The 144179-nt window shown below is 36.6% G+C and overlaps 6 protein-coding genes and 1 pseudogene across 6 annotated transcripts; 5 read left to right on the top strand and 2 right to left on the bottom strand.

Moving 5' to 3' along the window:
• The first annotated feature begins 3891 nt into the window (after positions 1–3891).
• LOC141698497 (protein PAT1 homolog 1-like) lies at positions 3892–10587 on the top strand. The gene is made up of 5 exons (XM_074503202.1): positions 3892–4231; positions 5027–5175; positions 6262–6318; positions 6792–6867; positions 7680–10587. The coding sequence occupies exons 1-5, from the start codon at positions 4189–4191 to the stop codon at positions 9785–9787; spliced, it is 2433 nt and encodes an 810-aa protein (XP_074359303.1). The 5' UTR covers positions 3892–4188; the 3' UTR covers positions 9788–10587.
• A 14029-nt stretch (positions 10588–24616) lies between these two features.
• Positions 24617–25710, bottom strand: LOC141695433 (reticulon-like protein B8). Its single transcript, XM_074499678.1, has 4 exons — positions 25527–25710; positions 25225–25396; positions 24928–25069; positions 24617–24670 (listed from the first exon to the last, which is right to left on the bottom strand). The coding sequence occupies exons 1-4, from the start codon at positions 25708–25710 to the stop codon at positions 24617–24619; spliced, it is 552 nt and encodes a 183-aa protein (XP_074355779.1).
• A 2914-nt stretch (positions 25711–28624) lies between these two features.
• On the top strand, positions 28625–29368 carry LOC141695432 (uncharacterized). The gene has a single exon (XM_074499677.1). It carries the CDS (start codon positions 28625–28627, stop codon positions 29366–29368), a length of 744 nt encoding a protein of 247 aa, XP_074355778.1.
• Positions 29369–54821: 25453 nt separating this feature from the next.
• Positions 54822–107878, top strand: LOC141695429 (photosystem I P700 chlorophyll a apoprotein A2-like). The gene is made up of 5 exons (XM_074499676.1): positions 54822–54871; positions 54955–55199; positions 55320–55492; positions 55902–56907; positions 107820–107878. The coding sequence occupies exons 1-5, from the start codon at positions 54822–54824 to the stop codon at positions 107876–107878; spliced, it is 1533 nt and encodes a 510-aa protein (XP_074355777.1).
• On the top strand, positions 90375–90473 carry LOC141699060 (small nucleolar RNA R71; annotated as a pseudogene).
• Positions 107879–110373: 2495 nt separating the features above from the next.
• Positions 110374–112059, top strand: LOC141696879 (oxygen-evolving enhancer protein 2, chloroplastic-like). Its single transcript, XM_074501015.1, has 4 exons — positions 110374–110706; positions 110971–111203; positions 111287–111337; positions 111613–112059. The coding sequence occupies exons 1-4, from the start codon at positions 110472–110474 to the stop codon at positions 111871–111873; spliced, it is 780 nt and encodes a 259-aa protein (XP_074357116.1). The 5' UTR covers positions 110374–110471; the 3' UTR covers positions 111874–112059.
• Positions 112060–112489: 430 nt separating this feature from the next.
• LOC141696878 (2,3-bisphosphoglycerate-independent phosphoglycerate mutase) lies at positions 112490–117642 on the bottom strand. The gene is made up of 10 exons (XM_074501014.1): positions 117487–117642; positions 117215–117380; positions 116783–116910; positions 116095–116245; positions 115783–115986; positions 114726–115150; positions 114165–114357; positions 113968–114063; positions 113175–113330; positions 112490–112919 (listed from the first exon to the last, which is right to left on the bottom strand). Exons 2-10 carry the CDS (start codon positions 117374–117376, stop codon positions 112755–112757), a joined length of 1680 nt encoding a protein of 559 aa, XP_074357115.1. The 5' UTR covers positions 117377–117380; positions 117487–117642; the 3' UTR covers positions 112490–112754.
• Between the last annotated feature and the right edge of the window lie 26537 nt (positions 117643–144179).

Genomic DNA, 144179 nt, shown 5'->3' with positions numbered 1-144179 from the left:
TATTTGCTAGCCTTGGTTGATCATCCTATACCTTTAGCTCACTATTTGATAAAGTAACCATGGTTACTTTTCTACCATGGTTAGTTAGTGTGTTACGTTTATTTAATCATTTACGCGTTCGCTTGGTCGCTTAAACGTTTTCGTAATAATTTCTCGTAAACGGTTCGCGACGTAAATCCTTTTGTATTTATTTCTTATGTTTTGAATTATCATACTTGGATATAAATCCGTAGGGTTTTAAATTCGTGAATATATTGTGATTCCCGTAATCCTCGATGATTCGTAAATATGGTCGTTTTTCAAAGTTCATTTTCTTCGAAAACTAATAGCATTTACATACACTCATTTGGTACGTATAATCATAATATCAACTCCGAAACTCATTTTCTCATGCACTACATAGTGTGGGCTAAAATGTTTTCCCCTTCTGTTAGGGTTACTATTCATTAAACTTATTTACAAGGTTTCAAAAATTCGAGTTATTACACACAAGGAATCAAGTATGCCGGGAAATTTGTCTGTTCTTCCTGGTTCAGCATGAAGATCATTATCAATGGGAGAACGAGGCCCTTTGGCCTCGCCTGATTTGAGAGATCTTCCTTCTGATGGCCGGTCAAGAACATCAGATTTTGGATGACAACAGTCGTAGAATGACCTAACTAATGATTCAGGAAGTATACCTAAATAGAAATTTGGTGATGAGCCCATCATTAAAAGGCAATTGTCTGCAGTTTTGGACAGGGAGCAGGAACAGCGTAATCTTTCTCAGCCCCCACCTGAAGAATTGGTCCTCTTTTATAAAGATCCTCTCGGCGAAACACAAGGGCCTTTTTCTGGTGTCGATATTAGAATGAATTTTTGTATGTATGTATATACTTTTTTGTTAACAGTAATTATATTACTAGCATTATTAATGACAATATCATTTTTTTGATTGTTTTTATTTTAAATGCTTCTTTTATCTATGGTTTATATCACTTTCCATTCATGAATCTATGGAATAAAAATGATGTCTAAAATGTTAAAACACATCAACTTTTGCAAGTGAAATCGATGTCAAAAGTAAAAGTTTATATTAAAATAATTGAAATTCAATTAAACCGATGTCTTTCACTATATTGCACAACAGTTCTATTAAAAAATGATGTTAAATAAGAACTTTGACATAGCTACATCAAGGAAAACCGATGTGATATATAACATATAACATCGTATCTTGGAAGAGAACTGATGTTTAAGGTCCTCTTTAACATCGCTTCCACAGACCAACCGATATACTATAGAATTTAAGACATCATTTTTTAAGAATCTGATGTCTATCAGTTAAAAGTTCTTCTCTGTTATATATTTATAGTGCCTTTTAACCTCCTAAATACCATTTTTCACAATCTAGTTTTAACATGTTATTAAAAAAGGGCTAATTATACATCAATTTGCTCAGAAAACCAATGTTTATGTTAATCTTTTACATCGGCTAAAAACCGATGTTAAAGACCCCTACCTTTCCCCTACCTTTCTCTACACATGCGAAGACATCGGTTTGAAAAAAAAAGACATCGGTTTATAACCGATGTTTAAGGACATTTTTCTAGTAGTGGCTTAAGTATGGAAATATTTGATGTGTGATCTTATGATCATGTTTTCTCTATATTTTTAGTCTATCTTGCATATAATTGGATTTTTATTTAATTACTTTTCATGTTTTATTGTAGACAAAATGAGAATTCTTATTATAGATGGATTGTTGCTGAAATTACAAAATTGTAAGTAAATTCTAGCAAATTTCGGATTTTCGGGACAACTAGCGTGGTGTTCACTGTTTTGGCTATAATCGGAGCTCCCGATATCGAAATGAGGCGATTCAGGTGCCGTTGGAAAGCTTACAAGAAGAATTTTAATTCAAATATGGTCTCAGATTTTATTGACATTTCAAACTGCCCACAAAAGGCCAGAAGCAGCCAGTTCATATTTCTAATTTAAGAATTCTACTTTATGTAGGATACTTATTTGTATTATTATTAAATAATTAAAATACTATAATATTTTGATATTGGGCAGTTAGTCTAGCATATGAATAGATTCAAAAACACTAGACACATAGGTGTCTAGGGGGAGAGAGTAGTTACACAAAAAAAACAGAGAGAACAAGCACATAGAAGAAAAAAAGGAGGCATTCAAGAGGAGAATTGGCGGAGCAAGATCAAAATCTAGAATTTTATCATCTCTTCTTTACTTTTATTCATTGTAACCTTGATACCATGTATTCATTATGTATATCTCTCTTTATTATGATGTTGAACTGATTCTTCTTCTAGGTCTGTAATGAATTCTTGTTGTTTTCTATAAATTACTCTTTAATTCTCTATTATGTGTACAATACAATTGTTTGTAGTGATTTGTATGTAATGCTTTACAATGAATGATCAACCTTGAATTTGAATTGGTAATTTAGGTTGACTTGGAAGAGAAAATCTAAATTAAAATCTAATCACTATAGCTAAGGATTGACATATTTGTTAATTTGTGTTTAAGATAGAAATATACTTGAGCACCTTTGGTAGTCAATATAAGGTTGCAGTTAATGATGTTCAGAAACTTAAATTCGTTGTAGGAATACAAGAATTAGTTAATGAATTAGGATCACGTGAGATATGGAAGGTCCTTGTGATTAGTTAGATGCCTTAGACTAACAATTGAAATACTAAAATAGAGATACATGAGTAGTTTATTGAAGAACTCAGGATGAAGTTATGGGCCTAGCTTATTTAATATTGAAATTTATTTGTGTTGGTTTATTCTCCAGTGGTAAATATTTTATCTTTTATTTTGAATTGAATTAGAAGAAGAATGGTGTTTGGTAATTAACTACTTAAAATTAGTCTTCGTGGGAACAAATTATTTATACTACTTGTTACTACATGTGCACTTGCACCGAGTTGTAAAATCTCTAACACCCATCTTCATCAACCCCCAAACCTCTCTCTCTAGTCTCTACGCATCCTTACAAACCTCTCGTCTAGTCGCCGCTAGAAAACACCGCTCAGTCGTCAAATTTTAGATATCATTTTGACCAAGTGTCTTCAATTTCGTTGTTGCACAAGAATGTAGGTCTATAAACCTTCAAAAATCATGTTAGTGTTGTTATTGGCGATGTTGTGATGGTTGGCGGTGAGATGATTTTTATATGGCCAGAAGTGATGACCATAGATAAATTGGTGATTTTCGTTTTATTGTATTAATTTATATTTAAATTTGAAGATTTTGTTATGACGGTGGTGATTTTTAATTAACCGAAATCGGAGACCAGAATTAGGTAATGTCGGTAGTAGCCGAATTTGATGATTGAATGTTATTGGTATTGATTTAATTGTGGTGATTTAGATTAAATCCGTGATTTTTGTTGTGATGCCTATGGTCGAAGTTGATTAACGGGGTTAGTGTCTGGATCTGATGGGCATAAATAGTGTCTGGATGTGGTGATTTTCATTTTCTAGCGGTAATTTTTTTATTTTTTGGTGGTGATTTTATATTTGACGGTGGTGAATTTCTGGTTGTCTCCGGAGGTGGTGGTGGTCGGAAATGATAGTCGCCGGATGTGGTTGTGGTTGAATTAAATAGAAGATCGTGAATTTTTTAAATATTAAATATTAAATGAATGGCGAGATATAAATAAGATATATTCAAATTAGTGGATAAGTGTGAGAGGTTCCTATTAAAGTAAGACCCTATATATATAAATATAATTATTATCAAATCATATCATTAAAAAAAAATTAACTGAAAAAATTGTGTATTTAAAAATCCAAAATAAATTAAAATAGTATATAACATTAAAAAAAACTCGTGAATTATGATATTGAGTGGAAATTTGAAAATAACAAAATTGTGAGTATGGAAAAAAAAAGAGAGGAGCAAAGTCAAACATGTTATAGTTGGGTGGTGTGGGGGGATTGGATTGGTTGATGAAATTGCTGGAAACGCAACTTGGACAAAAAAAGAAGAAGCAAAGCCGATTGTTGCAGGCAGGCAGCTGCTATTGCAATACTTTTACGTCTTCTTCTCCTCTTCCTTAACCCCAAGCAATCAACTCTAATCACGACTATGAACTAACACATCCCCCCCCGTGTGTACACTATTTCTGTATCAATTTGTTGTTTTGGGATCGCGAATGAGCTGCTGCTAATCCACATGGAGAGATCTGATGCTAAACAATTAGCCCCCTTTTCCTCTGGTTAGCTATCTCCTTTTTGCCTCCTTTTATTATTAATTATTATTATTATTATTATTATTATTATTATTATTATTATTATTATTATTATTATTATTATTATATACAGTAGATCTGCGAGATCTGATTTTATTCGATTCTGTGTCATTTTCATTGAATTCTTGTGATTTCAACTCTCATATTGTTGTTTGTTCGCCCTCGATTTACTTTTTCTAGTTGATGTTGTAAATGTTGGTGTATGTGTTTCTTACATACGCTGAAATGATTGTGTAATTGTGTAATTGTATGTATATTATTATTATTGGTGGACATCTGTATCGTGGTTCGGATGTACTGATTTCGGTAAGAGCAGTAGCAGAATTACTTAAACAACACTTTGATGATTTTTTTGTATAGAACTTGATCTCAAGACAGGAAGGTTATATATTGTTGTTTTGTGTTTAGTGGGTGTATGACCATCAAGTAATCAAAAGTCAGCATGGCAGACTTTTTTTGTAATTCTTTCTGCTGATTGATACAGTCTCAACGAGATATTGCTATAGACTTCTTATTTCTTTCTCGCTTGTGAAATTTACTACAACATATTTTGATTTTGAAAATTACTACACTCAAGCATTTCTATCTCTCATGTGTAAATGACTCACTCATTTCATGACTTTTATTTTGGAATGCACCTATTTACTTAATATTATACATTGTGTCTTTTAGTGGACTGTGATCAACCTGGAAGCTTTTATACACAAATCACTGGTCTCTATATCTTTTCCTGCAAATCTGAATTTGGTGTCACTTTTGCAGATACTGCACTTTTTGATGCATCACAATATGCATTTTTTGGACAAGATGGAGCGGAAGATGTTGAGTTGGGAGGTCTGCAAGATGAGGTGAACAATGTACCTGCAATTGGTTCTGGCGATGACGAATACCATTTGTTTGACAAGGAAGAGGTTGGTAATGATTTATTTTCTTACTGTGCGTAGATCGAGTATCATGTTTCGTTGGAACATATTAGGTCAACCAGCACTTTTTCTCCTCTACCTTTCACCAACTCTTCTATTTTTCTTTTCTCTAGCTGCCATCTCTTATTTGAAAACACCTTATGTTGTAGTTTAAAATTTCTATGTAGGGTAGGGGGTCTTTTAAGTGTATACACCGCGGTACAATTACTAGATTTTTATGGAAATGCACTAATTACTCTTGTGAAAAGAATCAATCTTTTTAATTTGATATGCAGATGGATTATCATTTCATTTTGCTGTTTCTAATTTGTTTTCAATTTTTTGGGGAATTGTGTAGAAAGTACATGAGAAATTGAGGGCTCCTATTGCATCCTCAAACATGTTGTTTCTTAGTCCCTTTAACCTTTTGCATTGACACTCTAAATAGTGTGCTCGTCTTTTGTTGCGAGTTCCTTTGGTGTTAATTTATGTACTTTCACTTTTTCTAAATCCCCATATGACTTAAAAGGTTTGACTGAGCTTATATCATTAGAAACCTTACCTATTGGCAAGAAAGTGGTTGCATATTCCGTGTAGCATGACTTATTTTAAAAGTAATCGCGATTTATAAGTATATTGTGTTACACCTAAGGAAGCAACCACTGCATTTTGTTTGATCTATGGTTTGGTGGTAGTGTTAGGATGTCCTGGTTAGCGTAAGAATCAGCTAGAAAGAAATGAAAAGTAACAAAAAAAATAAAGATATTAATTTTGATTGTGGAATTTAAGGATTGATTTATATAAAGTTAAAATGATCATGCATATTGGAAGCTTATTAATTATACTAAATAAAGAAACGGGGTGGGGTGCATTGTTTTGTTTACTGGTTACTATGTATACAACCATTTTAATATGAAAAGATGTTGAAATTATAGGCTATTCATTTTGCACTCATGCTCAATTTTCTTCAAAATTGTTAGTCTACTAGTTCAATCATTGAATGCAGAATATTTATTTCTCAAAAGCACTTTTCAAGCTTCCCAATCACTTACCTTGCTATGGTTGCTTCTTTGTCTTGCCTTATGTTTTGGCCAGGGATCAGTTATAGGATCTTTATCTGATGTGGATGATCTGGCAACCACATTTTCGAAGGTCAGTTTTCTGTTCCCCGTAAATTTTAAGTTTTTACCTTTCAATGCGATTTTAAGAGCTTTTTGTTCATAATGATTACATTAAGCACAATGTTTGTATTCTTTTTGTGCATTATTTGCTTGCTTAACTAATGTTAATCAGTTGACCAAATTTAGCATATGAATCTGTTAGTGTTGTGTTCTTGCAGCATAATGTTGTCGAATTAAGTAATTAAACCTGGTTAAAGAAAGTCTCTAGTTTATAAAATTAAGACTATATGGTAATTTTTATTTTTATTAGCTAAACTATTAAGCTCCATGCCTACTTGCCTGTCATATGCAGATTTTCTTCTGCTCAAGGTAAGTGTTTAATGAACATGCCTCATTATTTATCTAGTGAACACTTTGTGCAAGTCCCTTTTTACACAAATTATATGAACTACTCATATTAAATGACTTTTTTATATTGCTAACAAGATTTTGTTATGTTTGCAGTTAAACAGAGTTGTCACTGGACCAAGACATCCCGGAGTTATTGGTGATCGAGGATCTGGATCCTTTTCACGGGAAAGTATGTGGAATATTTGCGTTTTTTCCATCTTTCATCGTATCTGTTAACTTCGATTTTTTTTCCCAATTTTCAGTTAAAAATTGTTTGTTAGTTAGCTATCTACTATCTCGTAACCCTTTGATATCATGCAACTTTGCCTTTCTATTTCAATAGTGAGGAAATTACTACATTTTAACATTTACCAAGCTTGAAAGTGAACACTTGGTACATGTTACGTGAAAGTAAATTGGCATGTCATATTATTTTAATTAGGAATCATCTATAGGTCACCAACTTTCAAGTAGGCAATAAATTCAAAAATCACCTTAATCAGATTTTATGGAACTGTTAGCTAATCCATAAATATTCATGACTCCAGTTGATATTGAATGTAGCTTCACTCTCTAGTAGAGTGTTTTGTTTACCCTTTTTGAAATCATTTCTTGGCACTGGTTTGATATTTTGAATCAAATGACTGATATTAGCTGAAGGTCATTTTTTATATATGCGAGTGCTTATTCAGTACAGGTCAAAGGTTGGCGAGCAAAGTTTGTGTGTAATTGGATTATTGTCGTTTTCGGTTACATAGAATACAAGGCAGTTTGAGAAATCTAAGAACAGGTAGAGTATGGACGTTCAAGAATTAGTCTAGCTAATATGTAAATACTGGCTATTTTCGTTACTGGATTGGAATTTTGCCTCTCAACAGTTTCCATACTTTGTTTAACCATAATTTCATTTATATACACGCCCCTTCAGTTTTTGGCAGTTCCCTTTCTTTTCTATATTGATTATTTAATTTCAGGTTACTGAGTAGTACAACATGTTTTCAGGTTCTTCTGCTGCTGAATGGTCACAAGACATAGAATTTCCTGACTGGTTAGATCAGCATATATCTGACACAGAGAGCTGCCAGGAAAGTAAACGATGGTCTTCCCAACCACATCTTTCTTCCGTCTTTCTTTCAGAGTCAAAACCTATATACAGGACATCTTCATACCCGCTACAACAACATCAGCAACAATTTCCTAGTGAAACTAATTTAGAACCAACGTCAGCTTTCACTTCCTACCCTCCTCCAGGTGGAATTCCTCAACTATCTTCACCTCACCAACATTCACGACACCTAAATGTATCAAATCTGGGTAGTGGGTTTAAAATACCCTTCTCTGCGCCAAGCCTCTCTCCGTTGTCCAACTCTAATATTCAAATGGCCGGCATGCCTCAGGGGTACCGTTATAGTGGAAATATGTCTCATTTAGTCTCTCCTGGTATTTCTCTTGGCAGTGGGTCACAAAACCATTGGCACAACCATGCAGGGTTACTTCATGGGGATCACTCCATTCTCTTAAATAACATCTTGCAACAGCAATTGTCTCATCAAAATAAATTGGTTTCCCCGCATTTGATCTCACAACAGCAACAGTTGCAACAGCATAGGCTCCATCTTCCTATTCAACCATCGTTGGCTCATTATTCATCACTGCAGTCCCAGTTTTATAATACCCTTCCTTCTCCAACATCACATCTGAGAAAACATAGATCAGCTGAGATGAGGGATCAACGACCTAAAGCATCACAAAGAGGTAAACATGCACGTTTGTCTCAACAAAATTCTGATGCTAGCCAGCAGAGTGATTATAACTGGCCACAATTTAGATCCAAACATATGACAGCTGATGAAATAGAAAGTATTCTAAGAATGCAGCATGCCGCAACTCATAGCAGCGACCCTTACATAGATGATTATTACCACCAAGCCCGTCTAGCAAAAAAATCTACTGAATCAAGGTCAAAGGTTCGCTTCTGCCCAGCTCATCTAAAGGAGCCCTCTTCTCGCTCACGTAACAATTCAGAATCACAGCCTCATCTCCAAGTTGATTCTCATGGAAGGGTTTCATTTTCTTCTATTCGTACACCTCAGCCTCTCCTTGAAGTTGATCCTCCTTTCTCTGCTTCTGGTGAGGGTAGTGTTGAACAGAAATTGTCTGAGAGACCCTTGGAACAGGAACCCATGCTGGCTGCCAGAATAACAATTGAGGACGGCCTTCGTGTTCTTCTTGATGTTGAGGACATCGATAGGTTCCTACAATTTAGTCAACCCCAAGATGGTGGGTCTCAGCTGAAACGGAGGCGTCAAATATTGTTAGATGGCTTGGCAGCTTCACTTCAGCTTGCTGACCCTCTAGGGAAAAGTGGAAAATCAGTTGGGCTGAATCCCAAGGATGATATTGTGTTTTTGCGTCTGGTCTCTCTTCCTAAAGGTCGAAAGCTTATTTCCAAATATCTTCAGCTTCTTTTTCCTGGCGGTGAGCTGGCCCGAATAGTTTGTATGACCATCTTTCGTCACTTAAGGTTTTTATTTGGTGGCTTTCCTTCTGATCCGGAAGCAGCCAAAACTATCATTTGTCTTGCAAAGACGGTTACTGAATGTGTTACTGGAATGGACCTGAATTCTCTTAGTGCGTGTATTGCTGCAGTAGTTTGTTCCTCAGAGCAGCCTCCACTTCGTCCACTTGGTAGTTCTGCTGGAGATGGAGCATCTGTTATCTTAAAATGTGTCTTGGAGAGGGCAACACTGCTTTTAACAAATCCTCAGGCCTCTAGCAACCGTGTTATGCCAAATGCTGCCCTGTGGCAGGCTTCGTTTGATGCCTTTTTTGGTCTTCTTACTAAGTATTGCCTGGGTAAATATGACAGCATAGTGCAATCTATATATGCACAAAACACCCAACCTAGCACAGATATCATTAATACAGAGGCAGCCAAAGCCATAAACAAAGAAATGCCTGTAGAACTTCTACGTGCTAGTCTTCCTCACACAAATGATAATCAGAGGAAGCTGCTACTGGATTTTGCTCAGCGGTCCATGCCAGTAAGTGGAATCAATGCTCATGGCGGAGGTGGCGGTCATGTTACTCCAGAATATGTCAGGGGTTAGCTATTCTGAAAAACAGATTTGTGGCGATTACTTTTAATACAGAGGTTGCTTGGCTTGTTCATTGCTCTGCAAATGAATTGCGTAATAGCCCATGCATGGAGATCAAAGTATTTGGCATGTATATACATTAGGAACTATTCTATGCCATACCCCCCCCCCCCCCCCTCTCTCAACTCTCAACTTTTTAACCGCTTTAGCTGAGATGATGCATGACTTTGTATTTTGTATTAAAGAAGTCCACAAGGGGGTAAAGTGAATGTCAAGTGTTATCATATCCGAGCACCATTTTATTGCTCTATATTGTAACTTTATAAACCTGTAGTATAGGGGTCAATGATCCTCTGAAATGATGAGAATATCATGTCAATTGTGATCTTATTGCTGTATTTCATAATTGGGTACCCTCCTGTGTGTGTTTGCCTCCGAATGCTGCACGTTTCTTGGAGAAGAGGCTTTGGTTCTGCAAGAGTAACTCATGATTCCTGAATTTTGAAGGTAAAAGTTTGCTCTGAGCCACTATAATTTATTAACACTTCAGCTGATTTTAAATCTGTATTTCTCAGATTTCTTGTTATGTTAAATTTCCCTTTGTTTTTAGTATTAGAGATGTCAGACAATAGTAATCAGTTAAAGATGGATATAGAAATATGATTGTACAACTGTTTTTGAAGTGTAATAGAAAAGCGGGCATCCAGATATTATCTTACCACTTTAAAATTTGCGACCTGTACTAATTTGCTTTGCAATATTAGAAAATTTCTGTGTTTCTACAAAGTAATACATGGCTTGATTTGTATATACATTCGAATCATTTCAATAATTTTAATATGACGGGGAGCTTATTTTGTAATAAAGTTATTGCAATGATTAGACATTCATTTACACATTGTACCTTCTTTTTTTTAATCAATTTATCCTGGATGTGCCCAAACGTCTTTGTTATAAAACTCATTTTTATACTTACCGGTGCTATGATTCTAGATTTCTAAACCAACCCAATTTAGACAAGGGAGTGTTTAGTTTTTTATGCAAGAGAGCTTTTACACTCTGCTCTATATTGAACACGCATGAAACGACAACAGAAATCACAAATATAGAAAATTGTAAAACTACTGCTTGCACTTGGAGCAATCCCAACTGAAGAAAAATCACAAATATAGAAAATTTTTAAGTGACTGCATACACTTGTAGCAATCTATGCTGATTTAGTATTTGTAGGATATTAAGCTAGGCACATGAAGCACTGATAATTCAGCATGGTCCTAGAAGAGTATATGTATATGGATCAAATAAATTTATTCATATTTTTTACCATTATAATTTCCCTTGGGAAGCACAGTAGCATTCAATTTCCGACATTTATTTTGAAATTGCACAAGAATGTAATAGACAAAACCATCAATCTGATCATCATACTTCTCATACACAACAGGGAGTGTGTGGTGAATCCGACATTTATTTTGAAATTGCAATTTCCGACATTTATTTTGAAATTGCACAAAAATGTAATAGACAAAACCATCAATCTGATCATCATACTTCTCATACACAACAGGGAGTGTATGGTGAATACAAAACATCCTTAAGTACTTGCGAATGACTCAGGACATTTTCCTTATTTTTGGTGGTGAATCCGAGTTGAAAATAGAGGAGATGTCAACGTCGAGAGAGTTGACACACATAACAACGTAGCAGACCCACTCACAAAGTCACTTTCTCAGAGTCACTTTGATCATCATAAAGATAAGATGGGTATTGAATACCAGAGTGATTGGCTTTAGTACAAGTGGGAGATTGAAAGAGATATGTCCTAAGTCCAATCATGTATGAGGATTTAGGAATAACTTTTATGTAATCTATTTTGATTTCATTGATATTAATAAAAGACTTGCTTTGTTTTTATTGCGGGCTCTATCTATTTAATTGTTTAAATAAGATATACCACAGTTTAGAGTAAATCTTTTTATGGATTGTGATGAGATCATAATAATGAGACCTAAAAGATGATAACTTTAAACTTAAATAGTTCCTGGTCATAGGATTACTAACTGGTAATTAATAATCCGCAAAGATCGGTACATACTATGCTTGCTTCATTATGAAGGATGTCTGTTCTCATAGACATTTCTGTGGTGATACTATAGCTAGTATGTAGGTGCTTATTATATAATAAGTTCACTGAACATGACTCACACAGCTGAACAACTGATGGAGTTCACTCACGTGCCAGCAGTTGTTCACATAGTGATAGTTGTACAAGTATCCTTAGACTTGAGGTCATCATAGTCATCTTGTGTACACTGAACTGTGCTTTGGTTTAGTTCTTAGTCTCAAGGGACAATTATAAGGGCTCTGCTGGGTATAGGAATTTGTACACGAAGATAGTGTATGATCAATAAAGGATCTACCCCTTCCAGTGTAGGAAGAGAAAGTTCAATGCTGATCCACTTATTTTAGTTCAGGAATCTCTGGCCAGAGTGAATGAAATTAGAAAGGAGTTTCTAATTTACATTAAATAGAACTAAGCATAGTGAATGGGAAAGCAAGTGATTAAATAAGATCGGCTTGACACAAGTTCCATGCCTTGTATTTAATCGTGACATTGCAGGGTATGTTAGATATATTTGATAATGTCATGGCTAATATGTTTTATGTTTAGATTTCAGATCTTATTTGAACAGAACAAATCAGTACTTAACTGATCAGTACTTATACTGGACGACAGAACTTAAGGGATATCAGTACTTATGTTATCAGGAGATAGATATCAGAACTTAAGTGCTGAAGGACGATCAGATAAGGACAGTAGCTGATTGAAGTTAAGAAGATCAAGATAAACATAAGAAGAGATATGCATGAAGAAGGAATTCCGTGAAGAATGGAATACTTGGAATAGAAGATATCTGATTGATATATATTAGGAAGCAGAATTATATTCCATATCAATTAGCGATTATCTTGTAACTGTGTAGTATATAAACACAGATATAGGGTTTACACTATAAGTGTTATCATTATTGAGAATATTATTTACTGTAACCCTAGCAGCTCTCGTGATATTTTGTTCATCACTGAGAGATAACAGTTCCAGATTGTAACAGAGTTTATTGTTTCAATAAAGTTTGTTTTCTGTTACATAAGTTCTTGAAGTTTGATTTGATTGTAATAAACACTGTTTTCACCCCCTCTACAGTGAAAGTGTGACCTAACAAGTGGTATCAGAGCCTTCTGTTAACACACATACAGTTAAAGATCCAAACACAATCATGTCTGACACAGAAACTCCAACTAAGCCTACCAAAACTGAGGAATCATCAAAGACATCAACTCAGAGTCGATATGAGACTATCAGAGTTCCCATATTGAGACCATCTGAATATCCCATATGGAAGGTAAGGATGACCATGTTTCTGGAAGCAACAGATCCAGAATACCTTGATAGAATCAAGGAAGGGCCTCACAAACCTACCAAGCTCGCTGTTGTAGTTGCAGGTGAAGCAGCAAAGACCGTACCAAAGGAAAAGAGTGATTACACTGCTGAAGATATAGCATCTATTGCTAAGGATGCCAAGGTACGACACTTATTGCATAGTGCCATTGATAATGTAATGTCAAACAGGGTAATCAACTGCAAGACTGCTAAGGAGATATGGGATGCACTGGAGACAAGGTGTCAAGGAACTGAAACAGTTAAGAAGAACAGGAAGACAATACTCACTCAAGAGTATGAACATTTTGACTCTAGGACTAATGAGTCATTGACTGATGTATATGATAGATTTGTCAAACTCTTGAATGACTTGTCATTGGTTAATAAGGAGTATGATCTTGAAGATACAAACCTTAAATTCCTGTTAGCTCTTCCTGAATGTTGGGATTTGAAGGCAACAACAATAAGAGACAACTACAATCTTGATGAAACAACTCTTGATGAAATCTATGGAATGCTCAAGACTCATGAACTTGAGATGGAACAAAGAAGCAAGAGGAAAGGAGGAAAGTCAAGGACAGTTGCTCTCAAGGCTGAAGAGGAATCCCCCAAACCACCTTCCTCAAAGAAAGACAAGGGTAAAGCTCTTATCATAAAGTCTGATACTGAGTCATCAAGTTCTGAGAGTGATGATGACTCAGATTCTGAAAGCTTGCCTGAAACTGATGCTGATGAGGAGATGATGAAGCTGTGTGCTCTTATGGTGAAAGGAATCACAAAGATTGCATACAGGAAGTTCAGGAAGGGAAAGAAGTTTTCCAGAAAAGGCATAAGTTCTGATAAGAAGAATTTCAGAAGATCTGAAGGAAGAGGAGGAAAGTCTGACAGAGGAGATTACGCTAATGTTAAATGTTATAATTGTGGTGAGAAAGGCCACATATCTCCTGATTGCAAGAAGACCAAGAGTGACAAAGGCAAAGCTCTTGTCACAAAGCAGAAAAGCTGGACAGACACCTCAGACTCTGAAAGTGAGGAGAACTATGCATTGATGGCAAATGCTGATAAATCAAGTTCTGAGAGCAGTTCTGAAGCTGCTGAAACAAAGGTACCTCAGACTACTTATGCTTTTCATACTGATGATATTAATGAGTTGAGAAGATATCTTAAAACCATGTTTGTTAGTTATAGAGATCAAACTTTAACATGTGAAAGATTAACTTCTGAAAATCTTGCTTTTAGGAAAAGAAATGATTTCTTAGAAAAAGAGTTAGTCATGTTCCATCAAACTCAGAAGGATAGAGATGATGCTTTTTATGTTAGGGATGAAGTGCTAAAAATGAATGAATCTCTAAAAACTGAGTTAGAAAAGGAGAGAGAGATTATCAGAACTTGGACTAACTCTGGCAAAACAACTCAAAATTTGCTAAGCAGTGAAAACTGGAAAGAGGGCTTAGGTTATGGAGAAAATAAAAATGAAAAAGGAACTGTAGAAATTAAGCCTGTTGATAAGCAAAAGCTGAAGTTAAAACCTGTTAAGTTTGTAACTGAAAAATCTGAAAATGAGAAATCAGAAGTTAAAAAGGAATTAGCTTCTGACAAACTAAAACAGGAAAAGACAGCTGAAGTTAACATAGGCTTAATGACAAAGAAGCAGCTTAAGCATAAGCTGAAAGATGTTAAGAATGCAAACAAGGTAAAATCACCTAGGAAAAACAGGAATGGAAAGGAAGGTGTGAATAAAAGCAATAACTATAAATCTGTTCCTGATGCTCCTAGGAAAGCGTGTCATAACTGTGGAAGTTCTAACCATCTGGCTTCTTTTTGCAGGAAGAATAAGAATATTAACTCCTTATCTACAAAATCAGGAGTTAAGAGTCAGTCTGTTAGATACAAACCACAAGATCCTTGTTTTCATTGTGGTAGTTTATGGCATTCCATTTATACTTGTAAGGAATATCATAGTTTGTACTATGATTATTATCAAATAAAACCTTCTTTAAAGAAAGTTTCTGTTGTTCCTTCTAGTGTAAGTTCTGATTCAAAGTCTGGTAGTATAAGTTCTGATAAGAAAACTGTTAACATAAAATCTGATGCTAAATCCGCTGCAAATGTTAACAAACCTAAAAAGGCCAAAGGATCCAAGCAAGTCTGGGTCCTTAAAACTAATAATTAGTGGTCTTTTTGATTGCAGGGCAACAGGAAAAATATTTTAGTTCTGGACAGTGGATGTTCAGGACATATGACTGGAAATAAGGCCCTGCTATCAGACTTTGTGGAGAAAGCTGGCCCAAGTGTTTCTTATGGAGATGGCAACATTGGAAAAACTTTGGGATATGGCAATATCAATCTTGGGAATGTCATCATTAAAGATGTAGCTCTGGTCTCAGGACTTAAACACAACTTACTGAGTATAAGTCAAATCTGTGACAGAGGTTATCATGTTGATTTCTTTGCAGAACATTGTGAAATAGTTAGTAAATCTAAAGAAAAAATTGTTCTGAAGGGATTCAGGCGTGGTAACATTTATGAAGCTAAGCTTTCAACAAGTTCTGATGGTTCTGCAATCTGTTTAGTAAGTAGAGCCTCAACTGAAGAAAGCTGGAATTGGCACAAGAAACTCTCTCATTTAAACTTCAACAAGATAAATGAACTGATCAAGAAAGATCTTGTGAGAGGACTGCCAAAATCAGTGTTTGTTCCTGATGGTCTTTGTGACTCATGTCAGAAGGCTAAACAAAGAAAATCTTCGTTCAAGAGCAAGACTGAATCATCAATTCTTGAGCCTTATTATCTACTTCATGTTGATCTATTTGGTCCAGTGAATGTCATGTCTATTGCAAAGAAGAAATATGCGTTGGTCATAGTAGATGAGTTCACCAGATACACATGGGTGTATTTCTTGCACACAAAAAGTGAAACTGCATCTATCCTGATTGATCATGTCAAACATCTGGATAAATTGATCAAAGATTCTGTGAAAATTTTGAGGAATGATAATGGCACTGAATTCAAGAATCTGATAATGGAAGAGTTCTGCAAAAATCATAGAATAAAGCAGGAATTTTTTGCTCCTGGAACTCCACAGCAAAATGGAGTTGTTGAAAGGAAGAATAGAACTCTCATTGAAGCTGCACGAACAATGCTTGAAGAAGCAAAGCTTCCAACCTATTTCTGGGCTGAAGCTGTGCAAACTGCTTGTTTTACTCAAAATGCAACACTCATTAACAAGCATGGAAAAACACCATATGAGATGGTGAAGAACAAGAAGCCAAATCTCAAATACTTTCATGTATTTGGATGTAAGTGTTTTGTTCTCAAGACTCATCCTGAACAGCTATCCAAGTTTGATCTAAAAGCTGATGAGGGAATCTTTGTTGGATATCCACTTTCTACAAAAGCCTTCAGAGTCTATAATTTGAGAACAAAAGTGGTCATGGAATCTATCAATGTCTCTTTTGATAACAAGAAGATCACTGGACTTGAAGATTGCATTGATCATGATCAGCTGAGATTTGAAAATGAAGATTCATATTCTGATACCTCAAGTCCTGACAGTCTAAGTCCTGATACTGTAAATTCTGATGGATTAAACTCTGATGTTATTGAAACTGTGGTGACTACGTCAAAGGAAGATGCACCAATGCAGGGGGAGCATACTCAAGATATTATCACATCTCAAGAAGCATCAGAACATACATCTGGCTCTTCAAATTCTGATTCGTCAAGTTCTGATAAGCCAAGTACTGACAGTACTGAAAATCTAAATACTGAAGGATCCAACTCAGAGAGCATAGTTTCAGGGGGAGCATCAGAAAATGAAACCGAAGACAGCATGAATCATGGGGGAGCATCCAGTTCTAGAGAAAATCTTCCATCTGCAAGGAAGTGGACAAAATCACATACACCTGATTTGATAATTGGAAATCCTGAGGCAGGTGTCAGAACTAGAACAGGTACTTCGAATGAATGTCTTTACAATTCTTTTCTCTCTCAGTCTGAGCCAAAGAAAGTGAAAGTGCAAGCAATGCAGGAAGAGTTGAATGAATTTGAAAGAAATAAAGTCTGGACCTTAGTGCCAAGACCTACGAATAGATCGGTTGTTGGTACAAAGTGGGTATTCAGAAACAAAACTGACAGTGATGGCATAATTGTAAGGAACAAGGCAAGGCTGGTTGCAAAAGGATATTCTCAACAGGAGGGAATTGACTATGATGAAACATTTGCTCCAGTTGCTAGGTTAGAAGCCATAAGGATATTCATGGCTTATGCTGCTCACAAAAAGTTTACTGTCTTTCAAATGGATGTGAAAAGTGCTTTTCTCAATGGAGAATTGGAAGAGGAAGTATATGCTAAACAACCTCCAGGCTTTGTAGATTCCAAACATCCAGATTATGTCTACAGGCTTGATAAAGCACTTTATGGACTTAAGCAAGCTCCTAGAGCATGGTATGAGACTTTAGCTCAGTTTCTTCTGGAAAGTGGATTCAACAGAGGAACTATTGACAAAACACTGTTCTATCTCAACCATGGCAAGGACTTACTTTTGATCCAGATTTATGTTGATGATATTATTTTTGGGTCTCCAAATGACAAACTTTGCAAAAAGTTTGCCAAACTAATGCAGTCAAGATATCAGATGAGTATGATGGGAGAACTCAGTTATTTTCTGGGCCTTCAAGTCAAACAGAGTGAAGAAGGAACTTTTATTTGTCAATCTAAGTACACCAGAAACTTGCTGAAGAAATTTGGAATGCAAGACTGTTCAAGTGCATCCACTCCCATGGCCACTGCAACAAAACTGGATAAGGATACTGGTAATTCAGTAGATATTACTGATTACAGAGTATGATTGGCTCACTTCTCTATCTAACTGCTAGTAGACCAGATATCATGTTTGCTACCTGTCTTTGTGCAAGATTTCAAGCAGATCCAAGAGAACCTCACTTAACAGCTGTAAAAAGAATCTTTAAGTATCTTAAAGGAACAGCTGATCTAGGATTATGGTATCCTAGAGAATCAGATTTTAAATTAATAGGTTACTCAGATGCAGATTTTGCAGGTTGCAAAATTGACAGGAAAAGCACAAGTGGAAGCTGCCAATTTCTTGGAGGCAGGTTGGTTTCTTGGTATAGCAAGAAACAAAAGTCAATTTCCACATCAACTGCAGAAGCAGAGTATATTGCTGCAGGAAGCTGCTGTGCACAGATTCTCTGGATGAAGAATCAGTTACTGGATTATGGGTTAACATATTTCAAAATCCCTATTTACTGTGATAATCAAAGTGCTATTGCTATGACAGGTAATCCAGTTCAACACTCTATGACAAAGCACATCAGCATCAGGTACCATTTCATCAGGGAACATGTGGATGAAGGTACAGTGGAATTGCATTTTGTTCCCACAGATCAACAAGTAGCAGATATCTTCACAAAACCACTGTGTGAAGCTACCTTTTCAAAATTGGTAAATGAACTTGGAATGATTTCAGGTTCTTTCTCTAAATCTGCTTAAACTTGTTCTATGTTATCAGACTTTATGATCAGTATTTACAGAATTAATCTCTTTGTATATTCTGTGCATTAATTGATAAATGTCTTTAAGTACTGACTGTTGTCTGATATATGTTTCTAAACTCTGATAAGTGATATGTCTGTTTCAGTAACTATTCAATCCTATGAGAATAACTGTGCTAGATACTGATCTAGTAATCTTCAATAAACAAATGATTCCATAGAAGAAGTAATTATTTCAGTGGAAATCTTATGACACTAGCAAATTCTGATAACTGAGCTTAGTTAAGTTTACTTTGTATAACTTATTACTAAGTCACAAATTAGAATAATGCTACTCATCTGTTAAGTTCTGATACTAGTAAAACTGCTGAATGTACTAAGTGCTGATAGACCTCTCTTATTAAAAAAAAAAAAAATCAAAGAATAAAATCAGGTACTCCTTTGAGATCTAGAGTAAAAATGTGAAAGGGACGACCCAAGTGCATTGCTGGTATTAAGTAAATATGCATTAGAAAAGCAAAATATTTTCTTGGTGACTTTTCACACTCTATGATTACTGGAGAAATACTCTGATAATAGCATAAATTCTGATAAGCAGTCGTGACTCACTTACACTGAGAAGCCACTGTAAAAGAGAATTTTAAAGATGCATAAAATTAGCACAAAAACAGTTGAGGTGGACTCATGCATGAACTCATTTATCAGTAGGTTTCAGGATAATGACAGCTCTTTAGCAAAATTTTAATTATGACTTATTTCTAAGATGTACTGAAGTAGATCAGACTTTACTCTTTTTCTGTTATTTCGCTTAATGCACACACTAATCACTCCATCTGAATGATGAAAATTTTTGTAGTGGTCTATGTTATTTTAGATAAACAGTCATTGTGTCATTTTTGCACAAATTCTGAGGACAAGTTCTAGTTACACGTTCTGATGATTAAGTTCTGACGTTCATAACTAAGAACTTGTATGAGTATTTACTAAGATGAGCATTCCTTTTTCGAGTTAAGAAATTATGTTCTGATGACTGTTAAGTTCTGGTATAGGTCTAAGTTCTGATTTCTCAGTCTGTGAAACAGATTCTGGTAAATGCTGATCCTGCTACTTACAAATCTGTTTACTCAAATGTTCAACCAACTCACCATAACCAAAATCCATCAACCTCAGTACCTACCTCTCATTCTACTCAACCTACCCTCAGAACTTATCTCAAATCCTATCTCTCCACTTCACAGACTGCTCAACCTTCTTCTTCAGCACCTACTGTGAAGCCTACATCCTCTAAGCCAAAAAGAACAAAGACTGTTCCTCAAACACCTCAAAAGAGAAGAAGCATTACTTTGAGAGATGAATCAGATTCTGAGGATCAGATTCCCTCTTCAGAACCTGTGGTAAATGAAGCTGAGAAGGCAACTTCTCAGACGGATTCTGCAATTAGGGGTTCTAGGCTTCTCAAGAGGCTTAGACGTATGACGGTTCCTGAAACTCCCAAGGAATCCAAATCAACAAGGAAGTACAAGAAACAGAGGGCACAAAGGCCAGTTTCAGATGATGAGGAGGAAGCAGCTAAGGAAGGGGATCAGGAATCTCTGATCTCACAAGACAAGGAATTTGCTCCAGTCACTTCTTCTCCATCAACTCCATCTCGGGAACCTGTATCTGACAAGGCTAATTCACCTTCTATGTCTCTTGTTGATCCAGGCACAAGTGCTGAAATTGATATTCAGAACCTGGTTGTGCCTGAAATACTTTTCTTAGAAGCTCCAACAGCAAATAATCCTTTCACAACACCTGTTACTGATGCTGTTCAAACTCCTGAGTTATCACTAACACCTTCTCTGCATCAAGATGCTGATGATCAGATTTTAGGTGAGCATCAGGATATGGCTGTTGATCAGAACTTAGTATCAGATCAGCAATTAGAGGATGTTGAAGCATCCATTGCTACTCACACAGTTGTCTTATCAGAAGATACTGATTCTCTAAGTTCTGATGCTGCAAATGTTGGAGATAGTGGTGAGGCTGCTACAACTGTAGATGCTGATGAAGCAGGTCCTTCAGGACATACTCCTCTACTGACTCTTCCTAAGTCTGAACTGGTAAAGGAGTTTGTTATCAGGGATGCACCAGTACCTTGGAGTGAAACTCCTGCAGGTCAGGAGTGGACTAAGGAATGGAACTCAGTTTCATGTGTTCCAAATGCTTTACATCTTGCTGAGCACTTGACTAAAGATGATGAAATGTTACATTCTGATGATTTTAAAACCCAGCTTAGAGTCACTGCATTGAGTACTAAACATCTACAAGGTCTTCATTCCAACACTCATGCAGAGCTACACAAGATTCAGGAGAACTTTATCAAACAGGAACAAGTTTGGAAAATTGATAAGAAAAAGTTCTTCCAACCTACCATTGACAGGGTTGCTTATATTGAGAAAACTCAAGAGAAGCAACAAGCTCAGATTGATCAAATTCTGATAAATCAAGCTTCTCAGCAATCGCAACTTACTGAAATCCAGACCTCAGAGGAACTACTTATCTCTCTTTTATTACCTGCTGATGCCAAAAAGGGGGAGAAGGTAATTAAGTCCAAATGCAAAACCAACAAGTCACTGCAAGGAAAGGATGATGGAAAAGATGACCAAGGAAACTCTGGAATGGGTAGTGGTCATAGTCAAGGTAGAAGGTTTACATCAAGACAAGCTAGTCACAGAACAAGTTCTGATACTGGGAAAAGAATAAGTTCTGCTTCTGGTAAAAGGATAAGTTCTGATGAACTTCTAGATCTTGATGAGGAAATGTCAAGACAGTTATTTCTTCAAGAAAATCCAGGAATGGACTTGGAAAGTTTAAAGGAAGAAGAAGCTAGACTTAAATCAGAGAAAGTCACATCTAAATCTAAAGCTTCTGGTAAAAAGTCACTTCCAAAACTGAAAGGTATTGTGATTAAAGAAAAGGCACAAACCGAAGCAACATTTGCTAAATCACAACCAAAGATAGATCCAAGATCCAAGGGTAAAGAAAAGGTTGGTGAACCTGTTAAAGTCTATGTACCTCCTGAAGATGAAGAAATTACTGATGACAAAGATAATCTTTCTCTGACTTCAAGAAAAGTTCTTAAAACAACTTCTGACATGGCTCAAGTTGTTCAGAGTCAAGAAATTGTAAGTTCTGATATTCAGAAGAAGCAAGTAACCTCTGACAGTGCTCAAGTTAACTTGATATCAGAAAATAAATCTAAAACACTCCTACCAGGATTCACTAAAGCAAAACAGACTCAATCTTTGAAGACTACTCCAAGTGGTTTTGAAGCAAGAGTAGTTACTGGAAAGGAAGCTAGAGATAAAACTGGATTGGGAAGTGCTGATGAAAGAAGAGTACACAACACTACCGATGATCCAACTTCCTTGTGTGAACCAGGTATTGGAGCAACTCCTGAGAGATTGAATCAACTAGAATCTGTATAGATGGTTTACCATACCTACTTGAAAGAATACATCATGTTGTATTTCATGACAGATGGTAGGGTTTATCATATAAGACAAAATGCCATTCCTTTGAAGTATTTTGAAGAATTGGAGCATGTACTTTTCTTACTTCAAGTGGATAACAGAATAACAGAGACTGCTGCAAACTACTTAAAAGAACAGATTCAGAGACAGAAAAGGCTTTATTCTGTTAAGTCTGACAGCAGATATGTTCCAAAGTACAGAAATCACAATGGTGATATTGTTGATATGAAGCCTAATACTGCACAGATCAGAACATATCTTGGTATTAAGGGGCTTGAATTCAATCTAGAGTCTAACAAAGCTTATGTCATAAGACTAGATCGGGAGTTGAGAAAAGCAAAGATTAATGATCTCAGAGCTGCAATATTTCAAACTGGTGAAGATACTGCAGAGCTTAAAGATGTCAAACGGAGAATGATTGATGAACTCAGATATGCTGAGAAATGTTTGTTGAAGAATTATCTCAGAACAACTCCTGACATCAGAGAGATCAGAAAATGATGAAGCCAAGTCAAAGATCTACAACTACTTAAATTCTGATGTGTATACAGACCAAAGTTGTTATCAGAAGTTGAATTGGTAAAAGCTTTAAGGACTGTAAGTTGTAGTTATCTTGTCTATTTCTCATGCATTTGTACTTAATGTTTTTGACATCATCAAATATCTGTTAAACTTGTATATTTTGCTAATTTACAAGTTGGGGGAGATTGTTAGATATATTTGATAATGTCATGGCTAATATGTTTTATGTTTAGATTTCAGATCTTATTTGAACAGAACAAATCAGTACTTAACTGATCAGTACTTATACTGGACGACAGAACTTAAGGGATATCAGTACTTATGTTATCAGGAGATAGATATCAGAACTTAAGTGCTGAAGGACGATCAGATAAGGACAGTAGCTGATTGAAGTTAAGAAGATCAAGATAAACATAAGAAGAGATATGCATGAAGAAGGAATTCCGTGAAGAATGGAATACTTGGAATAGAAGATATCTGATTGATATATATTAGGAAGCAGAATTATATTCCATATCAATTAGCGATTATCTTGTAACTGTGTAGTATATAAACACAGATATAGGGTTTACACTATAAGTATTATCATTATCGAGAATATTATTTACTGTAACCCTAGCAGCTCTCGTGATATTTTGTTCATCACTGAGAGATAACAGTTCCAGATTGTAACAGAGTTTATTGTTTCAATAAAGTTTGTTTTCTGTTACATAAGTTCTTGAAGTTTGATTTGATTGTAATAAACACTGTATTCACCCCCTCTACAGTGAAAGTGTGACCTAACAGGGTAGAAGGAATTAATTGTACGGTAACTACTCACTGAATATGTTCTTGGTATTCTAAGCAGTGAATTCGTATTATCCGGATAGTCGCGATATCTGAGAAGTATCCCTCACGATATAGAATAAATATGATTAATTAATTAATTAATCATATTTAATGAATTAGAGAATTTATATAAATAATGATAAAATAGTTTTATTATTATTTATTTCTACTATCGACTTAATATTGAGGGTCACACCATAAAAGAAAATGATTTAATGGTGGAGAAATTAATTAATAATGGCTAATAATTATTTATTTATGAAATAAATAATTAATTGGCAAATTTAATAATTGATTAAATGAGATTTAATTGATTATAAATTAATTAAGAAAAAGTTCTTAATATTATTAATTAAGAATTTAATTTTTGGAAATTAAATCAAGTGAGAGAATTATTTCTAAAGTGTTTAGAAAAAGGATTAATAATTAAAAGGTGTTTTAATTATTAGTGAGAATAATAAAGGGTTAATAATAATAATATTTTATGGGAAAATTTTCAGCTGAAAATTTTGCCTATAAATATACTATTATAGACCCTAATTTTGCCTCAACCAAAAAGATTTACAAAACCCTAATTCTCTCTATCTCCTTCTCCTTCATTACATCATTTTCTTGTTGGATACCGGTGGAGTGCTTCACATTTGAGGAGCAGCTGCTAAGGATCTCCGTTCATCATTTTTGGATCGCCATTAAAGACCTCCATCTTTCCATTAACGTAAAGCTTCTTAAGGTAAACATACTGAACTACGAATTAAATATTATTTTTCGCATGGATCCTTCGGAGGGTTTCGTTTTTTTTTTAAGATTTAAATTTACGTTTTCGCTGCGTTTATGTGCTAAAAACCCTTGAAATATAAGCAGCCAGAAAACTCAATTAGTATGAGACCTTTTGGGAGGTGCCCAAAAATAAACCTGTGCGGGCTCGGCCCAAAGCAGACAATATTATACTAATGTGGAGTTAGGTCTGCTCAGCATGCCCAACACTTCCGACTACAGCAGCGGCCCACAAGCTTGTTACAACCTAAGGGTGAAAATCAATGTCAGGAATCTCCATATAACAATGAAATGTGTTTCCCTGTATATGAGCCAGCTAATTTCAGTAATAACGAATTACATAATTATAATTATCCACACCAAAAATGACACATGTCATAAATTATGAAGCATCGAAACTTGTTAAAATCAATTTCTTTAATCTAATAGGTAAGAACTACAGAAACTAGAAACTACAAGCACCTTCAGTTTGGATGAAAACACGGAAAAGAGGATCCTTGAGAGTTTTAGGGGTAAAAAAACAACAAGAACGGGAGTTGCAAAATATAATTTATATACCATTAGAAACTGCTTTATATTTCTACCACAAGCAATATCCTGAAGAAAAGCCAATCCACGATTCAACTCAGCACTAATCAAGATGGCAACATGGACAAACAGATCATCAGGGAGGACCAGACGAGGAACTTTGGATGGTGATCTGTTACCACCACGATATAAAAATGGATTAAGAGAATTATTGCTTTTGCCCATCACTGAGTTCAATTTAACCCCAAAAAATTTATACATGAAAATTTTGGGTTTCCCTCTACAGTTGAAATATAAATTACCAGATAACTAATACTTCATAAGTACCTGTTCAATATGCCTGATGCATTTGATAAAACCAACTGACCAATCATACCAATAACCAAAGCAAAGCAGGAAAGTTGAAGAAAATGGTAATTAAGCCATTCAAAAAGCACCCAAACTGCTGTGTATCCACTTGCTGAGATCTTTTTGTTCCTCCACAGCAGCACATCGGTAGCTAACATATCATTAAAAAAAAGTGTAGCATCTATTTTTTAAAGCAACTCTTAACTATTTGTGTAAAGAAACAGCTGAACTTCCACGACTTGAAAATTATAACTACACATCGAACAAAATATAGAACTTACATTTGCCCCTTCCCAATATATGGTGGACAGGCGTCTGGCGACCAAAAAGTTTATTGAACTTAGAAGTAACTAAATTTGGTGTCTCCTTACGCAAAGATGACCCGGATTTGTGCCTAGAAATACCATCAGAAAGTGTTTCCATAAAATTATGCAAAAGGTTCTCGGGTGTAATATCCTCCGGCATAGTACCTAAGCTTCATAGTAAGAGTGAAACCACTAAGAATAAAATTTAAGCTTGTCAGAGTTCATGTATAGACAATTTTCTATTAATAAGCAGCCCGTCATCTAAGTGTGAGGAAATGAGTTTTAGGGAAGGAAAGTATCATATTTGCATACCAACGGAACACATTATCGCCAAACATTTAGTTCAAGATGCATACTAACCCAAGCAATATGAATATACTACTAGGGGCATGGAACTACGTGTATGATGTACGCAAACCTTACCCCTACTCCAACAAAGAGAAAGGTCGGGCAACCCACATAGGAGGATACATAATGAGCATAATATCTAGAACCAATTAATCAACCAAACGTACCCAATAATACTGCATAAAACAGAGTTTGAGAAGTTTATAATGTATGCATCTTACCTTCAGTTGTTCAAAACAAAAAATGAATGATGATATTTTTATAAAATACTCTCGATTTATGTGTGCACGAAGATATGTATTACAGGTAAAAAGTGATATAATGATACGTAAAAATTTAATTTAAAAAATTTGGTCATATAACGTATAAGACAATATATTGACCTATGATTTTTAATCATGGGATACATAATCAACACAATGTATAAAATTTATTTAATCTAAATTAAGAAAATGTATGGCACATACTCCAAATCAAAGTTTACACAACTAACAAAGTGGAAGAGATGCATGCAACAAGAACATGACTAGAAAGACAAAATGTAACTGAGAATCTTATTTCTTAGAAAGAAATTAGGAGCAGTATTATTGAAAAATGAAAAGTACATCTAGCAACCAAAAATGAATATACTCAATAATTTTTGATTGAGGGGGTGTAGTAAAGGGTGATTAAATTTCTACAATATGAAACAAATGGAAGAGAGACTGTAGTAAAGGTGAATACCCAAGCAGATGGATTAAATTTGTTGTTGAAGAAAATAAAGTCGAAGGGAACGAACCGTCCTTTGTATAAGTGCTGCCTTGCTTACTAATACATGCGGATGCGGCGAGAGTCTGATTTTTAAATATCCACTACGTACACGGCCTTTGCATAGCAGTTAGGCTCTCACGTGCTCCTTGGTTCCGTTGTAATTATATTTTCAAATCTCTTGAAGGTAAATGTCAAATGTAGGTGTTGGTTATTGGCCCAACCAGACCCATTGAACGAAGGCCCAATAAGCAGGTAAGGTACTGGGCCGAAGGACCCCCAGGCCCGAGAAACGAATGCCCACGGAAGTCCAGGCCGAGGCCCACTACTTGCACACCGTTGGACAGAACAAGGGACATAACGCCCTCATTTCACTCCCTCCTTAATGATTGATAACGGCTGACATTCAAAGCAGAATTGGGTATAAAAACCCTTGTGAAGTAAGACAAAAGATAGACACATTCTCGTAAACACTCTGCTTTTCTTGTATTATTACCCTACTTTTACAGCCAAATTCTGATTCTCACACCGGAGGTAAATCGGGGGTACAAACCCTCGCATTCTCTTCACTTTCAGGTACGGCCGAAGCCACCTCGAAGGCAGCCGAAGCCTGTGCAAGTTACCGAAAGGATCTGGGCGTAACATTTGGCGCCGTCTGTGGGAAATACGAGAGTTACAAGTTGAGAACAAGACTATGACAGAAACAATTCATGAATATTCACCGCCGCCTGGTTTTACCGACAAAGGACAACCGTCCTCCCTAATCGAAGAGGACGGGGTTATCACACTAACCCCTGAAGAAGAGGCCTTACTCCTAAAGATCCGGGCGGAAAAGGCCGCGGAGAAGGGTAAGACCAAAGTTGATCAGATTGACAAAGAAGCGGAAGCGCGAGCTAAGAAAAGAGAAGTTGATGCGCTCCGACTGAAAGCCCTGCAATTACAGAGGGAGGAAATTGAACTACAAGAACGAACCTTGAGAGAGGCGATGCGGGCCGACGAGACCGGCAGAGCACATAAAGATAGAAGGGAACGTAGGGCATATGACGAAGAAGATGAGTCTGAATCTAATTCGCATCCCCGAAGGAAGAGGACTAGGCAACCTTACTCTTCTGATTCAGATGAGGAGCCCGATGGATCCCGCCTTAGGCTCAATCGCTTAGAGAAGACCCTGTTCGGTGATAGGAGGCCCGCTCGAGAACCTGTTGTAACACAAGAGATTGAGCTATACCGACCCCCTCCGGGCGAAGAGAGACAATTCCCCAAGATGAGCGAGTTCAACGGGAAGGGAGATCCCGAGGACCACTGTGAAAAGTATGAACTCCTGATGGTTGGGATGGGCCACAATGATATCATGTTGTGCAAAATGTTCAAGACTTATCTCAAAGGGTCTGCTTCGATGTGGTACAAATCCCTGAAACCTCGGTCCATCGGGTCTTACGAGCAGTTGAAGAGGAAGTTCTTAAAGTACTACTCGCACCTATGCCGAAAGGCGAAGGATACCGAAGCCTTGGTCCACTGTCGACAGAGGGCGAATGAAGAGCTGGGAGATTATCTCGCTCTGTTCAAGGAAGAAGCGGGGATGGTCACTAACCTGGACAAAATCAAAGCAATGGGCTTCCTAACGGCGGGGCTAGACCCTATAAAGGTAAAAAGCTTCGCTCATCTCTTTACAATTTCCCCCCAAAATCCCTGAATGATATATATGTAAGAGGCGAGAACATTCGCCGAAAGATGGAAAGTATTGGAGGATATAAAGATTCAAGAAGGGACGACCGATCAAAGCGAGTCGACATATATGAGGGCTCAAGATCAGGATCTGACCGGAGGGATAGCAGGAAAGAAGGAAGGAAAGAAACAGATCGTGGGGCCGAACGGCGTCGAGATAGAGATTCGGCCGTGTTCACTCCTTTGAGAATGAGCCGATATCCAAGATTCTCCATGAGATAAAGGGCAAACCAGGGTTTGTTCGCCCCGCCAAGATGAAGGTCCCGAAACACAAGAAAAACCCTGATAAGTACTACGACTATCACAGGGACAAGGGGCATAACACCGATGAATGCTATCACCTCAAAAAGCTCATTGAGCGCATGATCAAAGACGACGAGCTTAATCAGTCCGTCCAAGATCTGAGAGATAGGTTGGGGCCGAAGGAGAACCAAGAGGAGGAAGTAAAGGCCGATGAGCCAGAGCGAAGGGACAGGATAAGGGGCGAAGTAAAAACTATATCTAGGGAAAGCATCCTGGATAAGGATAGCAAGACAACAAAGAAGAAGTATGCCCGACAGGTGTACAATCTGTATCAATTCGGACAGGCAAAGCCCCACATGCCCATGACCTTCAGCACTGAAGATTACGAGGATGTCATTCGCCCGCACGAGGACCCTTTAATCATCAATCCCATCATCGGGCATAACAAGATATGGAAAGTGATGGTGGATACAGGCAGCTCGGCCAATATACTGTTCCATAAAACCTACTGCAAGATGAACTTGGCGGGAGAGCAACTAGAGCCCTATAACGAGGCTCCCCTTTATGCTATCGGAGGACATCCTATTCAGTTCGAAGGAACGATTACTCTTCCAGTCCTCCTGGGCAAGTTGCCGTATATCGTCGAAAAGCTGGTGAAGTTCTATGTGGTTCAGATTGAAAGCCCGTATAATGCAATATTTGGCAGGCCCTTCTTATCAACCTTTGAAGCAGTGGAATCTATACCCCACCTCTAACTCAAGTTCCCCACTGAAAAAGGGGTAGGAGAAATGAGGGGCGATCAGAAAACTGCCCGAATCATAATGCTCGAAGACCTTGAGAAGGATCAGGAATATGAAGGACCGGATGGAACCGGGAAGAGGAAGCGGGCAGAATTCGAAACCAGCGGAAGCCGGGAAACATTGAACATCGAGCTGGAAAAATTTGGGGCCGATCTCTCGAGCCCAATTGCCGAACCCGCAGCAGAGACCGAAGAAGTGGAATTGTACGCGGGCTATTCGGGAAAGATGGTTCGGATTGGAAAAAATATGGGGGCGGATATGAAGGCAAAGGTAATAGCTGTCATCCGGCAATACCATGATGTGTTCGCCTGGGGGCCGGAAGATATGCCCGGATTGGATCCCAAGACGACAACGCACTGCTTGAATGTGCAGCCCGAGGCCAAGCCGGTAAAGCAGAAGAAGAGGACATTTGCAGTCGAACGACAGAAGGTAATAGAAGCCGAAGTGGAAAAATTGTTAGAAGCCAAATTTATCGAAGAAATCGAGTATCCCGACTGGCTAGCCAATGTGGTGGTTGTGAAGAAGTCGAATGGGAAATGGAGGATGTGCGTGGATTACACGGATCTCAATAAGGCATGTCCGAAGGATCACTACCCCTTGCCTAACATCGACCAACTGATAGACGCAACGGCATGATATGAGGTACTTAGTTTTTTGGACGCTTTTTCTGGTTATCATCAAATTGCTATGAATGATAGGGATGTGCCCAAGACAACGTTCATAACTCCGAAGGGGACTTATGCTTATATTAAAATGCCCTTCGGACTGAAGAACGCTGGAGCCACATTCCAGCGAATGGTGACCAAGGTCTTTAAAGAGCAGATCGGGAGGAACATGGAAGCATACGTGGATGATATGATAGTAATATCACTATTCCGAGATCATGCCGAAGACTTAAAGGAATGCTTTAAAACGCTCCGAAAGAACAACATGAGGATCAATCCGAACAAATGTACCTTTGGAGTCTCTAGTGGAAAGTTTCTCGGGTACATGGTCAGCGCCCGGGGAATAGAGGCTAACCCAGAGAAGATCGAAGCAGTTATCAATATGGAACCTCCCAAATGCATCAGAGATATACAGAAATTGACAGGCCGGCTCGCCGCTCTTCGGCGTTTCATTTCCCGGTCAGCCGAGAAAGCACTTCCCTTCTTCGACGTGCTCAAAGGGTCAAAGAATTTTGAGTGGGGGCCCGAATGCCAAAAGGCGTTCGAAGAAGTAAAAGAATATTTGACAAAGGCACCACTCTTGATGAGGCCCGATCCGAAGGAAACTCTTCAGCTTTATCTAACTGTGTCCGACATAACTCTGGGGGCCGTCCTTGTGAAAAACTATGAAGGTAATCAACATCCTGTGTTCTACGTGTCCCGTGTCCTCAAGGACGCAGAGACAAGGTACCCCAATGCCGAAAAATTCGCATATGGTCGGTTATGTTCTCCCGAAAATTGTGACATTATTTCCAAGGACGAACGGTCCAAGTTGTCACCAGCCAACCTCTGAAGAAGATTTTGACTAAGCCTGAAGCCTCTGGGAGAGTCGTAGCATGGTCCATCAAACTTAGGGAATTTGATCTCGAATACGTTCCCCGAACGGCAATTAAGGCCCAGGCTTTGGCCGACTACATGGTTGAATGCACATTCTCGGGCCCGAAAGATCTTTCACCTGATGAACAACTAATCCGGATCCCAGGAAAGTGGAAGCCTTTTGTAGATGGGTCGGTAGCCGGAAAAAAGTGTGGGGCTGGCTTGATCCTCTCCAGCCCCGAGGGATTTGAGATATGCCAAGCCATAAGGTTCGACTTCCCTTTGACAAATAATGAGGCCGAATATGAGGCCCTCCTCACAGGGATGAAGCTGGCCCGAAGCCTTGAGGTAAAACACCTAAGGGCCTTCAGCGACTCCATGTTGGTCGTGAAACACTTCACAGGGGAATATGAGCAAAGAGATCCCCGAACGAAAGCCTATGCTGCCAAGGTATGTGATGCTTCTTTATCATTTGAAACTTTTGAACTAAGTTAAATTGGCAGAGAGAATAATTCTAGGGCAGATGCCCTTTCCAGGCTAGCTTCGGCCGAGACACAGAACTTAACTGGTTCTATTTACCTCACCGAAGCCAAGACGCCTTCGATCGAAAAGAAAGAATGCCTTGAAATCCACCAGGGGAGCGAATGGATGACCCCCCTCAGGAACTTTCTGGAGAAAGGCATTCTATCACCTGACCGAAAGGAGGCGTTGAAAATTAAATACAGAGCATCGAACTACACAGTAATCAATGGGCGGATGTATCGTCGATCAGTCAGTCAACCCCTTCTATGCTGTTTGAACAACGAAGAACAACAATAGGCTCTGAAGGCAGTGCACGAAGGAATTTGCGGCGAGCACCTGGCTGGTCGGTCGCTCGCCTTTAAAATTCTCCGACAGGGATTCTTCTGGCCCACTCTGAGGGCCGACGCCAGCGACTATGCAAAAAGGTGTGTACAGTGCCAACTGTTCGCCGCCATCCCGAAACAGCCCCCGGAAGAAATGACCTCTGTACTAAGCCCTATTCCATTCGCCGTATGGGCCGTGGACATAGTTGGCATACTGCCCACTAGCACGAAGCAAGCGAAGTACTGTATAATCGCCATCGACTACATGACCAAATGGGTTGAAAGCCCGTCCTCTATCATCCATAACCGAAGAAGCCGCGAAAAAGTTCTTCCTGGAACAGGTCATTCTCCGATTTGGCATTCCAAAAACATGCATCTCAGATAATGGAACTCAGTGTATTGGAAACAAATTACGCAAGTTTCTGCACCATTTCGGAATTGAACAGAAATTTAGCTCAGTCGCCCACCCGCAAGGAAATGGGGCAATCGAGGCGGCCAACAAAGTGATATTCCGAGGAATAAAAAAGAGGTTGGGTGAGGCCAAAGAAAGATGGGCGGAAGAACTCCCTTGGATCTTATGGGCCTACCGAACCACCCCTAGGACATCAACGAGAGAAACTCCTTTCAGAATGGCCTATGGAACCGAGGCCCTGGTTCCTGTCGAAGTGGGCTTGGAATCGTACCGAACCGAAATCTACAATGTGGAAACTAATAACTTCGGGTTGAAGGCAAATGTAGACTTATTGGAGGAAGAAAGAGAAGCTGCACATCAAAGAAACATGAGGTATTTACTAGAAGCGGCACAATACTATGACTCAAATATGAAGAAAAGGTCCTTCGGAGTCGGAGACCTAGTCCTAAGGGAGTTGGCCGCATGTATGCCGACCAAACAAGGAAAGCTTCAGCCCAACTGGGAAGGGCCTTATAAGGTGATCGAGATCATTCGCCCGGGCACGTACAAGCTTGAAACATTGTCCGGCGAGGCAATCAAAAACACTTGGCATGCCAGTCGCCTTCGAAAATTTTATCAGTAAGAAATTTCCTTAAAAGTTTGTATTTGAATTCTATTCGAAAAATGTAAACAATTCGACTAAATAAAGAAGCATATTATGTCACATTTCTTTATTTGCACATACCGCGGCCAGCCAAGTATTATCTGAGGGCGATCCCGAAGAAGATAAACCATTCGGCCGCCGCCCTTATCCAATTTGATAATTAAACATGTGACAAAAGGGGCAATTTCCCGAAACTAGAGCATCCTTCACACCAATATTTCAATTTGCAATTGGTAAGCACGAATTAAGGGCCTTAAGGGGAAATCCTGGAATAACGCCCTATTATTCGTCTTCCCTTAATCATTTGATATTAAAAAGGCCTAAGGAACCCCTGTCCCGGGGCGATCAAAAGAAGAACATGGTCCTTCGGCCTCAATCAGGTATTCAAACTTGAAACCAAAACCAGGTCTAGGGGCAATCCTGAAGACCTCCTCTAGGACGAACGAACCATGACCTGCTGATCTAGGGGCAATCACCGAAAGATCAGCACCCCAGTTCCTTCGCCTACATCCAGTAAAAAGGATTAACAGCCCGAAGTCAACTTCGGCCTTTAACCCTGGGGGCCGTAGGGGGTAATAAGGCAGCAATTCGATAAGATCGTTAAGGCGAATAAATAAGCCGAAGATACGATTCATTTTATTAAAATTGAAATTGTTAAGGCAGATAAAGTCGAAGATACAATTCACTTCATTAAAATTATTAAGGAAGATAAAGCCGAAAATACAATATGTTATGATCATTAAGGTGAATGAATTGTTAAGGTGAATGAAGCCGAAGATACAATTCATTTTATTAAAATTGTTAAGGCATATAAAGCCGAAGATACAATTCGATAAGATCGTTAAGGCGAATAAATAAGCCGAAGATACGATTCATTTTATTCAAAATTATTAAAATTATTAAGGCGAATGAAGCCAAAAATACAATTCATTTCATTAAAATCGTTAAGGCATCAATAATGCCGAAGAGGCGATTCGTTTTAATTGTTAAGGCGAAGGAAGCCAAAGATACAACTATTAAATGCAGTAAGACAATGCAGACGAAAGACGAAAGATGCATTAAAATATAAAAACCCGAAGGCTAGTTAAATTACAAAAGCTCGAAGGCAGGAGTACCAATTACAAAAAGAGTACCGATTACAAAAAATAAAAATACAAGAAGATGAACGAAGAATACCGCAGCAAGAGTTGGTTACGACTATGGAAACACCAACGGCAAACTTCACAACAAGTTCATCTTCCGTCATGTCAAGCACCTCAGTGCTAAAGGCTTAGGGTTGAGGGTCTTCATCCGAGAGCTCTTCGTCTTCGCCGGAGGAGACAGGAGGGACTTCGACTGCGGGCCGGCCGATAGGATCCTCCAGGCTGTCGTCCAGCAACTGCTTATAATCCCAGTTTAGGCCATGGGCCTTCTCCAGGACATAGTCAGTGCCGAACTGAAAGCAGCGCTCCTCCGTCAGGTCCAGCTGCTTATGCTTCTTCCGAAGCTCCTTTCGGGACCTCTTCAGCTGAGATCTGTCCTCCTTCAGCGCGGTGGCCTCAACCTCGTTCTGGGCTTTCACTCTTACGAGTTCCTCCTCGGCCGCCATGGCCCTCCTCTCCAACTCCTTCACCTCGGCCATCCGAGTCTCCATGTCCTTAACTTTATCCTCCACAGCTGCGGCCCAAAGAGCAGCCTGCAAAAGAACAAGACAAAAAATATTACTAAAAGGTGCCGAAGGAAAAAAGATGGACAAAAAATAAAAAGGGGAGATTAAAAAACATACCAGGGACAGGAAGGACAGAAGCTCCGTGCAGGCCTCGGTAGCAGAGGCCGAAGCAAAGTTCAGAAGATCGACCGGAAGCTAGAGGCCATGGCATAGGTCTGAAGCCACCTCCTTTGTGGATTGCCGGGCTGGATACATAATATGGTCGGACGTGAACACGCCCCACCCTGGGAGATAAGAGCGCACAATCCCCTCCTTGCTCCGGGTCCTCTTGGAAGGGTTTCCCTCTCCCATGTACTCCAGGTCGCCCCCCTCCTCGGCCTCAGAAGCCGCATGAGATTGGCGGGGCGACAGAGCCCTCTCGGTCTGAGCCCTCTCGCCTGTGCCCTCCGAAGGATCTGGCGTAGCCCCCTAATCGGCGACCTTCTTCGCCGCCTCCTTAGCCGCTCTCTTCTCGGCCGCCCTGGCCTTTTTCCTCTCGATCAAAGCCTCTCTCGAAGACACTGAAATACAAAGGGGAAACAAGTCTGTACGAGAGTATATAATCGAATGCATAACAAGGAAAAACAAATACACAGGTGATGGGACAAAACTAATGGAAGAAAGAATAAATGAAGAAGTTTTGTTACCCCAACCCCACAAGCTGAAGAGCCAGTCCTTGTCCCGAAACTCTCCAGGACCCAGCTTCTTCACGTTGACGTCCACTAACGCCGTGTAATTCTCCTTCTCCTCCAAGGTCAGGCTCGGCATGAGAAGCAGCGAGGGATTCACATCTCGCCAAACTGACATGGCCGCCAACCTTGGACCACTCACATAACACCAATGAGTGTGGGTGGATTTATTGTTCGAATTGGTCGCCGTCCAATCAGGTCGCCCTGCTCGACAGGCGATGGTGTAGAAACCGGGACTCTTCGGATTCTTCCGAAAGTCGTAATGATACCAGAATAGACGAGTGTTGGGTGCGATCCCGGCATGAAGACATATGTTCTGGAAACAATTAATATGGATGAACACGTTCGGGTCCATCTGTCCGAGGCCGATGCCCATCTGGAAGAAAGGGTGTTTGATCAGCTTCAACGGAGGCACCCGCAAGCCACATTTGAAGGCCGCTTCCGAAACCCCTACGGCGCAGCCTCCATATCCATCTGGCACCCCGGGAGTGTCGTAGATCCCTTCGCCCTCCCTCGGCGCATACAGCCAATAAAACCCTCGAGGGACTGAATAATCATCGTACATCTGAACCACGCGTCCCTTCGTCAGTTCTGAACGGTTATTGGCTACGGGGTAGTCAGCAGCCGAGCCAAAAAGGGCCCGTCCCATCCGCTTGGGGCGAATGGAAGACGTTCCTGCCAAACTGTTCGACAAGGGGTCCCAAGAATCTGGGGGGCGGTTTGCTCGGTCCATGTCCCTGTATCGGGAACAGAGAGACATTAGTCCATGTACTCTGATTAGCAGATAGAAAAGAAAAAATAAAAAACCGAGTACACGTCCCAGGACCGAACAAACCAGAACCCCGGAGGCGGTTTCCGAAGGCTGCTCCTGGGGCAAGCCATCCCGAAGGATGTTCTTGCCTACAGAACCTTTCGCAAACATCTCAGACTCCGGACCACATGTTTACGTCCTGGGTCGGCTCCCGAAAGACGTTCTAAAACCAAGAAATCCCGAAGAACGTTCTTGGTCAGAAAACACCTCGCATGCCATCTTTAAACCCGTGGGGCCCCCTCAAATTGGTAGAACCCGGTGAAACTTCTATTACCTACCCAGAAATTCCCAAAAACCCCAAAAAACACAATGGCACACGCGCAAAACCCAGGAAAACCCCATGAACCCAGAACAAAACCTCTAAGTCCACATGCAAACATCCTAAAACACAGGACCGTCATGCAAATTCAAAACTGGAAAATAAGAAAAAGGACTTACTTATCTGGAGATGTTCTTGGATTGAAATGAGATGATCTGGGAAGACGGAGTTGCTGTTGCCCGTGATTGGAAGATTCACCGCAATTTGTCACCGTGTATGGAGAAACTAAAAGTGATGAAAAGAAAAGAAAATGCACAAATGGGCTTATATAGGCACCTAAAATGAATTCAGAAAAGCGACGTTTGGGGGTTTTTGAAATAGACGTTCCAGATCAAAACGGTTGATATTCAACGACTGAGATTGAGCCATGAAACGACGTGCCAACAGCTGTCACATTAATGCACTGCAAGTCCCCACAAGCTTGCCACGTGTACGACCGAAGATCGAGGCGGAACTGAAGCGATCGCCCTAGGGTTTCTTCGCCCCAATATGGGCCGAGACCGGTGTCCGTCGGCCGGCCCGAAGGCCCAGCCGAAGGACAGGGACATGTTGGTAATTGGCCCAACCAGGCCCATTGAACGAAGGCCCAATAAGCAGTTAAGGTACTGGGCCGAAGGACCCCCATGCCCGAGAAATGAAGGCCCACGAAAGTCCAGGCCGAGGCCCACTACTTGCAGACCGTTGGACAGAATAAGGGACATAACGCCCCCATTTCACTCCCTCCTTAATGATTGGTAACGGCTGACATTCAAAGCAAAATTGAGTATAAAAACCCTTGTGAAGTAAGACAAAAGATAAACACATTCTCGTAAATACTCTGCTTTTCTTTTATTATTACCCTACTTTTACAGCCAGATTCTGATTCTCACACCGGAGGTGAATCGGGGGTACAAACCCTCGCATTCTCTTCACTTTCAGGTACGGCCAAAGCCACCTCGAAGGCAGCCGAAGCATGTGCAAATTACCGAAAGGATCTGGGCGTAACAGTAGGTTCTTTAACTTTTCCTATATTTATTTATCACCTTCTTATTATTTGATGATAAAAGAAAGGGGATTCTTTTAACAACACAAAGGGGATGTAGATTTCTACATGGTCCGGTCCAATCGAATTTAGAACCCAACAAAGGCCCCTTCCATTTCTCCATTTACGGCAAAATCTTGCGCAATCTGCTACTATGCTTCGCCCGGACTATTTTACAATTTGGTTTTATATTCAACTTGATTAATATAGAAAAGAGGGAGAAAGACGGTTCACGCCTTTAGAAGAACTATGATCAAATAAAAAATGGGCCTCTAATTTTATTTTTATTTGTAAAATTTAACAATTCCAAATGATATGATAATACTAGTTTAAACAACACCACACTAAGAAAAATAACTAACTTCTTAATATTTAACACAAATATATTATTAATATATTATTTTTTCTCTCTCCAACTAATGTCTTAATATTTACACGAATGGTTTAACACACATTTTAAAATTTGTGTCAGATTATTCTATTTGAAATGTTATGAATCTATTAAAACGAAAATAGTATTAATTTATGCAGGGAATTAGGATAGGCAACCGCCCATAAAACAGTACAAAGTTAATTTCTTTTTTTTTATTACTGCTTGGACTGATTTATAGTTATAGTACTATATTGAGTTATGAAATTTTGCAGCCCCAATTTGATAATATACTATATTAGTTTATGTAGAGGATTGGGATGGACAATAGTACCGATGAAACAAAAGAATAAAAGAGTAGAATTTTTGTACCTTTTTATTCACTTTGTTTCAAATCATTAACTAGTTTCATTATGAAACTGATTGATTAGATTCAGTTTCAATAAAAAAAGTAGATTTTTTTTTCTATTTTTTTATTTTCTGTTTCAAAATTTTCTAAATTTTTTATTTCTAACAAACATTTAAAATTAAGAAAATGTGTTCCAAATATTCAAATAATATATAATCTATTCTGTATTTTCTTAAAAATATTAAATAAATGACAAGATAATTTAAGTAAATATACAGAATAGCAACCATTAAAAAAATTTGAACATTTCACCATTTAATTGTATATACATTTGTTTAACATGTTTAAAATAATATTTTTAGATAAAATATAATTAAATATAACAAATAAAATATAAAATAGTCTTTTAAAATAGGTTTAATAGTAAAATTTTCTAATTATATAGCTAAATATATATATATATATGATTTTGTAGTTTTTAATAAATAATCCCATTAATAAATATATACAATTTTTTTGAATAATATTTTACGAAATACCTCATAACTAAGTTCTAGTTAGGAATTCCTTCTTTATTTTACGTATAAGTTATTAGTTATTATATTATTAAACTCTCTCTTATAATGTAAATATTAATATTAATCAAATTAATAAAATAATTGTTAAATTAAACTATTTTGAATTTTTTTATTACAAATATGTATTATACTTTTTAATTTAAAAATATGTATTATAGTGTTGAAAATTTATAAATTCCAAGTTAAGTTAATTGTATATTGGTTGTTTACTGACTATTTTTTTTGTTAACTTTTTAAGTAAACGTACAAAATTGTTGATGGCTATATAAAGTTAAAAATAACAAAAATATAAAAATATTTGTGTTTTGTTAGGTGTTTAACGTATTTTTTACTTTTTTAGGTTTAGAAAATATTAAAATGTTGTTTTCTACACTTTTCATAATTGTAGTTATAATTTAGAAAATACGCTAAAATCGTATTTTTTATTTTTTCAGTTTTCTGTTTTAAAAATTTTCCATTTGAACATATTTTTAATTTTTTCAAATTTGTTAGAAAAATTTTGTGATCCTAAAAGTTTTGGGCACCGGGCCGATCAACCTGAATGCCTCCCTCTGCCAGGCCGGAGATAGTCTTATTGTAACCTTTTATATAGATTTCAAACATTATGTCCATAAAATTCAAGGATAATAACATAGCCATGTTATATTATGATGGATGTTCTTTACTTTTTTATTTATAGAAATTTTACTGACTAGATTTTTGGGTTTTTATGCTCTTATAACATGTGCTTTGCAAATATAGGGAGCAACTCTGATAAAAACCAATTTTATAATAAAAATTAGAAATTAAATAATTTTTTTAAAATTAGTTCGAAATATATTATATATGATATGCAAATCGATCGTTGAGAGATGGAGAAAAATACAGTGAAGTCGGATTTAAAAAAAAAAAGACTTGTTTGACGGGAAAATTCAAATTAAAAACGAAAAGGAAAAACTGAGACTGTGTGTAAGAGGGTGATGGAGTTTCTAGGGGGTTGATATAATAACTTAAATTAGTTTATAATTTATATTTTAATTTTAGTTTTTACTTGATCATATCCCATAACTCAATATTGTACATGACCTAAAAACATAAATATATAGATGCAATATATTTTCTCCTCTCCATATTCTTGAAACTATTTTTCTATAATCTCTTTCCACCCTGTTTGAAAGTTAGTTTTTAGGCAAAAAAATAGCTTTTTGAAACATGTTAGAAATTTGACTAAATGAAACCTTCAATAGTCATGTTTGACAATTAACTTTTTAAAATAGGAGTTTGGTCCCAAAAAACTAATTTTAAAAAAGTTAATTCGAAGGAGTTTTTTAAACTCATATTTACAAAAAACTAACTAAAACATCTATTTATCAAGCAGTTTTATTTAAAATAACTAAATTTAATCCTCTGTTCAAAACATATTACTCAATTAGCTAGTAACAACAGCTAATTTATTCCCCTACAGCTAGTCGTTAATTGTCAAACAAACTTCATAATACACTACTGTTGTGAAATTTATTACCATGTCGAAATATTTTTTTTCAATATATATTTAATGTATTAAGTCTCTTATGCATCAGTTAAATATTTTTAGTAATTGATAACACTAACTTTTTTTACCGTTATTGAAAAAATCTTTATGTTGGTTCAGACATGTTGATTTTCTAAACATTTTCTAAACGCAAGGGATACACACACTCAAATAAAAACCCACTTTAAAATGAGAATTGAGAACCCAACTTAACCACACAATTTTAATATTTACATTAAATCCTAGCGGTGGATCTAACCACTTTTTCATTTGGGTGCCCACTTTTTTCTTTGCCACCCCCTTCGTCACTCTCATTTTCATTAATTCACATGAGGCCACTAACCTTCTTACTAGTTGCAGCCATCATCATCGAAAAACAAATATTTAACATTGTCATCAGAACACAATAATCAGTATTATTATCACTCATTTTTATATACTATTGATGTGTTTTATGCTACTGTTATTTTCTGTTACCAATCGATTGTGCTACTATTCTTCCCCGTCATTTTTGTCGGAATTTTTTTAATAAATATGTAAGTACTGTTTTCCAGAATCATGACTCTTAGATATGATGTTCTAGTAGAATGTTGATTGTGAAAGATATATTGAAGCTAATAGTATATACGATAATTGTAAATATGACAAAGATATTATATTTTTGTGATTTTTATAAAAAAATATAGTGATTTATGTTGAATTCTGGTGATTTTTGTTGAAATTTCGGTGATTGGAATTTATATTCGGTGATTCCATATGTATCTAATAGTTATAGTGGTGCTAATTTAGAATCTAGTACATCTAGTTTAAATTTTGGTTGAATTTAATGATTTTGTGTGAATTTTAGTGGGGGTTGTACATCAATGGTAGAGATGTGGATCTTGTGGTGACAACGACAATGATGTACTTGTGATAATATGTTGTAAATTGTGATGTATATAACTATATAAAAAAAGGTTTGTATGTATACAAAATATTTGGTGATTTGTTAATCAATTTTGGTGATTAGTTACAAGTTCTCAGTTATCACAATAAGAGGGTTATTACTAGAGTAAAATTCTATGGAGTTCACCATTTTATTGGAGTCTTCAGAGTCCATCTATGTTCTGCAAATATCATGCAAAACGTGTTATCTTGCAAAACATATTTCATAAATATAATTATTTCAATAAAATTATGTAAATCTCATACATTTACAAGTATAATATGTATATTCTACAACTAAACATGTATGTTCTGCAACATGAACATTTATGGCAGGTGCCTTCTAAGTTTACCGCCCTACCTACTAATCATGTTTTGTAGAATAATATATTTTACAATGTTCTACTTGTAAAATGTATGAAATTTGCAAGATTTTCAATAAATTAATAATAACGTTTGTAGAATCTCATTTGAAAAATAATATATTTTGAAGTATCTTAAGCTATATTTTATTGTAGAACATATATGGACTCTAAGGACTCCAATAAAATAGTTGACAATATAGAACTTAACTATATATATGTTTGAGACATATTGAGAAATATAAGAGAGAGAGAGAAAAAAAAACTTATTGGTTATACTTTATTCATCTATGATATATATCTATATACCTTAGCTTTACAAAAGACTTGAGATAAGGATTTGAGTTGATCCTGAGTTATCCGGTTTGTTGTGTGCTTACTAATCGGATAAAGAGCGGTTGAATTATAGAGTAGCTATTTTCTAGTTATCTGCAGCTTCAAGATAAATTTTTTCAAGGGGTAAAAATAACACACACTTCAACTTATTTATTGTTGCCTTGTTAAGTTTACTTCCGAGTTGTTATCATTTTGTGCATACTTTTATTTATATATATATGGTTGCACTCTATAAGAAACATCATATATAATGAACAATAAAGAACACCATATACTTTATTGTTTATAAAAAATAATTTGTTAAGATTAGAATCACAATACTTAACATGATTGAACTTAACATATCGAATATAATGTAGTATCTCATTTAAAATTAAAAATCAAATGTAACATTGAATCTAGTGCAGAATCCAGTATATAATCTTCTATATATTATCGTAATAATGAAATTATATGTAGAAATGTTTAATTTGATCATGTTTTTCTCTAATATTCTATTTTTGTACATAAAGAAAACCTTTTTTTGGCTTGAAAATTAAATCTAAATGTGTTTTTGTGTAAAATTTAATGGTGTTCTTTATTGTTCTTTATATAAGGGTGTTTTTCATAGAGTAATTATATATATGTTATCAGTTTTACAAAAATTAACGCAAATTAGCCTTACGGGCAAAATTAGGTATTGATTTCCTTTAACTAGAGCAACAACTTTTGCTCCAATTTTAACCTGATACCTGAAACTTGACCCTTGCTGGTCTTCTTCTTTAGATCCTCCAAATAAATTCAACAACTTAAATTCCGATCATCCGGTTATTTCGATATAAGCGACAATCGTCTTCATTAGCAACACCACTAATAGGCTTTAAAAGCCCCATGGTACTGGATTTTGGTTTAGCACAAAATAATATCAAATATTCACCTTGCATGTCCACTTTCGTTTCCCATTTGCATTCCATGTGTACACAATCAACATGGACATAGTTTATGCCTTTACCATGTTATTTTCAGCAGTTCTAAACATGTTTGGGTGTTTTGTCTATCTCATTCATTTTGTTCATAACAAACTGAGAATATAAGTTGTTAAAAGATTGATTAATCAAATCAAGCCGAGTCTCTAGACCAATCTTGAAACCTAAAATATCAAGGTACGTATACATATCATCTTTAGAACATTTGGTCCAACCGGATCTCATTCTCCCACTTATGCAAATTTATAGTGCCTTAATCTTGTCAATTCTTTCTTGACGAGTCTATCCTTCAAACATCCTTTAAAACTGCTAAATCACATCATAAGCATCAATATGCTCTTATTGCTTCTAAAGCTCAACACTCATAATTTCAAGCATGAGATATAAAACATCAGTTGCATACTCAATTTGCTTTTGGTAAGCATTTTTTTGAGCACACATTTCATTCTCAGCTAGAAGAAATATGGGAGGGGTTTGAGTGTCATCCTTGAACTTGAGGACGATCCTCAGGTTCCTATGTCAGCGGAGGATATTATTTCATGTCACATTATCCTCCTAAAGGACTATTACATCGAGAAATTATTTTTGTTATTTGATATCTATAATATTAAAGTGCATAAAATAAATTAGTCTATAGATGATCATTAAATTATGTTCAAGTGATTATTCATATATATTCATAATATATATCTCCCACTATTTTTAAATCAACATCCCTAACTATTAATTCAGAAAGAATATCTTCTATATAATTTCTAATGAGCCAATATCAATATTTCACCATGCGTTGGGTCAACTTTGGAGTTTCTCCTGAAATATGATTATTTAAGTAGACAACATTTATCAATTATAACAACTATATAACTCTTAGATAGTTTCACAGAATAACATTTGTTCATATTTATCTAATAAATCTTGTCAGACTATATGCCTCTAAGTTCACAATCCTATTGTGGTAACTTAGTTAAGTCAAACCCAATAATCAAAAAATATCAATATACTTCAACACATCTCCCATGATAGATGGGAGTACTTTGCTTTGGCGAACACACTCCTTATAGATTTAGGGGTTAATGCATTGGACACATTGGAAGACATCTGATCAATTTAATATTAAATTTAGGATTTTGTTAATTTAAAATGATCATGATCCCTTCATAAAGATATTACCATTTTTTTATTAAATAAATACTTCAAATCAATACTCTTCAATGGTTTAATTTCCAGGTAGTAAGGGAGTCACAATGGTCTCGCTTAAAGCTCACAACTTTATAAGTTCAATGAACCCGCTTTTGACAAAATTGTACCATTTCATAAAGAAAAAAATTAGTATTTTATTCTGTATTTCATAAACACAAGAATCTCATAATCGTTTGTTCATTTTAAAAATTAAATCGTTACAGATTTTTTCTTGTTTGGCAAGCATATCACGAGTGTCGTATATAATACATACATCCTTAATCTAAATAAGCATGAATCTTTAAAGTACTCATACATTCAGCACATGAGCATTTAAATGATAAGTGTAATATATTAAACGTGGATATATTAAACGTGGATGGTTATGACTTCATGCTATGTGATCTTTATCAATCTAATGACAAATATCTAGGTCAATCTAAGGTAGTAAAATAAATACAAGCTAACTATTACATGTCTTCTTTCTTGACTTGTATCCTCCTTGTATTGCTTCCTTAGACGGCCTCCTTGGGAATGCCCTTCCTTGATCTTTAAGTCTTCATGTCTTCATGTATATTAGAACAACAAAATATAAAATCTAATCTAATGTACTTACAAGAATAACTCGAGTTACATTCGAGATTTAATAATTACAAGATCAAACGACATGCAAGTCGTATGTAAAAACCAAAACCATTAACCTAAAGTCCATAAGTCATAACCATCCACCATGCTTAATTAACACTTAAAAACATGTAAGAACACATAATCCGATCTTAACATATTATACCCATCATGACCTATCATAAACGTAACATATAACAAAAATTAGAAAATTCAAAATTAAATCTGATAAAATTAAATCACAGATTAGGGGACCTAAACAACGTCAAACGCCTTACAGAAGAGTAGTTGATGACTTTAGCCATCATTTAAAGCCATCAGTTTTGTTCAGACGCATATTTTTCTTTCCGAAAAGGTACTCATTCCCGAAAATCAGACATCAGATGCATATTTCAGCAAACATGTTACATCCGATTCAGAATCATATCAAATACTTTTCTCATAATATGAATAAACATAAATCATGTATATATCAATATATATATACAGATTATAAAATCATTATATGATTATACAACTCACATTAATATCATATATTCAAAACATGTACATGCATGTACATAAACATCTTGTATCAACATCAAAACATCGTATATTACACATATGATTATATATTATAAAACCAATCTATACATAAACGAATTAAACACTTTTCGCAACTAGGTCTGATGCCACTGGAGGGTTTCGAGGCATAAAATGTAACAACAACTGTAATTAAAAATGTAAAAAAATAGATTTTCAAAACCCACCACATGATTCATGTGAAAATAAATATTTAATTCATAGATCAGATTGTTTACCTTATGAAGCTTTACAAATTGGTTGAGTAATGGAGATCCAAAACTTGTTCAATCACCACGCATCCCGCTCTCGCGATCTACGCTCTATCGGTATCCACACGAATGTCTGAACTCAAGGATTGGATGTGTACTAACACAAAGTCGTGTCTTCTTGCTCTCTCTCCATTGTTAGATATTTGAGATGTCATGTCTAATCTGTTGTGTTTAGTTTCAAAACTTAATATCAAGACTTACTAGGAATCAGTACTTACTGAAGTCAGAACTTATATCAGAACTTAAGGCCGTCAAGATTTATATGAGGACTTAAGTGCGGGTACTTCAGATAAGGAATGCGGTTGATTTGTAGGAGAGGATCTGGACTAAAACAATAGAGATATGCATGAAGAGTTGGACAGCTAGAAGACTTGTAGAAGATAATATCTGATTGATATATTTTAGGAGACATAATTATATTCCATATCAATTAGAAGATATCTTGTAACTGTGTACTATATAAACACAACTTAGGTTTACACTATATGTGTTAAGTTAACAAGAATATTATTCATTATAACCTAGCAGCTCTTAGTGATATTGGTCATCACTAAGAGAGTAGTTTAACCTACTTTGTAATAGAGCTTATTATATTGAATAAACTTGATTACTGTTACATACTTGTGTTCTAAATTGATTTGATTATATAAACACTATATTCAACCCCCTTCTATAGTATTGTGTGACCTAACAAGTGGTATTAGAGCTTCTCTGTTGATATACAAACAGTGAGATCCAGTTTATAATCATGTCTGAAGAAACACAAACTCCAACTAAGCCCACCAAAACTCAAGATACTCAAAACAATCAAACCCACAGTCGATATAAGAGTATTAGGGTTCCCATACTAAGAGCATATGAGTATCCTATATGGAAAGTAAAGATGGCTATGTTTCTGGAAGCCACAGATCCAGAATACCATGATAGAATTAATGATGGACCATATAAGCCTACCAAGCTTTCTGTTGCAGTTGCTGATCAACCAGCAAAGATGATACCAAAGGAGAAAGGTGATTACACAACTGAAGACATCTCATCTATTGCCAAAGATGCAAGGGTAAGGCATCTGCTGCATAGTGCAATTGACAATGTCATGTCAAACAGGGTAATTGGATGCAAGACTGTAAAGGACATATGGGATGCTTTGGAAACAAGATGCCAGGGAACTGATGCAATAAAAAAGAACACGAAGACTATACTCACACAAGAGTATGAGCACTTTGATTCAAAAACTGATGAATCATTAACTGATTTATATGACAGGTTTGCCAAACTCTTGAATGATCTTTCATTGGTGGACAAGGAATATGATCTTGAAGATTCAAATCTGAAATTCCTTTTAGCTCTTCCTGAAAATTAGGATTTGAAGTCTACTACCATAAGAGATAACTATGACCTTGCTGAAACTACTCTTGATGAAATTTATGGTATGCTCAAGACTCAAGAATTTGAGATGGATCAAAGGAGCAAAAGATATGGAAGAAAATCAAAGACAGTTGCTCTTAAAGCTGAGGAGGAATCTCCTAAAGTGGTTGTCTCAAAGAGGGGCAAAGGAAAGGCTCTCATCATAAAGTCTGATTCAGAGTCATCATATTCTGATGATGATGATTCAGAATCTGAAAATTTATCTGAAGTAGATGTTGATGCAAAGATGATGCAACTGTGTGCTCTTATAGTGAAGGGTATCACAAAGATAGCTAACAAGAAGTTCAGAAAGTGCAAGAAGTTTTCCAGGAAAGGTGGAAGTTCTGAAAAGAAAGGGTTCAGAAAGTCTGAAGGCAGAGAAGGAAAGTCTGACAGAGGAGACAAGTCAAATGTCAAATGCTACAACTATGGTGAAAGAGGCCATATATCTCCTGATTGCAAGAAAGGAAAAGGTGATAAAGGCCAGACACTTATCACAAAGAAGAAAAACTGGGCAGACACTTCAGAATCTGAAGAAGAGGTGAACTATGCCTTGATGGCAAATGCTAATAGCAGTTCTGATGCTGCTAAATTGAAGGTACCTCATTCAACTCTTGCTTTTCATACAGATGATATTACTGAATTAGGATTATATCTTAAAACCATGTTAAGTAGTTTTAGAGATCAGACTTTAACAAATGAAAGATTAACTTCTGAAAGTCTTGCTCTTAGAAACAGAAATGACTGCTTAGAAAAAGAGTTAGTTATACTCCTTCAAACTCAGAAAGAAAGAGATGAGGCTTTGTATGTTAGAGATGAACGGCTAAAATTGAATAAATCTCTTAAATCTGAACTAGAAAAGGAAAAGGAGATAATCAGGACTTGGACTAACTCAGGTAGAGCAACTCATGATATTCTATGTAGTAGAAACTGGAAAGAGGGGTTAGGTTATGAAGAAGATAAAAGTGAAAAAGAATCCTTGCCAATTAAGCCAATAGTTATTAAACAGACTGTAAATCCAAAGGTAAATATTGTTAAATTTGTTGTAAAAACTATTTTGTCTAATTCTGAAAAGATTAAAGACTCTAAATCAGAAGTAAAAAAAAATCAACTTCTGACAAATTGAAACAGGATAAACCAACTGTGGTAAATGTTGTCTTAATGACAAAGAAGCAGCTTAAGCATAAGCTGAAAGAGATTAGAAATGTGAACAAGGTAAAGGAAGCTAAGAAAAATAGGAATGGAAAGGGTGTAAATAAAAGTAACAATTATATGCCTGTTCCTAATGCTCCTAAAAAGAAATGCTATAATTGTGGAAAGTCTAACTATCTTGTTTCTTTTTACAGGAAAAATAAAGATATAAACTCCTTACCTCCTAGATCAGGAGTTAAGAGTCAGTCTGTTAGGTTTAAACCACAAAATCCTTGTTTTCATTGTGGTAGTTTATGACATTCTATTTATACTTATAAGGAATATCATAGTTTGTACTATGATTATTATGAAATAAAACCTTCTTTAAAGAAAGTTAGTGTAATTCCTTCTAGTATAAATTCTGATATAAAGTCTGATATAAAGTCTGACAAAAAGCATGTTAGCATAAATTCTGAAATTAAATCCGTTGCAAATGCTAACAAACTTAATAAGGCCAAAGGATCCAAGCAAGTCTGGGTCCTTAAAACTGATCAATGATGGTCTTTGTGATTGCAGGGCAACAAGAAAAACATCCTAGTTCTGGATAGTGAATGTTCAGGACATATGACTGGAAATAAAGCCCTGCTATCAGACCTTGTGGAGAAAGCTGGCCCAGGAGTTTCTTCTGGAGATGGCAACATGGGAAAGACTCTGGGATATGGCAATATCAATCTTGGGAATGTCATAATTGAAACAGTAACTCTTGTCTCAGGACTTAAACACAATTTTCTAAGTGCAAGTCAGATATGTGACAGAGGTTATCATGTGGATTTCTTTGAAAAACACTGTGAAGTTATAAGTAATTCAACAGGAAAAGTGGTTCTGAAAGGTTACAGACATGGTAACATATATGAAGCCAGACTTTCAACAAGTTCTGTTGGTTCTGCAATCTGTCTGTTAAGCAGAGCATCAATTGAAGAAAGATGGAATTGGCACAATAGACTATCTTATTTAAATTTCAACAACATAAATGAGTTAGTAAAGAAAGATCTTGTGAGAGGACTGCCAAAATCAGTATTTGCTCCTGATGGCCTTTGTGATTCATGCCAAAAGGCAAAACAAAGAAAATCTTTATTCAAGAGCAAAACTGAGTCCTCAATTCTTGAGCCTTATCACTTACTACATGTTGATCTATTTGGTCCAGTCAATGTCATGTCTATTGCAAAGAACAAATATGCTATGGTTATAGTGGATGAGTTCACCAGATACACTTGAGTGTATTTCTTGCACAAGAAGAATGAAGCTGCATCTACTCTAACTGATCATCTCAGACAGCTGGATAAGTTACTCAAAGATTCTGTCAAAATAATAAGAAGTGATAATGGCACTGAGTTAAAGAATTCAATAATGGAAGAGTTATGCAAAGAGCAAGGAATAAAGTATGAATTTTCTGCACCTGGAACTCCACAGCAAAATGGAGTTGTAGAAAGAAAGAACATGGCTCTTATTGAAGCTGCAAGAACTATGCTTGATGAAGCCAAGCTACCAACCTATTTTTGGGCAGAAGCTGTACAGACTGCTTATTTTACACAGAATGCTACACTAATAAACAAGCATGGAAAGACACCATATGAGATGGTGAAGAAAAAGAAACCAAATCTGAAATATTTTCATGTATTTGGATGCAAGTGTTTTGTTCTCAAGACTCATCCTGAACAGCTGTCAAAATTTGATCCAAAAGCTGATGAGGGAATTTTTGTTGGATATCCACTTTTCACAAAAGCCTTCAGAGTCTACAATCTAAGAACAAGGGTTGTCATGGAATCTATCAATGTATCTTTTGATGATAAAAATATTACTGGACTTGAAGATTTCAATGATCATGATCAGCTGAGATTTGAAAATGAAGATATAAGTTCTGATTCTGTAAGTTCTGATAATTTAAATTCTGATCCTGTAAGTTCTGACGGGTTAAATTCTGATATCATTGAAACTGTGGTAACTGCTCCAAGGGAAAATGTACCTGTTCAGGGGGAGCAAGTTGATGATCACACCACATATCAAGACTCTCAAGAAACATCAGAACCAGTCACTGGCTCTTCAAGTTCTGATTCATCAAGTTCTGATGAGCCAAACTCTGATAATCCTGAAAACTCTGATTCTTCAATTCCTGAAGGATTCAACTCAAATTCTGGAAACTCAGAAAGCATAACTTCAGGGGGAGCATCATAAAATGCTGATGGAGAAAACATGGATCATGAGGGAGGATCCAGTTCTAGAGATCAACTTCCATCTGCAAGTAAATGGACTAAATCACACACACCTGACTTAATTAGTAGAGATCCTGAAGCAGGTGTTAGAACTAGAACAACAATAAGAAATGAATGCCTCTATTATTCCTTTCTATCTCAGACAGAACCAAAGAAAATGGAAGTAGCTCTTCAAGATGCTGATTGGGTGCAAGCAATGCCGGAAGAGTTAAATGAATTTGAAAAAAATAAAGTTCTTTGCTGATTTAATGCACAATTGATCATGAGTGGGCTCTTTGGTATTCGAGTTATTAAGTTCTTAGGGAACTTTGTGCCTAGTGACCTAAGGCTTTTATAGTCTGGGATCCGCTAACCTAACGCTCGCTAAATGGGTACTATTGCATAAGTCTTTTGTGGACCTCACTCATTGCACGATCAAATAAGCATTTTTTTGTGTTGAATAAAAGCATAATTCTGTAATAAACTCCAATAATCTTGAAGTGTTATAAGTCATTTTGTGTCTAGAATATATTCTTCGTATCAGCTTGTGATTGCCTTGAGGATAATTAAGTTATGGTGATTGATCTAGTTTCAAAGCATATCTGTTAAGCATTCACGCACACCATATTTCTAGTTGTATGTTAGCTTGCGTGATTTGATTGATCTTTAGTCGCCTAATTGCATTTATTGATAAGTCACGTGTTGGTTGGTTTAGTCATCGCGAGGGGATCGCTGCATTCATATAGTTGCATTCATGCATGTTTTATTCTAAGTTTGAGTCGGTGATGCTTATGGGCATTACTACCAACCCAAAGAAATACGACCTCTCTGAGATATATGGTTTATGCCGGAAAGGTACGAAGTTGGACTAATTTGGAAACATTGGGCAATTTACTTTATACTTACTATTCCGTCTGGTTTTTGGTTCCTAGTCTGATTTTATTAGTAGCCATGATTGGGGCTATAGTACTGACTATGCATAGGACTACTAAGGTGAAAAGACAGGATGTATTCCGACGAAATGCTATTGATTCTAGGAGGACTATAATGAGGAGGACGACAGACCCACTCACGATCGACTAAACGGAGAAGTCGCGCCGAAAGGAACATATTGGTTCGAATCCAATTCGTGAGAAGAGTCCAGGCGAGAGACTATAACAGTCAAAAGGCCTTCGGCTAAAATACAATACAAATAGTCATAGAGCTCGTTGTTTCACTCATAAAAGATGATGGATAAGCAGTCGGTACGGGAGAGCAGCTACAGTTATTTTAGCGAGCAAATTCCCCCACTAGGTGTGGGGGAATGCCGCGCCTTACCATCCTGGCCATTCTGGCTTACCATATCCATGTCATTACCTGGGACACCATCTCCCCTTTTCTTTTTATGTGCAGCCTTTCTTTTGAGTTGCATCTAGTTCAGTAGGTGCCCTGATAGTCGTTCAAGTCAAGCTGCTTCCTTCTCTCCTTGCAGTCGAGCCTATTACTAACCTTGTTCATCCTTAGAATGCAAGGGTTTACTCTTCAGTCTTCGGCAGGAGGATAAGTACCATAATACTGCCTTCAACAACCCAACGACTCCCTCGTTTGTAGGCCGTCTTAAAATCATAGAACAGACACAAAACACCCATTTTCAGGTTGGGTTGGTCCAACCAAGAAAGACATGGCAGTCGATAAGTGCACTACAACTACTCAGAAACCATATCAGGACATCCCGGCCAGAGAAAAAAATAGACCAGTTAGTTGAAAGGTAATGCTAGAGTACGTAGAAAATAAGGAATGAATTTTCCAAGATGGAAGCACCGGGCTCATCATAATAGGGATAGCGCGTCACTACAGTATTGGCGTAGTTTAGTTTCAATAAGAGGAGCAAGCTCCAGGTGGAAGGGAGGCCGATGGTTTTTTTCCTCACTCTCGTATAGGTGAATTTGGTTTGTTCCATTCTTAGGGAGAAGAAGGATCCACTGGGAATGAATGGGAAGACTGGAGTAGTATCTTCATTGGCCGGAAGGAATTAGTCCCACTCATTTCATTCATTCAGTGCCTGCGGTGAGGCGCGACCCACAATAAACGAAGGGGGAAAGCTTCCTTTGCTTGCTGTAGCCCTATTTGAGTACCTAAGGCTTGGAAAGCGTAAGCTATTTAAGTAGGCTCGAGAAGGGTAGGCTCGCAGCTTCGCTCAGCAGAAGAGCCTTACTTTCCTATTCTATTAGTCAAGCGCTAGCGCCCAACCTATACAAGGGCTTTGAAGGGATAGGGGAAGGGAAGAAAACAAAGATGGTCACTCCTTTTAGGAACATGGCTCGTTCATTCACTTGCTCATGAACCCGCAGCTTCGCCAGAAGCGACGAAGGGGGGCCGGGGAAGGCCGACGACTACATGAGGGGAAGCTATCATAGAAGCCTTGCCCCTTGCTTTACAGATATTGTTATGACTAAATGACTAGATTCTCCCGGAACGCTAGCTAAGCTAATAGTCTTAGTTCCCTTCAATGAAATCAATAAGCTTGTTTTGATTGATTCAAAGCGCAACCCTCCTTCTTCTAACCCATTGAGGGGGGCCCCCTGGGTTTTCCCTTTAAGCGTGTTGGGTCGAAATAGTAAAATAAAGAGGGAAAGCTGTAGAAGCACCTGGAAGGCTCGGGTAAACCCCTCTTCTTCTACAGCAAGGTCCACTTGGTGGGAATATGCTGTTCCAAATAGAAGAAAAAAAAAAGACGAGTTGACGGCAGAGAAAGACTCGGCATTCAGGCGAGCCGCCCAAGTTCCTTAAAATTAAAAGAGGGCGCTTGTTCGACCCTGTGAAGCGCACAATCCACTTCTGGTTGACCCGTAACCGTGTATAGATATAAATCTATCTTCGATGCTGTCATTTCGAAATGTCCGCCTCAACCGCTGTTTCACCTCCCAAAGAGCAAAGCTGGCTTGATGAGCGCAGATGAGGAAGCGGGAGCAAGAAAACCAATAACATCTTTCTTGTCCTTCTACTTAAGGGGCAAAGACAAGGAGCTGGTTTCATCTTGCCACTATTCTAGAAAGAGAGAATCCGAGAGGTGTTCAGTAACAAAGGTCAACGAAGGAAGCCAGTCTATGGAAGTCAACTGCGCTTGCAAGGGGGCTATTTACGGCTTCTTATCCTCAGAAAGATGGGACTCCTTATATAGCTTCTATTAACTAACTTTTTGATAACAAGGCAGAAACCCCCGACCCGACATTCATTAGTTTCGAATGAAGAGTGCTCCGCCCTAGAAAGCACCTACTCCTATCAAAAAATGAGACTTCAGATAAAGATGTCTCCGACGCGACTCTCCCGGTAAGAACCACTTTTTCAATTTTGTTCGGGTTCGGTCAGGAGGGACAAAAGGGCCGGCGGGGGATTCGGTATAGCAGCTCACGTTCGTTTGCGCTGCGCGTTCCCGCTGGACTGGACAAATGTTAGCTGTAGGAAGTACGGTTCCGAAAGTTACTTCGGTTCGCCACCGATTCTATCTCCCCTCAGTTGATGTAGTTGCTTGTCGTTTTCGTAGTTGCTATTCTTTCTTTTTTGAATAAATATTGGGTTGGTGTTCAGTGTACCGCTTGTGTAGCCTATGCGAAGCAAGCCTACATAGGGTACAAGATCGAAAAGAATGCACGGATGCTTTATTTATCACCAGGTAAAGATGAATACTATATGGTAGTGGCGGGAAATCCTTTGGCCTTGAATCAGGGTCTTCAGGAAGAACAGGTTGTTCCAGTTCGATATCGTCAAGAATTAAAAGTGGAGTCAGATAGAATCTTAGGCATACGGTTACCGACCCGAGCTGAACCATTTAGGTTCATTACAGCTGGGCACTACTGGGCGCTGCTTCCTCAATTCACAATCCGACTTCACTATGAAAGATGAATAATTTCTTATAGAACATCCTGTATACGATATTTGCCTGAGTTAAACCGCTAGCATCTTACCTTACATCAAAAGTCCGTACCCCCACCTTTCTCTAGCCCGTCACGAGCAATCGAATGAGTTTTGGGAAATGTGAAAGAAAAGGCATCTGAAAGGTCTCAGATGCCTGGGCACATATCCATGGGACAGCTTTCCCTTATTAGTTTATTAGTAAAGGGGCGCGAGACGTTCGCGGAGTCCGTGCCTATCATATCAAAAGGGTCGTAGAAAAAGAACCCCAACCGGATCGTGAAGATCTTACTTTATAGAAGCTGCGGAACCAAACCTGGAGTTGATCTGCTCTGAGCCCTACCATCTCTTCAACTAGCTCTGGCACCAAGACTACTAACCATTCTTCAACTAGCTCTGGCAACCCCTTAGACCTATCCGAAAGAGGAAAGAAAAAAGATCCCCTCACGAGATGGGATGGCATGACCCTCTTTGGACGGTTCCTCCTTTACTTTAAGGATAGTACCTAGCAAGGCATATTAAAGGCACCAGCTCTTTCGTCCATCTCCGCTCAACTTGGAGGATAAATGCATTTACTGGGCGACTCGAGGAGGTGGGTACGAATGAAAAGTCCCCAAAAAACAGCACAGCGCCCATTCGCTTCGCACGCGGGAAGGCAACGAAGTCAGAAAGGCTTTGATGACTCAAGGTTCGTCCGTCTCCGCTCAACTTGGAGGGTAAATGCATCTACTGGGCGACTCAAGGAGGTGGGTACGAATGAAAAGTCCATCAAGCCCAATCCGAGACCTTAACCGCAAGGAGGGGAGGTCAAATGGGCAGTTAATAGCGATGGCTTCATCCACTCCTACTATGTGTATGGAAGGCCTATGCTATTTGATTTCCTATATAGCTTGGGGGGGCCACACGCAAGCCCCGCCAAAACGGCTCCGAAACAAACAAAAAGGTGCGTGCCGCACTCACGAAGGACTGCCAGTGATATACTGGAGGAAGGTGGGGATGACGTCAAGTCCGCATGGCCCTTATGGGCTGGGCCACACATGTGCTACAATGGCAATTACAATGGGAAGCAAGGCTGTAAGGCGGAGCGAATCCGGAAAGATTGCCTGCCAGTAGATCTGATTGAGAGGCAAGAAGGTTAGGGCGGCATAGAGGTCAGTAGTCGATCCAGGTCTAAAGTCGGAACATTGAATTATGGTACCTAGGTCGTAACATTCCATTTTTTTATATATGAAATTCTTAATTCATGAGTACCAGGTTGTACCCATGACTCAGCTGTACCAGCAGTTCCTGTAGCTCAAGCTATTGACTCTGCTGCTATTGAGTCAGCTCTTTTTTTAAGAAGTGTTAGCGAATCTGTTGATACATCAGCTGCTATTGAGGTTCTGAAAGAAAAGAAGAAGAAAGATATGTTGATGAAGAGCTTTCAGGTATAGCACATATTAGAAGTTCTTAGCTTCTGGGGCATATATCGCTACCCGGGAAGAGGGAGGCAGCAAGACCCATATTTGATGTGTTGTTTGCGGGAAGTCTGCGCCATTGTTAGTGCCAAGACCCTAGAATAGTGAACACCTTGAAGAATAGCTTTTGTCGGATCGATCGGGATATGAGGTCCAGTCAAAGTAAACTAGAAATGATTGTTCTTTCTAGAATGGCTATTCAATTTCTTATGTCATAGGTTCAAATCCTTTCTACAGGAAGATAGCAAGCCATGCTAGAGCAGAGGAGAAGCCCGCTGATTGACCCGATTCAGAAAAGAGATATTAAGTAGAAGGCTCAAAGAGCAATCAATCTAAGTAAACGAGATAGGGTTGATCCTGTAGTTTCAACCCTGGACAGCAAGATCAAATGCACCTTCGAGTAAGTTATCAGTCAAGTAGGGATCCTCCTTTTGGACAACCGGCTGTAGAAGCTTTTACTCGAGGGGGTGCTCTCGGCCCAATGAATATTGCTTATTCTGGTGTTTATCAGTGGTGGTATACAATCGGTTTACGCACTAATGAAGATCTTTATACTGGAGCACTTTTTCTATTATTTCTTTCTGCCATATCGTTAATAGCAGGTTGGTTACACCTACAACCGAAATGGAAACCGAGTGTTTCGTGGTTCAAAAATGCTGAATCTCGTCTCAATCATCATTTGTCAGGACTCTTCGGCGTAAGTTCCTTGGCTTGGACAGGGCATTTAGTACATGTGGCTATTCCTGCATCCAGAGGGGAGTACGTTCGATGGAATAATTTCTTAGATGTATTACCACACCCCCAAGGGTTAGGCCCACTTTTTACAGGCCAGTGGAATCTTTATGCTCAAAATCCCGACTCAAGTAGTCATTTATTTGGTACCTCCCAAGGAGCAGGAACTGCCATTCTAACCCTTCTCGGGGGATTTCATCCACAAACACAAAGTTTATGGCTGACTGAGATGGCTCATCATCATTTAGCTATTGCATTTATTTTTCTCGTTGCTGGTCATATGTATAGAACTAACTTCGGTATTGGACACAGTATGAAAGATCTTTTAGATGCACATATTCCTCCGGAGGGGCGATTGGGACGTGGGCATAAGGGTCTTTATGACACAATCAATAATTCCCTTCATTTTCAATTTGGCCTTGCTCTAGCCTCTTTAGGGGTTATTACTTCCTTGGTAGCTCAACACATGTACTCTTTACCCGCTTATGCATTCATAGCACAAGACTTTACTACTCAGGCTGCGTTATATACTCATCACCAATACATCGCAGGATTCATCATGACAGGAGCTTTTGCTCATGAAGCTATATTTTTCATTAGAACTCAAGTATTTTGTGTATTTGACGCGTTTTCTAGTGTTTTTGCATTTCAGGGTATAACTTGCTTAAATAGGTGGTTTTCATCAAATAAAGCTTAAGGAAGTGCTTGGAATCAATCTAGGGGAGATGAACGAAAAAATCAGCAAAAGCAGAAGCAAAATAAAGTTATTTCCAGAAGGGCAGCAGGCGGCCGCGCGCCAGGAGCAAGCGACCGCGTGCTAGCAGGCGTCCGCGTGGAGACAGCAGGCGACCGCCTGCGTGCGGGATTTCAGAATCTGGATTTTATTAATTCGATTACAATTGGGCTTCTGTTGGGCTGGTACTCTTGGGCGCTTATATAAACCTTATGGGAAGACGTTTTCTTCATCGAGAGCAAGGGCAAGAAGATTGAGAAGACCGTTTTAACACGCAACAATGAAGAAGAGGAAGCATACGTTTATCTTGTGATTCTTTTAATTCGTTGTAACAGTGGATGCTAGTTTTCTTTATGCTTTGAACCTTAATACTCTTGTGACGTACTTCATTATTTATTCAGTATTTTTACTAGCCTTATATCGTTGTGTTATTATCATGCTTTCATATGAACCCATGGTGACGATGAGTTCTATTATGGGCTAATCGTGATCATGGGATCTTAGCGGATTTACTATGGATTTCTTTAGTTAATTGTTTAATACCTTGGTATGTGGTGATTGTATGATATCTAGTATAGGTTGTGCTTATTCGTCTTATATGTGTCGCGAACATGTAAGATAGCCTGTTAATGTCTTGTGAAGCGACAGTGAATCTTGAGATTTAGAACTTGCCATGCTAGCATAGGTTCATGTATTGTATGCATGATTAGTAGGTGACTCTAACCGTTTTACTTATCCTGTGTAATCATCATGAATAACTTGTGCTTAAATCGTTATTTTGTCAAATTCTGTAGACATATAGGGTCTCAACATAATTGATGCCTATTCAACTTCTATCTTAATTATGGATGCTTGGTCGAATGGTATTCGTACAACGGAAATTGGCGTTTATCAGTTTCGTGTTGTTCGATTAATATCATCACCATTACATGCTAAGGTTAATAACAATAACTATTGAATGAAGTAGTAATGAAGTTAGGATCTCATATGTCTTTAATATTGTTAATTCAAGTGTTTAATTCTCGTAGTTGATATTAGTTAACCAACCTTGATTGTTATTGTCTTGACATTGAAGAATGATCATACATTGGTGACTAAGTGTTAATTAAATATAATTAATCAGAGTCTCTGTGGGAACGAACTAGAAATCATACTATATTACTTGCAAACGCATATACTTGCGTGATTTATTTAGCGCATGCTTTGTGCCTAACAATCCTCATCATAATTTAATCCAAGTTTCCTTGATCAATGAGTAGACTATCATATCAAATCAACATTTGAGTGTGGCCACGCATTTCATAGTCTAGCTCACACAAGAGGCCAATAATATCACTCCTAAAATAGGAGGGTTAAATCCCATCTAGATCATTCATATTTCTCATACGATTCATAGTATATCCAATGTCCACTTCTATCATTACCCAGTCAAGGATAACTTTTAATGGAATCAATGTATATTCATTATCGTATAGAAATATAATGACTTCGGGTCTAAGGACCATTACATCATTATCACTATGAGAATTACTTATGACACAACAGACATGTAAAATCTCACATTGGGTCTGTTCAGCACCATGTACATATACATCTTCCTGTGTTTTTGACTTTAGTATCACTATACCTATGATCAATCAGATGTGATCATCAGTCAACAAACACGCCAGTCTTAATGCATTATTATTGTCCCTTAATAATAATACTCGACTAGGGACCTTTAGGAATTTTGATACTTTTCTCATAATCTAATTTCTAAGTCACGTATTTAGAGATATAGAATTGCATATCATATTCCAAGGACAATTATTAACCTAACATTTATATCGCTGTAAATTAAGAATTAATAAATTATAAAGGGAATAATCGATAGAACATAAATATTAATAATCCTAATGTCTTAAACTAAAACATCATAGTGTTGTCTCTTGGGCACAAACACTGACAATCTCCCACTTGCACTAGAGCCAATCACCCATGTATCTAATACTCATGAAACTAGTATGACCATCGTACTTCTGCTGCGACAAATGTAATAACCCCAATTTTTGGAATTTTTGAAACACGGATGAATAGTAACTTTTGCTGATGATGCTGATTAAGAAAAATTATCAGACCACGCTATATAGGAGTACTGTTATGGAAATTCTAAGATCGTTTTAGTATTCCATAAAGTAAATAAGTGTATATAAAGATCGTCAGAATCCAAATTCGAACATTTTAATTTTTCCCGAAAATCCACCAGATACGGAAAGAATTGAGTATAAGGTAACATGATTAAAAGGATTTAATTCAAGGATTATAAGAGAGGATCATAAAAGGAATATAAAATATTGAGAAAGGTTTAGGGGAACCCAAGTAATAAGATCCCGGGTATGATCCCTCAAACGATAAACGAGAACGAAAGTTAAGCGAACCGTATAACAGATCAGCGGTCATTAGCCAAGTAATTATGGGTTAATCAAAGAGGTTAATGGATGATGATGTCATCACACCAACAAGAGGAAGACAAGTGTAACAAGATGACATAAGCAGATGATATGAGCATGACAAAATGGGAAGGATTGGTTGGTTGATTGTGAGCCACACAATTTTTACCATGGTGACAATATAATTAACAAAGAAAAGGGTAGCAACCAAGCCAAGGCAAAACAAATCACAAAACACAAATTAGAAGTTGACTTTTGCTTTCCAAGAACAAAAGCTCTCGGCCAAAACCAGAGCAGCAACTTCAAACTACCATATCTCCTTCAATACTCACTCAAATAGTATGTTCGATAGCTCTTTGGAAAGCTATTGAGATGGCCTACAACTCTTGTTCACAAGTCTCGTCCAAATAAGCAGGGTAAGACCCTCATTTTGACAGTTATTTCATTCTGACTTTTAGAAACTTCAAAACCTAACTTTGTGTTCTTGATTTCTTGGGAAAGATCAAGCTTGTAGGAGGCTCCCTAAGACTTCCTAGCTACTCTAATCACTCCAAGGAAGGTATAACACCTCCAAACCCTAACTTTACTTTGAGTATTACGATGGTTTTGATGGTTATAGTAAATGAGAAGCATGATGCTTGTGTGTTTAGAGTTTGGATTGGATTTGTAGTGATTTGGATGTTGAAATCTTGTTATAGTTAATGAAACTTAAGTATAGCTAGTAGTTCATGTGTGGGGTTGTATAAATTGGAAAATCTTGAGGTGTAATGACTTATAATTGTGGAATAAAATAACTTGTGTTATTGTTTGGTATTCATCTCTGAGACTATAACTTGTGTTGTGTGTGTATATTGTGGGGTCACAGTACGCAGTAGTTGGTTGATTATTAAGATTAAGTATTATTAAGGGAAATGGAACTCGTGACAACCCGGATCTCCGACCCCGGATTTGGGGGTGTTACAAAAATGGTATCAGAGCTAAGCGTTATAAACCTCAGAGATGATGTGACGTTAAAATAATAAGTTCACTAAGATAATAAGGACTCATGCCAAGTTCATAGTCGGACTACCTAACATAGTACTGACAGTTAAAACCCTTATGAGAACCCTTATAAATATCGTGATAGAAGCGTAGTTCGTTATCATATATGGTAGCGGGACTCCGAACCCTGAGGTTGAGGAGCAACAGCGCCATGATGTTTTATTACTTATTGGAGATCAGATTGTGGATCCGATAGAGCGTCCTAACGTAGGACCGGATGATGTTCATATTGAGGATGTAGCGGTTGAGGATGTTGTCCTAGAAGGGATTGTTGCTGAGGAGGATCCCGTGGGGGATCCTGAATAGAATGAATAAAGGACCACTGAGGAATTGATAACCATGGTTAGGGAAACTACCAGAGGTAGGATTGGTCGGTCACTACCGGATGTTCGTTCAAGTTCGTAAAGATAGTAGCCCCTTTAACACGGCTTACTCATAAAACTGAGAAGTTCGAATGGACAGAGAAATGCGAGAACAGCTTTCAAGAACTGAAGCAAAGGTTGGTGACGGCTCCTATGTTGGCGTTGCCGGATGGAAAAGAAGATTTTATGATTTGTAGTGACGCTTCGGATAAGGAATTAGGGTGCTTCTTATACAGCACAACAAGGTAATCGCGTACGCGTCAAGACAATTAAGGGAATATAAAATTCGATATCCCCACCCATGAGCTTGGGCTCGTGGCAATAGTTTTGCCCTAAAGATTGGAGGCACTACTTGTATGAAGAGAAGTGCAAGATTTACACAAGCCATAAGTGCTCTAGTGCATTTTCACGCAGAAAGAGCTCAACATGCGCCAGAGGAGGTGGTTAGAGCTAATCAAGGATTACGATTATGAGATTCTTTATCATCCAGGGAAAGCCAAAATGGTGGCTAATGCCCTTAGTATAAAGGAGAGACTCAAGATGAAAATGTCTTTGGGAGAGTTGATAAGAGATTTTGAGAAAATGGAAATAGAAGTGAAGGTAACCGGAGCCGGTATCGAAATGCTGTTTGAGATTGCAATGCAGCCCGAATTATCGAAAAAGATCATATTGTGCCAAGAAAAAGTGATGAATGAAGGCAGAGAGTCAAAGACTGGAGAAGAGATTAATACCAAGAAAGATGATAAGGGAATAACGAGGTATTACTACAGAATTTGGGTTCCAAACATTTAAGAGCGTAAGGACTGGATCTGAGATAAAATCCATAGCTCGAGGAATAAGATTTAGGGCAAACCCCAAATGTGATAGTCAGGGAGGTTGCCATTAAGAAAGAATGAGCCCATAACATAATGAAGTGGAAAACAAGGATTTTAACGTATAAGATAACCCCAAGTATGGGAGAAGGATGAAACATTTCATACTAAGGAAACAGAAAGTCGAGTAAGGAAAGGAGACCCGAGACAGTACTCCTATACGGCAATTCATGGACCTGTCTAAAAGGAACTTAGACTATTATCCCCAACCACCACCCTGAGGAGACAGTGCAGTGGGAAATTCTTTCAGGACCTTTAAGTCGCTAAGCTCTCAGAGTTCCAAGGAACAAGCAAACCCAATAGAGGCGAGAGCCTGGCTAAAGGAAATATAGGAATCATTTGAGATTCTAAATGATGGACGAATCATAAAAGACTGTTTTTGTCACTTACCCTCCTAAGAGAGAGGCCACCCGCTGGTGAAAGACCAAGAAAGGCACGGAGCCAGAGGTTATAATAAACTGATTAAAGTTCAGTCAATTATTTTGGGAAAGTACTTCCCAAGGTTATGGAAATAGTGTAGAAGCTTTAGAGCCGAAACAAAGGCGGACGAGTATGATAAATTATGAATCTAAGATTGTAAAAGTTGTCAAGATTTGTTCTGGGGACTAGAATCCCTGAAAAACGTGATATTTAAAGTCAATGATTAGTGGGTTCGTGAAATGATTGCAAGAGAGAGGTAGATAAAAAGAAACTAAAGTAGAAAGGAATATAAAGGCAATAGAGTTGGAGGAATGATAAGGGAGTTAGATATGAGGAAACCCTAAAGACTCGTAGCAATAGAAATAGAAAAGTATGTAATCGTCAGGATGAGAGTGATTTACCATGAGTTAAAGCTGATGGATGAAGCCATGTAAGATACATATATTTTATCCCCTTTAAATTGGGAGGATTCGAGGAAACCTTGAGATAGTCTGAAGGATAAACAAGGAGACGCAGATAGACTGAGGAGACAAGAAAGTAAGAAATTAGGAAAATTGGATGAAGGAAGTGACCTTCAAGAAAGTGAAGTGTAAGACCGGGGGCATGATACCCACAAAGGGAGACGCCAGGTATGAAAGATATCCCAACATTGAGATGACTGTTAAGATAAACAACAAAAGTAAATAAGGATTTATTAAGAAGAAGTTCACGTTGAACACGACCAATATCTTCTAGAACATCCCTGTCATCATTACTGAATCAGGCAAGAAAAGCGGGTAACCGTTGTTATCTTTTGGAGGCCATATTGGTTGACCTCATTTTGAATAAGGATGCTATTGTGAAATTTGGTATAGACTATCGAGATGGGAATGATTAAATAAGATAATCTATCAAGGATATATGACTTGATTTATCCATTAAGGGATTCATGTACCTTTTTAAAGGTGGAATTAAGGATAGAACCTCGGTAACTTAAAATGAATCCTAGGGGAATGCATAAAGGTTGGCATTTCACCCTTAATAGGGATAGTATGAGTTTTGACAATATGAATTGAAAAGGATTGAGGTAACAACAATCTTTAAGGATCAGTGGAGAAATTTTTCAAAAGTATATAGACAATGGTTCTAGTATTAGTAAATGGTATTTTGATATACCCTGTATCTAGGGAATACAGGAGGAACAATTCAAGGATAACCTTAGAGGTCTTACAAGGAAAAAAGGTAATATACAAAGTTCTCAAGAATAGAAATTTTGATAAAGGAAATATGACGTAATTATAATAATGCCAGGTGGGGCACATGTTGAACCATAAGAAAGTATAGATCGACCCAATGAGAGTCGAGATTGGTGAAAACAAGAAAGTTCCAAGATAAGAGACGTCCTAAGTATGATCGAGAGTCAGTCGTGGCACTGTTCACATCTAAAGACTAAGGCAATGACTTATGGAAAAAAATGGTGATTTTTTTTCTTCTCACCAGGACTTAAGAAAAGCATTTTCACATAAGCAGTGATTGAAATGAGGTAGAAAATTTATTTGGAGGTGGTTAAAAAAATGACATTGATTGTAAGGAAATTTTACTATCAGAATAGGTCAAAGAGGTGGCCGACACTTTAAGTGTAAGAGGACAATTATAAGCACACGTGCCAGAGGAATACAGTGATGATGGTTAAAGCCGTGAAGGTTGTATTATGGTTTGAAAGATTGACATTTCTTTTGATGATTGCACGATACTCACCCGTAATAGTAGTTTGGTAAAGATTTAATTCATGTTAGCACTGTGAGCGGGCTATCTATTTTAGAAGGTCCTATCTTGAGATAAGCCAGGACCATGTTACGAGAGGACTAAATGAACCTTTGAGCTTCATGTCTCCTAATAAAGACATATGGTTAATAATGGTATTAACCTGCTATCGTTGCTTTCATTGAAACTCTTCTGAAATTTTATCTGCTTCATGTCTTATGTGCGTCAAGTTCAGGAGTGTTCTTCATGAATCATGAGCGGTGATCATGTTACCTCCTTAGAAGAATTCGATACGACAGGTATGGACTCCGTATGGTTAGCTATTAAGATTCCAAGGAAAACGAATGACTACCGTAGGTCCGTGGTGGACTATAGTAATGTATCAACGATTCTTTGAATAATGAGCCGATTACAACCGCGAGAGTTGTATGGTAATGGATGTTGAGATTAAGTACCACTAATCGGGTCGTGGTGATGTATAATAGAGAGTCGTATTACTATACGAGGAAGGTTACGGTGCAAGCATAAAATTCTAGTAACGAGGAGGTCTAGAATGAAATCCCAGATTTGATTTTCGCTGTCGAGGGAGTTTTAACGGTGATTGTTTATAAGCTCGAGCAAGAGCATGGGTTCATAGAATGATGGACGGAATAGTAAATATTCATGCATGTGAATTGCGATGCTATAATACTTGATGTTGAGATATATACATATATATGTTTTGTTCTCTTGTGACAAACCTCTATAGTTTTGAGGTAGATTCCAAGCCAGATCTTTTGTGGCAGTATATTTTTTTTATATGCAATTCTCTTCAATTTGTTCTTTTCTTTTTATTTTGTATAAGCTGAGAAGAACAACCCTTCCAGAAGGGGAGGTATTGCCGAATGACTATCTATCTGTGTGATAGAAGCCTAGTAGGATACCACATGTTATTTAATTGCTTGTCAAGTACTAAAGGCTGGCCACCTTCTGTACTAACTATGCAATAGAACAAGTGTTCATGATCATAGCGATCTCTCAATAAATTCTTTTACTTCTACACGAAGGACCAAGCTTTCAAAGATGGAGGTTTGCTAGAGATGAAGTGGTACCAAGTATGGTGGTATTCGGAATGGAAACGCATTCATGATACTAAGGGTGACACATTTATTAAAAGTTTATAAAACTCTAGCGAGTAAAGGTATTTCTAAAATAGTATTCTGTACGGAAGATAGTAACGCTTACGAACCAGAAAAGAAGGAGTATTGAGAAGCAAAAGCTATAATGCTAGAAGCTATGATGAGAGTCTGTGCAATAGACTTGAAAGAATTTGGAATGATCACTTAACGCGGATTGAGTTTTCTTACGGAAATAGATCATATGTCATTATCGAGATGTCGCCTTATGAGATCCATGAGGGAAGACAATGTCGATCTCCCTTATGTTAGGATGAAGTTGCAGAGCGCAAGATGCTCGGACCAGTAGTTGTCCAAAGGACCAGGGATATAATAGATCTAATCAGAAGACGGCTGGTAGTAGCCCAAGATGGACATGAGGAGTATGTTGAATTGACACGAAAGGACAAGGAATAGGAAGTAGGGGACCTAGCGCTGTTATAGGTATTCCCTTGAAAAAGATGGATGTGGTTCGGAAAGAAAAGAAAGCTAAGCCCACGAAGTGTTGGACCCTTGGAGATATTAAGACGTATTAGGAAGTTAGCATATGAGCTAGCCCTACCCCCGAACATGTAGCAAGTTCATAACGTGTTCCACGTATCAATGTTAAGGAAGTGTAATTCAGATGCCAGACAAATAGGGGCATATGAGCGCATAGACATGCAACCAGACGTAACCTATATGGAGCAACCAGGAAGGGTTATAGATTGAAAAGGAACAAGTGCTTAGGAGAAGGGTTATCAAACTAGTCAGAGTTTGATGGTAGAACCACAATGTAGGAAAATTTACTTGAGAGTTAGAAAGTGCAATGCTAAGAGAGCATCCCTATTCATTTTCTATCCGAATCCGGGACAGAATCCTTTTAAGGAGGGGAGACTGTAATAACCCCAATTTTTGGAATTTTTGAAACACGGATGAATAGTAACTTTTGCTGATGATGTTGATTAAGGAAAATTATCAGACCACGCTATATAGGAGTACTGTTATGGAAATTCTAAGATCGTATTAGTATTCCATAAAGTAAATAAGTGTATGTAAAGATCGTCAGAATCCAAATTCGAACATTTTGATTTTTCCTGAAAATCCACCAGATACCGAAAGAATTGAGTATAAGGTAACATGATTAAAAGGATTTAATTCAAGGATTATAAGAGAGGATCATAAAAGGAATATAAAATATTGAGAAAGGTTTAGGGAAACCCTAGTAATAAGATCCCGGGTATGATCCCTCAAATGATAAACGAGAACGAAAGTTAAGCGAACCGTATAACAGATCAGCGGTCATTAGCCAAGTAATTAGGGGTTAATCAAAGAGGTTAATGGACGATGATGTCATCACACCAACAAGAGGAAGACAAGTGTAACAAGATGACATAAGCAGATGACATGAGCATGACAAAATGGGAAGGATTGGTTGGTTGATTGTGAGCCACACAATTTTTACCATGGTAACAATTTAATTAACAAACAAAAGGGTAGCAACCAAGCCAAGGCAAAACAAATGACAAAACACAAATTAGAAGTTGACTTTTGCTTTCCAAGAACAAAAGCTCTCGGCCAAAACCAGAGCAGCAACTTCAAACTACCATATCTCCTTCAATACTCACTCAAATAGTATTAACTATATCTCTTTGGAAAGGTATTGAGATGGCCTACAACTCTTGTTCACAAGTCTCGTCCAAATAAGCATGGTAAGACCCTCGTTTTGACAGTTATTTCAATCTGACTTTTAGAAACTTCAAAACCTAACTTTGTGTTCTTGATTTCTTTGGAAAGATCAAGCTTGTAGGAGGCTCCCTAAGACTTCCTAGCTACTCTAATCACTCCAAGGAAGGTATAACACCTCCAAACCCTAACTTTACTTTGAGTATTACGATGGTTTTGATGGTTATAGTAAATGAGAAGCATGATGCTTGTGTGTTTAGAGTTTGGATTGGATTTGTAGTGATTTGGATGTTGAAATCTTGTTATAGTTAATGAAACTTAAGTATAGCTAGTAGTTCATGTGTGGGGTTGTATAAATTGGAAAATCTTGAGGTGTAATGACTTATAATTGTGGAATAAAATAACTTGTGTTATTGTTTGGTATTCAACTCTGAGACTATAACTTGTGGTGTGTGTGTATATTGTGGGGTCACAGTACGCAGTAGTTGGTTGATTATTAAGATTAAGTATTATTAAGGGAAATGGAACTCGTGACATCCCGGATCCCCGACCCCGGATTTGGGGGTGTTACAACAAAGCCTTAGTCAGTGGGTCTGCAACACTATCATTACTATGCACTTTACATCTATATCTCCTTGATCATTAATCTCATTAATAAGGTGATATCTCTTAAGGACATGCCTAAACAGTCTCCTTGGCTGTTTCAAAAATATCAATATATTCAGCTTCCATTATAGAATCATCAATGTTCTTGCTGTAAACTATTTCAGCTAACATCACTTATATTTAGATAAAACACAAACCAGACATAGACACATAATCATCATTGTCTATCCAGAAATTAGGTTAAGAAACTAGTATCAGTGTAACCCTTTACAACCAGTTCCCTATCTTCTCCATACACCATAAATAAATCTTTAGTCCTCTTTAAGTACTTAAGAATATTCTTGAAAAATATCCAGTGATCCTCACCTGGATTATACTGGTATTTGATCGTCATGCTCAAAGCATACGAAACATCAGGATAAATACATATCATTATACACATTATAGATCCAATTGCTGACGCATCTGGAACTTTCTCAAACTGCCCTTATCATCTAATGATTTAGGGGGCAATTATCTTTTGAGATCACTATCGCATAAGACATCGAAACATATCCTTAATTTGTCTCTTGCATCATAAAATGATGTAATACTTTATCAATGTATGTACTCCGACTAGATCGATTAATCTTTTCAATCTATCTCTATAAATCTTGATCCCTAATATATAGGTAGCATCGCCTAAGTCTTTCACCGAGAAACTATTTCTCAACCAAATCTTAACAGCCTGTAGAGAAGGTATGACATTCCTTATTTGTTATATGTCATCTATATATAATGCTAGGAATGTCACATGGCTCCCACTAACCTTCTTACAAATACATGGTTCATCTTCATTTTGAATAAATCCAAACTCTTTGACCGTTTCATCAAAATGAATATTCATTTTCCTTGAGGCTTGCTTCAATTTATAAATAGATAGAAGCAACTTACAAACTATCTTAGCAAACTTTGGATTGACAAAACCCTCAGGTTGTATCATATATACATCATCTTCAAGGCTCCCATATAAGAAAGCAGTTTTGACATCCATTTTACAAATCTCATAGTCAAGGTAAGCAACTATTGCTAACAAAATCCTGATGGCAACATAGTAACTGGTGAAAAAGTCTCATCATAGTCTATACCATGAATTTGTTTGAAACTTTTTGCCACTAGTCGCGTCTTATAGGTCTGTACTTTACCATCCATGTCAGTTTTCTTCTTGAAAACCCACTTACACCCTATAGGTTTTACCCCTTCGAGTGGATCAACCAAAGTCAATACTTTATTTTGATACATGGATTCCATCTCGGATTTCATGGCCTCTAGCCATCTCTCGGAGTCTAAACTATTCATAATATCTTGGTAGGTGAGAATCTTATCATTATCTGTAAGCATCACATCACCATCTTGAGTCAAAAGAAATCCATAATTTCTCCCGGACTCATGGTGAATCCTACTAGATCTACGAATAACCTGTATTTCCTAAACATGATTACTTTCAAAATTTTGATGTAAATCCTGATCTTATTCCAACTCCGGTTCAATGTTATCATGTGGTTCTCGATCTTCATCGAGATGTATTATCCTCCAACTGATTTTCTTAGAAAGTAGTTCTCCCTCAAGAAATATAGCGGCCCGAACAACAAATACTTTGTTCTCGAAAGGGTTATAAAACTATACCCTAGTCTCAGTTGGATATCCCATAAAATAGCATTTATCTAATTTTGGTCCATGCTTGTCAGAGGCTAAATGTTTTACAAATGCTTCACGTCCCCAAATTTTCATAAATGACATGCAATGACATTCATCACTCTAAATCTCATACGGAGTATTTTGAACAGCTTTAGTCAGAACTTGGTTAAGTGTATATGCAGTCGCTTCTAGGGCATAACCCTAGAAACTGAATGGAAGATCCGCTTGACTCATCATCGATCACACTATGTCCAACAAGGTACGATTTCTCCTCTCAGAATCTCTATTCCATTGAGGTGTTCTAGAAGGAGTAAGTTATGATACACTATCACACTCCTTCAAGAAACTCTTGAAATTGAGGTTTAAGTATTCTCCTCCACGATCTGATCGTAAAACTTTTATACTTTTCCCTTGTTTTCTTTTCTACTTCGGCCTTATATTCTTTGAACATTTTAAAAGAATCGGATTTGTTCTTCATAAGAACCACATATCCATATCTACTAAAATCATCAGTAAATGTTATGAAGTAGTATAAAACCCCCCTTGCCATTATACGTATTCGACCACATACATCATTATGTATAAGTCATAATCGTTCGGTGGCCCTTTTATCTGATCAGGTAAAAGAAGCTTAGTCATTTTGCCAATGAGACAAAGTTCGCATCTTCTATATGATTCAAAATCAAACTTATCCAAGCATTCATCTATATGTAACTCAGAAATGTGTTTCTCATTAATATGGCTTAACGACAATGCTAGAGGTAATGTTTGATTTGAGTCAACTTTGAACATATAAATTGTTAACTAATTGTGCAACATTATAATTCTTATCATTAAAATAGAATAAACAACTATTTTTTATTTAATTAAAATGAAAACCTTTCTTGTCCTGACAAGAAATTGACTTAATGTATCCACTAAAGGCAGACACGTAATAAAAATTTATCAAGTTCTCAATCTCTCCTTATGGGCAACATTAGGTATCGAGTTCCTTCAACCAGAGCAACAACTTTTGCTCCAATTCTAACCCTATACCTGAAGCTTGACCATTGCTAGTCTTCTTCTTTAGATCTTACAAATAAGCTCAACAATTTAACTTCCATTCATCCAGTTATTTCCACAGAAATGACAATCATCTCCTTTAGCAACACCAATATTAGGCTTCAAAAGCCCTCTGGGATTGGACTTTGGTTTGGCACCGAATAAGATCAAATCTTCACCTTGCCTGTCCACTTTCCTTTCCCACTTACATTCCATGTGTACATCATCAATATGGACGTAATTCATGCCTTTACCGTGTTATTTTCAGCAGTTCTAAACATGCTTAACAACTCTGTGAGTGTTCTGTCTATCTCATTCATTTTGTTCTTAACAAACTGAGAATAGAAGTTGTTCAAAGATCGTTTGATCAAATCAAGCTGAGTCTCTAGACCATTCTTGAAACCCAAAATATCAAGGTGCATATGCCTATCACCTTTAGAACATGTGGTCCAACCAGATATGATTCTCCCATTAATGCAAAAGTATGGTGCCTTATTATTATCAAATCTTTCAGACGAGCCTATCCTTTAAACATCTTTTGAAGGTGCTCAATCATATCATAAGCATCATTATGCTCTTGTTGCTTCTAAAGCTCAACACTCATAATTACAAGCATGAGACATGAAACATCAGTTGCATAATTAATTTGCTTCTAGTAAGTATTTTGTTCTGCACATGTTTCATTCTCAGCTAGAAAAAATAAGGGAGGGGTTTGAGTGACATCCTTGAACTCGAGGACAATCCTCAAGTTTCCATGTCAATCGAGGAAATTATTTCATGTTAGCTTGTCCTTCTCAAGGACTATTACATAGAGAAGTTATTTATGTTATTTGTCATTTGATATATATAATATTAAAGTGCATAAAATGACTTAGTCTACAGATGATCATTAAATTATGTTCAAGTGATTATTCATATATATATTTATAATATATATCTCCCACTATTTTTATCAAATCAATAGCCCTAACTACTAATTCGGAAAAAATATCTTTTATATCCTTTCTAGTGAGCAAAGATCCATAGTTCACCACGCATTAGGTCAGCTTTGGCTTTTCTCCTAAAACATGATTATTTAGGTAGGCAACATTTGTCAATTATATCAACTATATAACTCTTGGAAATCTTTGTTGAACAACATTTGTTCATATTTATCTAATAAATCTCGCCAAACTCTATGCCTCTAAGTTCACAATCCTATTGTGGTAACTTAGTTAAGTCAAACCCAATAGTCAAAAAGTATCAATATACTTCAACACATCTCCCACGATAGATAGGAGTACTTCGTTTTGGCAAACCCACTACTGGTCGATCTAGGAATTAATGTATTGGACTCATTGGAAGGCATCTGATCAACTTAATATTAACTTTAGGTTTTGTTAATTTTAAAACGATCATGATCCCATCATAAAGAGATTCCCAATTTTTCCTTGGATAAAATACTTCAAATCAATATTCATCAATGGTTTAATTTTCAGGTAGTGAGGGAGACACAACGGTCTCACTTAAAACCCACAACCTTACAAGTTCAATGAACTCGCTTTTGACAAAATCGCCCCATGTCAGAAATAAAGAAAATTTGTATTTTATTCCGTGTTTCATAAACACGAGAATCTCATAATCATTTGTTCATTTTAAAATCTTAAATCGTTACAGATTTTATCTTGTTTAGCAAACATGTCATGGGTGTCGTATCTAATACATACATCCTTAATCTAATTAAGCATGCATCTTTATAAACTACTCTACACATACATTCATCATATGTGCATATATATGTAAAGTGCAATAAATAAACGTGGTTGGTTATGGCTTCATCCTATGTGATCTTTATCAAGCTAATGAAAAAGATCTAGGTCAATCTAAGGTGGAAAATAAACACAGGCTAACTATTACATGTCTTCTTTCTTGTATTGCTTCCTTGGATGACCTCCGTGTGGGATTACCCTTGATCTTCAAATCTTCATGTCTTTATGTACATTAAAAGAATGAAATATGAAAACTAATCTAATGAACTGACAAGAAGAACTCGAGTTACATTCGAGATTTAATAATTACAAGATTAAACGAAATGCAAACTGTATTTGATAATCCAAAACCAGTAACCTAAGGTCATAAGCCATAATCATCCACCATGCTCAATTAAAAAAAATAACATGTTAAAACATATAATATGATCTTAATATATCATACCTATCATGATCTAATCATAAAAACCAAATATTGAAAAATATCAGAAAATTCGAAATTAAATCTGATAACATTAAATCGCTGATTACAGGGCCTAAACGACGTCAAACGCCTTACAAATCAGTCGATGATAGGTTTAGCTATCAGTTACGTTCAGACTCTCGATTCCATATGAAATAGCATATTCGTTTGCCAAAATCGGACACCAGACACAGATTTCAACAAATCTGCTGCATCCGATTCAGAATCGTATCAAATACGATTCCTATAATAAGAACAAACATAAAACATGTATATATCAGTATATATACAGATTATATAATCATCATATGATTATACGACTCTCATGAATATCATATATTCAAAATATATATATACACATATATAAACATAATAACATGTAAAAACAAAATCGCATACATAACAGTCATGGAATATTATATACATGTTATCATCATAAAACCAATAAACACATAAACAAATTAAACACTTTTCTCAAGTAGCTCTGATGCCATTGTTGGGTTTCGAGCACATAAACGCAACGGAAACAGTAATTAAAAACGTAAAAAATCAGAATTTTCGAAACCCACCGCAGGATCTATGCGAAAACATATATTTAATTCGTAGATCAGATTGTTTACCTTAAGAAGCTTTACCAATTGGTTGACTAATGGAGATCCAAAGCTTATTCAATCACCACGCATCCCGCTCTCACGATCTACGCTCTATCGGTATCCACACGAATGCTTGAACTCAAGGATTGAATGTGTGCTAGTACATGATCATTTCTTCTTGCTCTCTCCATCTTCTCTCTTGGTGGCTAGGGTTTTAGTAAAAGTATTGCACGTCAAATCAGCCAACCAAGAGATATTATATAGAGAGAAGAAAAAGAATTATAACTCTTAACTAATTAGGAGTTATTATTAATTTGAAATTCCTATTTGTATAATAATTAAGTCACACTTAATTATTTAACAAATGAATTTCATAATTAATATTAGTAAATTCGAATATCAATATTTATCTAATTAATTAAGTCATACTTAATTAATATTATAAATAATTTGAATTACTTTAATATAATTTAAATTCAATTTAAATTAAATCCTTCAAGCATTCTTCGTGTGTGACCCTATAGGTTATTATTACGTTGACAACGAATTTTAATCTAATTTAATATCGTAAACAATGACCGGCATCTAGTAATACATCATTGCTACCCAAGTAATAATAATTGAATCGGTGATCGATTAAACCTTTCGTGAATAATGTATAATGTAATATAATCCCTTTAACCATATATTATAGATTAAACTAGAGGCATGTAATGTGTCATCCTCATCATAGTGTAATCCAAGTTTCCTTGATCAATGAGTAGACTATCATATCAAATCAACATTTGAGCGTGGCCAAGCATTTCATAGTCTAGCTCACACAAGAGGCCAATAATATTACTCCTAAAATAGGAAGGTTAAATCCCATCTAGATCATTCATATTTCTCATACGATTCATAATATACCCAATGTCCACTTTTATCATTACCCGGTCAAGGATAACTTTTAATGGAATCAATGTATATTAATTATCGTATAGAAATATAATCACTTCAGGTCTAGAGACTATTACATCATTATCACTGTGAGAATTACTTATGACACAACAGACATGTAGAATCTCACATTGGGTCTGTCCAACACCATGTACATATACATCTGCCTGTGTTTTTTAGTTTAGTATCACTATACCTATGATCAATGAGATGTGATCATCAGTCAACAAACACACCAGTCTTAATGCATTATTATTGCTTAATAATAATACTGGACTAGGGACCTTTAGGAATATTGATACTTTTCTCATAATCTCATTTCTAAGTCACGTACTTAGAGATATAGAATTACATATCATATTCAAGGATATTTATTAATCTAACATTTATATGGCAGTAAATTAAGAATTAATAAATTATAAAGAGAATAATCGAAAGAACATAAACATTAATAATCCTAATATCTTAAACTAAAACATCGTAGTATTGTCTCTAGGGCACAAACACTAACAGTTCGATACGCCCAAACAGCTTCACCAAGCTTCAAAGACCAATCCTTTCTTGATGGACACACAACTTTCTCTAAAATGCGCTTAATCTCCCTATTAGATAACTCGGCTTGACCATTCGCCTGAGGATGATAAGCCTGTTGGATTTTTAACGCAGCGGGGGCATGGAAAAACACTTTTACACATACAAAATCTAAATAAAAGCATATAAATCGTGAATAAAAATTCGAGGGATCGAATCTAACCTTTTAATATAATTCGGAGACAATGATCAGAGATCCTTAGCAGTTGCTCCTCAAGTGTGAAGCACTCCACCGGTATCCACCAAGAAAACGATGTTAAGGAGGAGGAAGAAGGTGGAGAGAATTGGGTTTTCCAAACTTTTTGGGTTTTCGGGTTTGATGTGGGTTAGAATAAAATAGGGTCTATAATAGTGTATTTATAGGCAAAATTTTCAGCTGAAATTTTCCCATAAATATTATTATTATTATCCCATTTATTATTCTCATTAATAATTAAAACACCTTTTAATCATTAATCCTTTTTCTAAACACTTTAGAAATAATTCTCTCTCTTGATTTAATTTCCAAAAATTAAATTCTTTAATTAATAATATTAAGAACTTTTCTTAATTAATTTATAATCAATTAAATCTCATTTAATCAATTATTAAATTTGCCAATTAATTATTTATTTCATAAATAAATAATTATTTAGCCATTATTAATTAATTCCTCCACCATTAAATCATTCTCCTTTTATGGTGTGACCCTGTAGGTTCAATATTAAGCCGGTAGTAGAAATAAATAATAATAAAACTATTTTATCATTATTTATATAAATTCTCTAATTTATTAAATATGATTAATTAATTAATCACATTTATTCTACATCGTGAGGGATACTTCTCAGCATATCGCGACTATCCGGATAATATGAATTCACTGCTTAGAATATCAAGAACTTATTCAGTGAATAGTTACCGTACAATAAACTCCTTCTACCCTACAATGTCCCGATTAAATACAAGGCATGGATCTCGTGTCAAGCCTATCTAATTCAATCACTTGCTTACCATTTACTATGCTTAGTTCTCTGCAAATTAGAAACTCCTTTCTAATTTCATTTACTCTGGCCAGAGATTCCTGAACTAGCATAAGTGGATCAGCCTTGAACATTTGCTTCCTTCACTGGAAGGGGTAGATCCTTTATTGATCATACACTATCTTCGTGTACAAATTCCTATACCCAGAAGAGCCCTAATAATTGTCCCTGGAGACTAAGAACTAAACCAAAGCATAGTTCAGTATACACAAGATGACTATGATGACCTCAAGTCTAAGGATACTTGTACAACTATCACTAGGTGAACAACTGCTGACACGTGAGTGAACTCCATCAGTTGTTCAGCTGTGCGATTCATGTTCAGTGAACTTATTCTATAATAAGCACCTACATACTAGCTATAGTGTCACCACACAAATGTCTATGAGAACAGACATCCTTCATAATGAAGCAAGCATAGTATGTACCGATCTTTGCGGATTATTAATTACCAGTTAGTAATTCTATGACCAGGAACTATTTAAGTTTAGAGTTATCATCTTTTTAGGTCTCACTATTATGATCTCATCATAATCCATAAAAAGCTTTACTCTAAACTATGGTATATCTTATTTAAACACTTAAATAGATAAAGCCCGTAATAAAAACAAAACAAGTCTTTTATTAAAATCAATGAAATCAAAACAGATTACATAAAGAGTTATTCCTAAATCCTAATACATGATTGGACTTAGGACATATTCCTTTCAATCTCCCACTTGTACTAAAGCCAATCACTCTGGTATCTAATACCCATCTTGTCTTTATGACGATCAAAGTGACTTTCATAAAGTAGCTTTGTGAGTGGGTCTGCTATGTTGTTATGTGTGTCAACTCTAATTTCAATACAACACAAGAAATGTTATCGCGCTCCCACTAACCTTTTTGTAGACGCATGGTTCATCTACGTTTTTGATAAAATCAAACTCTTTGATTGTCTCATCAAAACGAATGTTCCATCTTTCGAGAAGCTTACTTTAAACCATATATGGTTCGCAGCAGCTTACACACTAGGTTTTCATTTCCCTTGGAAAGAAAACCATCTGGCCATCTGCCAGATTTCATAGTCATAGTAAGCAGCATTCGCAAGCAAAATCCGAACTGATTTTAACAGGGCTACAGGTAAAAGGTTTCATCAAAGTCAATCCATTGCCTTTGTTTGAATCCTTTTCCCAAAAGCCTGGCCTTAAGGTCTCCACCTGGCCATCTGCTCTAATCAATCTTTCGTATACCGTATACATAGATTCCATTCCGGATTTCATGGCACTATGCCATTTCTCTGAGTCAACACTATTCATAGCCACATTATAGGTCACAGGGTCGTCATCATCAATGATCGACAACTCATTGTCATTCTCAATGACAAGGCCATATTACCTCTCAGGTTGGCGAGACACTCTCCCTGATCTATGAATGGGCTGTTCCACAAAAGGTTGTTCAGTCAGAACAGGTGTTTCCACTCGATCTGTAGTAGTTTGTGCTTCTTGAACTTCATCAAGTTCAATTTTTCTCCCACTGTTTCCTTCAAGGATAAACTCCTTTTCCAAGAAGGTAGCATGTCTAGAGACAAACACCCGATGATCGGTGTAAAAGTAACACCCTAAAGTCTCTTTAGGATATCCCACAAAACTACATTTTACGGATCGATATTCCAGCTTATCTGGGTCAACTTTCTTGACATAAGCTGGACATCCCCAAATCTTAACGTGTTTAAGACTCAGTTTCCTTTCTTTCCATATCTCATACGAAGTTTGAGGAACAGATTTTGGAAGGCACCTTATTCAGTAAATATGCTGAGGTTTCCAATGCATAACCCTATAGGAATACTGGAAGATTTGCATAGCTCATCATGGACCGAACTATGTCTAACAAAGTTCGATTTCTCCTTTCAGATACTAATCTGGAGGAGTCCACTGGGAGACTATACCATTTACTTTGAGATAATCCAGAAATTCTCCGTTCAAGTATTCACCACCTCGATCTAATCGAAGAGTTATAATACTATGTTTGGTTGTTTCTCCACTTCATACTTATATTCTTTGAACTTTTCAAAGGCCTCAGACTTGTGTTTCATCAAACACATATCCGAATCCAGATCTATCATCTATGAAAGTAATGAAGTATGAAAATCCATCCATGGCTTGCGTAGACATTGGTCCACATACATCTGTGTGTACCATTCCTAGCAAATTTGCAGCCCTCTCTCCATATCTACTAAATGGAGACTGCAATGCCCCTATAAAGTGAGATTTTCATCATCCCTTTTCTTTTATTAGTTTGTTCAATCTGAAATAAATTATGTCACATACATACAGACCATTATTTAAAGCACCACGTCCATAAAGAATATTATCTCTAAGAATAGAACATTCATTATTCTCAATAATAAATGAAAATCCATCCAAGTCTAACATGGGAATAGAAATAACATTCCTCACAATCGAGGGAACAAAATAACAATTATTTCAAACAATAGTCTTGCCCGTAGGCCTATGTAAATGAAATGATTCTACATCTTCAGCAGCAACTCTTGCTCCATTTCCATCAGTAGAATCACCTCCTCTTCCTCAAGAGTCCTACTTCTCCTTGGTCCCTGCAATAATTGCAGATTTTAGAACCACAGGCGGTATCTAATACCCAAGTAGAAATTTGATTTAATGACATATTCACTTCTATCATGAACATACCTGAATCAGAAGCGGTAGTCTCACTACCCTTCTTCTTCTTCAATTCTGCAAGGTAAACCTTGCAGTTCCTCTTCTAGTGCCCCACCTTGTTACAGTGAAAGCAAACAACTTTGCTCTTGGGGTCTTCAGCTTTTGGTGGAACCGGCATTTTCTCACCTACTTTCTTCTTCTTGGAAGGGTTCCTCTTCCTTTTCTTAGGATTGAAACCTTCACCAATTAGAAGAACAGAACTCTTCTTAGGGGGAAAATTCGATTCTGCAGTCTTCAACATGTTGTGGAGTTCAGGCAGGCTGACATCCAACTTATTCATGTGAAAGTTCACAACAAACTGCGAGAACGAACTCGGAAGCGATTGCAAGACCAAGTCTTGGCTCAGCTCCCCATCCATGGCAAAACCAAGTTGTCCAAGACGTTCAATCAAATTGATCATCTTAAGTACATGGTCATTCACAGATGATCCCTCAGACATCCTACAACCGAACAACTCCTTCGATATCTCATATCGAGCTGTCCTCCCTGCCACATCATACAACTCTTGTAGATGCATGAGGATAGTGTGAGCATCCATATGCTCATGTTGCTTCTGTAGCTCAATGTTCATGGAAGCTAGCATGATGCATTGAGAAACATTTGCATCATCTATCCACTTACGATACACAACATGTTCATCATTATGTGCATCACTAGCAGGTTCAGTAGGCTTAGGTGAGTCAATCACGTATTCCAGCTTTTCAATCCTGAGAACAATTCTCAAGTTTCGAAGCCAGTCAGCATAATTAGGACCAGTCAATTTGTGAGCATCCAGTATGCTCCTGAGTGATAGTGCAGAAGACATAATGTATATTGTAAATCTGTAAATGATAAACACATAACAACACTTAGCAAATATTCGATTTCATTTCATAACACTATATGAATCGGGTCTTTATTCATAAGTGGCTCCCACTAGTTTTCCTAATTTATTCAACCCCCTACATGAAAAATTAAGCATTCATAATGCTAGTGGGAATAGGGATCCTACATTCCATTACACAACCCCGGCTGTGGCACGAAACGCCATGTAATGTTCAATAGGCAGACAACTCTTGTCAATTACATCTAATGTTATTCCCTAATCAAACTTTAGCCTCTTGAATAATTGAGTCACGGCTGTGGCACGACAAACTCAATATTCTAAGTCAAGTCTAACCCAACATTCCGTACAATTGAATCAGTCCCCAAAGGCCCACGGCTGTGGCACGTAACGACCTTTAGATTCTTATTCAATGTACACATCTCTATGTAATAGACAAGTATTTCTTATTTCGAAATCAAAGCCCTCGGCTGTGGCACGAAACGACAATGATTCAAAAATAAGAACTACTTTCTACCATGTTGGAAGGCTATGACCGACACAAGCCCGTTGTATCATTGGCCAATTACTACTTGATATTATTTAATTTTAGAGGGATTATATTACGTTACAATCATAATCATATTATAAAGAAATTCTTCCTTTTAAATTAAATATTTCAAATCAATAATCAATAATCAGATGATTCCCAGATCGGGTAGAACATTGTCAAGAGGCGTCACTTAAAAACCCTTTCTTACAGATAGAAATCTGTTGTTGACAGAATCATCCTTTCTCTCATATCGAAAATTCATATTCAATTACGTGTTTCATAAACACAAGAATCTCATGATTGTATTTATAATATTATTATTAAGGTTATGAAACAATTTCACTATACTAGGTTGTCTAACAAACGCCTTATGTTTATTTAAGTTCACCTAAATCTATCATCGCATGATAAACTAAGCATATATCACATATATCAACATGAATAAACAACAAGATAGGCATGTTACATCATCTAGCACATTAGTCTAAGCATTATACATCTCTATGTATCACATGAAGCATTTAAAATCAATTCAAACGATCAAAAACAGCTTTAAAACACTTCATGGAATATAAACAGTTCAAAACTTTTATATAAACTAAAATTGATCACTCCATTAGATCCGTCTCGAAAAAACGAATCCAACGGTATATTGCACGCCTAAAACGGAGTTACGAAACTCCCAGAAAATCAATTTTAAAATCAACAGACGGGATGTAACGCTTTACAGGAACGCGTTACAAGCCCTGTAACGCATTCCGGTGATGCGTTACACCCCTTTTAAGCCATTAAAGGGTGTAACGCATTCCGTGAATGCGCCACAGGTGTGTAACGCATTCCCGGAATGCGTTACACCCCTATTTTTTTTTTCTTTCAGCAGCCGCCGCTTTTTCTTCTCGGAAAACGAGCCGCCTGACATTCTCCGTCCTTCTCCGTGCAGCATCAACAGCAGACAACACACAGATGACTTACAGATGAACATATATATATATACTTACAAATAATATATATATATGATTTATTTAATTACGAATTTAATTGTAAGAACTTCAAAAATTCATAATAAAAAATCTATACATCATAAAATTATGAAAAAAATACCCAGACGATCTACAACACTTGTAGAACCCAGATCAACATTCAAAATTATTCTGAGAAATGATTTCTCATCAGACAAAATTAATCTATAAAATAACTTGTAAAAATCATAATTAATTAATACAAGCACATAAAATTCTGAAATTTTTACCACAGATCTATATGCATACAACCTATGCTCTGATACCAATGTTGGATTTTTAACGCAGCGGGGGCATGGAAAAACACTTTTACACATACAAAATCCAAATAAAAGCATATAAATCGTGAATAAAAATTCGAGGGATCGAATCTAACCTTTTAATATAATTCGGAGACAATGATCAGAGATCCTTAGCAGTTGATCCTCAAGTGTGAAGCACTCCACCGGTATCCACCAAGAAAACGATGTTAAGGAGAAGGAAGAAGGTGGAGAGAATTGGGTTTTCCAAACTTTTTGGGTTTTCGGGTTTGATGTGGGTTAGAATAAAATAGGGTCTATAATAGTGTATTTATAGGCAAAATTTTCAGCTGAAATTTTCCCATAAATATTATTATTATTATCCCATTTATTATTCTCATTAATAATTAAAACACCTTTTAATCATTAATCCTTTTTCTAAACACTTTAGAAATAATTCTCTCTCTTGATTTAATTTTCAAAAATTAAATCCTTTAATTAATAATATTAAGAACTTTTCTTAATTAATTTATAATCAATTAAATCTCATTTAATCAATTATTAAATTTGCCAATTAATTATTTATTTCGCAAATAAATAATTATTTAGCCATTATTAATTAATTCCTCCACCATTAAATCATTCTCCTTTTATGGTGTGACCCTGTAGGTTCAATATTAAGCCGGTAGTAGAAATAAATAATAATAAAACTATTTTATCATTATTTATATAAATTCTCTAATTTATTAAATATGATTAATTAATTAATCACATTTATTCTACATCGTGAGGGATACTTCTCAGCACATCGCGACTATCCGGATAATATGAATTCACTGCTTAGAATATCAAGAACCTATTCAATGAATAGTTACCGTACAATAAACTCCTTCTACCCTACAATGTCCCGATTAAATACAAGGCATGGATCTCGTGTCAAGCCTATCTAATTCAATCACTTGCTTACCATTTACTATGCTTAGTTCTATGCAAATTAGAAACTCCTTTCTAATTTCATTTACTCTGGCCAGAGATTCCTGAACTAGCATAAGTGGATCAGCCTTGAACATTCGCTTCCTTCACTGGAAGGGGTAGATCCTTTATTGATCATACACTATCTTCGTGTACAAATTCCTATACCCAGAAGAGCCCTAATAATTGTCCCTGGAGACTAAGAACTAAACCAAAGCATAGTTCAGTGTACACAAGATGACTATGATGACCTCAAGTCTAAGGATACTTGTACAACTATCACTAGGTGAACAACTGCTGACACGTGAGTGAACTCCATCAGTTGTTCAGCTGTGCGAGTCATGTTCAGTGAACTTATTCTATAATAAGCACCTACATACTAGCTATAGTGTCACCACACAAATGTCTATGAGAACAGACATCCTTCATAATGAAGCAAGCATAGTATGTACCGATCTTTGCGGATTATTAATTACCAGTTAGTAATTCTATGACCAGGAACTATTTAAGTTTAGAGTTATCGTCTTTTTAGGTCTCACTATTATGATCTCATCATAATCCATAAAAAGCTTTACTCTAAACTATGGTATATCTTATTTAAACACTTAAATAGATAGAGCCCGTAATAAAAACAAAACAAGTCTTTTATTAAAATCAATGAAATCAAAACAGATTACATAAAGAGTTATTCTTAAATCCTAATACATGATTGGACTTAGGACATATTCCTTTCAAAGCCGTAGCAATGCGATGATTCACAATATACGTTTGCATCATAGTAGTGGACTTGCGGTTACAGAAATGCGACCCCTCATCACTCATTATGACTCTTGGAGTTCCAAATCTTGTGAATATCTGCTTGTGAAGAAAATTAAGCACTACCTTTACATCGTTTGTTGGCAACGCCTTAACTTCAACCCATTTCGACACATAATCAACTGCCAACAGGATATACTGATTGTTACAAGATGTGACAAATGGCCCCATGAAGTTAATTCCCCAAACATCGAAGACTTCGACCTCGAGAAGCACATTAAGAGGCATTTCATCCCTCTTAGACATATTCCCCACTCGTTGACATCGATCACATTTCAAAACAAATTGATGAGCATCTTTAAACAAAGTTGGCCAAAAGAAACCTGCTTTAAGAATACGAGATGTTGTATTTTCTCCACCATAATGTCCCTCAGAAGCCGTTGAGTGGCAATCTCGCAAGATCCCCCCCATTTTAATATAAGGAATACATATCCTGATGATTTGGTCAGCTCCTTGGCGAAAAAGAAACGGCTCATCCCACATATACCACTTCACTTCATGTAGAAACTTCTTCCTTTGAGCGGGAGTCAACTCTTAGGCATAACGATACTCACAAGGTAGTTCACTATATTGGCGAACCACGGTTCTTCTGCTTGCACTCCAAATAACTGCTCATCGGGAAATGACTCGTTAATCAATGACTTATCTTATGAAATATCAATTGGATCCTCTAAACGCGAGAGATGATCGGCGACTTGATTTGCAGTCCCTTTTATGTCCTTGATCTCTAACTCAAACTCCTAAAGTAAAAGAACCCATCGAATCAACCTTGGCTTCGAGTCCTTCTTTGAGATGAGATATCGAATTGCTGCGTGATCAGCGAAAACTGTCACCTTCGTCCCAAGTAGATACGATCAAAATTTCTCAAAACCATAGATGATAGCCAAAAGTTCTTTCTCAGTAGTGGTGTAATTCAGTTGAGCACCATTAAGAGTCTTACTAGCATAGTACACTACATGAAATATGTTGTTCTTGCGTTGCCCAAGAACTGCTCCAACTGCATTGTCGCTTGCATCGCACATCATTTCAAATGGTTCCGACCAATCAGGTGCAGTTATGACAGGTGCCGTAATCAAACTCTTCTTCAATGTCTCAAAAGCAGCAAGGTACTCGTCATCAAACTTGAAAGGAACGTCCTTCTATAGCAAATTGCACAACGGCTTTGAAATCTTTGAGAAATCCTTAATGAAACACCTATAGAAACCCGCATGACCAAGAATACTACGAATTACCTTAACAGATATGGATGGAGGAAGATTTTCGATCACCCCCACCTTGGCCTTCTCCACCTCAAGCCCCTTGCTAGAAACCTTGTGACCAAGAATGATGCCTTGGCGCACCATAAAATGACATTTCCCCCAATTGAGAACCAAATTAGTCTCAACGCACCTTTTCAGCACTAACCCAAGATTGTGCAAGTATTCGTCGTAAGAAGTTCAGAAGACCGAGAAATCCTCCATGAACACTTCTACGTTATTTCCAATCATATCAGAGAAGATAGCCATCATACTTCTCTGAAAAGTGGTTGGCGCTCCACATAGCCCAAAAGAAACTCTTCTGAATGCAAAAGTTCCGAAAGGACATGTGAATGTAGTCTTCTCTTGATCTTCTAGAGCGATACAAATCTGATTATATCCCGAATAGCCATCCAGAAGACAATAGTAATCATGCTCAGCTAATCTATCAAGCATCTGATCAATGAATGGAAGAGGGAAATGATCCTTCCTTGTAGCCTTGTTCAGCTTTCTATAATCCATGCAAACTATCCACCCCGTGACTGTTCGTGTAGGAATAAGCTCATTATTCTCATTTGCTACCATAATGATACCACCTTTCTTTGGCACACACTGAACTGGGCTCACCCATGAACTGTCAGATATAGGATAGATGATCCCTGCATCTAGCCACTTGAGGATTTCCTTCTTCACAACCTCTTTCATTGTAATAACCCCAAAATTTTAAACTTTTTGTAACCCTTATGAATAGTGTTTTTGCTGATATTGCTGAATAAGAAAACTGTTCATGCCACACTATGTAGAGTTTCTTTTATGGATATTCTGAGATTTTATTGGTACTCTATATGGTATATAAGTGTATGTAAAGATCGTCAGATTCCAAATTTGAACCTTTTGATTTTTCCCGAAAATCCACCAGATATCGAAAGAATTGAGTATAAGGTAACAGGATAAAAAAGATTTAAATTCAAGGATTTTAATAGAGGATCATAAAAAGGAATATAATGTATTGAGAAAGGTTAAGGGAACCTAAGTAATAAGATCCCGGGTATGATCCCTCAAACGATAAACGAAAACGAAAGTTAAGTGAACCGTATAAAAGATCAGCGGTCATTAGCCAAGTAATTAGAAGCTAATCAAAGAGATTAGAGGGGATGATGTCATCCAACCAATGAGAAGAGGACAAAGAGGGGAGGGTGACATCACATGATGACATAAGCATGACATAAGGGAAGGAATTGTTGGATGATTTAAAACCACACAAAGTTCAAGGTTAAAAAGGTAATTAACCAAAATAAATCAAAAGAAAATCAACCAACCAAAACAAAACAAAGCAAAACACAAAATCATTTCTTCTTCAACCAAGGAGCTCTCGGCTTTTCTTCATTTCAAGAAGAAGAATTTTCAAAATTCAAGTTCCAAGCTTCCTAAATTGGTAAGATAATTATCTAGTACTCCTTATGCATAGTTATGGCTATTCTATAAGTTTAAGCCTCCAAATCATTCGCAATCTTCTCCAAGAAATCAATGAAGAAGATAATGAATAGTGATTTCAAGATTTTTAACTTGATTTTTCTTGTTTTTCCTTTAAGATCCAAGCATCCCTAAGACATCTCAAGGCTTCTTAAGGCTTCCTAGCTACTCACATCACTTCAAGGAAGGTATATCATCTCCAAACCCTAGCTTTACTTTGTATATTAGGATTATTTTGGTTGTTATGGTAAAAGAGTAGCATAATGCTTGTAGGTTTAGAGTTTGGGTTGGAGTTGTAGTGAATTGAATGTTGAAACTTGTTGATTAGTAAAGGACTTAAGTATAGTTTTAAATTCATGATTGAGAATAACTTAAATTGGAGAACTTGAGGTTTTGGGGGCTGTTGTAGTGTAATATGGATGGACTTTGGTTGTATGAATGGATTGGGGTTGATTGGTGATTGTTTTGGAATGGTATAAATTTGGGAAATCGCGTAAACATAGCCGTCGTAATGTCCGATTTACTTTAGACTGCTTTTGTTCATAACATTAGGACCCGAGAACTCCCTTCTAGGTTTAGACCATTGCCATTTTTAGATAGTTCATGTTACGAGCTTCGTTTTGATATGTGGTTCGTTTGATTCCGATGTACGGTTTAGGAGAAACGGCCGTTTTAAGTAACGATATTTCGCGAACGAACCATTACCCCTCGCCTTACTTTGAAACATAGGATAAAGACCTTAAAGGACTAATTGGAGTATGAAACATTTATTTAAAGTGTAATAGGCAGTTGGTAAGACACTCGCGAAGGAATCGCCTTAAAACTCGTAATGGTTAAATTATTAAAAATGGTGGAGCCGAGGGTACTCGAGTGACTTAAGAGAACCAGTAAGCGCAAAGCGAGCGTTATAGTCTAATTTGGTTAAAGTATAGATTTACAAGTGACTTTGGTTTAATTCCAACTCACATGTTGTTTATAGGTTACCAGACTCGTCCCGAGCCATTTATAACCCCCAGTCGCTCAGGCAAGTTTTCTACCCGTATAAACTGTTGTTGTGATGTATATGTGTATATGCATGATCATGTGATAAATGCATATTTGTTATTATCAAATTCTTGCGATATATTGGAGCATGTGATATGGTATATATGCATGCCTGTTTCGTATTCTTGATTTATATATCTGTTGGTTCAAATGCATATTAGTTGCATAATACCTATGCTAGAGATAAGCAGTAGTTGCGTATACCCTTAGTATAGGGGACCCAAAGGTGAACATATTTCTAAACCGGGAGTCGATGTTCCCGAGTATATTATATATATATATATTTATATATATATATATATGGATATAGTTTTCAAAACTATTGATCGAATAAGGTTTATTCGATAACTTTATTTTATTTAAGGAATATTGTTTGAATATTCATTCGAGGACTTATGACTCTGTTTATTCTATTTAATGATTATTAATTGGATATTCATTTGAGGATGTATGACTCTGTTTATTTTATTTAATGAATATTATTTATAATATTCATTCGAGGTATTATGACTCCGCTTATTATTTAATAATATTCTTTATTTTATTAAAGAATAATGTTTCGATAATTAAACTTATTTTCGATTATTCAAATAAAGATAGTACTTTCGTATAAGTATATCTTTGTTTATTTAATATTCATTTCAAGTACGAGTTTTAAAACTTCTACTTCGATTATTTTTATAAGGATTATCTTTATGAGAATATTATTTAAATAATAATATTCAGATATTTCTAATATATAGGGACTGATTTATTTTAATAAATCAGCAGTACTCCAAACATTCTTAAAAATGTTTTCGAGTCTTCAAAATGATTTCTAAAAGTTAGGGCGGATCCCAAAACTCATTCTTTTATATTTAAGATCCTCCTTTCAAAGGGGATTTAAATACTCGCTCAAAACCTGGGGGATCTGGCTCTGTGGTGTATTTTACATTCGCAACGTGGTTGCTGTTTTGAGAAAACAATTTGATTACTTGCCCAACGTTCGGGAAGTAAGTCCCTCTAATTGAGTCGGCATAAGCGACATGCCGGGGTACGGTCTATCAAAGTGTAAGTGGCTGGGTGGCAGTCCATCAACGCGTAAGAGGCCGGGTGGCGGTCCAGCACAAGGTCCTTATGTGGCCAGGGTGATGAAAAGGTTATGCCAATAAGTAGAAAAGGTTACTTATTGGTATCTTTGCCTGATCAGCAAGATATCGGGTTTATGCCAAAATTCTTTTCCTTTCCAAAATTCATTGGATGTTACAAACTCTGTTCATACTTTACATAACAGAGGTTCCAGGAAATGTTTAAGAGATATATATGTGGATATATATATCGGGACTAAATAAAGTATCTCATAACTTTATTTCATTCAATAATATTTTAAAGATTGAATCTATTCAAGTCTTAACTTGTGGTCTCATCTATGGGATGACCTTTTGAAACCTATAATACTTTGAACAGTGGTAGTTCAAGTAGCCTTATAAATGATATAAGTATAGTGAAGTAATTGGTAACTTCATCCCTTGTTTTTTTGCTTATATCCAGTAAGTAATTATCTTTCACCTGATAAAGGTTTCCAGCAAGTTATCCATTTAGATGCTTGCGTTATTGTTTACACTATATATTATCTTGCGAGCTGTAATGCTCACTCTTGCTTTATTTCTTCATCACACAACAACAGTTAGGAAAGATGGCCAGACTCAAGCAGACCCAGCGCAAAAGCGTGGGAAGCGCCCCGCGCCTTCCCGTTGAGATCATAGCTGCTATAGCTGCAGAGGTAGATCTATCTGTAGATCAGACCTTCTACTTTTGAGAATCAATTATGTATAATTATAATTTGTGGCAGATAATGGCAATTAATTGTAAACTTATTAAGTAATCATTTTGGGTTGTAATAACTTTTAAATTGTGGATTCAAAGACTTGTACTTATTTCAATTTCATCTCTGAGACTATAACGGGTTGTGGTGTGTGTTAGTGTGGGGTCACAGCATAAGGTTAATTATTATTAATTAAGTGAAGTGATATTGTGGAAAGAAAGACCATGACGACCCGGATCCCCGACCCCGGATCTGGGGGTGTTATATTTATGATCAGATTAAGCCTTCTCTATTGTTCAACAGTAGCTTGCTTCCTTCTTCTAGCAGAATCTTGTGCATACAATAAGAAGGGCTGATTCCCTTGATATCTGCTATAGTCCAACCAATTGCCGATTTGAACTCTCTAAGAATTCTCAAAAGCTTCTCTTTATCGGTACCTGAAAGGTCAGATGCAATAATAATAAGCAAAGTAGATGCATCACCCAAAAATGCATACCTCAAATGTTCAGGTAAAGGTTTAAGCTCAAGAGTAGGAGCTTCCCCAATAGATGGCTTGAGGCGTTTCAGAGAACTTTTCAACTCCTCCAATCCAAGAGATTTAAAAGGCATATCCATATTTCACTTCCAGGGAAAAGCATTCAAATATTGCAAGTGCTCATCACCCTCGTCATCTTCGCTATCAGAATTCCCCAATAACGCTTTCTCTAAGGCATTGGACCTTAGCAATCGATCAAGTTCAGAATTTACCACAGTATCGACCATTTCCACCTTAAAACATTCCTCATTTTCTGTAGGGAATTTCATGGCATTGAACACATTAAAAGTCACATCCTGATCCATCACTCGCATGGTAAGCTCACTTTTCTGCACATCTATCAAGGTTCGACCAGTAGCCAAGAAAGTTCTTCCCAAGATTATGAAAATTTTCTTATCCTCCTCGAAATCAAGAATTATAAAATCAGCAAGGAAAATGAGTTTATCCACCTTGACCAAGACATCCTCCACAATACCTCGCGGATATGTAATAAAACGATCGACCAACTGCAAAGTCATTATGTAGGCTTTGGATCAAGCAAGTCCAACTTTTTGAAGATTGACAATGGCATCAGATTGATGCTAGCTCCCAAGTCACATAGACACTTATCAAATGACACCTTTCCAATGGTGCAAGGAATAGTGAAGCTTCTAGGATCTTTAAGCTTCAGAGGCAATTTCTGTTGCAGTACAGCACTCCATTCCTCCGTCAGAGCAATGGTCTCTAAGTCATCAAGCTTCACCTTCCTAGAGAGAATACCTTTCATGAACTTCACGTAACTAGGCATTTGCTCAAGAGCTTCAGCGAAAGGTATGTTGATGTGAAGTTTCTTGAACACCTCCAGAAACTTCGCAAACTACTTATCCAGTTTCTTCTTCTACAGCCTCTTAAGAAAAGGAGGTGGAGGATAGATCTATTTCTCCCCTATATTACCCTCAGGAGGAGTGTGCTCAACAGCAGTCTTCCTTGGTTCCACTTCGGCTTCCTTCTGCACTTCTTCTCCATCGGCCTCCACTTCAGAATCTGGAGTCTTAGCTTCTTCAGGATTCGCAACCTTACCAGACCTCAATGTGATTGCTTTAACTTGCTCCTGAGCTTCCTTCTTGCCTGGCACTTCAGTATCACTCGGAAGCGTGCCAGGTTGATAATTTAGTAATGCATTAGCAATTTGCCAACCTGATTCTCCAAGGTCTTGATAGAGACAGCTTGGCTCTTTCACATTAGTCTCAACTCGTCCAATTCAGATTTTTCATTAGCTTGAGGTAACTACTGAAGTTGAAGTTGTTGGTTCGGGCATATTGCGGTTGCTGAAAACCAGGAGGGTTATACTGCCTTGTTGTATATGGCTGATCAGATTGTTGCACGGCATTCTGATTGTTGCTCCAGCTGAAGTAAGGATGATTGCGGTTATTCAGATGATAAGTGGATGGAGCTTGTTGTTGTGATCTCCGAAAGTTGCTCACAAATTGAGCTGATTCGCTAGAAATAGCACACTGCTCAGTTTCATGTGCCCCCACACAAAGCTCACAAACACTAGTGATCTGGTTAACTCCATAATTAGCCAAAGAGTCCACTTTCATCGTCAAAACTTGAAGTTGAGCAACTATAGCAGTAGCTTGATCCACTTCCAGAATTCCTGCTACCTTTCCTTGCAACATTCTTTGCGTAGGATTCTGGTATTCATTGGCTGCCATTAGCTCGACCAACTCATAAGCTTCATTATAGCTTTTAGCCCATAAGGCTCCACCAGATGCTGCATCGAGCATAGGTATAGATTGTGCACCTAAACCATTATAGAAACAGTTTATAATCATCTAATCAGGCCTTCCTTAGCATCTCCTTATATCGATCCCAAGCCTCACACAAAGATTCACTAGTTTGCTGAGCAAACTGAGTAAGATCATTCCTGATTATCGTAGTCTTCACCATAGGAAAGAATTTAGTGAGAAACTTTTGAGCAAGATCCTCCCATTTGGTGATAGACCCTGGTGGCAGAGAATATAACCAACACTTCGCTTTGTCCCTCAAAGAGAATGGGAATAGTCGCAGCTTGATAACATCTTCAGCCACATCGTTAAACTTGAAAGTGTCGCAGATCTCGATGAAATCCCTAATGTGCATGTTGGGTTCTTTAGTAGGATTACCCCCAAACTGAAATGAGTTCTGTATCATCTGAATCATGCTCGACTTGATCTCAAAAGTGTTAGCCGCGATGGCTGGGCTGATGAGGCTTGACTGAATATCATTGATCTTGGGCTTAGAATAGTCCATCAAAGCCTTAGAATTATCTGCTTGATCCCCCATCTCTAATAAAGGTGGTTCTTCGATTTTCTCTTCTTCTACTACTTTCTCTTCGTCCTCAAAATCTTCCCTACGATCATCTACAACTTCTTCCTCGTATTTTTCCAGAATTCTCCTACAAACTCGTGAACGTGTTTGCGTAAATGATCGCTAAATTACCTGAAATACGACAAGAAAAAGAGTAGGTAATTAACAATATTCGAGTCAATGAACTTTAACGATCACTGATAACAAACACATAAACTAAAAGTTAACACTGCAGCCCCGGCATCGGCGCCAACAACTTGTTATGGCTAAACATGCGCTAATAATTCACGTAAGTATACGCGTTCACAAGTAATATAGAATTGTTTCTAGTTCATTCCCACAGAGACTGACTTTGGTTAACTATGTAATTTATGCACTTATGCCCCAATGATATGGTTATTATCCAATGCTAAAATGATAACAATTTGGTTTTGATTATAACTACGAATAAAACTAACAATTATAACTAAGAGAGTAAAAAGAGTTGTATATTATATGAGACAAACATGGGATTCTAACTTCATTAATACTTCATTCAATAGCCTTATTGTTCTTGACCTTAGCATGCAATGGTGTTGACACTAATCAGATAACACGAAACTGCTAAACGCCAACTTTCGTTGCACGAATAACATACTACCAGACATCCACAAAAGAGATAGAAGCTGAATAGACACCAATTATATTGAGACCCTATATGTCTATAGAATTTGACAACATAAAGGTTTAAAGCACAAGTTATCTATCATGATTATATAGGGCAAGTAAGATGGCTAAAATTACCTACGAATCATGCATAACAATAACACATGAACCTATGCTAGCATGGCAAGTTCTAAATCCTTAAATTCACTGTCGTTTCATTAAAGATTAACACGCTATCTTATAAGTTCGCTACTCTTATAAGACGAATAAGCACAACCAATACTAGGTTATCATACAATCACCACACACTAAGGCGTCGAAATAAATTAACTAAAATAATCCATAAGTAAATCCGCTAGAACCACACGATAACGATTAGCCCATAATTGGACTCATCATCAACGTGGGTTCCGATGAAAGCATGGTATAATAAACGTAGTCTTTATACTGAATAAATAACAAAACCAAGTACAAAACAAGAGTAAGGTTCAAGAATAAGAAAACTAGCATCCAAGTTATAACTTAGAACAAAGATTCACAACTAAAAATAAGAACTTCTTCGTCTTTGTTGAATCGTGCTAACACGGTCTTCTTACGGCTCTCCTTGCGCTCTAGTACGTCTCTCTCTAGAAAATGTCATTTATTTGTATATATATAGCAGCCCCATGCAAGATAGAAGTCCTCCAATCGTACTTATAATAGAATCAGGATTTTGCAATCCCGACCTGGCGCGGCTGCGCGCATGACCAGCCCGAGCGCGCTGCCTTTCTGACAAACTGGCACGGTCCCGCGCTTGACCAGCGCGGGCGCGCCGTACCTCTGAAAAAAAACTTCTAATTTCTTGTTTTCCTTGCTGCTTCGAGCCAGCTTTTCACGAGCTTTTATTCCAACACCACCTTAACACCAAATTAGCACCAAAATAATGCTAACTCACCTGATTACCTAGATAATGCCTGAAATGCAAAAACACTAGAAAACACGTTAAAACACTTAACAACTTGAGTAAAAATGCATCAATTCAAAGCATAATAGAGCATTATAAAGTGTCATAAATACCACTCAACATGCGTCACACACAAAACTTCCCAAATTATATTATTAATCAATAATACAATAAATCTTATCAAATAGTGATTCACTCACATGATACTTAAGCCAAACAATAATGAAGCATACAATCAAACAAGAATATGACTATATATATGGCCATCACAAACTAGTGACCTAATCTCATTATAAAAATAATTTTCTACCCGTTCAATTATTATCCAATCCAATTAAGATAATAAATCTCTATGTTAGGTAATGAATAACACACAGGGGGGGTGAATGTGTTTTAATATTTTTAGGCTTTTCTTGAATGTTTTTGGTTGAACAAAGTAAATTTAATCTTGTAGAGATGATGTGTTAATGTAGTAAATAGACATGCAATAAACAAGCACACAATCTTTTCAAAACTCACTTAATTTTTATATTAAAAATCAAGAATGTTTTGCTACAAAATTTCTAGGCTCTTTGTTTAAAGAGCTTAGCTTCTTCTTGAGAGAATTACAAGGTTTTTTTTATCTAGATTGTTATTTCTGACTAATAGACTAGTGTTAACTTTATAACTCAGTTAACTAATAGTTTACACAGTGTACAATAAGATATGCTATTAACCTTTACTAAACTGTCACTTGTCATTTCCATTTTAGGAAAAGTGAACCTTCCATTTCTGGCTTAACATATCTTTGACATCCTGTGATTATCTTGATCTTCTTCTATCAGTTAATCTTTAACATTGATCTTGCACATCCTTCAAGCTGCTTTTTGTAGACTTTTCAATCCAACTGGTTGGATTGTTTATTGATTGTTTATCTTTGATATTGAACTGGTCTGTGATTTTGTACTTTGAGAATTTTACTCGAGATCTACAATTAGGCATGTAGAGATCTTGACATCTCGATAAGTATATTGACTTATCGAGATCTTTAATGGTCTAGTGAATTTGACTTATAGAGGTCTATGAGTTCTCGAATGAACTTTGGCTTGTCGAGATCTCTCAGCATCATGTCTTCACTTTGACTTGTCAACAACTTTGAGTTCTCTAGTGAATTTTGACTTATTGATATCTCTGAGTTCTCTAGTGGACTTTGACTTATCGATAACTCAGAGTTCTCTAATGAATGTAGACTTGTCGATAACTATGAGTTCTCTAGTAAAGAAATGACTTGTCGATATCTCCAACCTTCATGTCTTCTTGACTTATCGATATCTCTCTGAGTTCTCTAGTAGCTTTCCTGACTTCTCGATAAGTCATTTGGAGTTCTCGAATGACTTTTCTATAACATTAAATATGTGACTTGTAGAGATCTTGACTTAGCATATTTTTATCCAAACAGATTTATTCAACTCCAACCTTCTTCAAAATTCTTCTGAGGCATGATCATCTTGATCTTCTTCCGGATAGAATCCTTAGGCTTGATACTGTTTCAGAAAAAAGACTCCAGTCTTCTCCTTTGTATTTTTACAGACTTCAAAAAATTACAAGTACAAATACAAACTTAGATAACAATACAACTTACTTAGGTTCGACAAATTGTCTTAGTCTTGTTAAGGTACATGCATGTCTTGTACAATAATCTCCCCTAATTTGTGAGAAGATTACTTAACACAAATTCATGCCTGTTAATAAGACTAACCCCAAGTTTGAAATGATGAAAAATTTAAATTGATACACAAAGCTTGATCAAATTACAGCTCTTTATACATTAGGAAATTTATAGAGTTTAATGATTACAAGTGTCAGGTAAAGACAGTTTTTGCAGCAACTTCTTCTCTTTATAGGTCCTTTAAGAAAACAAGAATTTCCAGTTCTTCTATAATAGGTATCCCACTTAGAGCTTCTATGAGTTCCTGTCTTGCTGCTTTTGAGTAACCTTTGTCCAGTAAATCAATCCTGAATTTTGAAAATTGACCAGCTTTAATATTGAGAAATTTTCCATCTTTAGAGATTCTGCTCATTCCTTTTTCTTTCAACTCTTCAGATCTTTTTATGTACATCTCTATTTCTTCATCATACTTCCTCCTTCTCTCTTCAGCTTCAGCCTCATCTCTTTTCTTTGCTTCTCCCTTTCAATCAACCATTCATCTAGAACTGATCTCTATGCCCTTGTAGCAGTATCCTTGTCCTTTAACAAACTTATCACTCTCTTAATTTCTAAGGTTGAAAGAGAGTCCATTAATCTACTGCTAAGAAAGGTGAAGGAACCATCTTCATAGAAAATTCTGACTTCCCTAAGAGATACAATCTAAACTTTGACTATTTCCTCAGCAAGTTGTTGAAAATAGTCTTCATCTGAGATGCACCAATTTAGAGGTAGAAAGTCAGATTGCTTGAAACAGTTCAAGATGGCCCTTTCAGTGACTTCCATTTTCTTTGTAGGCTTGACTTTCTTAGGCTTTCTCCCAATAGATTTGTGCTTAAATTTTAGTGAAGGTTTGGCTAAAGGTAGGGTCGTCATTTTCTTGAGATTTGTATGGCTTATGGAGATTGGGATTTTTAGGAATGAGTTGGTTGTTTGTTTGTAGAGAAATTTAGGTTTTGAGGTTTGAGATGGTATAATGTTTGAGAAGGTTGTTTTTGAATATGGAGGTAAAGGTTGAGTTAGGTTTGTTTGGATTTTTAGGGCTTAGTGTCGTTCTGAGCCATCATGAGTCTTCTTGCTCCTCCTCTCACCCCTTCTCTTCTTTTATTCAACTTTCTTATCATCCTCCTTCTTCTTCTCTCCACCCTTGTTGCCTGATGGCTTACTGTATTGACTTGGATTTGAGCCAAAATGATTTTGATCATCTTTCTTCTGCTCATCATCATCCAAATCATCCTTGTTGATTTGTGTTTTAGGCAAGTTGGCTTCTGCATTATCCAAGTATCTCCTCAATAGCTTTATCATTTCCAAATTATCATTGTTCTTGTTCTTCTTGGTTTTTAAGCCACTTTTTAGGATCATGATAAGCTTTTTGTTGCCCATGACACACTGCTTTGGGATTTGAAAGTGTTTGAAGTTCTTTCTGTTTGGACAGATGTATGTTATATCCTTGCTTGTATGTAGATATGCTTCAGGAAAAGCATCCACTTGAGCATTTCTTAGTTCATTTAGTAGCAAGGTATCTTCAGGAGTTATAATTTTGACTTTGTTGATGAAGATATCCAATTCAGATGCCCTCCTTGAGACAAGGTAGTTGAGAGACACTTGCATAAATCTGTCTATCCCTGAGTTATTTGCATTTAACACAATCTTCTTCTGCAGAATGTTGTCCTGGTTGACCATGATCACTCTTATAAAATTAATTGTCTTGTCCAGGGCCTTTTTGCAAGTGAAGTGATTGTTGTTGAGAGAAGCTTTTAGGGCTTTGAGTAGTTCATCAAACTCTCTACTCAGACTAGGTCCTTCAGCAGCCCTAATAAGTCTTTCCATGTCAAGATCTACTTCTCTGGTTAATTTCTTTTCAGCACCCTGGACTTGTTGTTGAGATGACCTTGATTGTGCCAACCTAGTCTCTATCTCCCCCTTAGTCTTGTTGGCAGTCATGAGTAGGGGAGTAGGAATTTCAGGCCTAACTTGTTCTGGCAGAGAAGGAAGTGGTATATTGAGTTTACTCATGATGGCTCCCAAAGCTATAGAATTCTGCATTTGAAGATGCTTATGGGAGTCCACCAGGGTCTGGATATCTGTCGGTTGGCTCGTGACTAGAGAAGTCAAGGCCTGGACTTGTGCAGTGAGAGAAGAGTTGGAGTCTTGTAATGCTGTGACTTGACCTTGTAGAGATTGAATCTGTAGATTTGTGGAAGTAGATGCAGGTTGATGGGAGCTTGATGTAGAGACAGCAGTAGAGGATCCAAATGCAGTTTGAACAAATTTCTGAATCTCATCCATGACCAAGGGAGAAGGAGTGTATCTGACAGTGTGCATCTGATCCAACTTCAACCTTGTGTCATTTGAGTTGGTGATATGATTTTGAACTTGATTGTTCAAGGCAACAAAAGAGTTCTTGAGCTGTGTCATGCTTTTATCTACACCACTGAGATCATATCTGGACATTTGGTCTGAAAAGTGTTTAAATTGATTTTTGATCTCAGTTTGAGAGATAATGATTTCATCCATCTTTTCTCTTACCATCTTCCTGATCCTGTCTTCATGACCAGTCAATTTGACTTCAAGAGCTTTACCAAAAAGGTGAAAAGCCTTGAGTTGAGCTTTGTGCACTTTTGTGACTGCATCATATACTTCTTGTAGAGTCAAGGCCTTTGCATTACTTCCAAGGATAGTCACATACTCTTCCCAGAATCTGGCCAAGACTTGATCCATCTCCAACACAAAATCTTGAGATAGCCATGCATTCACATTGCCATCCTGTTCTTCATCATTTACAATCTTCTCCTTCTGTTTCTCCACATCTTCATTGTAGGTGAGCATGATGGCCTGATAGTCCTAATTGCTCATATCAGAAGTGAGTAGATTTTGAGAGATGTTTGCTAGTCCAGAAATCTGCTCCACTAAGAGATCATCCACAAATGTGGATTGAGAGACAGAATCTTGCGGCCAGTTGGTGAGAATGTGAGGGTGTGAGGTAGATGGCTCAGAAACACCTGTGACTGAAGTCATAGTTTGACTCATAGATTGCTCTGTACTCCAAGGAACTGGTGCATCCTTTCTCACAAACTTCTTAATCAAATCAGCTTTACAAACTGTTTGTGGAGGTGCATATCCAGAAGGACCAGCTGCGTCAGCATTTATATTTGTAGCAGCTTCACCAGTATTTTCTTTAACAGAACTTGCAGAATCTTCAGTATCAGCATCTTCTGATAGAAAGATTGTATGTGAAGCAATAGAAGATTCATCTGCATGGTCATCAGCATCTAGCAATGGAGTTATTGGTGGAGTGTGCTGAGAAAGATGTAAAGTGGATGGAGCTTCCAGATACAAGACCAAAGGCATATCCAAGTTGTTGATATCAATTTCAGCACTTGTGCCTGGGTTTTCAGCATGTACTGGTTAGTTTATTGAAGACACAGTAGGTGTAGGCATTGGAGTAGTCGATGGCTCTTGGATTAGAGATTTGTGAGCTTCATGAAGTTCTGGCTCAGCACTTGGAAGAGATTCAACTACAGTAGGGTCTTGTGGGATCAGAGATTCCTGACCCCCTTCCACAGCTGCTGCTTCCATTCCTTCTTCAGAGGTTGATTCTTCTACAGCCCTCCTTGCTCTTTGCTTTCTAAGTCTCTTAGCTGGTGGAGAGACTCTAGGAGCTTGATCATCAGAGCTTAGCTTTCTAAGCCTTTTTAGGGGCCTAGAACTCCCAGTTTCTTGAGCTGTCTGAGAAGAGACCTTCTCAGCTACTTCAGCAACAGGTTCTGATGGTTGAACCGGTGCCTCATCATCAGACTCATCTCTTAAAATCATCTTCCTTCTTTTCTGTTGTGCCTGAGGGACTGTCTTAGTCCTCTTTGTTCTAGAAGAAGAAGGCTTCACTTGATTATGTGTTGATGGATGGTTGGCATGTTCTGATGTGTGTGTTTGTTGAGTGGCAGTAGTAGGTTCTGATGGATGTTGTGGTTGTGGTTGTTGTTGTTGTGGATCATCGGGATATAATACAGAATAAGTAGCAGCATCAGCATTTACAAGGGCTTGCTTTACTGCTAAAGGAATTCTAAGGGGCCTCAGAACTTTCTTTTTGTTATCAGCAGTTAAAAGATCAGTAAAAGCCCTTTTGGCTAACCTAAAAGGTTCTATGTGTTCACTTGCTAGTTGTGGTTCATCTGATATATAGTAACTGTAAATTAACTGACAGAACTTAGCAAAGTAAACTACATTCCTGTCCTCTTTCATTCTATCTCATATAAAACATAACACAGTCTTGGCATAATCAAAGTGAGACTGGTTTAGGAGAGCATACCCAATTTGTTGAGTCAGAATCGGAATGGCGTCAAAATTTGAGCATTTGTTTGCGAACGCCTTGGTGATGCAATCGAAGAAAAAGCTCCATTCTCTTCGAATATGTGGGTGTTTAAGTTGGCCCAACTTTTCTAGACTCTCCTCATACCCTAAATTAGCCATCATTTGCTGTAGCAATGACTCCTCAACAGCAGAACTGAACTGGAAGTTCTCAGGTAGATGTAGAGCTTTCCTGACTGTTACCGGAGTAACAACGTACTCAACCTCCTTTACTGTAAACACGATGTTTGGAGTCTCATCCTTACCACCATCATCATAAAGTCCAGTTCTCCAGAACGTTAGAACTTGAGTTCCAGATAAAGTGGATGGCTGCGTCAAAGCGAACCCAATTTGACTATGAGATAAGAAATCCTGAATAAAATGAAGTTCCGAAGGAGCTTCACTCTTAGTGAGAATGGCAGCATAGGTGTTGGGGATGAACTGTGCTCCATTAAAGATTAGATCATTGGGTGCCATTGAAAAAGAAGTGAGAAATAAGAATGCCTGAAAGGTGTTTGGTAAAATGCCTGTGTAAAAACCGTCAGTGAATATGGAGGGAATAAGAGAAAAGAGAGAGAGTGTAGAATACAAAAGTAGATAAAAGATTTAAAATCTTTTCTCTCTTTTACTTATACACGCCACTTGACAGCAGTTAAGACGAATTTGAACAGTCTTTACACCTGTCAGCCATGCAGTAGTTAAGATAATAGTTAATGGGCACGGGAAATAAGTAATAATTACTATGCACATGCAGTTTTTCAAAAAAAAATGTTCCCACTAAACAAGTAATTATGACTGTCTTTATCTCACTTAAACCAATATTCTGTTAAAATAAAACCGTTCAAGTATTGACCAAAAATAAATCAAGTAAATAAATACTGCCACATCAGCATCAGAACTTGATTATTATCAGAATTTAAAAGTCATCATAATATGGCTTATGTACTCAAAAAGTGAATGTTTATTTCTGTAATTCTTCACACAAATACTGATATGGTTTCCGCATAACTTAATCATCAGAACTTCCATCAGAACTTGTCCTCAGAATTTATGCAACTGACACTTTCATCTACAACAACATTGATCACCACAATAATTTTCATCATTCATATGGAGTGTAAGTGTGTGCTTCAAGCTAAATATCAGACAAAGAGTAAAGTCTGATTCACTTCAGTACATCTTAGAAATAAGGCATAACTAAGAACTTTGCTCAAAATCTGTCATTAGTCTGAAGTCTACTATAGAATGAGTACATGCATGAGTCCACCTCAACTGTTTTGTGCTCATTTTATCCATCTTTTGATATTCTTTTTCACATGAGCTCCTCAGTGAAAGTGAGTCACAACTGCTTATCAGAATTTATGCTATTATCAGAGTATTTCTCCAGTAATCAGAGAATGTGAAAAGTCACCAAGAAAATTTTATTTTGCTTTTCTCATGCATATTACTTAATATCAGCAATGCACTTGGGTCTTCCCTTTCATATACATTTTTCTCTATATCTCAAAGGAGTACCTGATATTTATTTCTTTTCTTTACTTTTTCTTTTGATAAGTGAGGCTTATTGGCACTTAGTAAATCCATTAGATTTACCAACATCAGAACTTAACAGATAAGAAGCATAATTCTAGTTTTTGACTTAGTAATAAGATACACAAAGTAAACCTAACCAACCTCAATATCAGAATTTGCTTGTGTTAAAATATTTCCACATAAACAATTATTCAAACATGGGATCTTTAGTATATTAGAGACTACTAGGTCAGCATCTAGCACAGTTATCCTCATTGGATTGAATAGTCACAGAAACATTCATATCACTATCAGAGTTTAGAAATTCACATCAGACAATAATCAGCACTTAGGTAAATTTCAATTTAAGCACAGATTACATAAAGATAGTAATATCTGTAAATACTGATTATAAGGTCTGATATATCAGAACATAAACTAAACAGATTTAGAGAAAGAACCTGAAACCATTCCAAGTTCATTTACCAATCTTGTAAAAGTAGCTTCACATAGTGGTTTTGTGAAGATATCTGCTAGTTGTTGATCTGTTGGAACAAAATACAATTCCACTGTACCTTCCATCACATGTTCCCTTATGAAGTGGTACCTAATGATGATGTGCTTTGTCATTGAGTGCTGAACTGGATTACCTGTCATAGCAATAGCACTTTGATTATCACAGTAAATGGGTATTTTAGAATATGTTAACCCATAATCTAGTAACTGATTCTTCATCCAAAGAATTTGTGCACAACAGCTTCCTGCAGCAATGTACTCTACCTCTGCAGTTGATGTGGAAATTGACTTTTATTTCTTGCTAAACCAAGAAACTAATCTGCCTCCAAGAAATTGGCAGCTTCCACTTGTGCTTATCCTGTCAATTTTGCACCCTGCAAAATCTGAATCTGAGTAACCTATTAGCTTAAAGTCTGATTCCCTAGGATACCACAATCCTAAATCAGCTATACCCTTAAGGTACTTGAAAATTCTTGTAACAGCTGTTAAGTGAGGTTCTCCTGGATCTGCTTGAAATCTTGCACAAAGACAGGTAGCATACATAATATCAGGTCTACTTGCAGTTAGATAGAGTAGTTAGCCAATCATACCTCTGTAATCAGTAATATCTACTGATATACCAGTATCCTTATCCAATTTTGTTACAGTGGTCATAGGAGTGGATGCACTTGAACAGTCTTGCATTCCAAATTTCTTCAGTAAATTTTTAGTGTACTTAGATTGACAAATAAAAGTTCCTTCTTCATTCTGCTTGACTTGAAGACCCAGAAAATAGCTAAGTTCTCCCATCATACTCATTTGATATCTTGACTACATTACCTTGGCAAACCTTTTACAAAGTCTGTCATTTGTAGAACCAAAAATGATATCATCAACATATATCTGCACCAAAAGTAAGTCCTTTCCATGGTTGAGATAAAATAAGGTTTTGTCAATAGTCCCTCTGTTAAATCCACTTTCCAGAAGAAACTGAGCTAATGTCTCATACCATGCTCTTGGAGCTTGCTTAAGGCCATAAAGTGCTTTATCAAGTCTGTAGACCTGATTAGGAAATTTTGAATCTACAAAACCTGGAGGCTGTTCAACATATACTTCTTTTTCCAATTCTCCATTGAGAAAAGCACTTTTTACATCCATTTGAAAGACTTTAAGCTTTTTGTGAGCAGCATAAGCCAAAAAATATCCTTATGGCTTCCAATCTAGCAACTGGTGCAAATGTTTCATCATAATCAATTTCCTCCTGTTGAGAATATCTTTTTCCAACCAGCCTTGCTTTATTTCTTGTAATTATGCCATCACTATCAGTTTTATTTCTGAACACCCACTTTGTACCAACAATAGATCTATTCTTTGGTCTTGGCACTAAGGTCTAGACTTTATTTCTTTCAAATTCATTTAACTCTTCCTGCATTGCTTGCACCCAATCAGCATCTTGAAGAGTTTCTTCCACTTTCTTTGGTTTAGTCTGAGAAAGAAAAGAATCATAGAGACATTCATTTGATGTTGATGTTCTAGTTCTAACACCTGCTTCAGAATTTCCAATAATCAAGTCAGGTGTATGTGCTTTAGTCCACTTTCTTGCAGGTGGAAGGTTATCTCTAGAACTGGATGCTCCCCCATGATCCATGCTGTCTCCATCAACATTTTCTGATACTCCCCCTGAAATTGTGCTCTCTGAGTTGGATCCTTCAGAATTTGAGTTTCCAGAATTATCAGAACTTGGCCCATCAGAACTTGATGAATCAGAACTTGAAGAGCATATTCTAGGTTCTGATGCTTCTTGAGATGTGGTTGGATCTTCAATATGCTCCCCCTGCACAGGTGCATTTTCCTTTGGCGTAGTCACCACAGTTTCAATAACATCAGAGTTTAACAAGCAGTATGCACAGCTTCAGCCCAAAAGTAGGTTGGTAACTTTGCTTCATCAAGCATAGTTCGTGCAGCTTCAACATGAGTTCTATTCTTTATTTCAACAACTCCATTTTGCTGTGGAGTTCCAGGAGCAGAGAATTCCTGCTTTATTTCATGGTCTTTGCAGAACTCTTCCATGATCAAATTCTTGAATTCAGTGCCATTATCACTTCTTATGATTTTCACAGAGTCTTTAACCAATTTATCCAGTTGTTTGACATGATCAATCAAGATAGATGCAGTTTCACTTTTTGTGTGCAGGAAATACACCCATGTGTATCTGGTAAACTCATATACTATGACCATAGCATATTTCTTCTTTGCAATAGATATGACATTAACTGGATTAAATAGATCAACATGTAGTAGGTGATAAAGCTCAAGAATTGAAGATTCAGTCTTGCTCTTGATTGAAGATTTTCTCTGTTTTGCCTTTTGACATGAATCACAGAGGCCATCAGGAGCAAATACTTATTTTGACAGTCCTCTCACAAGATCTTTCTTGGCTAGTTCATTTATATTGTTAAAATTTAAATGAGAGAGTTTCTTGTGCCAATCCCAGCTTTCTTTAATTGATGTTCTGCTAAACAGACAGATTGCAGAACCATCAGAACTTGTTGAAAGCTTGGCTTCATAAATGTTACCATGCATGTATCCCTTTAGAACAACTTTTCATGTAGATTTGCTTACAACTTCACAGTGTTCTTCAAAGAAATCCACATGATAACCTTTATCACAGATTTGACTAACACTCAGCAAATTGTGTTTAAGTCCTGAGACTAGAGCTACTTGTTCAATGATGACATTCCCAATATTGATATTGCCATATCCCAGAGTTTTTCCCATGTTGCCATCTCCATAAGAAACTCCGGGGCCAGCTTTCTCTACAAAGTCTGATAGCAGGGCTTTATTTCCAATCATATGTCCTGAACATCCACTGTCCAGAACTAGGATGTTTTTCCTGTTGCCCTACAATTACAAAAACCACTAATGATTAGTTTTAAGGACCCAGACTTGCTTGGATCTTTTGACCTTATTAAGTTTGTTAACATTTGCAGCGGATTTAACTTCAGAGTTTATGCTAACATTTTTTTTATCAGATTTTACAGTATCAGACTTTGCATCAGAACTTACACTAGAAGGAATAATGCTAACTTTCTTTAAAGAAGGTTTTATTTGATAATAATCATAGTACAAACTATGATATTCCATACAAGTATAAATGGAATGCCATAAACTACCACAATGAAAACAAGGATTTTATGGTTTAAACCTAACAGTCTGACTCTTAACTCCTGAATTAGGAGGTAAAGAGTTTATATCCTTATTCTTCCTGCAAAAAGAAGCAAGATGGTTAGTGTTTCCACAATTATTGTATTTTTTTCTAGGAGCATTGGGAACAGACTTATAATTATTGCTTTTATTCACACCTTCCTTTTCATTCCTATTTTTCCTAGGTGGCTTTACCTTGTTTACATTCTTAATCTCTTTCAGCTTATACTTAAGCTGCTTCTTTGTCATTAAGCCTGTGTTAACTTCAACTGATTTATCCTGTTTTAATTTGTCAGAAGTTGACTCTGCCTTAACTTCTGTATCATTATCTTTCATCTTTTCAGAATCAGACTTTACAGTTTTGGCTACAAACTTAACAGGATTTACCTGTGGATCAGTAGTCTGTTTAACAATAATTGGCTTAATTTGTTCAGTTCCTATTTAATTTTTATCATCTCCATAACCTAAGCCCTCTTTCTAGTTTCCACTACTTAGCAAATTCTGAGTTGTTCTGCCAGAGTTAGTCCAAGTCCTGATAATCTCTCTTTCCTTTTCTAACTCAGTTTTTAGAGATTGATTCAATTTTAGCACTTCATCTCTAACATAAAAAGCATCATCTCTTTCTTTCTGAGTTTGATGGAACATAACTAACTCCTTTTCTAAATAGTCATTCCTTTTCTTAAAAGCCAGATTTTCAGAAGTTAACCTATCACATGTTAAAGTCTGATCTCTATAGCTAATGAATATAGTTTCAAGATAAGATCACAACTCAGTAATATCATCAGTATGAAAAGCATAAGTTGTTTGAGGTACCTTTAACTCAGCAGCATCAGAACTGCTATCAGCATTTGCCATCAAGGCATAGTTCACCTCATCTTCAGAATCTGAAGTGTCTGTCCAGCTTTTCTTATTTGTGACAAGTGCCTTGCCTTTGTCACCTTTTCCTTTCTTGCAATTAGGAGATATGTGGCTTTTCTCACCACAATTGTAGCATTTAACATTTGAGTAATCTCCTCTGTCGGACTTTCCTGCTTTTCCTTCAGATTTTCTGAATCCCTTCTTATCAGAACTTCCACATTTCCTGGAAAACTTCTTTCCCCTTCTGAATTTCCTGTAGGCTATCTTTTTGATACCCTTCACCATAAGAGCACACAATCTCATCATCTCTTCATCAATATCCATCTCAGATAGACTTTCAGTTTTTGAATCCTCATCATCATCATCAGAACTTGATGAATCTGAATCAGACTTTATGATGAGAGTCTTTCCTTTGCCTTTCTTTGAGACAGCCACTTTGGGGGATTCCTCCTCAGCCTTAAGAGCAATTGTTCTTGACTTTCTCCCATGCCTCTTGCTTCTTTGATCCATCTCAAGTTCATGAGTTTTGAGCATACCGTAAATTTCATCAAGAGTAGTTTCATCAAGAACATAGTTGTCTCTTATAGTAGTTGCCTTCAAATCCCAACTTTCAGGAAGAGCTAAAAGGAATTTAAGATTAGAATCTTCAAGATCATATTCCTTATCCACCAGTGACTGATCATTCAGGAGTTTGACAAATCTGTCATATAAATCAGTTAATGACTCATCAGGTTTTGAGTCAAAGTCCTCATACTCTTGAGTGAGTATAGTCCTCCTGTTCTTCTTGAATACATCAGTTCCCTGGCATCTTGTTTCCAAGGCATCCCATGTCTCCTTTGCAGTCTTGCAGTTAATTACCCTATTTGACATGACATTATCAATGGCACTATGCAGCAAATGCCTTACCTTTGCATCCTTGGCAATAGATGAGATATCTTCAGCTGTATACTCACTTTTCTCCTTTGGTACGGTCTTTGCTGGCTGATCTGCAACTACAATAGAGAGCTTGGTTGGCTTATGTGGTCCTTCATTAATTCTGTCAAGGTATTCTAGATCTGTAACTTCCAGAAACATAGCCATCCTTACTTTCCATATGGGATACTCAGAAGGTCTTAACATGGGAACCCTAATAGTCCCATATCGACTGTGGATTTGAGTCTTTGGAGTTTCTTCAGTTTTGGTGGGCTTGGTTGGAGTTTGTTCTTCTTCAGACATGATTGTTTTGGATCTTTACTGTATTTGTGTTAACAGATAGGCTCTGATACCACTTGTTAGGTCACACACACTGTAGAAGGGGGTTGAATACAGTGTATAATACAATCAAATCGAATTAAGAACACAAGTATGTAACAAAGAATAATCTTATTAATAAAACAGTATTGCAATGAAACCGTTCTTTCTCAGTGATGAACTAATATCACGAGAGCTGCTAGGTTTACAATGAATAATATTCTCGATAATTATAACATATCTAGTGTAAACCCTATGCTGTGTTTATATACCACACAGTTACAAGATAATCTCTAATTGATATCGAATATAATTTTGTATCCTAAAATATATCAATTAGTTATCTTTTCCTCCAAGTCTTCTATTCTTCATAGAATTCTTCTCCATGCTTATCAAGCATCTTTTCTTGTTTTAGTCTTGATCTTCTTTCCCTTCAATCAGCCGTCTTCCTTATCTGAAAGTCTTCTTAAGTCCTGATATTATCTCCTGATGAATATCTTCTGATATCTTAAGTTCTGATAACTTAAGTTCTGATATCTTAAGTTCTGACTCCAGTATAAGTGTTGATTTCCAGTTAAGTCATGATTTGTCCTGTTAATCAAGATCTGAAAAACTAAACACAAATTATTATTAGACATGATATCACAAATATATCTAACAATGTAACCTTTGTCATACATTAATAGATATAGACATCTGATAAGACTTTTTTATCTTTTTCTGCAAAGCATCACTTTGTCTTTTTTTAAACAGATATCCTGAATCGCCGAGTGTTGTAGATAGATTCAATCAGGTAAGAATACATCAATTTCAACAGTTTACTATGATCTATCCTTAAAATAATAAGAAATTGTGTCGATTGTGTGATTGTTTAAAATTCAATTAATTGATGATGATGATCCTCCAGGAAAAGTAAATTAAACTCCCTATCATCACTGAGCAGAGATTGTTGCATGCGAAGGCTAACAACTAAATTTCACATCTGAACTTATTTCGTCATCAAAATCTACAGAAGGTATCTTTTATATGGATGTATTCGTTTCTCTTGATATATTTCTTTTAACTATTTAAGGAGACAGATTGTGTGAGATGCAAATATAGGAAGGTCAAATGCACATGGATAATCATTGTCAATAATCTCTTTTAGTAGCTGAAGATATTAATTATCAATGTACAGAGTAACCATGCATTCTAACCTTTTAACGTACTACTCCTTCCGTCCCCTTGGATGTTTACGTTGATTATTTGCACGTATTTCAAGTCTTCTATAAAGTATAGTTTCATAATATTTTAAAAAAAATTGAATAAAAATTTAAATATAAAACTTTTATTCAGAAAAAAAAAATTAAAATAATATTATAAAATTATACTTTAAAAGAGTATTGAAAAAAGTGCCAAAAAATAATGTAAAGAATATAGTTGGACTGAGGGAGTATCTTATGTGGAAATCTTGCCAGTTTATAAATGCATGACTCCCAAATTATTTTCAAATTTCTTGTGAGTTGCAATTAATAGATATTATGACCAACTTGGTATTATAAAAGTGTGATGCTAGAACATGGTAGGAGATAATTTGTTAATTTCCTTTAATATGGATTTCTTTATCACATACTCCGTCATATTACTTCTCTTTTATCCAGCATGTATGATAAACTACCTCTTAATTCGCATGTATCAGGCTCTAATTACAAGTTAATACACTAGGACATGGAGTTCAAAACCTAGAGCCACACCAATCCTCAGTAAATTTACATTTTAACTCAGATTTTGGCGGGTTAGTACAGATGACAGTACAAAATTTCATTTAACTATCTAGCATGAGGTTTCGGGTATTCCTTATGGATTTTTAATTTTTTTATATTCTATATTTATTTTGATTATTCTTATATGTTATTTGACCAATTATGAAACCTTTTTTATATTATTTTTGCGGCGTAATAATATATCTATATTTTTAAAATAGCTTAAACTACAATTGTTTACCTTAACTTGGTTGTAATGTAATATTTAACAGGTTTGAGGTATGCTACTACATTTGCGAGAGGAAGTAGTCGGACACTGCATTTAAAGTAAAAAAAAATCTTGAAGATGCACCATTCTGTCATTCTTTTTGAAGTTAATAGTGCATATTAACTGTAGGTTATAACATGTGTCAGTTTGTTAGCATTTAGGGCTTTATGATTTTGCTTGGCTTTAATTGGACAACAGTAAAATATTTGTATTACGGTGTTGCCTGCACTCTGCTTAGAGATCTTACGTTATACATTAGTACTTACATTTCTCCTTGTTTGGACTTATATTATAATATTTTTCATGTACATCATTGTAATATGGTATTTGTACTATTAGTTGGCCCACAACACAACAAATTAAGATGGCTATTTTTAAACTGACAGAATCCATTATTAACTTTTTCACCCTTTTGCTGGCAAATAGAGGAGGTCCACAACCAGTCAGCGTTTCCTCGTGAAAAAAAATTCATGGAGGTTCTAATGCAGTGGCGGGTGGAAGTGGTGTAGGTATTTTCTACCATACACATATGCTTTCTAATTCATGAATCATTTTTATAACATTTATCTTTCCTATAACTAATAAGCATGCTTTCTAATTGTTATACATGCATTCTCTTGCTTTCTTCCCTTTTTAATTTGTTTAAGAAATGAACTAAGCATGAAACATTCGAGTCTATAAATTAAGAATGATTAATTTCTTCGATAACATTTTATTTCCTCTAGCATCCTTCTTCACATATTACTTTTGCCCGGTATAAATAAAACAATATTTGCATAATGGTTGAAGATTATATGTGTAGGTAATTTTAATTGTAAATGGACAGAATTGAACGTGTCTGTAAATTATTATGTAAGAATTTGTGTCTTCCCGTCGGTTCGTATAATTACCTTTGTCTCCTCATATTCAATTTATTTTTATAAATAAGATAGGAGGAAGTCAAGTTATCCTTTTATGTATTTGAACTTTGAGATATGTGTGTCCGTGATTTCGTTTGTTTGAAACTAGCTTCTTCAACAATTCATTGGTAAAGATTGGATTTTACGAAATATTATATGCTTTCAATGTGACAGCTACTGCGTGAGTACTGATTTAATATTCGTTCCTTTTATTTCCATTGGTCGGAAGAACTTGTATATTATATGTAAACTTGTGTTTTCCTGTACAAAACTATGTTTTCTCGGTTGAACAAAAAATGGGACCAAATAAATTATGCTTATCAGATCCTTCTCTTTAAAGTTTAAACCTTCTAGCACAATGACACAAATTCAAAATTTTATTTATTTAAATTACCTTATGGCCCGTTTGAAAACTGTATTTCATTTGAAATTCTGGATTTGATCAAATAACCTGTTTGGGAATTTAGATTTGGATTTCAAATACATTCAAATATTAGTATAAATATGAGAATTTGAAATGACAACTCAAATACTATTATTTAAAATCCCTCATTTTAAATAAAATTCAAGTTTCCAAACACCCTCTTAGCTTATTTGGAATTTCTACTCTGGAATTGTTGCTTACACGTTATCAACTCGCTACCTCCGTTGCTGTAGATGTTAAGGAAAATCAGGCAAATCTAATTTGTATTGATCATCTTTGGATTATAATTTTCTTAACAACTTACCTTTGTACACCCCCTTGTACAAGATTCAAGTATCTTAACATAAAAGAAAGAAGTGCAAACCATAATTAGAGAATATATTAATACTATTTAGCTGGTGAAACTCAAATATATACACGATTTTGACATTTTATGCTAATTATGTTTTGGTCTTTTCAAGTTATAACTATGATGTTGTATGAAGCAATTATTGAAATACTAGAGTGTACTGGATAACTGGATTATATAATCAGGGGCTTGTGCATTTCATTTTGTAATAAAACATGTTGATTTGCCATTTTAAATCCTTGACGAAATATATTTCCTTTTTTTGCTAGAAATTAGCCGTGCCTTGCACGGGTTCTTATACTAGTTAGTAATAATATGTTAACTTATAAAGTCAAATGAAATTTGAACTCAATGTCCACAGGGGAGGGGATTGAGATGTTACGCAAAAGTACTCCCTCCGTCCCTCCCATGTATTTATATTTTGCTTGAGCACTGAATTTAAGAAAAATAATAAAGTAGTGGAGGGAAGTTAAAAAAATGAGTAAAGTAGTTTGACCGATTAATATTATATATATATATATAGTAAGTATAGTGGAAGGAAGTAATAAATGTAGTTATTTTAAAATTTTATAAAAATTTTAATATTTTGAAAAAAAAAATTAAATATAAATAATTGTACATGACAAGAAATGGGAGTAATAGAGGGAGTCCTTATTTTCTTTTCAAATCTCCGCTGCCAAATAAATTTTATTTTGGAATATTTGAGAAAATAGCAGAGATTTTATTAATAGTTTTAATTTGATGACGAGAGACGGAAACACTAGAAAATGAGAGGAAACAAATGGCAGGTTGCACCAATCAAGAGCTGGAAAGCCTTATCCCCACAATCAAGAAATACAATCTCGTAATCCACTTTCTTTTATCCAAAACCAACCATTCTCCTTCCACACATATTCTCTATACCCACCAATCCTACAAACTCCTTCACAATAATAATAGTAATTATTATCTCTCTCTGCTGACACACACTTGCAACACAAAGAAATGGCTTCAACTTCTTGTTTCTTGAACCACCCTACACTTGTTAGATCATCTACTTTACAACAACGTAACGTTCAATCTGTTAAGCCTAACCAAGTCATCTGCCGTGCTCAGAAGCAGGTGGTCACTGAGGAAGATAATGCAGTTGTTTCTCGTAGGCTGGCCCTCACTGTGCTCATTGGTGCAGCTGCTGTTTCCACCAAGGTCTCTCCTGCTGATGCTGCTTATGGTGAAGCTGGTACACCATCCTATATATCCCTACCCCTTTTCATTGTTTTCCAATTTTATCATGTTTCACGCCAACTTTTACTAAATTACGAGCTCACCTCAAACCTTAACATGTTACAAATCAGGTCCATCATGTTTAGGTGTTGATACTTGTTAGTTATTTGATCTTGCTACCTTTAAGTATTCATGCTTTGCAATGCAATAGATTATAGATAGTCAAGATAGAGTAGATCAAGATTTGTGAACTTGTACTAATTAAAAAAACTCTTGACAGCAAATGTTTTTGGGAAGCCTAAGACAAACACAGAGTTCAAACCTTACTCTGGAAAAGATTTCTCTCTCCTAATTCCATCAAAATGGAACCCAAGCAAAGAGGTGGAGTACCCAGGCCAGGTTATCAGATTTGAAGACAACTTCGACACCACCAGCAACCTTTCTGTCATGGTCACTCCAACCGACAAAAAGTCCATCACTGACTACGGTTCTCCTGAACAATTTTTATCCACTGTAATGATAAATCTTCATTCGTTAATTTATGTTTGTTTTCAAATCAAGTTCATGTTTAATTTGTGGCACTATCTGGTTTTCAGGTGGACTATTTGCTAGGAAAACAAGCCTACTTTGGCAAAACTGCTTCAGAGGTAATAATCAAACCTCCACTTTCAACTTCTACATAGAGTGCCTCATTCTCACAAACCTTTAACAGCATATTCAATACATACTCAAGCAAACAGAAGATCCCGCTTAAGATATAACAACTAGAAAAGGAAGGGCTTCTTGCTAAATATGTTCTCACGTAGCTTGTAATTTCAAGCATTGAACTGGATTGACCATTAAAAGATAAAAAAACATGCATAATTGGTTACCGATACCCTTTTATTTGACAAAGTGAATACTTACATATCAAACTTTTCAGGGTGGCTTTGAACAAGATGCTGTGGCAACAGCAAACATATTGGAGACCTCAACTCCGGTGGTCGGTGGAAAGCAGTACTACAGCTTGTCTGTGTTGACAAGGACTGCAGATGGAGATGAAGGGGGCAAACACCAGCTCATCACAGCCACAATTTCAGATGGTAAGCTTTATATATGCAAGGCTCAAGCCGGAGACAAGAGATGGTTTAAAGGTCTAAAGAAATTTGTGGAGAGTGCAACAAGTTCTTTCAGTGTCGCTTAAGACAAATCATGGAATTGTATGTAAATCAGCTTGATTGAACTCGTGTTGTTTTTGGTCAATTTATCTAAACATTTTACCCCCAAAATTCTAGAGATGCTTAAGCACCCTATTCAAAGAAGCTGATGTGGATAATCTGTTATTTGTAATTTTGTATGCATAAAAGGTCTAGCTGCTATATTGTGAAGATATCAACATTCCTCCTGTCTGCCCCTAATCTCTAATCATCCATCTTACAAACAATGGAAATGAAAATAATTAAATAAACAAGTTGTTTATGACACTCCAGCTAACAACTACTACCAGTTTTGAATACAACTACATCAAGTTACAATTCAATTCCAAAATGTCACTTGGCATGCTCGGTCTCGGAATCATAACCAATAACATGCACTTCATAGCTGCTGCACAAATGTACTCGTGTCTAACTTTATATTTATCCTGCCATGGCCAGTAAAATATGCGTTAAGAGAACTATCACATTTACGCATTGTCAACTCCTGACCCCCTCTCCCTACCTATTTTTACACTGCTTCGATAGTTTTCCAAAAGAAAACATGAAGCAGTGACTCAGGTCAGAGTAAATCTACGAGATAATATAACATATGCCACCTTCAGATTTCACAACCACTTAATTAGTTAATTGCATTGGTAGCAAAACTGAAAATTTGTAACAGTTACAAATGATAAACTCAGACTACAAACGCTTAATGTGCTTCCTCAGACAATAAAAGTATCAGGCTTTTGGTTTATTTAGGAATATCTGATCCCAATGTAAGTACGGGATACAACCACGTGAAGGAGTCAACATGTATATGATCACTTGTTGCTCAATTTCACTCAAAATGGGTATTGTAACGGCTCAGATTACTTGTAGCTGGCCTCTAATTATCAACAACCTCAATAAGGGTTGTCTCATAATCATCAGGAGCGACGAATCCATGTAGATTCATCACAGTTGCAGCCACATTGGCTAGCCCTCCACTAGGGACATCTTTGCGGTATCTAACACCAGGTAACAGCCCAGGACCACCAATTGCAATAGGTACCTACACCCAAAAATTCATACATGTCAAGTAGACTACCAATAAAACAATTTTTAAAAAAATGGTTAAGCAACAGAGAACAACCGATTTCCATGAAGAAAGCACAATAGAGGCCTCACTTCTCAATTCACAAGTAATGTCCAAAAATCTATGATCATCACATGTGATGCAACTTGCGAATATGAGGCGAAAAGCCTTAAAGACAACCATTCCATATATGGACAATCAACAAAATTTCAGAAGTAAAAATCAACTTACTGGTTCAAGAGTGTGGGAAGTGAGTATTTGAATTTTGCCATCTTTGTCCAAAGCTGGCTCTCCCTTCTTGTTTCTCTTCACCATGTCTTCAGCATTTCCATGATCTGCGGTTACAACATATATACCACCTACTTGCTCAATTGTATCAAGGATCATCTGTGCAATTAGAAAACGCAAAACATTAGGCACATGAGGGGGGGGGGGAGAGAGAGAGGGGGGGGGGAGGCTCATCTGTGTAATTAGAAAGCGCAAAACATTAGGCACGAGGAGGAAGGGAGGGAGGGGATAGAGAGAGAGGGGTGGAGGGAGGGAGGGAGGGAGGGAGGGGGGGGGAGAGAGAGTGAGGGAGGAGATGCATCTTAACAGAATGCGTGTACAATATATGTGAATTTTAAACACCTGTGAAAACACATACACCGCATAATACCCTCTAGAGATACAGTGTTCATAATTTACATGATCCTTTCTGGTTCTTTACTATACGCAGACCAGATGGTCAATCAATCAAATTTAACCGTAAAATCTCATTCAACCAAAAATTCCGCTGCACAACTTCTTTTAACAAAATAACTAGAGATGTACAAGTTATAGTAAACAAGATACATTTTATTTTGTTTTCTATTACATGATAAAGTCTTCCTGTGAACGCATGTCTAGTTACCGAAACCTTATCGGAGAAAGAAAAGGCTGAAGTATCAAAACATCAAAAGGAACTATGAAGCAAGTCACAACCGCTAAGTTGGTGCGGGTTACAAAGTCCAACACAAATTTACATGAATGTCATTAATATTACCTTGACGGCCTCATCAGCAGCTTTGCAAGCCACAACTGTTGCAGCGATATCACCCGTATGCCCAACCATGTCGCTGTTTGGTAGGTTAACACGTACCTTCAGGAATAAACATTATGAAGATCAACAAGTGACCAACCGGAACCATTTTCTACTGTATCCCACTCCTTGCATGCCTGGATAAAAAACTAGATACTTACCTGGTGGAATTTACCACTAAGGATAGCATCCCTAGCCTTTTCAGCAATCTCCAGTGCCTTCATCTTTGGTTGAACATTGAATGTAATCCCGCTGTCACTAGGAACTTCAACATATTCTTCCATTTCTGAATCAAAATATCCAGAGCGGTTTCCATTCCAGAAAAAGGTAACATGGCCAAATTTAACAGTTTCACTACAGGAGAAACACATGAGTTACGGACACACTTCTCAGCAGATTAAAAGATAATATAATGGAAGCCTCCTAGTTTGGGTTTCTCATATTATTCTTAAACATTTTATTTTTGATTCAGGTCACTCGTATTATTCATAAAATCCATATGCAAATATAACAAGCAGCAACAAAAACAATGGAAACATAATTGAGCTTTTCAGAAGCACGAAAGCTAAGGTGCGAAAGGAAACTTGTTAAGTAAAAGCAAAGAATGAAGACTTTCTGACTTGCTTGATGGCTTCCAAAATTTGCTTCAAAGTCAAGGGTCTAAGAGAATACACACACACACAGAGAGATATATAATAGAACATTCTTCCTGGGCAACTAACCTGCATGCAAAAGTACGAACACCATTATGCGTCAGGTATTCGCCAGATGTCCTATCTATCTCTGGAGGTGAAACAAGGTAGTGATTAGGAAGCTTCAATTCCCCATCATATTGAAGCATACCAGCATAACGGATTTTAGGAACTCTGACTCGATCAAATTTGTCAAAGTCCTCGTATTCAAAAGCCTTGGCAGCCATCACCATACGATCTGCCCTGAAGTTAAAAGTCACAACTGCATCTCCATCAACTATAGGCCCAACAGCCTTTCCACTTTCGTCAACAATAACAAATGGAGGTAAGTACTGATCATTAGCTTTGGGTTCTGCCCTCAAGGTCTTGACAGCTTCAAGGGCACTTTTAAACTTGTATGGTGCTTCACCTAGGACTTGTGCATCCCATCCTCGTTTGACAACATCCCAGTCATTCTGCAAAAGTAGCAGCACACGCATTTCCAGTTTTAGTGGAATAGGGAACTAAGGATAGAATTTTACAATTCTATTATCAAGTCACTGCAGTAATACACACACACACATATATACTATGAAAAGAAGGATCTATAACAATATCCAGATATACACTTGTCTACTCCTGCGTTATAGCCAATACAAGCAGCTATAATAAAAAGTAAAAAGACCTTCCCTTAGAGAGAATAGTTTAATTTGATATAATGGACAACCAATGCAGAGTTATTTTGTACATGGATCAGTGGAGATCTCTTATGAACAAGATTTCTCACATCAAACACTGAGCATAGATACAACAGCACCAGTGATTCAAAACCAATAGCAACAATCATTACAGAAAAAAGTAATTTTGAATAAAAATTCAGCAATACAGTTGATGGACTCAATTACTGATATTCCGTTCACTAATTGTTTTCCTTCATGTGACCTACTCAACGAAAAAGTCATAAACATGCTCTTGGGAGAAAAATCTGTTGGACTAATCTAATATTTTTTTAATTAACAAAGACAATCAGACCATCATAGTTAACACAATTAATCATATAAATTAAGCTAAAGATAAATTAAGTAGAAAATATTAACAGTTTTTCTACCTCATATCGATCCATTGTAACATACATGCGTCCACCACCTGATGCAATCTGTGCATCAATACCTTGTTCACGTAATTCTGAGAGATAATTCTGAAGAGTTTCCACAAAAGCTACACTTGAGCCATCCAAAACATCACGCCCATCAGTAAGAGCATGAACGCGGATTCTTTTGGCACCTCGCTCACTGGCACCTTTAACCAACAACTGCATCAATAAAAGAATGAGTCCCTTGTCCATTATTATCAACATTCTTTGCAACAAAAAACCAAGCCAACACGAGAGTAATAACTTAACCAAAATAATGAACATTACCAGCACTTGGTCAATTCGAGAGTGCACACCACCATCACTCAATAAGCCAATAAGGTGCAATGTGCCACTTTCAAAAGATTCCTTGATGTAATTGAAACCTTCTCCATCATAGATTTTCCCAGACTCTAGGGCAAGGTCACAAAGTTTTGCTCTACACAATAACAAAAACAATTTCAAAGCTCTTAGCCTCGGGTCTAACTTGATACTTGATAGAGTTATTACTAAAACAGATAAGAACAAAAATAAACAATTACTATCTTGCATAGACCGGTACAACAACCTTGTTAAGATATTGTCCAGAAAATGTTAGAACTGGGAGTAACTTAAAAATGCTTAAAAATAGCTTAAAGAGTATAAAAAGAAGAGAATCTAATCTAATACATGAGAGCAGCTAAATTAAGAGTGACAATATAACATAGTACAAGTATGAAATTATAGATTCAGCTTCACAGAATGAATGATTGTAAATTTGATCTAATGTGCTAATTGAAATGTTTAATGACCTCATGAAATAATTAGAGGTTGGGTGTTATTTGAAAATCAGAAGTCAGACCTAGGAACTAGACAATTGAAGCAATAGCAAGCAATGTACATTTAGAGTGTAATGGTGATAATTTGGTTAGCTTATTAAAAGGTGACATAGGAAGTAGGCAAAAGAAAAGAGGATAAGATAATAAAAAGGACAAACCCCTGAGCGAAAATCCTTCCAGCGCCCAGAGCATTGTGTCCAACTTCACTGTTTCCCATGTCATCTTCTGTAGGAAGGCCAACAGCAGTTCCATGAGCCCTCACCAATCTCCATCTATCAGGTGCACCCTTTCGAAAACAATAAACACATATAAAATAACCATCCAATACTCCTCCCTCTTATCTATAAATATTTACAAATCCACTGACGATAGGAACGTGACATAAGTTACCCTAATCTTGGAATTGAACCCTTTTGGGTAGAACATTCAATCTGAATTAGAAAGTTATGATGATGGCATGTTAAGACAATATATACGTCATGCTTATGCACATCTGAACTTGAGACTCAACATAAAAAACTGATCTAACAAGGCCAAATTACTAAGATCTAGAAAGTAGGGGGGAGAGAGAGAGAGGGGTAAGAAGATACATTCTTAAGAGAATCCATGGTAGGAGTTTCAGCAACGGAGATACAATTGTACTGATTGTCATGAGCTTCACCCCATCCATCCAAAACAATCATAGCCACTACCTTACCCTTTGGTAGCTTTGGGTGATCCGCCAGTTTCCATGATACTCCTGAGCTTCCCATATTTCTATTATATTTTTAAAATAACAAAAACATAACCACTTATAATATTAGATCTATACATGTAACAGATATGTAGTTTATAGAGAGAGAGAGAGAGAGAGAGATATTACCTTCGAAAACGAGAGAGAAGTAGAAGTTGGGGGGGTTGAGGAGTCAAATAGTTGTGGGAGAGCAGAAACTGAGAAAATATGTGTATGTATGTATGTTGATGAAGAGGCGATGGCCAATGGGATGAGGTTGTTTTTATACGGTGGTAGGCCCCAACCCAAAATGCATAAACCGCAACGCCGCCCCCGACACTTGCCCATAGGTCGCGCTTTTTTTTACAATTGTTTTTCCTTCACGTGTTATGCACGTGATCTACTTACCAAACCCCTGTGCATCATTAACTTAAATATTCGGGCGTGAATTTGGCAACGTAGTAGTAGTAGTATATTCCAATGGCATGTTCCGCCCTTCCCTGCATGTACATGTGTAGCTCGCAAATGTCTCACTCTATTCACAGCATAAATAAAATCAGCATATTATTTATATAATTTAATATAATAGTATTAAAATAACTTGCTCACTGATTTCCTTTGCAAGAAGCAATCAGCTTCTTTGCATCCGTTTAAGAATTCTGCATGTCATCTACAGCAATTCATCTACGTCGAATTTGAGCAAACTGACAATCTCCGTCCCGGATAATACCTCTTGTAACAATATACCACCCATCACAAGAAACTGCAGCATCCATATTTATTTTATTCTAATCAGTATTTGATCTGATTTTATTTTGATGCATATGTTTATATTTTAGACACATCTTTCAAAATTCTTCTCCAATCTGTCAGAAAAATCACCGCACCCCAAACGCAGACCCATTGGCTTTCTCTTCGTTCGGTATTTTCATCAAATAGTTCTGTAGACCAGTCATTATCCAAATTATTTTCACAAAATCACAGTCAAGTAAAACATGCACATCATCTGCAATTACATTATGATACTACGGCCATCTATGATCCACACTTACTCGAAGCCACAGCAGTAATTAGGGGTGAACAAAATCAATCAACCCGCTAAACCCGACCCAGACTAACCCTTTTTCGGCCGAATAACCCGACCCATTCAAAACCGAAACTTAAATGGATTCATTTTTAAAAAAAATAGATTAAATTAAATTGGGTTGACTAGGATTTAACAAATTTTAACCCCGATCAACCCAACCCGACCCGGTTCTAGGAATAATATATGCCCTATCTACATTATTCAGTTCAGCCGAATTAACCTTTGTTTTGGAAGCTGCATTACTGCACGGTTATTGCATAATAACATGTTCTTCTTTAAGCATTAAGCTATTCTATAAGTATTAAGTTTTTGCTGCATTAAGTGGTCAGTATCGGAAAGAAACAAAAAAGAACTTGAAGTTGCAAACTTGTTAGAATCAGTAGAAAAAAATATTTGGTCTTTTTCTCTGGGTAAGTCCTGTGAATCAATAAATATATGTTTAAGCTCAAAGTGGAATTACATAAAACTATGTTACAAAAGTACAAGTCATCCATCTACAGAGGAGCAAGTCTGTTCTATACCTTATCGTTATTAGCCATCTTTTTATAATTTGACTATTAAGTCTAACAAGTTGTGTCACTGTCTATTCATGAATATCTCTTTTTTCATATTAAGTTGTATTCTTTATTTACAATTGTTTGTTTAATATGAACTATTCTATGCATGTCTATTATTGCATAAATGTTTAAATTCAATTCTACCAAGTTTTTTTAGAGAAAGTAACCCGATTAACCCGACCCAACCCGACATATAAACAATAGAGTTAGGTTACACATATTTTCTTAAGTTAACGGGTTATAATTTTTATAAACCGTTGGGTTGGGTCATTTTTTTCCACTAACCCGACCGACCCAACCCGTATTCACCCCTAACAGTAATAGTTGTTTAACATCCCCTATAAACACCAGAGAAGATTCTCAACTCTTACATGAAAATTTGGTGACCCCAATTTCTTCCAGAAATTGTTATAAGACATATCATAAGCACCCAGCAACTACATGTAGACACTCTTAACTGTAAACATTCATTTATCATGCAACAACCAAAACCATGATTCATTTTTTCGTCGATATGAAATTGGAATTCTCAGTATTAACTCTCTGTCTCGCCGCTCGCGTATTAAACACATCGCATCTACTAGTCTCTATATTAACCAAATTTTGAACCTCGATATCTTTTAATATATGTACCACACTAGTGGTTATACAACCATTATCTTGACAAGGTAGCCATGTAACTTTCCAGACCTTAATGCTCGCGTCATCACCATTTTGCCTTCGGCTGCCTGTTCTAATAGCATCTTACGTTGACAAATTACCACGTCACGAGTAACTAGGTATCCCACTTAGCTATACATCAAAAAGTTCAGCTTGGGGAAGTACATAACCTTTATTATATTAGGATAAGTACCATAAGGTTCTCCTCATTTATAATCTTTCAACCTTGTTTTGCTAACATGGTCGTATTAAAATTCCCAGATTCTTCACCCTTGGACCCCCACCATTCTTAGATACACTTAACATATCCTCATGCCATCCACTGAATCCCCTTATCATTCGACCATTTCCCCCCACAAAAGCCATTTATTTTCTTCTCGATTACATCACACACTCGTATGAAGTAAAAAAAGGATCATCCAAAAATCTGGGATTTTCTAGTGTAACAGGCTTAATCAGAATAACCTTTCATCCTTTAGACAACGATGGCTTCCTCCATCCCTACGATTTTTTCCCCAATCTATCAGCTAAAAAATCAAAAATCTCATTCATATTTTTACCCACATACATTGGCATACCTAAGTTGTGACGCCCTCAATCTCGGGGTTAGGAAATGAGGACTCACACACCTCTAATCTAATAATTAAATATGCATAAACCCCGATTAACTCCTAACAGGATCAACAGGATAAATTATGAGACAAGATTACAACTACCAATAATAAAATATAACTTACAAACCCAAAATATCATTAAATAAACGATATCGATTCCGGCTAGAAACCGACAGATAACCCAATGTATCTTTAAATATTTCCTTCTAGGCGCGAGCTCACTCTTAATTACCACTACCTGCTCTGGCAACCGGAAGCTCTCAACACGGTAGGGACCACCAGGTACGCTCTTACGAGCAGTGCGCCTAAGCCTGACCATCTTCTTGCTTAACTTCCATGGTTAGATTAAAACAAAACAAATGAGTATAAAACTCAGCAAGTAACTATATAGCAGTTCTTCAATATCAATTCACAATATGCTTTACCAAACTCAGGGCATTCTACTCTATTTGATCTAGGTGGCAGATTTCCAGCTTTTGGGTTAAGGAAAAGTTTTTGAAGGAACAATATGGAGCTTTTAAGGAACAAGGCTCAACGTGGTTCGAAAGCCAACATTCATCACAAATCAATAAAGGATCAGAATAGATCTTTCAATAGAGGAAAGCAACAATATTTCAATATATGGGCTCAATCATATGATCAACAGATTTAAGAATCAGGGTTCTTGAGCTTTAAGCTTCACATCATAATCAACTCTTTTCAAAGCAATATAAACCATTTTCATTTTCAAAAAAATCAATTTACTGAACAGAAAGTTTCAGTTCCCTTTTTAAATAATCATTTAGAACCCTTGATTGGATCACTTTATCTTTCCATTTCATATTAATACGGGTGATCAGCCCGTACCGACCTCCATCCGGTCTTTAAGGTACAAATCGGCATAATTTCAGCCTTAAGTTGGACTAGCCGCGCTAGCCTCTTACCATGACTGGACTAGTCCCACTAGCCTCTTACGTCCCAATCCAATCCATCAGGAATTCATTTAGAAAACCTTGAGTTGGAAAAACAAATAGGTTTTCTAAAATTCATTTTATCATTACCAAGCATTTGAAATCATTCGGACTCATTCAAGTTGAAACTCATTCTTAATTCAGATTTTTAAGGAAACAAAGTTCTGGGAGTGATTCAAAGATAAACAAGGAACAATTCATAAGGATTCTGTATCAAGGATAACAAGGCACTAAATTATAAGGATCAACATCTGTTTAGGGATCAATAGGGTGATCAGTAGGAACAGGGTATCATTAAACAGGGTTAACAAGGATAATCAGAGGGTTCAATATATATTTCATCGCTCAATACATAATTTGAACAGAAAGGACAGATTATCAAAGGGTTGAATCATTAAGTTTATCAATAACAGTTTATCAAGAACAAAGGCAGGGTATCTCAAATCAATATCAGGATTTCATAATTAAACAGTTCAATACTCTACATGGTATGAACAACATTCTCTTTATAACCATTTACACAAGTAATCAGAGTTACTTGCCTGAATTTGCTTTTCTGAAGGTTGAACTACTGCCACCTAGTAAATCATTTCCTTTCCTAGCCTGAATGCCCTCACGCTCCGAATCTACAATAAAACCAAAACCCTAATCAGATTCTCAACTCTCGTTCCAGGAATGATTACTATTTACGCTAATCCTATCAAACGATTGACCTTAACTATACGAGTATAGTTACACAAATACATATATCATATAATATACTTCGTTCTTACCCTTTCCAAGTATTCAACGAACAACTTATATCTTAAAACACACTTTTAATTCGACTTTAAACCAAATCAAGCAACCACAACTCACATGAGTGCACATTTCATTCAAAACTCAATTCCATAATCATAACACTACTTATAACCGTTTAGAATCAAGGCGACTAATTCTTCCTTTTTAAAATTCTATAATTCGAACCAAAAATAGCAAATAAGCAAACATTTTCTAAATATTCACATGCAATCACCTAGTTATCTTCTATAATCAAATCCATCACTTAAACTTGAATTTGACTTCTTAAAAATCATGGTCCATTCGGCCCTACTATAAATACCAATCAAAATCAATCAATTTTTCATACCAAATCCACATAAACTCATAAACAATCATTTAGTCATGTAATCAAACTTAATATTCTTATAAAACAATTATACCATTCGAATTTCTTAAGAAATACAATATACATCTTTAATTTGATCTTACAAATGACATGCAAGAGTATTTTCATGGTTTAAACCTAAATCCTAGTTGACTCAAACAAGGATAACACACCAAGTTGCTATCTTTTTCTTTATTAAGCAAGAATTCAGACCAAACATAACACAATCCTGCATGCATACTCGATTTTAACCTTTAATTCAATTTAGGCCCTTAGTTGATCCATCAATTTCAAAAACAACTATCAAACAATCATTTTTATCAACCAAAATCAATTTATTCTTTGATAACCCAAAACCCTATTCGACTTTTACACTAATCAACACATGCATGGACAATTTCGACCCTTTAAACTACCAATCACTCTAATCAAACAATAATTTCTAAGATTAAACATTAACAACTCATTTTCATCAACTAACATCAACTTAATTCTCTTAAAAATCAAAACCCATTCGGGTGTTTTCAATATTAACACATGCAACAATAAAAAGAACAAGTTTTGGTGTAGTAGAGCTCAGTGTTTACATCATCACTCACCACCAGTTCACCGGAGTTCATCACCGGTGGCGGTGGGTTCACGGTGGTGCCCTCATTCGAGGGTGTCCAACCACGAAACCCCCGTTTTCGATCAATTACTCAAAATAACTAACATGCACATCTTTTATATCATTTATTTACAAGGAATCATGCTTAAACAAGATGATATCAACAAGAACAACAAGAACCAAGTGGTTCTCGGGTGAACACACACACATCGAGCACACACAACACACACACACACATCTACATGCAAGTAGATATACACACATGCACACTCTTCTACCTACATATAGGTGTTTATCAAGAAGATTTAGGGATGATTGGTGAGATTAAACAAGGAAAAGAGAGGTATACCGAGAGAGATAGAAGAAAGCCGAGAGAGAAAGAGAGTGAGAGTGTTCGAGAGAGAGAAAGAGAGAAAAGAGAGAAGAGAAAGTGAGTGCATGGGAGGAAGAAAAAGAAAAAGAAAGGGAAGCGGGTTTATATACTACTTAAAAACAAGGGCAAATTTGTAATCTACTAATTCCCTTTCTAGCTCTTTTGTTCCTTTTCTTTTTACTCAAATGTAACGAAAAATCAAATATAAAGTATATCTCTCTCGGGAAGTCGAGAATTATTGAAAATGAAAATTTTAATACGTAGGCCTCGAAATTAGCTTTTTAAGCATTACTCATAATAGATTTTTGAGCAGACGGTTGATTTTTTATGAATTTCGCAAGCTTGCTTTAATAATATTATTTTCCACATAAAATCAATTTAAAAATGCAAAGACCAACAAATAAATCCACTCATCATTTTTTAAAAAGTCTCTGGGACTACTACGAAGATATCAGAACAAATCCCATGTTTTTATCTTACTCAAATGATTTTATAAAAATGCGCAAAGGTTAATTAAACCTTTCTTTAAATCACGTAATTCCTTTAAAGTTCACAAAAACTGTCACAGAACACATAGCCATGCACACAGACAACAATCTCACATATATAATCACATAACAACTCAACACGTCACTTAGGACGAAATACTTTATGTACATATTCATTTCATTTAATCACACAAAATTCACATTTTATACTCTTTAACTCCTTATTAGGACGGGTTCCGTTCTACCTGACGGCCCGACACCACAGCTTAACTTCTAAGCTGACTCTTTAAATTGGAACGTTTTTATCTACGCTCCTATATTCTAATATACAAAAAAGACAATTAATCAGCACTTAGTCACATAATTATAATCACATCTCATAACACATACTTTATTGACTTAATTACGTCACAAAATCCTCAGTCGTGACAATCGACCCTCCTTAAAAGGATTCTGTCCTCGAAATCTAATCTAAGCAAATAGATAGGGATACTTTTCTTTCATTTCTCTTTCTAATTCCCAAGTCGATTCTTCGACTAATGGATTTCTCCACAACACTCTAACTAGAGGTACAACTTTATTTCTAAGCGTCCTTTCTTTTCGATCCAAAATTCGCACTGGTTGTTCCACATAGGACAAATCTGGTTGGATTTCCACTGGTTCCAACTCGATCACATGGCTCGCATAAGCATTATACTTCTTTAGAAGAGATACATGAAACACATTGTCCAGATGTTGCATTTGCGGAGGTAGCGCCAATTCATACGCCACTTTCCCAACTCGTCGCAATACTTCAAATGGTCCAATGTACCTAGGACTCAGCTTCCCTTTCTTTCCGAAGTGGGTTAAACCTTTCCAAGGGGATATCTTTAACAAGACTTTGTCTCCAGTTTCGAATTGCACATCTTTCCGTTCTTGATTTGCGTACTTTGCCTATCGATCTTGAGCTGCGATTAATCTCTTTTGAATCGTTTCAACCTTTTCCTTCGTTTGCTGAACTAGCTCTGGGCCAATTAATTTGCGCTCACCAACTTCGTCCCAATAAGTAGGGGATCTACACTTCCTTCCATACAACGCTTCATAAGGCGGCATGCCAATACTTGCGTGATAACTGTTGTTGTAGGAAAACTCAATTAAGGGCAAATGATCGTCCTAATTTCCTTTGAAATCTATTGCACAGGTTCGCAACATATCTTCGATCGTCTGAATTATCCTTTCACTTTGTCCGTCTGTCTGTGGATGATATGCCATACTCATTTTCAATTTCGTTCCCAAATGATCATGGAATTGTCGCCAAAATCTCGAATTAAACCTTGGATCTCTATCAGACACGATAGATACAGGAACTCCATGACGCATCACGATCTCATCCAGATACAATTTGACCAACTATTCCAATGAAAACCTTTCTTGTATCGGCAAGAAATGTGCTGACTTTGTCAACCGATCGATTACCACCCAAATCACATCATGATTTGACTTGGTTTTAGGTAATCCTACCACGAAATCCATCGCTATATGTTCCCATTTCCATTCGGTATGTCCAGTGGCTGAAGCAATCCGCTTGGCCTTTGATGTTCCGCTTTGACTCTTTGGCACGTGTAACATTTACTTATCCATTCCGCAATTTCCTTTTTCATATTTGGCCACCAATAACTTTCTTTTAAATCCTAGTACATCTTCGTACTCCCAGGGTGAATTGAAAATCTCGAGTTATGCGCTTCTTGCAAAATCTCGTGCTTTAGTTCCACGACATTAGGTATCCAAATACGTGAGTTAACACGGTATATCCCTTTTCCATCCTTTTGAGCTTTAATTTCTTCTCCCGTCAACTTATCCTTTTCACGATTCATCACTTGCTCTTGACAGCATCGAATCTTTTCCAAAATTTCAGGTTGAAATGACATTGCATATATAGCTTCACCTCCACATTCTGGAGTCTGCACCTCTATTTCCATCTTTTTAAAGTCCTTGATTAATTCTTCCGATGACATTAACAGATTCAATCTTTCTTTTCGACTTAAAGCATCGGCTACCACATTCGCCTTTCCAGGATGATAGTTTATCGCACAATCATAATCTCTGATCAATTCCAACCACCTTCTTTGTCGTATATTCAATTCTTTCTGAGTAAAGATATACTTTAAACTTTTATAATCCGTATAAATCTCGCACTTTTCCCCGTACAAATAATGCCTCCAAATCTTAAGGGCAAACACAATTGCTGCCAATTCCAAATCATGCGTTGGATACTTTTGCTCGTACGGCTTGAGTTGCCTTGACGCGTATGCTATTACCTTCCCGTGTTGCATTAACACGCATCCAAGTCCTTTATACGAAGCATCACTGAATATCACAAATTTTCCTTTATCATCTGGTAATACCAACACTGGGGCGGTTACCATCTCTTCTTTAATTCTTGAAAACTTTCCTCGCACTTTGAAAACTTAGCATACAGCTTCTCTTTTCGTAGAATTTCCAAGAAAATCCTCAAATGCTCCTTATGATATTCTTTCATTTTGGAGTAAATCAGTATATCGTCGATAAACACAATCACGAACTTATCCAAATACTGCTTGAATACTCTGTTCATAAGATCCATAAATGCAGCTGGCAAATTCGTCAAGCCAAATGCCATTACCAAAAACTCATAATGTCCGTATCTCGTTCGGAACGCTGTCTCGGGTATATCTTCCGCTTTGATCTTTAATTGATGATATCCAAACCTTAAATCAATCTTTGAGAAACACGAAGCTCCTTTTAACTGGTCAAACAAGTCATCGATCCGCGATAGAGGGTACTTATTTTTGATCGTCAACTTATTCAGTTCGCGGTAATCTATGTACAACCTCATACTTCTATCCTTTTTCTTTACAAATAACACCGGTGCGCCCCACGGGGATACACTCGGTCGGATTACTCCTTTGTCCAATAATTCTTGCAACTGAGCTGCCAATTCCTTCATCTCGATCGGCGCCATGCGATAGGGAGCTTTTGACACTGGTTCCGTACCAGGAGCCAAATCAATCGAAAACTCGATCTCTCTATCTGGAGGTAGTCCAGGCAATTCATCAGGAAACACATCCGGGAAATCTCTTACTACCAGAATATCCTCGTTCTTCACAGATTCTTTCTCCACATCCACGATATGAGCCAAATAAACTTCGCATCCTTGACGTATTAATCTTCTTGCCTCAATAGCCATTAGAAATTTCTTCTCTTGCCTCTTTCCTTTAAATATCACTTCTTCACCATCCTTGGTTCTTAACTTCACCTTTTTACTTTTACATTCTATTTGCGCTTCATGGTTTGACAACCAATCCATTTCTAGTATGACCTCAAATTTTCCTAACTTAAAAGGAATTAAGTCAGCAGAAAAGTGCCAACCTTCTATAGACACATCACAATCAGGACAAATCTTACTAACAACAACTTTCTCTTGATTTGCTAACTCTATAATCATATTAGGCTCTAGAGGGTACGCAACACAATTTAACTTATCGAGAATACTTTTAGAGATAAAAGATCTAGTTGCTCCAGAATCCATTAAAACTTTTACTTCTACTGAGTTTATAACAAGCATACCTGCTACCACGCCCACATCTTGCACCGCGTCTTTCATTGTCATTTTAAAGGTTCTAGCTCTGGTTGAGCTGATGGTGCTGGAAGAGACGGCGGTCTAGCAATTCTGAGAACATTAGCCTTCTGAACAAGCTCCTTGCAATTCCTGGCCATATGGCCCACTTTGCCACACTTGAAACATGCCGAATCAGGCTTCCTTACTCCACTTGGGCATTCTGAAGAATAATGCCCCTTCTGGGTGCACTTAAAACACATTATATCCAGCTTATTACACCTCCCCGGGTGTCTCTTTCCATAATTCCTGCATTCTTGAATCTGGGGTCTGCTATCCTTCCCCGGTTGTCCAACTTTCTGGAAACGGTTCTTCTGAGCTCCATTACCGGGTCTAAACTTCTGGAACTTTTGGTTCTGACCTCCACCATTCTTCCCAAACTTCCCTCTGAACTTTGAGCTTCCTTGTTCTTGCTCAGAGCTTTCAAACTTCCTCTTTCTTCCTTCGTTTTCTCTTCTGGCAGCTTCCCGCTCACCTTCCACTATCATTGCTTTTTGAACCAAAGCAGCATAATTCTTAATTTCCAACATTGCTATTTGACTCCTAATCCACAGCTTAAGTCCCTGCTGGAACCTCTTAACCTTCTTCGCCTCTGTATTCACGTACTCAGGTACGAATCTAGACAATTCCGAAAACTTCACTTCATATTCCGCTACTGACATTTCCTCTTGTCTAAGATCCAGAAATTTCATCTCCAATTGATCTTGCATATATGTAATAACCCCAAAATTTTGAACTTTTTATTTTGTAACCCTTATGAATAGTGTTTTTGATGATATTGCTGAATAAGAAAACTTTTCATGCCACACTATGTAGGGGTTCTTCTATTGTTATTCTGAGATCTTATTAGTACTTTATATGGGATATAAGTGTATGTAAAGATTGTCAGAATCTAAATTCGAACACTTTGATTTTTAACGAAAATCCACCAGATACCGAAAGAATTGAGTATAAGGTAACAGGATAAAAGGGATTTAAATTCAAGGATTATAAGAGGGGATCATAAAAGGAATACAATGTATTAAGAAAAGTTAAGGGAACCCAAGTAATAAGATCCCGGGTATGATCCCTCAAACGATAAACGAGAACGAAAGTTAAGCGAACCGTATAACAGATCAGCGGTCATTAGACAAGCAATTAGGAGTTAATCAAGGATGTTAGGGATGATGATGTCATCAAACCAACAATAAGAGGACAAGTATGGAGGGTGACATCACATGATGACCAAAGCGTGACATAAGGGAAGGAAGTGTGGTTGATTTATAACCACACAATTTTTTCATGGTTAAAAATGATTAAAACAAAACAAAAATCAACCAACCAAGGAAAATCAAAACAAATCACAAAAACACAAAAGCTCTTCCCTTTTCTTCAAAGAAAAGCTCTCGGCTTTTTCTTATTTCAAGAGAAGAAATTTTCAAAAATCAAGATCCAACCATTGTTAAATTACAAGGTAATTATCCAAGGTCCCTTATGATTAGTTATGGATATCCTATAAGTTTGAGCTTCTAATTCATTCACAATCTATTCCTAAAAATCATGGAAGAAGAGGGTGAATAGTGTTTTTCAAGAAATAAAATTTTTGTTCTTGAATTTTTGTTTAGATTAAGCTTGGATAAGGACTTTTAAGGGTGATTCCAAGCTAATTACTTGATTCTCCACTCTCCAAGGAAGGTATAACCCCTCCAAACCCTAACTTTACTTGAGTATTAGGTTTAGTTTTGTTGTTATAGTTCATGAGAGGCTTTATTGTTGTGTATGTAGAGGTTAATTGGCTTTGTGATGTTTTGGAGTTGTAATTCTTGGAGTATTGATTAATGAACTTAAGTATAGTTTAAATTTATGTTTGAGAATAGTATAAATTGATAATTTTGAGTTGTTGGGGCTGTTATGGTGAAGTATGGATGGAGTTTGGCTGGGATGTTGATTTGTGAGTTGATTGTGGGTTGGTTTGGAGTAGAATAAAATTGGTAATCGCGTAAACATAGCCGTCGTAATGTCCGATTTACTTTAGACTGTTTTTGTTCTTAACATTAGGACCCGTGAACTCACTGTTAGATTTTGACCATTTCCATGATTAGATAGTTCATGTTACGAGCTTCGTTTTGATATGTGGTTCGTTTGAATCCGATGTACGGTTTAGGAGAAACGACCGTTTTAAGTAACGGCGTTTCGCGAACGAACCATTACCCCTCGCCTTACTTTGAAACATAGGTTAAAGACCTTAAAGGACTAATTGGAGTATGAATCATTTATGTAAAGTGTATTAGGCAGTTGGTAAGGCTCTCGCAAAAGAATCTCCTTAAAACCCTTAATGGTTAATTTATTAAAAATGGTGGAGCCGAGGGTACTCGAGCGACTTAAGGGAATCGTTGAGCGCAAAGCGTGTGTTAGAGTCTAATTGGTTAAAGTATAGATTCATAAGCGACTTTGGTTTAATTCCAACTTATATGTTGTTTATAGTTTACCAGACTCGTCCCAAGCCATTTGTCACCCCCAGTTGCTCAGGCAAGTTTTCTACCCGTTATACTGTTGTTGTGATGTATATATGTATATGCATTATCTTGTGATAGATGCATGTTGGTTAATTAGCAAATTTTGCGATATATTGAAGCATGCTGATATGGTATATATATGCATGTCTGTTTCGTAATCTTGATATATATATGTTAATTCAAATTCTTATAAGTTGCATAATACCTATGCTAGAGATAAGCAGTAGTTGCGTATACCCTTAGTGTAGGGGATCCAAAGGTGAACATTTTCCTAAAAATCGGGAGTCGATGTTCCCGAGTATATTATATATATTTATATATATATAGTTTTCAAAACTATGAATCGAATAAGGTTTATTCGATAACTTTATTTTATTAATGAATATTATTTTGAATATTCATTCGAGGACTCATGACTCAGTTATATTATTAATGAATATTATTTTGAATATTCATTCGAGGGCTTATGACTCCGTTTATTTTTAATGAATATTACTTTGAATATTCATTCGAGGACTTATGACTCGGTTTATTTTATTTAATGAATATTATTTTGAATATTCATTTGAGAACTAATGACTCCGATTATTTACTAATTAATATTCTTTATTTTATTAAAGAATAATGTGTCGATAATCAAACTCACTTTTGATTATTCAAATAAAGATAATACTTTCGTATAAGTATATCTTTGGTTATTTAATATTCATTTCAAGTATAAGTTTAAAAACTTCTACTTCAATTATTTTTATAAAGATTATTCTTTATGGGAATATTACTTAAATGATAATATTCAGATATTTTCTAATATTTCGGGACTGATTTACTTTATTAAATCAGCATTACTCCAAACACTCTTTAAAGTGTTTTCGAGTCTTCAAAATGATTTTTAAAAGTTAGAGCGGATCCCAAAACTCATTTTTTATATTTAAGATCTTCATTTTAAAGGGGATTTAAATACTCGCTCAAAACCGGAGGGATCCGACTCTGTGGTGTATCTTATATTCGCAACAAGGTTGCTGTTTTGGTAAATGAAATGATTACTTACCCAACGTTCGGGAAGTAAGTCCATCTATCGAGTCGGCATAAGCAACGTGGGCTCAGTGGGCGTCCATGAAAGTGTAAGTGGCTCAGTGAGAGTCCATCAAATGCGTAAGTGGCTGAGTGGCAGCCCAGCATAAGGTCCTATTGCGACCAGGGTGATGACCAGTGGGGAATTCATCCATCTACTAGTAGAAAAGGTTACTTATTGGTATCTTTGCCTGATCAGCAAGATATCGGGTTTATGCCACAATTCTTTTCCTTTCCAAAAATTCATTGGATGTTACGAACTCTGTTCATACTTTACATGACAGAGGTTTTCAGGAAATGTTTAAAGAGATATATATGTGGATATATATATCGGGACTTAATGAAGTATCTCATAACTTCATTTCATTCAATAATATTTCAAAGATTTAATCTATTCAAATCTTGTCTGGTAGTCTCATCTATGTGATGAACTGTTAAAAAGCTCATTATACTTTGAACAGTGGTAGTTCAAGTAGCTTTATAAATGATATAAGTATAGTGAAGTATTTGGTAACTACATCCCTTGTTTTTGCTTATATCCAGTAAGTAATTATCTTACACTTGATAAAGGATTTTAGTAAGTTATCCATTTAGATACTTGCATTATCGTTTACACTATATATTATCTTGTGAGCTGTAATGCTCACTCTTGCTTTATTTCTTCATCACACAACAACAGTTAGGAAAGATGGCCAGACTCAAGCAGACCCAGCGCAAGAGCGTGGGAAGCGCCCCGCGCCTTCCCGTTGAGATCATAGCTGCTATAGCTGCAGAGGTAGATCTATCTGTAGATCAGACCTTCTACTTTTGGGAATCAATTATGTATAATTATAACTTGTGGCAGATAATGGCAATTAATTGTAAACTTATCAAGTAATCATTTTGGATTGTAATAACTTTTAAATTGTGGATTCAAAGACTTGTACTTATTTCAATTTCATCTCTGAGACTATAACGGGTTGTGGTGTGTGTTAGTGTGGGGTCACAACATGAGGTTATTTATTATTAATTCAGTTAAGTGATATTGTGGAAAGAAAGACCGTGACGGCCTGAATCCCCGACCCCGGATCTGGGGGTGTGTTAGGTCACATACACACTGTAGAGGGGGTGAATACAGTGTATAGTACACTCAAATCGAACTTTAAGAACTTAAGTAACAGAAAACAAACTTTATTGAAACAATAAACTCTGTTACATTATGGAACTGTTACCTCTCAGTGATGAACAAATATCACGAGAGCTGCTAGGGTTACAATGAATAATCGTCTCTAATAATGATAACACTTTTACTGTAAACCCTATGTCTGTGTTTATATACTACACAGTTACAAGATAATCGCTAATTGATATGAAATATAATTTTGCTTCCTAAAATATATCAATCAGATATCTTTTCTTCCAAGTATTCCATTTTTTACAGAATTCCTTCTTCATGCATATCTCTTCTTATGTTTATCTTGATCTTCTTTCCTTTAATCAGCTACTATCCTTATCTGATCGTCCTTCAGCACTTAAGTTCTGATATCTATCTTCTGATGATTATCTCCTGATAACATAAGTACTGATATCCTTAAGTCCTGACTTCCAGTATAAGTACTGATCAACAGTTAATTACTGATTTATCCTGTTCAAGTAAGATCTGAAAGCTAAACATAAAACATATTAGCCATGACATTATCAAATATATCTAACAATCTCCCCCAACTTGTAAATTAACATAATATACAAGTTTAACAGATATTTGATGATGTCAAAAACATTAAGTACTAATGCATGAGAATTAGACTAGATAACTACAACTTACAGTCCTTAAAGCTTTTACCAATTTCAACTTCTGATAATAACTTCAGTCTGTATAAATATCAGAATTTAAGCAGTTGTAGATCTTCGACTTGGCTTCATCATTCTCTGATCTCTCTGATGTCAGGAGTTGTTCTGAGATAGTTCTTCAACAAACATTTCTCAGCATATCTGAGTTCATCAATCATTCTCCTTTTGATATCTTTAAGCTCTGCAGTATCTTCACCAGTTTGAAAGATTGCAGCTCTGAGATCATTGATCTTTGCTTTTCTCAACTCCTGATCTAGTCTTATGATATAAGCTTTGTCAGACTCTAGATTGAATTCAAGTCCCTTAATACCAAGATATGTTCTGATCTGTGCAGTATTAGGCTTCATATCAACAATATCACCATTGTGATCTCTGTACTTTGGAACATATATGTTGTCAGACTTAACAGAATAAAGCCTTTTCTGTCTCTGAATCTGTTCTTTTAAGTAGTTTACAGCAGTCCCTGTTATTCTGTCATCCACTTGAAGTAAGAAAAGTACATGCTCCAATTCTTCAAAATACTTCAATGGAATGGCATTTTGTCTTATATGATAGACCCTACCATCTGTCATGAAATACAACATGATGTATTCTTTCAAGTAGGTATGGTAAACCATCTGTACAGATTCCAGTTGATTCAATCTCTCAGGAGTTGCTCCAATACCTGGTTCACTCAAGGAAGTTGGATCATTGGAAGTGTTGTGTACTCTTCTTTCATCAGCACTTCCCAATCCAGTTTTATCTCTAGCTTCCTTTCCAGTAACTACTCTTGCTTCAAAACCACTTGCAGTAGTCTTCAAAGATTGAGTCTGTTTTGCTTTAGTGAATCCTGGTAGGAGTATCTTTGATCTATTTTCTGATATCAAGTTAACTTGAGCTATGTCAGAGGTTACTTGCTTCTTCTGAATATCAGAACTTACAATTTCTTGACTCTGAACAACTTGAGCCATGTCAGAGGTTGTTTTAAGAACTTTTCTTGAAGTCAGAGCAAGATCATCCTTTTCATCAGTAATTTCTTCTTCCTCAGGAGGTACATAAACCTTGATAGGTTCACCAACCTTTTCTTTACCCTTGGATCTTGGATCTATCTGTGGTTGTGATCTAGCCAATGTTGCTTCAGTATGTGTCCTTTCTTTGATCACAATGCCTTTGAGTTTTGGAAGTGATTTTTTTACCAAAAGCTTCATATTTAGATGTGACTTTCTCTGATTTAAGTCTGGCTTCTTCTTCCTTTAAACTTTCCAAGTCCATTCTTGGATTTTCTTGAAGAAATAACTGTCTTGACATTTCCTCATCAAGATCTAGAAGTTAATCAGAACTTATCATTTTACCAGCAGCAGAACTTATTCTTTTCCCAGTATCAGAACTTGTCCTGTGACTAGCTTGTCTTGATGTAAACCTTCTACCTTGACTATGACCGCTACCCATTCCAGAGTATCCTTGATCATCATTTCCATCATCCTTTCCTTGTAGTGTCTTGTTAGTTTTGCATTTGGACTTAATTACCTTCTCCCCCTTTTTGGCATCAGCAGGTAGTAAAAGAGAGATAAGTAATTCCACTGAGGATTGGATTTCAGTAAGTTGTGATTGCGGAGAAGCTTGATTTGTCAGAATTTCATCAATCTGAGCTTGTTGTTTCTCTTAAGTTTTCTCAATATAAGCAATCCTGTCAATGGTAGGTTGAAAGAACTTTTTCTTATCAATTTTCCAAACTTGTTCCTGTTTGATAAAGTTCTCCTGAATCTTGTGTAGCTCTGCATGAGTAGTTGAATGAAGACCTTGTAGATGTTTAGTACTCAATGCAGTGACTCTAAGCTGGGTTTTAAAATTATCAGAATTTAACATTTCATCAGCTTTAGTCAAGTGCTCAGCAAGATGTTTTTCAGTTGGAACACATGAAACTGAGTTCCATTCCTTAGTCCACTCCTGACCTGCAGGAGTTTCACTCCAAGGTACTGATGCTTCCCCGGTAACAAACTTCTTTACCAGTTCAGACTTAGGAAGAGTCTGTTGAGGAGTATGTCCTGAAGGACCTGCTTCATCAGCATCTACAGTTGGAGCAGCATCACCAGTATCTCCAGCATTTGCAGCATCAGAACTTAAAGAATCAGTATCTTCTGATAAGACAACAGTGTGAGTAGCAATGGAAGCTTCAGCATCCTTTAATTGCTGATCTGATACTAAGTTCTGATCAACAGCCATATCCTGATGCTCACCTAAAGTCTGATCATCAGCATCTTGATGCAGAGAAGGTGTTGTTGATAACTCTGGAGTTTGAACAGCATCAGTAACAGGTGTTGTGGAAGGATTATTTGCTGTTGGAGCTTCTAAGATAAATACTTCAGACACAACCAAGTGTTGAACATCAATATCAGCACTTGTGCCTGGATCAACAAGAGACACAGATGGTGAGTTAGCCTTGTCAGATACAGCTTCCTGAGATGGAGTTGATGGAGAAGAAGTGACTGGAGCAAATTCTTTGTCTTGTGAGATCAGAGATTCCTGATCCCCTTCCTTAGCTGCTTCCTCTTCATCATCTGAAACTGGCCTTTGTGCCCTCTGTTTCTTGTACTTCCTTGTTGATTTGGATTCCTTGGGAGTTTCATGAACTGTCATTCGTCTAAGCCTCTTGAGAAGCCTAGAACCCCCAATTTCAGAATCCTTCTGAGAAATCTCTTTCTCAGCTTCAGTTACAACAGGTTCTCTAGCAAGAACCGGTTCCTCAGAATCAGATTCATCTCTCAATGCAATCCTCCTTCTCTTTTGAGGTGTTTGAGGAACATTCTTTGTCCTCTTTGGCTTGGAAGATGAAGATTTCACAGTAGGTGCTGAAGATGAAGGTTGAGCAGTCTGTGAAGTGGAGAGATAGGATTTGAGATATGTTCTGAGGGTAGGTTGAGTAGAATGAGAGGTAGGTACTGAGGTTGATGGATTTTGGGTATTTGGAGTTGGTTGGACATCAGAGTAAACAAATCTATAAGTATCAGGATCAGCATTTACTAGGATTTGTTTTACAGACTGAGGAATCTGTAATGGTCTAACCACTTTTTTCTTAGTATCAGCATTTACCAGGTCATTAAAATATCGTTTTGCAACCTTAAAAGGTGGGGTTTGGGTGCTGACTAAATGAGGTTCATCAGTACAATAAGTGTAAATAAGTTGACAGAATCTAGCAAAATAAACAACATCTCGATCCTCTGTCATCCTATCCCCAATAAAACCAATTAAAGCAGTTGCAAAATCAAAATGAGTTTGATTGATAATTGCATACCCGATGTGCTGACTCATAATTGGAATAGCATCAAAATTCGAACATTTGTTCCCAAAAGCTTTGGTGATGCAATCAAAGAAGAAACTCCATTCTCTTCTGATATTAGCCCGTTTCAACTGTCCAAGTTTCGTCAGACTCTTTTCATATCCCAATTCAGCCATTAACTCCCGAAGGGCTGAGTCCTCTAGAATTGAGAAAGTACAATCTTCTGGAAGATGTAAAGCCTTGCGTACTGTACCAGGAGTGACTACAAAGGATGAATCACCACTTGGAAGATAATCCTGGGAGTTCCACGTTGACCACCATCATCAAAAAGTCAAGTCCTCCAAAACCTCAGAACTTGTTGGCTTGAAAAGAATTCAGGCTGTGTTAATGCATACCCAACCTCACTATGTGCAAGAAGATCTTGCACAAAGTGCAATTCAGATGGAGCTTCAGTGTGATCAAGAACTGCAACATAGTTGTTGGGGACAAACTTAGCTCCATCAATGATTAAATCCTTTGGTGCCATGTGAAAAAAAAAATTGAGATTCAAGTATGCCTGTTAGGTGTTTGATATAATGTCTGTATGAAAAACCAACGTGAGAAATAAAGAGAAAGAGAGTAAAAGTAAGGAGAGAGATAAAATATGAAGAAAATAAAAGATTAAAGAAATCTTCTCTCTGTTGTACTTATACTCTGAACAAAAATGTTACCGTTGGACACCTGTTAGACATGCAGTAATAACGGACAGTTACTGGGCTCGAGAAAACAGGAATCATTACTTACCCATTTGCCTAGTTTCAAGGAAAAACCGTTCCATTTATCAAGAGAAACATTTTAATTCAAAATTTAAACCGTTATCACTGATTGAATTATTTTTCACTGCATCATTAATATTCTAAAAATACATCACATGAAAATGACCAAGATAAATTAGATAAGTAAGTGCTGAAAACGAATCAGAACTTAATATAAAACAAAATTTATATGGTCATCAGAATATCAATCAGGATTTATCAACACAAGATAAAATAACTCAGAGACAAAATCTTGAAGTAAAAACAACTTTCATTAATATATAAAGACAATACATTTATGAAATGGAAATTACATCAATACTTATACAAGATTTTCCCTAAGCTTCTAAACCGAACATCAACAGCCTTAGTCCTAGCTAAGAAGCCTGACAAAGCTGATGATGAAGAAAAACAGGAAGAAGACAAGATTAAATCATTTCTTCTTCTTCCTACTCTCGACAAATAGAATGGCGAGTCTGATGATTCGCTCTTGCTGGCGGAGAGCTTCCAGCCTTTCCTCCTCCAATCGCTCCAGATGGCGATGGTAGTCCATATAGAAGAAGAGGAGGTGTGTCAGTACCTCCTATGGGACAGAGTCCCATATCTCCTCAGGAATGGCTGTGACATGCCATTCTTGCTGCCAATCGGCACAGCTTAGCTCCATATTAAAGTTTTGGTAGTTCAAAAACATGTTGTATCTGACCATTGTGTTTTTGAAAGAAGAAGTATGAAGATAAGTATGTGAGAAGAATTTGATGGAAAGACTGATGTGAAGTGGCTACTTATATAGGCAAGAGAATGCCAGGAGACGCAAAGAAATTGAATGCTGACAGGTAGAATTAATTCTACCTCGTCTCCCTAGACTTTGAAAAAGAATAACATTCATTGGAAAGAGGAAACATGGTTTAAAGCGCACAAGAAACAAGTAACATTGAACTGTTCAGGTACAAATACCATTAACCCTAACCATAGTGACTATTAATCTTCCACTTCAACATATTCAATTATTAACTGAGACTGTTATCAAATTTTATTCACAGATAAGTCAAGTAAAACATTAGAATGTAATATCAGAACTTAGACTTATATCAGAACTTAACAGTCATCAGAACATAATTTCTTAACTCGAAAAAGGAATGCCCATCTTAGTAAATCCTCATACAAGTTCTGAGTTATAGACTTCAGAACTTAATCATTAGAACGTGTAACTAGAACTTGTCCTCAGAATTTGTGCAAAGTGACACAGTGACTGTTTATCTAAAATAACATAGACCACCACATTAATTTTCATCATTCATATGGAGTGATTAGTGTGTGCATTAAGCTAAATAACAGACAAAGAGTAAAGTCTGAGTCACTTCAGTACATCTTAGAAATAAGGCATAACTAAAATTTTGCTAAAGAGCTGTCATTGTCCTGAAACCTACTGATGAATGAGTTCATGCTTGAGTCCACCTCAACTGTTTTGTGCTAATTTTATGCATCTTTTGAAATTCTATTTTACAGTGGCTTCTCAGTGTAAGTGAGTCACGACTGTTTATCAGAATTTATGCTATTATCAGAGTATTTCTCCAGTAATCATAGAGTGTGAAAAGTCATCAAGAAAATATTTTGCTTTTCTAATGCATATTTACTTAATACCAGCAATGCACTTGGGTCGTCCTTTCCACATTTTTACTCTAGATCTCAAAGGAGTACCTGATTTTATTCTTTAATCTTTTTGCTTTTTCTTTTGATAAGTGAGGTTTATCAGCACTTAGTACATTCAACAGTTTTACTAGTATCAGAACTTAACAGATGAGTAGCATTATTCTAATTTGTGACTTAGTAATAAGATATACAAAGTAAACTTAATTAAGCTCAATTATCAGAATTTGCTAGTGTCATAAGATTTCCACTGAAATAATTACTTCTTACATGGAATCATTTGTTTATTGAAGACTATTAGGTCAGTATCTAGCACAGTTATCCTCATAGGATTGAATAGGTACTTGAACATACATATCACTTATCAGAGTTTAGAAACATATATCAGACAACAGTCAGTACTTAAAGACATTTATCAATTAAGCACAGAATACACAATGAGATTAATTCTGTAAATACTGAGCATAAAGTCTGATAACACAGAACAAGACTAAGCAGATTTAGAGAAAGAACCTGAAACTATTCCAAGTTCATTTACCAATCTTGTAAAAGTAGCTTCACACAGTGGTTTTGTGAAGATATCTGCTAGTTGTTGATCTGTGGGAACAAAATGCAATTCCACTGTACCTTCATCCACATGTTCCCTGATGAAGTGGTACCTGATGCTGATGTGCTTTGTCATAGAGTGTTGAACTGGATTACCTGTCATAGCAATAGCACTTTGATTATCACAGTAAATAGGGATTTTGAAATATGTTAACCCATAATCCAGTAACTGATTCTTCATCCAAAGAATCTGTGCACAACAGCTTCCTGCAGCAATATACTCTGCTTCTACAGTTGATGTGGAAATTGACTTTTGTTTTTTGCTGTACCAAGAAACCAATCTGCCTGCAAGAAATTGACAGCTTCCACTTGTGCTTTTCCTGTTAATTTTGCAACCTGCAAAATCTGCATCTGAGTAACCTATTAGTTTAAAATCTGATTCTCTAGGATACCATAATCCCAGAGCAGCTGTTCCTTTAAGATACTTAAAGATTCTTTTTACAGCTGTTAAGTGAGGTTCTCTTGGATCTGCTTGAAATCTTGCACAAAGACAGGTAGCATACATGATATCAGGTCTACTAGCAGTTAGATAGAGTAGAGAGCCAATCATACCTCTGTAGTCAGTAATATCTACTGATTTACCGGTATCCTTATCCAGTTTTGTTGCAGTGGCCATTGGAGTGGATGCACTTGAACAATCTTGCATTCCAAATTTCTTCAGCAAGTTTCTGGTGTACTTGGTTTGACAAATAAAAGTGCCTTCCTCATTCTGCTTGACTTGAAGGCCCAGAAAATAGCTAAGTTCCCCCATCATACTCATCTGATATCTTGACTGCATTAGTTTGGCAAACTTCTTGCAAAGTTTGTCATTTGTAGATCCAAAAATGATATCCTCAACATAAATCTGGACCAGAAGTAAGTCCTTTCCATGGTTGAGGTAGAACAGTGTTTTGTCTATTGTCCCTCTGTTGAATCCACTTTCCAGAAGAAACTGAGCTAAAGTCTCATACCATGCTCTAGGAGCTTGCTTAAGTCCATAAAGTGCTTTATCAAGCCTGTAAACATAATCTGGATGTTTGGTATCTACAAAACCTGGAGGTTGTTCAACATATATCTCCTCCTCCAATTCTCCATTAAGAAAAGCACTTTTCACATCCATTTGAAAGACAGTAAACTTTTTGTGAGCAGCATAAGCCAAGAATATCCTTATGCCTTCTAACCTAGCAACTGGTGCAAATGTTTCATCATAATCAATTCCCTCCTGTTGAGAATATCCTTTTGCAACCAGCCTTGCCTTATTCCTTGTAATTATGCCATCACTGTCAGTTTTGTTTCTGAATACCCACTTTGTACCAACAACAGATCCATTCTTTGGTCTTGGCACTAGGGTCCAGACTTTGTTTCTTTCAAATTCATTCAACTCTTCCTGCATTGCTTGCACCCAATCAGCATCTTAAAGAGCTTCTTCCACTTTCTTTGGCTCACTCTGAGATAGAAAAGAATTGTAAAGACATTCATTTGAAGTACCTGTTCTAGTTCTGACACCTGCATCAGGATTTCTAATTATCAAATCAGGTGTATGTGATTTTGTCCACTTCCTTGCAGATGGAAGGTTTTCTCTAGAACTGGATGCTCCTCCATGATCCATGCTATCTTCATTTTTCATTTTCTGATGCTCCCCCTGAAACTATGCTCTCTGAGTTGGAGTCTTCAGTATTTAAATTTTCAGCACTATCAGAACTTGGCTTATCAGAACTTGATGAATCAGAATTTGAAGAGCCAGATATATGTTCTGATATTTCTTGAGCTGTGGTAGGATCTTGAGTATGCTCCCCCTGCATCGGTGCATCTTCCCTTGGCGTAGCCACCACAGTTTCAATAACATCAGAGTTTATTCCATCAGAGTTTACAGTATCAGGACTTAGACTTTCAGGATTTTCAGTATCAGAATTTGAGTCTTCATTTTCAAATCTCAGCTGATCATGGTCAATGAAATCTTCAAGACCAGTAATCTTCTTGTCATCAAAAGAGACATTGATAGATTCCATGACTACTTTTGTTCTCAAATTATAGACTCTGAAGGCTTTTGTGGAAAGTGGATATCCAACAAAGATTCCTTCATCAGCTTTTTGATCAAACTTTGATAGCTGTTCAGTATGAGTCTTGAGAACAAAACACTTGCATCCAAATACATGAAGGTATTTCAGATTTGGCTTCTTTTTCTTCACCATCTCATATGGTGTTTTTCCATGCTTGTTAATGAGTGTTGCATTTTGAGTAAAACAAGCAGTCTGCACAGCTTCAGCCCAGAAATAGGTTGGAAGCTTTGCTTCTTCAAGCATTATACGTGCAGCTTCAATGAGAGTTCTATTCTTCCTTTCAACAACTCCATTTTGCTGTGGAGTTCCAGGAGCAGAAAATTCCTGCTTTATTCCATGGCTTTTGCAGAACTCTTCCATTATCAAATTCTTGAATTCAGTGCCATTATCACTCCTTAAAACTTTCACATAATCTTTGACCATTTTATCCAGATGTTTGACATGATCAATCAAGATTGATGCAGTTTCACTTTTTGTATGCAAGAAATACACTCATGTGTATCTGGTGAACTCATCCACTATGACCAACGCATACTTCTTCTTTGCAATAGACATGACATTTACTGGACCAAATAGATCAACATGTAGTAGATGATAAGGCTCAAGAATTGATGATTCAGTCTTGCTCTTGAATGAAGATTTTCTTTGTTTGGCTTTCTGACATGAATCACAAAGACCATCAGGAGCAAATACTGTGTTTGGCAATCCTCTCACAAGATCTTTCTTGACCAGTTCATTTATATTGTTGAAATTTAAATGAGAGAGTTTCTTATGCCAATTCCAGCTTTCTTCAATTGATGCTCTACTCATCAGACAGATTGCAGAACCATCAGTACTTGTTGAAAGCTTAGCTTCATAAATGTTACCACGCCTGTATCCTTTCAGAACAACTTTGCCTTTAGATTTACTCACAATTTCACAGTGTTCTTCAAAGAAATCAACATGATAACCTCTGTCACAGATTTGACTTATACTCAGTAGGTTGTGTTTAAGTCCTGAGACCAGAGCTACTTGTTTAATTATGACATTTCCAAGATTGATATTGCCATATCCCAATGTTTTTCCAATGTTGCCATCTCCATAAGAAACACTTGGGCCAGCTTTCTCCACAAAGTCTGATAGCAGGGCCTTATTTCCAGTCATATGTCCTGAACATCCACTGTCCAGAACTAGAATATTTTTCCTGTTGCCCTGCAATCAGAAAGACCACTAATTATTAGTTTTAAGGACCCAGACTTGCTTGGATCCTTTGGCCTTATTAAGTTTGTTAACATTTGCAGCGGATTTAGCATCAGAGTTTATGTTAACATTTTTCTTATCAGAACTTACACTATCAGACTTTGAATCAGAATTTACACTAGAAGGAACAATGAAAACTTTCTTCAAAGAAGGTTTTATTTGATAATAATCATAGTACAAGCTATGATATTCCTTACAAGTATAAATGGAATGCCATAAACTACCACAATGAAAACAAGGATTTTGTGGTTTGTATCTAACAGACTGACTCTTAACTCCTGACTTTGAAGGTAAGGAGTTAATATTCTTATTCTTCCTGCAAAAAGAAGCCAGATGGTTAGAACTTCCACAGTTATGACATGTTTTCCTAGAAGCATCAGGAACAGGTTTATAATTATTGCTTTTATTAACACCTTCCTTCCATTCCTATTTTTCCTAGGTGATTTTACCTTGTTTGCATTCTTAACATCTTTCAGCTTATGCTTAAGCTGCTTCTTTGTCATTAAGCTTATGTTCACTTCAGCTGTCTTTTCCTGTTTTAGTTTGTCAGAAGTTAATTTCTTTGTAACTTCTGATTTTTCATTTTCAGACTTTACAGTTACAAACTTAACAGGTTTTAACTTTGGCTTTTGCTTATCAACAGACTTAATTTCTTCAGTTCCTTTATCATTCTTATCTTCTCCATAACCTAAGCCCTCTTTCCAGTTTCCACTACTTAGAAAATTTTGAGTTGTTTTGCCAGAGTTAGTCCAAGTCCTGATAATCTCTCTTTCCTTTTCTAACTCAGTTTTGAGAGATTCATTTATTTTTAGCACTTCATTCCTAACATAAAAAGCATCATCTCTATCCTTCTGAGTTTGATGGAACATGACTAACTCTTTTTCTAAGAAATCATTTCTTTTCTTAAATGCAAGATTTTCAGAAGTTAATCTTTCACATGTTAAAGTTTGATCTCTATAACTAACAAACATGGTTTTAAGATATCTTCTCAACTCATTAATATCATCAGTATGAAAAGCATAAGTAGTCTGAGGTACCTTTGTTTCAGCAGCTTCAGAACTGCTCTCAGCACTTTCTTTATCAGTATTTGCCATCAATGCATAGTTTTCCTCACTTTCAGAGTCTGAGGTGTCTGTCCAGCTTTTCTGCTTTGTGACAAGAGCCTTGCCTTTGTCACCCTTTACCTTCTTGCAATCAGGAGATATGTGGCCTTTCTCACCACAGTTATAGCATTTAACATTGGTGTAATCTCCTCTGTCAGACTTTCCTCCTCTGCCTTCAGATCTTCTGAAATTCTTCTTATCAGAACTTATGCCTTTCCTAGAAAACTTCTTTTCCTTCCTGAACTTCCTGTATGCAATCTTTGTGATTCCTTTCACCATAAGAGCACACAGCTTCATCATCTCCTCATCAGCATCAGTCTCAGGCAAGCTTTCAGAATCTGAGTCATCATCACTCTCAGAACTTGATGACTCAGTATCAGACTTTATGAAAAGAGCTTTACCCTTGTCTTTCTTTGAGGAAGCTGCTTTGGGGAATTCTTCTTCAGCCTTAAGAGCAACTGTCCTTGACTTTCCTCCTTTCCTCTTGCTTCTTTATTCCATCTCCAACTCATGAGTCTTGAGCATTCCATAGATTTCGTCAAGAGTTGTTTTATCAAGATTGTAGTTGTCTCTTATTGTTGTTGCCTTCAAATCCCAGCATTCAGGAAGAGCTAACGGGAACTTAAGGTTTGAATCTTCAAGATAA

Source organism: Apium graveolens, chromosome 11 (genome assembly GCF_009905375.1).
Source record: "Apium graveolens cultivar Ventura chromosome 11, ASM990537v1, whole genome shotgun sequence".
NCBI classification, from domain to species: domain Eukaryota; kingdom Viridiplantae; phylum Streptophyta; class Magnoliopsida; order Apiales; family Apiaceae; genus Apium; species Apium graveolens.
Note: the sequence above shows the minus strand (reverse complement) of the source record. Positions and strands in the feature narration are given on the sequence as shown.

Coding starts and splice junctions, on each gene's coding strand:
- LOC141698497 (XM_074503202.1), top strand. CDS start 4,189: ATGGAGAGATCTGATGCTAAACAATTAGCCCCCTTTTCCTCTG. Junction 5,176..6,261: donor ATTTGTTTGACAAGGAAGAG/GTTGGTAATGAT, acceptor TGTTTTGGCCAG/GGATCAGTTATAGGATCTTT. Junction 6,868..7,679: donor TGGATCCTTTTCACGGGAAA/GTATGTGGAATA, acceptor ACATGTTTTCAG/GTTCTTCTGCTGCTGAATGG.
- LOC141695433 (XM_074499678.1), bottom strand. CDS start 25,710: ATGCCGGAGGATATTACACCCGAGAACCTTTTGCATAATTTTATGGAA. Junction 25,397..25,526: donor TATATTGGGAAGGGGCAAAT/GTAAGTTCTATA, acceptor ATGATATGTTAG/CTACCGATGTGCTGCTGTGG. Junction 25,070..25,224: donor GCATCAGGCATATTGAACAG/GTACTTATGAAG, acceptor TGGTGGTAACAG/ATCACCATCCAAAGTTCCTC.
- LOC141695429 (XM_074499676.1), top strand. CDS start 54,822: ATGAAAAGTCCATCAAGCCCAATCCGAGACCTTAACCGCAAGGAGGGG. Junction 54,872..54,954: donor CTTAACCGCAAGGAGGGGAG/GTCAAATGGGCA, acceptor TTTCCTATATAG/CTTGGGGGGGCCACACGCAA. Junction 55,200..55,319: donor TCTGATTGAGAGGCAAGAAG/GTTAGGGCGGCA, acceptor CATGAGTACCAG/GTTGTACCCATGACTCAGCT.
- LOC141696878 (XM_074501014.1), bottom strand. CDS start 117,376: ATGGGAAGCTCAGGAGTATCATGGAAACTGGCGGATCACCCAAAGCTA. Junction 116,246..116,782: donor GGAAGGATTTTCGCTCAGGG/GTTTGTCCTTTT, acceptor GTTATTGTGTAG/AGCAAAACTTTGTGACCTTG. Junction 114,064..114,164: donor TTAGTGGTAAATTCCACCAG/GTAAGTATCTAG, acceptor TTATTCCTGAAG/GTACGTGTTAACCTACCAAA.
- LOC141696879 (XM_074501015.1), top strand. CDS start 110,472: ATGGCTTCAACTTCTTGTTTCTTGAACCACCCTACACTTGTTAGATCA. Junction 111,204..111,286: donor CTGAACAATTTTTATCCACT/GTAATGATAAAT, acceptor TCTGGTTTTCAG/GTGGACTATTTGCTAGGAAA. Junction 111,338..111,612: donor TTGGCAAAACTGCTTCAGAG/GTAATAATCAAA, acceptor CAAACTTTTCAG/GGTGGCTTTGAACAAGATGC.
- LOC141695432 (XM_074499677.1), top strand. CDS start 28,625: ATGAAGGTCCCGAAACACAAGAAAAACCCTGATAAGTACTACGACTAT.